The following is a 144,179-nucleotide window of genomic DNA, read 5'->3' on the forward strand; positions in this document are numbered from 1 at the left end:
CAAGGATAACTTTTAAAACCAGTGCTCAAAGTCATGCAAAAGAGAAGAGATGGTAGGTAATGGCACAGGTCCTTCAGTAATATGGCGGTGGCATTTTGGCTCCTAAATTATTTGTATAACTTGCACTGTATTGTAATTCTGTTACTTTCATAAAATACAGGTGAAAATTATGCTGTTTATGCTTTAACACTTAAAGAATTGTATGTGAAAGACAAGGTAATCAAGAAAAAATCATTAGAAGTGCCCTGATTGAAAGAGTGGTCTCAAAAGGGGGTTTTGGCCCTTTACCTGAATGCTGCAACTTTCTATTTTCAGTCTGCTTAGTTTCCTGGACTAGAAAGCACAGTTACAAAACACTTATTCAAGGAAATTTCATTTTGATTCCTGCAGCTTAGCCTGCAGCATAATTTTCTCATCTGCTTCTCCATTTCACTCAATTACTTGAAAAACTTTCTCTCCTCTGCTTGAGTTGAAGCAACCTTTCATCAGCATTGTTCCAACCATCTCTTTCTTTCAGCTTCATCACTACCAGATGTCATGGTGTAGTATTAACCTGTTTACATTTTAGATTCTCTCCTCCCACACAGTAGGTAGCTGGGACTTGTTTGGCTACAAAAAAATAATGGTGGGAAAACATCTATTATTTTCTAGAGAAATTTTAGGAGAAGAGTGAAAGATTCTCTGTATTTTACAAAACAGATTTACTGAAGCCTTCTATACTGCACGGAATTTTATAACCTTGCCACAGCTTTGAGTAAAGGAGTAGCAGAAAAAGGCTTATCTACAAGGCAATATAGTAATGAGATACTTCAGATGTTTCAGATTATGACAGTTCAGCCTTTTCTGGAACAGAAATATAATTTTTGAATATTTGTGCCATTTCAAAATAATTTATTGCTTAGCTCGAATAACATTTTTTTCTTTAGAGTGTAATTTTATTCTTTGCATATTCATTAGGGTCTTGTTCTCAGCCATAACTTCTAAAACCTAATCTAACATGAACAAAACAATATTTAAATAAAAAAAAATTTGAACCCAGATTAGAACACTCATATCTTCTGCAAGCTCTTTGCCTTGGTGCCAGGTAATATATTTCTCCTTCTGACATGAATACGCACATGGTTTTTCTAAGCTATATGTGGTAGATACCTTTGCAGTATTTCTTTCCCACATCCATATTTATCAAAAATCTTTTCAAAAAGTTATTTTAAAATATCCTAAATGTTGGGAAGAAAACATCAGTTAAAGGGGCAATTTAAAAGGGTCAATTTTTATTTCAGTTTACTGATGTTTATTTCTTCTAAATGTTGAATTTTAATGCTTGTTATTTTTATTTAGATTCTAGGCCTTTTGTGACCATTGTTTGGAGAAAGACAAGAGAACAGTGAAAGATGGATGAAAAAGATTTACAATACCTTTTCCCTCGTTAGTTACATCCATGTAATTATAGCAAAGCACCGTGTGGGTACCACTTTGCCATGCACCTGAAGCATTTTTTCCTTGACACTGCACTGATAGTTTAGTAACACAGCCCCTACTGTGTCTGACAGTTGGTTTTGGACTAAATCATATAAAATTGAATAGGAGATGGTGGCTATTGGCTAGTTCAGCCAAAGTCTATTTGGCAGAGCAGATTAACCTCCATGAAGCTCTGCATTACTGCACAGCTCCATGCAATGCTGGTGTCTGCAGCACAGGTTTACCCTTAGCTTGGCTACTAAGAGAAGCCAAAGGCAGCGCTGCAGAAAAGCAGAGAATCACTGGAAAGGCTTTCTTTAGCAGCAACAAATATTACATGTGTGCCAAACACATCAATATGGCAGATGACCTGACAAAACCAGTAGTTAAAACAATTTAGTCTTCTTAGGAATGTTGTTCCTGGGGTAAAAGCTCAAACCTCAGCTCATTCAAAAGAAAATTATTCTAGCGCATCATTTCTGTAGTTAACACCTTAGGACTGAAAAATGAGTAAATGAATACTGTTGCTTCAACATTTTTATCTACTTCATTTAGTATTTTCCAAGAGCCAGTTCAATGTCATCTGAATCTGTAAATTTCAGAAATGAAAAGTATTTAAGTCTGTTGACTGGGGATAAAAGAAAATAGAATATTTCTATTGAAGAAGCCAAATATGAAGGTGATCTGAGAAATTGCATTAATGTAAGCTTTTGCCTGGAATCACAGATGAGTCTAGTCATCAGTCATCAGGGAGAGATGAGAAAATGAACAGGAGTGTAAGAAGAGGTTGAATGGAAACATGGTATAAGACCTGCCATCTAACCTCTGCCAGCAGAGCCCAGTGTGATGGAAGCACTTGTGTGAGTTTTCCAAACCAAGTTTGTGCTCTTCTCAAGGGTGCCAGGACTGCAAGATTAGGGGTCCCAGCTGATCTGTACAGACTCCAGTGAGGGAGGAGATTGTCATGTATAGGCGTGCTTTACTTTAGACACTTAGACCAGTTGAAATTCAAGGTAATTAAAAGTAGGAGCCCAGGATTAAATTGCTTTCTTCCAAATTAGGCATCAAGTTCATGGAATAAGTTAGGATAGCTAAGATATCAGCCCAAGGTTGACAGGTGTAACACAGACACTGTATAGGAGAGCAAGGCCCTTCTGCTGCAGCAGCTGCAGGCCAGGCAGGTGACAGAAGGATGTCTCCTGCCTTCAGGAAACCTATCTGAGAGCCTAATTTCTCTTTGTAACCTCCAGAAAGATGTAGGCACCTGTGTCAGTTAATTCAGGGTGCTGAAGTTAGAGAACATCATTACATCCCTCAGAAATTATTTACACAGACAGGTGGCCTTGTCCATTCACTGTTGGAAATACAAATCCTCTCCTCAGTGTTAGTGACCTTTCACTCCTGCCACCAAGACTAGGATGGGATTGAGTCTACTGTCGTGCAGTGCTGCAGTCCTTTTCCCTCTGCTGACTTCTGTCCTTGTCCAGGAGAAAACTTTATTGAAGTGAGGCAATGGTAAAATTCTGCCTGATGCTGAAGCCTGCAGCTTCAGGCTGTCTTAATCCAGGCTGCTGGATCTCGCCTCTTCTGCTTGGCCTCTGTCTGACTGTGAATTGCTCTTAATTTAAATTCACACAGGGTGGAGGTGATATTTGTGCAGAGAGGTGGGGAAAATCCCACTCTTGAAAAAATGCTAGGATGGTGAAAAGAGGGCATGTTTTGTACATGGCCTTTGTCAGGTTCAAATGTTCAATTAGAATGAAGCAAAATCAGGGCTTGAAGCATGGGACACTAGCATCTTCCATGTGTGTCCTAATATCCTGTACGTCACTGGCTTCTCCAGAGTTGCCTTAGAACACTTGTTTCATCCTGATACAAAAAGGGAAATTTCTGAATTTTTGGCAGGATAGTAAAACCACCCAGCTACAGTCTCAAGGCATGCACCCTCTCTTCATGGGAGGTGAGCAATCACACGCCGCGTTGTTCCCTCAGGTACTGGCCCAGCTCCACAGGCTGATAAAGAGGGATAATAGGTCTACAGCCCCACCTCCTTCCTTTGCCTTTTTGACATCCTGCTCCCCAAATCTGAGTGACAACAAAGGCTACCGTAGTTCTTGGGCTGCCTAGGACACCCACAAGGCAACCTGTCAGGTCCTGCATGGATGCCAAGGCTCAGCTGGGAGCAAATGCTCCACAACACAAACAGCTCTGGAGACTCAAAAGCACTTCCTTCCTCTTCCAGCCGCTGGGTTCCCTGAATTACTCCAGGGTCCAAAGTTTCCTTCTTACCTGGCCATTCCACTCCTGCATCTCATATCCCCTACTGGCTAAATTTCACCTGTTGGAGGGGCAGGAAGCGGGGTGAGATTAAACAGTCATTGAGAAGGCTCACATAAAGCAGAAAGATAATCACTGCTCCAGCCAGCACTAGCAACCACGGCACAAACTTCCCCACAGAGCGCTGCCAGTGTAGCTCGCTCCTGACTGCGACACACCTGCTTGTTGAGAGATGCGCTGCCCGTGCCAGGGCTGCCCACCGCACCAACTGCGCCACGCTCCCAAACAATGCACACAGAGCCAAACCACCCCGTTCACTCCACTTTTAAGTGCAAAGAGCCAAATTCAGGCCTACGGCTCTTGGTCCTGATGTAGTAACACATCCTTTGCATCCTTACCACCTGTGTATGTACCATATACCAAATCAGGAAGTCATACTTTTCTGTCTGTAGAATCCTCTGTGTGATTTACAGAACATCACTGAGCACATTTTAAGACAATTCAGTAATGAAAAATGATTTTTGGTGAATCTTTTATTAATCTACATGTACCAAATCATATCTGCAGGGGAAAAACAAAATTCTAAAAGAAGCCCATATAAAAATAATAGAACAATTATTGCTTGAAAATTCTGATTGTCTATAAATTATAAGTCTATTCAGCTCTGTGACAATTTATGTTTTCATTTATGAAACCGTTCTTGTTATTAACTTTCAATCTTGTTTACTGAGGGAAGTAGGAATACACCAAGCAGGCAAATAATTTTAAACCTTGTCCTGAAAACCTAGGGTTATGGCACACGGGACACGTTTATTACCACTGTTTTAGAGCACATGATAAGTTTAAAATGGGGCCCTATTTCAAACAGCAGGGGTTGGTTAGGACAAGGCAACTTACCATGACCGCAGTTTCTAATGTAAAAGTGTCAATGTGCTCAGTATATTCATAATGTGTTTATTCTCATTACAGTTTTCAATTTGTCAGTGTTTTACTGGCATGCAACCACAGAGCACAGACATCTATTGCTGGTTAACCTTGTTATTGCAGACAAGTTACAAGTCCTGACAAGAGTCTGATAACTGTGCCTACTTATTTTAAGCCATGCATGAGGAAAGGGTAGGAGGTTCAAAGTAAGTTATGCTTTCCTGTGTGAGTCCCCATATGATCACTCAAAGTTACTGTAAATATAAAAGCAGAAGTGCCTGATTGCCATTTTGTCATTATGCCATTAGACAAGAAGGTAATCAAAAGACAGAATCAAACATGAGGCTGAAGTTGCAAAAGTGTAAAACCCTGAAGCCTCAATCCTCTAAAGCAAATGTATAGATTTAGTCACCTGTGCAGGTTTTTGCAGGATGGAGGACTCATTCACTTGCAAATAATCTGTCCTGAAATCTATATCCCAGGAGAAATAGTGACTAAACAGGTAAAGAGTGGAAATTACTATTTCTTATGGAAAAAATATGCTTTTCTCCTCCTCCTCCACCTTTTCCTCTTGACACATTTACCGCTTATTCATCTGTCTCAGCACCTTGTTGTATCCTGATGTAAACTTGTAAACTTGCTGGGTCAGAATAATCTCTTTTCCTATTAATCTAACAAAACCAAAGCAACTTGTAAAAAAGCCCATGATCTAGCTCTGATCTCTGACTGAGGTCACATATCACTGCTGGAATGTAAATATTATCTTACTAGTTGACCAAATGCTCCACAGCAGTTAAATAATAAATATACAGTCGCGGGGGAAAAAAGAAAAAAAAAAAAGTTTAGGCAATTCCTGGGTGCAATTTCACAGATCATGGTAAATCAGATAACACTCTTACAGCTTTCCAAAAAGAGACACATAAATAAAATCTTTTTAATATTCAGAGACACTGGCCATGCACTGTTCTTTAAAAGTGAGGATCATGGATGTGCAGCCCTACAATTACGGACTCATTTTCTATTTACATTTTGCCATCTAAATTAGGAAGCCACCAAGGACTGCTAGGGGAAAAAAGAAAAAAAGAATAAAAATATAAGGAAAAAAAAAAGTCATCAATCTCTTACAAGCATCTGCTAGTGGCCATTTGCGCATAACTTTGATTGTTGTCCTGCTGTGGAGAGAAGTGGTGCTGTCCTGTGTATACCTTTGGTTTCAGCAGAACTTCCTCATCATTAAGGTCTATTAGAGTTCATTAGTGTCCTCCAACATGAGCAGCCAACATATGGGAGATAGAGCAGGGAGAGCCAGGACCCTGCTCCCAAACAGCATCTTACGCTGCTTGGAAATATTGCTTCTTCAGGCAGTATCTTGCACATATAGCATTCTTTCAGTAAAGGCAAATTTTACCAGAAAATTCAAATTAAAAAAAAAAAAAAAAAGAAAAGGGTGAAAAAAGCTAAACTCGGAGAGCTGTGGAGCTGCTCTAAAATTAAATTTAAGAAAACCCTTTCCTCATTCATCTTTTAATGTTCCTTCAAATTAGATGGAGAGGAGAGATAGTGACTTGTTTCACCCTCACCCTTCTCCACCCTATCATTTAACCACAAAACAGACTGATTTATAACAGCAGTAACTTCTGTACTATGAGACATCAAGTTTTTCAGTCTGCAATTTTACCTCACAGGGATAGATACTGCAGACTTAACACGCTTCAAAAAGTTAGAACCATTTAATGAACTACTACTAATGTGAGTACACTTCTGAAGACATGCAGTTCTCTCAAATGTGTTTCCAAGTGAAATAATGCTTCTGAGATTTATTATAACGCTTTTTTTTTTTCCTGAAAATTCAGGGCTAAAGTAGTTGGAAAGCTGAGAGTGGTGTGTACGGACCTTGTTAGCTCTGGACTGGACCATTTTCAAGATAGATGGCTTTAAGTAGAACTGTGCTTAAATTATTCTTAAGTATTTGAAAACTGGTTATTTTTTTCTTTGAAATCTGTTTTGATCCAAGCTTGGTTTAAAGAAAAACCAAGATAACTAAATGCAAAACTGTCCATTTCTGCATTTGTTGTTTTGCAGTCCTAAGAATGTTTTGCATTAGGATACTCCAACTCAGAGTAGAAATTTCCTACATCATTTCACAAAGCTTCAAGATGGAACACCTATTATTCTGATACAATGTTTGTTTAGAGAAACCTCCCAAGCTCCTCAGTGACAGTTTTGCCACCTTGGTAAATATTTATAAATGAGTCACAAGCCTCTGAACAAAAACTTTGGATTGGAAGCCTGACTGAAGTGCTGAAATTAGTACCATATTCATATTTCACTTGCTGACCTTGTATCTGCCACTTTTATGGGAAAATCAAATGCTTTTCATTATTACATTCAATTTGTGTCTTATATTTCAAGCCACATCTAAATTCTACTCCTTGAGGTTCATGATGGTATGCTTCTTTATGAATCATACTGGTGTCACGACTGTGGGTCTTGGGTAAAATTAACACACCTGATGAAGCTAAACCATAAGGGACTTTTTGTTGGGTCTATGAGAGTGAAATGGCACATTTAAATCGATTCTGTTTATAACCAGTGCACAAAAGAAACTTATTTTTATACTCTGAAATACCTCGGTATCAGGAGGTGAAACATAAAGAGTAATAAAGAATAAAGGGGGTCACAAACATTCCACCAAAACAAATATTCTTTTTTGTACATGAGATGCCATGCCAGGATTAATCCCATTTTTAGCTCTGTGGCTGACAGTCCATAGGGACTCTGGTGTCCCCACACAGCTATTCTACATTGGCAGCCCATGTAACTCTCATTGGGCCAGTAAATTCACATGGCAACACACTGTTTTGGAAAAACATCAGATTTAAATTTGTTTGTTTGTTTGTTTGGTGGTTTTTTTTGTGTTTTTTTTTTTTTTTTTTTTTTGTTTTGTTTTTTATTAAGTGCCAAGGAAAACTTAAGAATGATATGAACCATGTGAGGTCCATCACCAAGGGATTCCTGGCCACCATTTCTGTCCAGTTGTTCACAACTTCGAAAAGCCAGGCCGAATTTTCTTAGCCAGTTTCATCTCAGGATCAAAACAGAATTCAGATCAATGAGGTTCTCTAAAATTAAAGGAAAAAAAATAAAAAAAAGGAATATAGTCTCAGTTGCAATCCTCATATTGATCTTCATGAGGCCAAGATCATTTCATCTACACCAACCACAAACCCCCTGATGCAACTGGAGACCCAGAGATGTCAGGCTGATCACTTTGCATGTCTCTGTAAAAGAATGTTGGGGACATGAATGCCAACAGAAGTTGCAATTGGAAAATGAGCCTCCTACAGAAATGCAGGGAATGTGCTGGAAGGAAAAGACCTTTCTTTCAGGCATGCAAAGTAAAACCACAACAGGTATTCTCTTGCAGGCCTCCGTACTACCTGGACCTTTTACAGTGTTGGAGTGATATACTTCCTGATCTACAACAGAACAAAACAAAACGAGCTTTAAAACAAAGAAAAGCATTTTTTTCCCAATGCTTTAGATATGGAAAGATGTGACAAAGAAACCGTAAAGTTGAGGGCAAACAAAACAAGGGAATTCATAGCTAAATAATTAACATTCTTACTATTACAGGCACAACAGCTGATGGACTGAGGGCAGGCTGCTCATGAAAAGGTGAGGTATATGGGACACAGTGGAGAGGTTTTGAGGGGACAGTAATACAAGTGATACAGAGTAAAAAGGAGAGTTTTATTTCCATCAGTGTGCAACCTGCTGACATGGTTTTAAACGGTACTTCTCTTACTTGAAATGTGTTAAAACATGGTAATTAGCCTGAATTGTAGTGTAGCTCATTTTTCTAGTGCTAATGATCACGATTGCAGTAAGAAAAACTATGAAGACCATAAACTAAGTGAGAATATGAGAATACCTCCATGTTTGTGGACCAACTGCTCCATTTATTGCAAAGGCATTAACTGGGACATTTCTCATGGTGTTTGAAAGGGTAACAAGATTATCCTCAGCAATATACCAGTTAAGAAAGTGTGCAGGAACAGGCTGATTATCAGAAACAGCACAATTTTTTTATTTTCCTGCCTGAAAATAGTTGAAAGCAATAGGAACAAATATCTGGTGCCAAAAAAATATAAATATTATCACTCCAGCATGGGATTTATGAGCCAGCTCTCAAATTTGAGTCCAAACATTACTGACAATTCTTTAAAAAAAGTTCAGTAACATGTTTTTTAAAAATTCAAATGCTTCTGCAATTACTGTTTTCATCCAGATCACAAAGAGGAAGTATCAGAACGTGAAGAGAAAGGTCTGGCAGTCCTGCTGAGCAAGATGAAAACACAAGAAGAGCTAGAAGACTCACAGAAACAAACAAACCCTCCCAACAGTTTTTTGGTGGATTTTTTCTTTTCTTTTTCCCATTTCTCCAAGCAAGAAGTTAGGAGAAGTGTTTGTATATTGAGGATAATATCCCTACATTACTTCAAGTATTCTTTTCAATGCTGATTATTGATTAGAATATTATTTATTCATACTTGCCAATTGTGTCCTCTCAAACTGATTGAAATCAAAGGGACATTAAGGCAAATTCCCCTGCTTCACTCCATTTCCTGGGACAGCTGTAGAGGGCTGTGAGAGAGAGGACAAGCCAGTCCTTGGTGGTGCCTACATCGGCTGGGTGGCTGCAGAGGAAAGCAAGGGTCCCAGAAGGTTGCACAAACATCTCCTCGTACAGGAGCCACAGAGATCTACATCCCAAATGTGCGTGTTGCTGAGCCCTGGACTAGCTGGGGTGGACAGACAGCAGCTTGTCACCATTGTCCACAGAGAGGAGGGACAGGGGGAGATGCCTGAGCAGTTTGCGGGGTGAGATCCGAGAGGAGCAGGGACTGGGGCTCTGGAGGCAGACTCAGGCACAGGTGTCCGTGACCAGAGTGCCGGAGGGAGGGTCACCTCGCCAGCGTGGGTCCAGATGGCATTGCACATGGCTCTCCTCTTGCCGGAGCTGTGGCTACTGAGGCAGCACCTAAGGTCACTGCAAGCCTTGGCAGAGACCTTGCAGACCTCCCTCTCCCCCCACAGTTGCTTGGATTTGGAAGGCCATTGGGTTAGCAAATGACAAGCTGCTCTCCCCCAAGCTGAGGAGAGCTACCTGGTGACCTTCCAGAAGACAGTGCCTACCAGCCTTTGCCCTGGCATGAGCGACTTGCCTGCTCCAGGAAAAATAAAGGAAAAGCAAAGTAAAAAACAGTGGTGCTCTTCCACCTATCCCAAAATAACAGCCAGAAGGTCAAGTTGTTCCTTACCTAGGAGACCACTGCAGCATTATTTAGCTGGTGATAGGCAACCAGAGCAGCTGAGAATATTGGATCTGGGCTCAGAGGTAGCAGCTCTCACCAGCCAGACACTGTGCACCAGGCATGGAGCTAACACTGGTGCTTGTCAAGGTGCCTTGGATGGTAGATATAGTGCCTGATCAGCTGGTTTTCACGCTCCCAACAGAACTAGCTGGTTGGTTCTACTCCAGGCTGGAACATTATGTTCTTCCTCCCTGCCTTTTCCAGCCCCATGAGTGGTCACATACTGCAGCGAGCATGCATATTGGTGGGACCTTCACATGGGATCGAGTGTTAGGATGGCTTTACCAAGGATACCACAGTGACTATGGGAGTGGGGACAAGTCCAGTGGCATGTCACACTGTGTGCCACAGGGATGACATTGAAACAATCCAGGACACTGCAAGGGCACCTTTCTCATGAGGAAATGACAGGAGTCAGAGGAGATGAGCCTCTCTGGGTCACAAATAGTTAAAGATACCTTGAGATTGACATATAGTGACAGGATAGTCCAACTTCTGCACAGAACCACAAACTCCAGGAGTCTTGTGCCTTATACATAGTTTTTATGGACTTTTTTCACAAGTTCAAAGAGTGTGAAAATATGACCTAAATATAATGGATTCAGCTACAACTATACATCACTCAAGTTGAAGCAAGGTACTATGCTGAGCAGTGCTGTGCACTTCAGTAAAGTATTAATATAATAGGTGGTTAGAAGCTCCTATTTATAAGCTTAGCTTATAAAACTTTCTTCATTTTCATTCTTGATTTTAATTTGTTGTTAAGACGCATACCACAGGTTGAACATTTGAGCTCATTTAAGGTGTTATGACCCGGCACCATACCATGGCTACCGTATTCCAAAAGACTGAACATCACTGTTAATCACAGCTTCCCAGCAGATCCAGAGAGGGAACACCATAAAATTGTTTAGTAAACAGTGCATCTGTTTTGAATAAAGATGAAAGCCCAATTTGAAATATTTGAAAGTAATTTTTAAAGAAAAAAGAAAAGGCATAAATTCTTACTACACATTTCCACAAAATCCTTTTCTGCTGATATTACCATGTACCTTCCCGGGATAAATGTGTGGTTTACAGCATCTACATTACAATGTATGACTTGTAGCACTCACTCACTTGGTGCTGTAACACATGCAGAGACACTTTTTTTCTCCTTGTTCTTCTTTTGGATATGATTTCTTAAGGCTTGTCTACTTGGGGAAAGTTAAGCAGCATAGCAGTTCCAGGATAACTACTCTGTGATAGCTCCCTGTGGACACTGCATTGCAATAAAAAAAATACTTTATTTGGGAATAATTACCATGCATTGTGACTAGTGGAATAATTATTCTAAAATAAAACCCAGCCTAATTCCAGGATAAAGTATACACACCCATGCAGGAGGTTTTGTCTGTTTGCTTGGGGTTTGGTTTTTTCACCACAGAATATGAATTCTGTACATGAGTAGTTAGAACACTTTCTTTTTCCCCTAGAATAGCTATGTCAGTCAATTTTTCCTTATAGATGAGGTTTTGATATTTAGTTAAATAAAGCATATGTCACCTGGATTCTTGTTAGTTTGAAATGTAGTTTTTCTCAGTCCAAAATATTTGTGTTGGCAGCCTGTAACAGGCTGATGTGCCTTTCCTTGACAAGGATTTTCCATTCCTTGGTAACAGGAGGACTTGTCCTCCCCAGCATATTCTTTAGATAGGAAATATGTAGCTGGAAGCCAAAGTGTTACAAATTTTATTTGGAACAATATGGGATCATGCTGGAAATTATCTTCTTTTTTGTATATCTCTAGCAAAAAGAACAATTTTCTCTGGCCCATAAATCCATAAGAATTATATTGTGACTGGCAAACTCTTATCTAATAGTGTTTTGTCTCTCTCCATAAATGCAACTGGCTATTTATTTTAAGCAATTAGATAATAGACAAAGATTTGAGAAAGCTTTGATGCTTGGCCTGTTAAGCAAAGCTGAAATAGCTCTCCACCTGGCCGAGACACCAGCCAGCCACAGGCATCTCTCCTGGTCCTGTAGCACCGATCTTTCTCCAAGTTCACTCAGGCATTTCTTACCTCCTGTATTTATGACCTCTCCTGCCTTTGTATTTTAACTGGTTCTGCTTTCAGGCTGTGGGTGGAGAGAAATGTGTAAAACCACCTGCCCATGATGATGTGTTTCCATTCAGCTTCAGGAAAAAAGGTTTATTCAGTAATTAAAAACTCTTTTTTTCTTTGGATGTGCCTAAGCGCTTCTAGCAGACCATAAGACATGCAAACATTCAATTTCTCATCCATCTTGCTGGCCTGCCTTTCCCTTTTAAAGCCATGTAATTCTGTAATTTTGGTGGAAGGTGATCTTCAGGGTTTTCAGTCCTTTCATAATACGGCCTTTCATTTCCCTTCTTACCCTTTAGCATTTTTAAGAAGATCTGGCAGCAAGGGCTGTTTCAGATACAGAATGTGTTCATGATACTAACAGTTTCAATACACAAGCCAATGGAGATATTTAAAGCATCCCATCAACCATAAGGAGTTAAATTCAACTGTCTTCAATATGAATCAGCTTTATGTGCAGATGAATTGCCAGGCAAAGAGCAAACTGCAAATGTTGCTCCTAATTCTGTGTACGCCAGCATTTTTGGTAATTTTTAAACATTCTATATTATCTTTTAAACAACAGATGGTGTTAATAAAATTATAAACCACACCCCATAAAATACCAAGCAGCAATAGCATTTTCCACGGAAATAATACAAGGTATAATATTTCTGCATTTATGAAAAGCTGAGCCTGAAAAACATTCAGGTTGCAAAAGATAAGACCCAAAATACTTCTTTTCATTTCGTGTTAATGCAGCTTCAGCATTTTAATTAGTATCAATTACTGCGAATGCAGTTTTTGATGTGTTTTAACTTGTTCAAAAGTTTCAAAAAAGAAAGTTTTTATTTGTTTGGTATTAGTCTCGCTGCAAGTTCAGATGTGCAATGTGTAAAAAAAAGGATCTACTTTAAGAAATGGAGTTTGCTTTTAATCATTTAAACTGAAAGAGATGGATGACATGTTTTCTGTGAGCTCTGAGTATTAAATTACTTAATAAAAGAAAAGTAAAATTTGGCAATGCCGGGTAAGTAATCAGAAAATAATGAAAACACTCTTAAATAGGTGACAAGTCAAAGCTCTATCTAAAGGGCCAATTCATATTCCAGGAAATCTCACATTAACTTTGACTGAACCAAGAGCTTTTGGTTCTTCCACAGATGGGAAAAAATACAGACTAGTTAACGTAAAGATCTTTATTCTACTGACATTTTTCAACAGTTTATAGACTAGATGGAAACACACTGGCTTTCTCCTTCAGACTAAACTTGTGGTCTGAATATCACTCCAGAAGAACACTACAGTAGTTTCTCAGCTACAGTATGGATATGGAGACATATGGACAAAACAAGTGTCTTCTATACATGCAGGAGAATGCCACCAAGCCTGTCATCACTTGGGTCATTCAGCACTTCCTCTGTCTATTTTGAGACCAGCCTGCTGCCATATCACACTATGCTGAAAGAAGAATCTGTTTCTTCTCTTCTCCATCTATATTTCTGATATTCACAAGGCAGTTCTCTTTCCCTCAGAAGCCCAGCAGTCATGGCAGTTCAGCTACTGATCTTAAAGAAATGAAAGCAGAGAGTGTTTGTTACAGCACTGGGCAAGGAGTCTGGTAGTGAGGATGTGAGTGTAGCTAGACTGCAGCACAATGAAGTGTGAACCCAGTCAGACTCTGCACTTAATTATGGAAAGTAGTGATTATGCAGGATCAAAGTCTCGTCTCAGCCAACTGCTGCCAGGTCTACCTGTCTTAAGGTGTTCCAGCAAGGTGTGTGGCTGAATCCTCGTCGCTCCACCCTCCTTTTGCAGTCTCCTGTGGCATGTGTACATCTTCATTTTATAGTCTTCAGGGCTAGTCCTCTGAGTGCAGTTTGTATGAGTCAAGACACTCACGCTGGCATTACCGAGATCAGAATCTAGCCATTTGTATGTCTGAGCACATATTCTCCTTGAAACAAGTTTGTGGTAGTGTATTCAGGAATGTTTCGCACTCAGGTTCAGATCTGGTTCCAGCTGGAGTTCCCTTGTAATGTTCCAAATCTCATTAAGTTAATGAGAGTTTTTTCCAGCAATTCCAACGGGATTCCCTGTTTCTGTGCCTGCATCCTCAGCTCAGCCGCGCACTCAGGACGCCAGGGTGAGCATTGGGAACAAGAGGTCAGACTCAATCCTGGCTGCTCCCTTCACAGCAGGACACTGAGCAAGGGGGTAAGGCAGACAAATAGCCACCCCTGCCTGCCTACCTCATGCCTTGCCTTCTCCTGCTCCCCAGTTTTTTCTCTTTATTGGTACGGTCAGAGACTTTAATTTAGGAATGCAGGGGTAGGACATGCAGAAGAAATTTAAACATCAGTTCTGTGGGGAATGCACACTGACATTATGGTGATGGGCAACAGTGTGACCCTCACCTACAGACAGGTCAAGTTCAATAATTTAACACATGCTTTTTTCCTTTCCAACTACATTATCAAATTGCCCTGTCACACCTGGCTGTGTTGTTGACCATTCCAAAATAAAAAAGACTGCAGATAGAAGAGCTTGCCCTCAGATGAACTGGGATGGCTGGAAACCTTGCACAGCAGGTGACAAAGCTGACATTTTCATGGAAAGAAGACAGTAGCAATCAGGACAGTCAAACCAGTACCTTTAATGAGAACAAGATTCACCCACACATACAAGTTGAATGGACTCATAGATACATATCTTCTCATATCCAAATCATATACTTCCTATTAGCAGTACAATTATTATACAGACTCACTAAGAGAAGACAATCTTCCTAAATATTTATTTAGAGTTGATAGAATTGCTTACAAAACCTCTCTCTCATTCTGAGAACCCCTTACAAGACTCCCTTGTTCCCAAGTTCATTATTGCTACTTATATTATTACTGTAAATCTTTCTAATGCCTCAAATGCTTGGCTCAGAAGAACATTTTTATAATGAGGGTGGGGCAATGCAAAACTTTTCCTCTTCTAATTCATTGCTAAATTGTATTTGCAAGTTCAAATGCCAGAGTGATGAAATCACAATATTATTCATTGGATTTTGTTTGATTATTTGGTAGTGTTGTAGGGAACGTATCTATAAAACAACATGAAAAGCAAAGCAATAGAGCTGTAGGGGTTTTCCGGAATTTCTCTTCCGCACACATCAATTTTGCTGGATGACTGTCCTGAAAGATTTATGCTTTGTGTTTTGAGGGCCAGGTTTTAAATGGCTTCACAGAATAAAAATATTAAAATTTAAATGCAACTTTAAAAATGTGTGTTGGACCTTTGGGCCTTCTGAAGAGGTCAAGTTCAAGACACTTATAAAAAGACCATTCCCAGAGAGACTGCATGGGAAAGCCTATTAACATTACTGCTTTCCCTTTATTTCCCCTTTGATCATAAAATAAGGTTATGGGTGGCAAAAGCTGTAATGGTGGGAAGATCCCAAATAGGATAGTATGATTTAATCTACTGAATATAAAAAAACCCAAATTACCAACAACAATATGGTGGGTTGCCAAGCAAGAGTTTAACTACAAAATACCTTACTAAGGAGAAACACAAACAATAACAACAACAAAAATGGGGGGGAAAAGCCCTGTAGAAATCCACAGTAGGAATGCGGTTTGCTGCTTTTTTTTTTTTTTTTTGAGTAAAAAGAGAATTTTCATTCTTCTTCTTTAATTAAGTCCTATTTTGTCCATATTTCAAAAAATAGCACTATTTTAAAGTGTTCCTAAATATTGACTAAAAATAAACAAGCTCTGCATCTGGCTTAGAAAATACCAAAGGAAAATTATCTGTTTAGGCTAGAGACATGACTTGAAATCTCCATATTCCCCACAGAAGATATCAAAGCCCTCCTTTTCCTATTTCTGCAGGTCTAAGAGTGATAGTGAGTGATTTAGGGGAAGACAGGGAGAATCTAAAAGTCTACATAAGCAGTTCTGAGCTCATTTTCACTCAGAGAAACTGGCTTTGGACTGTTATATCTATTTTATAAAAGCTGGGGAATTTTTCTCAATTTTATTGTATGAAGTAAAATGTAGAAAATATACACTATGAACTTTATATATTCTTCAATTGCTGCTAAGGCCATTTTTTACTATGTGGGTATCAAAAGGTCCCGAGTGCAAAACAGACTTAAGCTCATTGATTTTAAATAGTCCCATCTAAATAAAACCAAAATTTGGCTCTGAACACCTCTAGCAGAAAACTCTGCTACTGTAATGAATATCTTAAATGTAATCTTTTTTCTTTTAATTAACATTCAAAAGAGAAGAGGAAGTTGGAAATCCAGATAAATCTGTTATGAGTCAATTAAGAAGCTGGGATTAGCATATGCAATCAAGATGGGTGCAGCAAGATTTCATGGAAGAGTTCATGAGGAAGCAACCAGGATGTATCATTTGCATGGGTGGCCTCCTTGGTTTGTGTTCTGCTCAACCTCAGTATTGTTGACCTGACTCACTGCATGAATATTGCCCAGCAGTAGCAAACCATGATTTCATTTTCCTGCTTGCACAGATGCAACTTACCTTGACATGTGGTTTTAAAAGAGACAAATATGAACTGTGACCAACTGTAGTGGTACTTTTCTTCTTTCTGTAGATGTTCTTTTTAATAAAATCTCTTCCTAATCCTCAGTTGTTTGAATATCATCAGCAGATATTGCAGACTGTCCTACCATTTCCTTGATCTGAAAAATTATATTGAATACCCCCCTAGAACTAAAGTGACATACTTCACACGTAGGCCACCTGAGCAATGGAAGCCTTTAACAGAGTGTGATTGATTAGCAGACAATCTAAAATAAATTGATGAACTCACACGAGTTACTATCAGTCAAGCATTTGTATTCTAAAGCCAATATCTAATCTGCAAGACAGTGCAGCACTTTTTTTTCCTTTTCTTTCTTTTTTTTTTTTTTTTGTAGTAAAGCAAAAAATACATGACATTTATGGTGCAGAGCTTGAAAGCTTTTACATTTTAACCTTTTACATTTAAACCTTTCAACTGATTATTCTAGAATTTGGTCATAATGGAGCATCTATGGATGGATGGATGGATGGATGGATGGATGGATGGATGGATGGATGGATCTATCTATCTATCTATCTATCTATCTATCCATGATTTAGCTTTTCTACAGACAAACTGAAAGCATGAGTATCCTGGGACAAAAAGGAAATATTTTCCTAGCTTCATCTTTCACAGAAAAAAGATTTCCAGCCTTTTAAAATGTGACACTCAACAGTAATAAAAATAATTAAGTATATATGTGTGATCTCAATTGATTTGAAAAAAGCTGTCCATAACACTGCAGAACAATACAAATTTAGCACAGCTGCTGAAAGACAGTCACTACTGAACTCATTTTCAACATATGGTGTGATTTTTGCTTAGATCTACAGATTGAGGGAGTTTGATGAAAACTAAACAATTGTTCATAAATCTCAAGCCTCGGTTACCATGGTTCACAGGAAGCCATACACCTAATGCCAGTTAAGAAAACTATTTGTTTTGCAATGACTACAAGAAAATTATAGAATGTGAAATAAGAAAAACTGAATTTCAGCCACCTGAAGCAGTGTTAGAAAATCATGTCTCCTTTTGCTAATTTCACATTCAGTGGTTATGATAGGCTTTGCGCAACACTGCTTTCCCTCCTATCGACTAAGACTTATGTTGATACTGGTGTAACACAAGATTTTATCCCTTCAGATTCAACAAAGAAAATTACACTACATCACAAATGTAGTTTCCTAATTTGAAGTTTTTTAAAAAAGAATACAATACTGAGGGGTATGTGGGTTTTTTAAACATACTGCACAATGAAAGATGGCAAGGCCCTGACAGTGCAGTGAAGACTGACTACTGTAATCATTGCAAACATAAACCTTTATTCTAGGATAGAAACTTAAAAGTATTAAAAGAAACTCATCTACAGGATCTTCTTTTGTCTCACTGAATCATCATAGTCAATCTAAAAAGGAAAAAAAAAAAAAGAGTAAGGAACCCTGCAATTCAGAAGTGCTCCACATGGACTACATTTTTAGAGGGTGTAAATACATTAGAATATATCAATGTATATGAACAAATTAGGGTAAAAAGGTGTGTTCCAGAGGCTTCTGAATGTGTGCACACTATTAAAATCTGTCTGAGATCTGTTTGGCGAAAGCAACAATTATATTTCTTATTAAAGAATATGCAATTACAGCCCTCTTAGCACTTCCTGCTTCCTTCAACAATGAAGACCTGTCTGCACTGCAGATTATAAAGTCCTCCACTGTTTCACTGGGTCACCAGACTAAACAGGCCAATCCACTTTCACAGAAATTTATTCCATATTTTCTTTTTTGGGCCAGCCAACTTCTTTTATAATAAAACTGGGCCTAGTTGGAGATTTACAGGACTGTCACCACAGGAGAGTTAGCCCCTGTAAAGTGGCATAGAATGCCATTTAAATTTAAACACCAAAAACTTTTGTCAAGTCCCGAGTGTATCTGATCTCATATCTATTATCTTTGAATTCGTTATCAGACATTGAAAAATATGATCTTCAGACTTCTCACGCTTCCATAAAAGTTACCACGGCCATAGAGCTGGTGCAAATGCTTTATATATTAAACTACTATTTTAGTTCATGGTATTTGTCTGTCATCAGAAAAACCAGAAAGTCTACAGTTCAGATTTCTCAGGATCATAAATTGTTTGATTAAACTGCAGATGTTAATTAAGACCCAAATCTGTATCTTCATGCATAGCCAGAATAACCAGCTTGTTAGCTAGGGAAAGCCCAAGATATTTAGAATATTCCATATTGTAGGATGTAGATCACAAGTGGAAGGGTTCCAGGACAGCTTTGTAACCTACTCTTCAGTTGTATCAAGCAGGTTTGGGGAAGAAAACATAGATGGGGCAGACTCTCTGAACTGTGCCCATACATCCTATATGTGACAAAAGCAGTCAGTTATGCCATGGCAGAGGAAATCCATGCAATGGACTGCTGTCAAGCTTTTGGAGGACTATACTGTCCCCTGATTTTGGAAGTTTTCAAATAGGCAAAATAAAAGTATTTTTAAAGAAGAAATAAGCATCTTTAATATTATTACACTTTTCCAAAAAAGGCCAACATTTTAGTATGTGTTTCCATTTTAATTTAGATAAATTCCATAAAAATATAATTTTAACCTTGCGTCCCACAGGACTCAAAACAAATATGAGTGTCTAGCCTTGTTAGCCATTAGAGCTTCTAATGGGAAATACTTAGAGAGAGAATTTTCATTATAAGTAATATGCAATCCAACAGTTTCCTGTGCTGTCCTTTGTGATGCAAAATAAAAATGGACCAGAAACTGTACCAAGAGAACAGCTCCCAGCAGATACCAAGTATTGCTGTTATTACAAAATAAACAGTTATTAATAATTAGGTACTGATTTATATAATTTATGGCCTAATCCTATAAAGCATCCTGGTGGTCCAACTCTGAATTTTTTGTCCCATGGTTCCCTGTCAGGTATCCAGAATTATGTTTTGAAAGCATGACTTTCCTGCAGGGTAGCAGAAGAGACACCTGGGTGGCCTGGAAAACAGCCAGCACAACATGTCTTGACCTCAACATAAGACAACTGGAGTTAACCAGGGGAAAAATGAGGTTTGTCCCAAATCTACAATCCTGCCTCCTCCTAAAGCAAAGGCTCTACCTGAGGGTTACCTCTAAAGACAGGGCTTTACCCAGGGCTGTCTGAGAGATGCCTCCATCCACTCAGTATCTACACCCTTGTTCTTTTTATGAAAATAGGTCCCTGTGATCTTTCCTTCAAAACTTATGTTTTATTAAAACATAGCTGGAGGAGAAGCTGGCTTCCCATCTCCCTCTATATAACAACTCTGTGATTAGAGCACTAATGCAATCATGGGATTCATCTCTGCTGCTCTGAAAGGCCCCAATTTACAACTCCTCTCACCCCAGGGAGGACTCTGACCACCAGGCTGATGGTTATTTTAGAAGAGGCAGTCTCGACCCTTTTGCTGAAACAGTGCCCTTGAGCACAAACGAATTCAAGATTCCTTAGATCATAATCTTATGTTTAGTTTATTCCCAGGGCTGGGGCACACACTGAGTTTTCTCGGGATTATTTTTGTCTTCACTATGTTAAATTGTTGTGAAATACATACAACATCCCCCTAAAAAATTAAAAAAAAAAAAAAAAGAGTAAAAATAAAAATAGTCCTGGAATTAAGTCCCATTATTACCACAGTGACCCTGCTGCATTTTGTCAAGAATGCAGTCATGTCAGGGAGTTTGGGCACACTCCATGAGTAACCAGGAGGCCAAGCTGACCAAGACACTCAAGCAGAAGAATACTGCAGGTCTAGAGGACTCGGGTGGGCATGAACAGTCCTGAATGGCCACTTAGGAGTCCCAGGTGGAAAAGGAACTAACTCTAAGGCAAACATAGTGCTTTGAGGTTTAGGCAACTTCTTAGAAGAGGTTTTGTGAATCACAGCTGTTTGTTCACATGTTTGAATTCTACCTGATTCCCCCATTTCAACCATCCAGATTCTTTTATTGACCGAAACACAAGTATTGACAGAGACATCTTTGTGCTCACCAAAATATCTTTTTATTTAGGAAAAAAACCAGCAGCAGTTACTGAAGATCATTAACATTGAAAGCATTGAGTGGTTACCTTCACAGCATTATGCCTGTCACAGCTTATCTGACAGACTGATTATTCAAAGTCTGGTGCACCTATGGTTGGGAATCATATTGCAAGGCTTAGGGTTTCACACTAAAACTGCCCTGTCTGTCCACAGGAAGAATTATGCTAAATCCTGTTTTCACTTCACAATATTCCTGAGGTGAAAATATAATTTTGCAGAAGTAAAATGTTTATTTTGACATTGTGACTGATGTCTGCTACTCTGTGACAAGAAACGTTAATAAAAGGCCTCACTAACTAGACACTGTAAACTCCAGACCAAAGACATGTTTCTCTGAAACTTCCTTATTCTGGGCACATTCTGTTTAGGCCCTTATAGAGTCTCTACATTTCTAGAAACCAAGTGTACTTTTGTCTCCAAACAGCACAGTAGTGAGGTATTTATATTATCAGCTATAGCAGGAAAAGCTTTTTCACTACATTTAACAAGAATACAAGAAAAAGGATAAATTTATCCTATTTCTTCTGCGTTTGTAAACCTATTTACTAAGATCTAGTGGCACACCTTGTAATTCCTAGTTAGGTATTCAAAATTGCAACATGACTACAAGTTAAATATAATTTGTGAAATATATGCCATATTTGATAAAAAATGCATGTAGTCAGAATCATATGATGATTAATTTGCATAGATGTAAAACCAGAATTTATTATACACAACCTATATTCATAAAAGTAGACAGTCACCTGGTTTCTCTTCACTGGTTTAATCTGGCAGTCTCTAAATACAGGCAACAGAATTTTTAAAAGCAGCCAAGACAAACCAGACACCAAGTGGAAGGAGAAAAGAACAGACAATGTGCAGGAAAAGTGGTTCGCACAAATATTAATATATCTCCTTCAATCCTTTAAAAGTGATACTTTTAGACTGATAGAAGAAGGAGACAGCAGCCAGGCAAAACAGAAGTGAGTATGACATCACTGATGCATCTGCAAAAACTTGATCTTCTTTTCCAAAAAGCAAAGTTTTACGAGGCAATACACAGGATACGCTTTACTTTTTTTTTTTTTTACTTTTTTAGGTAATCCAAAGTCCTCCTGTAACAGAGATGTGGAGCAGAAAGCAGTTTCCATCTTGGAGAGAGGCTGAGTGGACTGAGGTACTGTGTAGCATAAGGGCCTGGAAACATGGGCCTTCACTGTGAAGGCCTTCACAATGATTGGAGACAACTTAAGCCAGTATGGAGACAGACAAATGAATATGTTATTATTGACATGATGCCCACTTCAGTAAAGAAATTTTCAGAATAGACATTCAACTAGCGAGGTCATATAGGCTTGAGCTCAAGAGATTGGTGTCTAACCAACAAAGAGTAGAATAACCAACTGACTGCAGAAATGCACTAAAGATATATTCAGAAAAAGATATCTGACTAACTTCCACTGAGCCACTAGCAAAATGAAACATCAGGAAAAAAAGGTTGTGGCACAGCTGTTAATGGCCACTTGCATTTAAGATATGCACAGAAGGCTACTTCAGCATGGTTATATCTGTTGATTACCATTTTCATCTACAACAGATAATATTTATAACTGGTCGGAACACAGTTCAAACCAAGTCTTAACATTTCATTAAGCTGCTGAGACATCCATGTGTACTCCATGCCAATATGCAGGTTTCTTTGCTATGTTTCACAAATAATAACATATAAATTGTTCTCAAAATGTAGGCTGGAGTTTTTGTATGTTAAGAAGGAAAAAAATAGCCAAATGTTATTTTCAGTATCTGATGTGCTCAGCTTAAGCAAACCATGATGAAAGCAAGCAATTATAAAGAATGATAGGTGGCATGTGATGGTTTTCACTGATATAACATTATCCACACACTACAAGCTGGAAATAAACCATACTTGATAATGTATGTATTATTTGAGAACAACACAAGTGTCTGAGTACTACTGAGAGTTCTGTTGCTCATGTGTAATTTCAGGCAGAAGATGGCCTTCTCTGTCAACCATGGGTCAAAATAACTTTCAAGTAGGCACACGTTCCAACAGCGTTTCTTCTTGAAAATGAACATTTCATTTCAAGCCCCAGGTAATATCAGATACAGAAAAAAGCCCACATATATGTATTTGGTTTCTGGATCCATGTGGATGCTTTACACCCCACTCTACTCCTCGCTGAACTTCACTTTCCACCCCTCTGTACTCATGTCTAAACATAAAGGTTATTTACATGTCTGAAAGGAACTGGAAAGCAACTGTGATATTTCCCAGAGTATTTTAAATCACTTCTCACACAAAAGCAACACATCATTATGTCACAGTAGCACGTCAATAAGGGGCACCTCAGGAAGGGCCTCTGACATGGTTATGATTAGCAGATTTGTCACCTTCACTACCTAACTTGTAAAAGAAAGACTGGAACAGAAATATTTTCAGTTAGTATTATCCTTCCCTGGAATCAGTTATGTCTGTAGGCCTTATAGGATGTGCCATCAATAAGATGGTCTTTGGATAAATGCACTGCTGGAAGTACCTAAAACTGATGGGTCTTTGAAATCGTGTGTGTATCTGTTGTTCCTTGGCAGGTTCTAAATCCACAAATTCATGAGTGGCTTATTGTGATTCATATGCCACTTTCATTTTTGGCAGGTAATGCTAATGGTATTGGAGAATGACTATTTGAATGAGATCTGCACCCACTTCCCTCAAATCAGGACTCTAAAAATGCTCAGAAAGGAGCTGTCAGCATAAATAAAAAATTAATTAAAAAAGAATGTGAACACTTATTCTGTATAGGCTTTCAACTGCACAATTCCAGGCATTGGGGATGAGCAGGATGAACAGGACTTTCTATAGCTCCTGTACAAGGCTGGGCAAGCAAACATCTAGGGGGAGAAATTGAGGAAGAGGAAATATCTATGTGTCAGTAATAGGAAAGTTATATTGTACACCTGGTTTTTAGGCATGCATCTGTGCTCAGTCACACCAAATAGCTTTGATGACATGCCACAGCTAAAGGGCAGGCAATATATGTCTTGCTTCAGTGACATGAATGACACAACTTGGTAAAACTCACTGCTTAATGATATAAAGTGATATAAATTGTAACTCTCAAACACAGTATATGGTTGTCCCATACGTTTTTCAGTGTTTAGACTCATACTAGCTATTTTGATACTGAAAGCACTGAAAGAGCATTATGGTGAAAACCAGTGCACACTAGGTAAGCAAGAGCACCTTATCTATACTAATGCAGGACTTCCCATCATAGTTTGTTGGTTTGTAACAATACCATAACATTCAGCTAATATTGTTTACAGTAGCCTAATACCAAGCAATTCTATTCCCATTACTGCTCACAGTCTGGTATTAAATATTTGTTTCCAAAGTAAACTGCCTGATGTAGCTGAAAAGTATTACACTTTTCTTAAAAAAAGCTGAATAAACCTTACCTTTTAAAAACAAAATGTGACCTTAAAAAAAGTGTGTGTGTTTTGACTAATATACAAAGTTGATGAAAAATAAGGTTTATGTTACATTTCTATTTTAAGGAAGGATTTTCCATAGTGCACTTGAGGATCTTTAAAAGGGAGCTTGGTCTAAATTCAGTTCCAGTTCTGGATCTGGTCTTAAATCCATGTGTAGCCTCAGGCAAATGTGTTAATTTTCCTGTTTCAGTTTCCCTGCCTTTAAAGTGGGGATAACATGACTAACCCAAATAGCTTAGCTGCAATTTGTAGCAATGAGTAACTTGATTATTAGATTTCTGAGACATGAAACATGATTAGTATTAGGGCTTACTGACCAGCCAGTCAGAAATGTGATACAAATAAAGGAGATGGGTCTTTGACAATAGAAGGATGCAGGTTAGTCAGTCAGTCAGTCAGTCAGAGTAACTCTGCAAGGAGGCAACTCCAGGGAGTGGAGAGTTGGACCTATAAAAGAGAGAATGTCCCCTTTGTACTGATCTCCTATTTATTACCCCATGGTATCAAAAGACCATAAAAAGCTAAGTCCTCTCTGAGAAATGAATAGGTCCAAAGCACTACAACAAATCAGCTGCAGGCAAATAATTTTTTATCTGTGTGAGCTCAATGTTATTTTCTAGTGGAAATGTCAGAATTTATTAAAGACCTATCATTTCTAGTTAAAATGAGAGAGTAGGGGATGATACATTTTAAACTGAGAAAAAGTCAGAGGACTGATAACATGGAGATAAAGGGGTGAATTAATTTCTGGTGTTGTTGCAGTAATTTGGTATTCAACATATTGAGTCCAAATTTGCACCACTGTACCTAGTATAAATAGTAGTGTCTTTTAATAACTGTGACAAAAATACTCTCCCCACTGGCAAGGTCAATATTATTAATTGCTATTCCTATTATTAACCTTTGGGCTTGTGTATCCTCCATGGATTAATGATTATTCAATAACTGAGCTACAAGGTTAACTTACTAATAGCAATTAATAGAAGGACATACTGCTGGCTAACTAGGAAAAGCAATGATGAATCAACTTCTTGGCCTTGGTCTTGTTTCATGCAAAGGTGCCTACAGGAATTGTACCTGTCAGTTCCCAGAGCTGAAAGAGAAAATCTGCCTAAAAGTCGAGACAAATAAAAAACGGAGATTGGGCTGACATCCGGGGTCCCCTCTCTCATCATTCTCCTAGGGAATAAGAAACAGCCTCAGCTTTCAGGGAAACATGCGTTCATTGCCAGGGTCATTCTCCAGGAACTCCACTTCCAAATCCTGCATCAGTGAAGAGGGGAAAGAAGGTCTTAAAAAAAAGAGTGAAAAGTACTTCCCCTAGGAGAAGTTTCATGAATAAAGGCAATTCTCGAACAGCGTTTCGGAGGAGCACGTGGTGCCAGGTGAAACACCAGGCAGGAGCACCACAGCGATGCGGGACTCGGCCCTGCTCCCGGCCCGACGGGGCAGCGGAACTGCCGGCAGGCAGAGGCCTCCGGGGGATGCCTGCCCGCACCTGGGCATCCCCAGCCCGCAGAGACCGCCAGCGCTGTAGCGGAGTTTCTCTCCCTCAGCCACCTGAAATCGCGGGTGGCCGTGGAGCGCTGCCTGCCCGAAAGGGGCTGCCGCCGGGGCTCTGGGAGTAGCGGCGGGAGGCGGCCAGAGGGCGCGGGGACAGCTGTGGAAATAAAGGAGCGGGGGAAGGATGGAGAGAAGGGGGAAGAGGGGGGCGGGGGCGCGGTGTCGGGGAAGGCAAAGCGGGGACGGTGGAGGGTTTCGACCGGAGTTCCGGGGAGAAGGGGGACACGGCAGGCATGGACACACGCACACCACCATCCCCCGGCACTTCCACCAAGTCAGCCCCACCGCCCCGCGGGGCCGGGAGCCGCCGGAGGGAAGGAGCCGCCGCGCACACACACACACAGACACACGCCACCGCTGCGCTCCAGCCGCCGCTCGGTTCTCCCCCCCTCCCACCGCCGCCGCGCAGGCAGGAGGCAGCGGGCGCGGAACAGAGCGGTCGGCGCAGGGCTCGGAGACCCCGACCCCAGTCGGACCGGCCTCCAGCGGCCGCACTGCCCCGACGCCACCGCCGCCCCCTCCCCGGGGGCAGCGCGCACCACCCCGCCTGGAGGGGCCGTGCGAAGCAGCAGGCGGGGGGAGCACGGGCACACACACACACACACAGACACACACACACGCTCACACACATATACACACACACACGCAGGCACACCCGCACAGACACACGCAGGCAGAGGCAGGGCTGCCCCACGCCGGTACCTTGCTGCCCTGGTGTTTTCCGTCCGGGCTCCTCCTTGCTGAGGCAGCTCGGGAGCGGAGCCGAGCGGGCGGGTGCGTGTGCGTGTGTGTGTGTGCGTGCGTGCATGCGTGTGCCCCTGTGTGTGTGTGTGTGTGTGTGTGTGTGTGTGTGTGTGTATGCGAGAGCGAGCGAGCGAGAGCGACTCTCCCCCCTCCCCCTCCTCCTCCTCGCTCTCCTTCCTTTAAACGCCCACTCCTGATGGGTGAAAAGACAACTTGAACTTCAGTGCAATTAACTTCGCCGGCGCCTCGGAAGCCGGAGGTGTCGCCGGCCTCGCCCGCCGCGCTCCCATGAGTGAGTCGGTCCCGCTCCTTCGGCGTCTTTCCTCGGGGACGTGGGGGACGGGGGGGACAGAGCCGTGCCGGGGGCACCCGCCGCGGCGATTTACCCGGCCCGGGAGGGCGGGCGGGAGGGAGGCGCGGGGCGGGTGGCTGTGCTTGGCGCTGCCGCTGCCGGAGCCTCCCGGCCGGCACAGGCTCACACCTGCCGCCGCACCGCCGGCCCCGCTCCGCACCGCTCCCTTGCCCGCTGCCGCTTCACCCGCCGCTGGCACGGGGGGAGCGGGGGGAGGTGGGGGTGGGGGCAGAGGGGAAAAAACCCCAGAAGTTTGGCAAAGTTCTTACCCAGCTCCGCGCGCCTCCCGGCAGCGGCGGGCGCGGGGCGGCGGCGCCCCCGACGGCGCGGGGCGAAGCGGCGGGGCCGGGGGGTCGCGGGCGGGAGGTGGGGGGGGGGGGGGTCGCGGGGTGGCGCTTCCGCGGGGCGCGGGGGTGGCGCGGGGGTTGCGCGGGCGGCCGAGCGGCGGCGGCTGCCCCAGCCGGGGGCGCGCCCGTGGCGGTGGGTGGCACGTCCCCCCCGCCCGCGGCACGACCCGGCGCTGCCGCTGTCATGGGGAGCAGCGCCAGGAGCTCGTCTGTGTGCTCCAGGATTTACTTTTGATTGTTCCGCTCCGTCTCCGAACCCGCCACCCGAGGTTTTGCTAAATCCTCGCCCCTTTGTCGCCGTCTCCGCCGGCTGCCGGGGGGAGCGCTCCTGACAGGCACCTGCCCGACCCGGAGTTTCCTTCTGCCAGTCTCCAGCTTTTTCTGACTGCGGGAGAAACTTAGCTACAACCTAAGTTTTCTGAAACACTTTGCACCAGCTCCTAAGCTGAAATTAATTTAAACTGAGAAAAGCTCTCCGCTGGTTTTAGTCCGTGCAAGTGAGCGCAGCGCTTCTGCGAAAATAATTCACAAATTCAGATGCAGACTCCAGGGCGTGTGATCTGGAGGTGCCCTTTCATTCTGGTCCGTGCTGCTTGGGTGGGAGTTAGTGGCGGCCCCTTATTTCTACTTTATATTATTTTGGTACAGTGCATTCATATATTTGTCTGCTGTAGTCTGCTGGCAAACATTAGCATTCAAGCTTACATTTTTGACAAATGTGCAGACAGGAATAGCATGAATAGGCATCTTAAATATTAACAACCTAAGCATCTGTTGTGAAACAAATTTAATATATTTACTCTGTTTTTCTCACATTGTTAGGAAAGGTTACAATAAGTGTAAAATTTCAGCTGTAGTTAGCACAAGGAATGCTTGGATATTTCACTATCAAGCATTTAACACAATCACCAGATAGAAATGTGTCAAATCAGGCGCACTATTCAAAAACAACTTGAAACTGTAAGCGTAGAGTGTATAGAACATGAATATAGCATGTTCTCTGCAATTTCTATCTTCTAATTACTCTTCAGCACTATTTGTAGAATTTGAGAATCCTCTTTCCAGTCCCGTACTCCTATATGCTCTTTAATATGTTTATACATACATACACTCATTTTCTAATTCACTTTCTATTTGAGATTGTTATTGATATTACTTTGCTTTTCAAGTTGAAGCAATGGTTTTGCAAGGAAATGTGAAATAACATAGAGTAGGTAAAAAAATGAGAGGCAGAAAATGCAACGTGTTCACATATAAGCATGCGTCGGAACAGATAGTGCACACACATAATAAGGCAATAGAAGAGAAATTAAAATCCTTGGCTAGTATGCTATGTGTGCCCACTCTTCAGTACAGCTAGTGGAAAAGAAACAACTGACTCCAAGGAATTCCTCTGTCCCTGTAATAAAACTGTTCAGAGTAGAACAAGAGCACAGAAGAGCAAAGCCTCCAAAAAGGCTGTAGAGTTATTTCAGGAATCAGTGCATTCCTTCCCTTTTTCCCACAAGTTCAAATATGTAATAAATAAGTCCTTTGTATGCAAAATATTTTACTGGAACAAAAAATATTTAAATGAAATGCTTTTTGTGCATGAATTCTGATAAACTGGCCATTTCCTTTTTATATTCTTTGTTCTTGATACTTTAAATAGCAAAGTGACTCTCGCAGTTTCCCCTCTCATGCTATTTTAGCGACTCGTGTGAATCCTAACCTGCTACTGTGCTCCCGAGAAAGCAGTGTGAAGCAGAGTCCATCTGTAACTCACTGATGGGACAGAGTGCTTTGGCAGTATCAGAAGCAGAGAGAGGCTGCCACGCCAGCCCCAGCTCGTACACGAGCAGGGCACCTCTTTGGTTTGCAGCGTAGGCCCAGCGGGTGAGAGGATGAGCACCTGCCCTCTGTGGCTGTGCTTCCCAAGCCAGCACCAACCCTGCCTGCAGCCCTGCCAGCATCCCACAGGCACCAGCTACCACGTTCAGCCCTGCTGGGGACGTGGGCACGTCCACCCCTGCAGCACGAAAACCTCTTTAGAGAGGTTTCTCTAAAGAGAATGTTTCTCACACATTACAGGTTTGGGATAGAGAGGGCTTTACATGTGTGAAACTGCCATTTAGAAGATAATCAGCTGAAGTCTGGTGTTCTTAAAAAAAAAGACCAACAAGAAAATCTTTTAAATCATCAGATCTTTTAAATGTATCAACTACTTGGTTTTTCAAAGTACTGTTACCTTTTTAATGTCACCTACTTTTTTTTTAGTCTGAGTATTGCCAGAAGAATTTGAAGTCATTCCTTAGGTTTCCAGCTGTATTTGAAAAAAAAAAAATTAAGAAGATTACTTTATTAATAAAATAGTTTGTAATATATAGAAAAATACATTAAAGTAGATTTCTGAATTAAAACTGGAGGAAATACGACTTCTGAAATGCTTTAGTCATATTTCTAGGAACTATGGTATTTTAACATAGACTCTAGTGAAGCATTTTATTGCCTTCTTGTATATAACTGCCATTGCTCTCTCTAGATATATTTAATATATATCTAGTGAAGCCACAAACTTTCCTTCTACAACAGTTTAAACACATCTGGAACATTTTACTTTCTTATAATTTATGTTAATAGATGTAGAGTGTATATACAATCTTCTTAGACATCATTGCTTTTTCCAAAGGGGAATTTTTTTACTTTCAGTCAGGGAATATATTTATAAGAACAAAATAACTCAAAGTATAGGCAATTCTATATATCATTTTATTTTCTGTTATATTAGGTTGATTATATAAAGCTTTCATTTAGAGCAATGGGATGATGAAATTACAGAGGAGTGATTGGCTTTTGTTTTTTCAAATGGTTCAAGTTGAGGGCTGCAAAAATGAATGTTTTTTGTAAAGTTCTTTGAGTGCATAATATTTTTCATAGAATTCTGACAAATTAATTTAATAGAAAAGCCGCAAGTCTCTTAGCCAGGTAAAATGGAAGTTCTGTTTTTGCCGTTATAGGCATCAGGCTTCAGTAATCTGCTCCTCTTGTGGAATGAACACTTTCTACTTAAAGCTATCATGCACCTACTGTTTATTTACGCTGCATTAAACTGACAGCACGGCAATCAGAGGAAAAAATATGACTTACTTTCCTGAAGTAAACACCAGTTTATAGGTTAGTGCCTGTATTTATATTCCTGTCGCCACTAAATAATGGCTGTCTCCATTTTAATATCTACCTGTGGTGTTACCCAGGGCAGCTGGCTCTTCCTTGTTTAAAACAAGCAAAAAAGAAAGGTGGGGGTGAGGAAGAGAAGAAAGTTTTGTTATCATTCCACTCTAAGAGGAACTTAATAGAAAAGTGATTCAGTATTTCTTTCTGTGGCAAGCCAAAGCCAGTTTTAAAGACATAGTATTCAGTTTTACTTGGTGTAATTGAATTGCATCTCAAACAGGGAAAACAGAATTCCTTAACAGTATTTGTCTATCCAAGACACTGTAATTGTATATTCAGGCAATGGCAGATTAAGGGCAGAAGCATTTTATTAATAACTGAAAGCACATATGTGTGTGTGATGAAAAATGTTCTGCAAATCTGTCACTATGCAATCAAGTGCATTTTTTAAACTTTAGTTGTCACAAAGTTGCTACTGATTCTAAAAAAAAAAAAAAAAGAAAAAAAAGAAAGAAGTAAAACAGTTTGACGGTTAAAGAGTAACTTACAGTTCTTACTGCCTGCTATACAGAAATTTTGCAACTTTATAAAGTCAGTCTCAGAAAGCCCTGTTGATGTTACTTTTAATCTCGGAGTGATGAGTCCAAGTAGCCAGCATTTGAACTGAAGATAACTGCAGTCAGAATAACGCACAGTCTGCAAAAAGATTCTCTAAATTCTCTGTTGAAGGACTCTATTAATAACTTCTACCTGAGAGGTTAATTCCTCCCTCAGATTCTCAAAGTATTATACTTAACACTAAGGTGGCTTGTTGGTCAGTTCCCTTGGCTGTGGTATCATGAACTCTCAACAGCCCTGACCACAACTTGTAACTGTTGCTTCCAGGAGGATATACTATGATGTTCCCTTCAAAAATGCTGGTGGTTTTGAACATTTGCCATCCTGTGGCATCTAAGTTTACCACAGTTATCACCAACACTTCATTACATTATGGGTATTGCTTTGCAAATGTCAACTTTCTCATGGTTTCTGCACAGCATTGCTCTCAGTAGGTTTAAGTCTTGATAGAGATTAATTTTAAGGAGACTTGCCAGCACTGATCTTGTACATATGTTCTGAACTGGTCCTTGTGCCCTGTACCAGTTGTAACCTACTCTTAATCTGTTTTATCTGGTGCTGTGTACTAGGAATAGCGTAGTAATAGTAGAGTACAGTAGTAGAGTGTAGTAACATACCTCAGGCACTGTCTGAATTCTAAATATTTCCTTTTAAACTTGCTGAGCCTGACTTTGCTCCCATGTACACTGGTGTGTCACTGCAGAGCTTGGTTTCACTGTTCCTGTAGAGGATCAGTGTTAGGTGCTCAGATGGGCTGAGGGACACACTAACACTTAGTATTTGCACCAAGGTCCACCTTGCAGCTGTTTATTTAGAACACCAACGCACAGCAATCTCTTTGGAGATTGATTCCCCTGTGAAACACTGTGCATTTGTGTTTGCTGGGATGGGGACTGTAAGACTTGCTTTCACCGGAGTGCAGCTAGCTAGCTGCTGTCTCTGAGCTGTTGTAAAGCATTGCTGGTGACACCTCTGCACAGCTGTAGGCTCACAGGAGTTATCTCTCACTGCCTCGTGCTTTGCTGCTGTGAACTGCAGGTTGGAGAGGCAGAGGAGCCTGCTGGCCTGCGGATGGGCCTCTGTCACCCCAGCTGCACCTGGGTGCAGAACATCAGGATGGGCCACGTCTGTCAGCTGCGTTGGCCTTACATAACTTCCAGGGACTATCTGCTCTATCTCTTTCCCGTGGCGCATTATGACATGATGTGACCTGAGGTGATGAGGGAGGTGCTTTAAACCTCAAGTGCATCTCGTCTTCCCGGGATCCTGCTCTGACAGGATTTATTTGGCCAGCAGCAATCATTTGTGGGTCGTTACACTTGCTGCTCACTAGACAAAGTGGTGATGCATTCAGACCACCTGTGTTTGGAGGACTGTCTCATAATCTTTTCTGGTGTCTTTACTCCTGGTTTCAGCCCTGAAAAAATGTGTAATTTTGGGTTAATAACTGTCCATGCCATGTTTGCCATCTTTGATGCTGTAGCCCTGATTTTGAAAATGCTCAGCACATAACTTCATATGAAGGAAAAGGAAGCTGCAGCACACTATCCTTTTATAAATGCGGCCTTAATATGCTCCTGCCTTATTCATCCAGCTATAAAATTAGTAGTATATGTGTTTCATAGAACAGTGAAGGATTAAGTAATTCTTTATATTTGTAAATCAGTCCTAGAGTGGAAAACATTTTCAGCAGAAGTGCCAAGAATTGCTGCTCTGAACTCAAACCCACATGCAAAGGTATGAGAAAGGTATTTCCTTTTCAGTAACTGCACTTAGAATATATGTCTGGTCATAATAGCCAGGTAATTAAAAACATTTTCAATGGAAAGGAGGAAAGTTCTAAACATCATACACACCCTATATTCCTACTTCTATTACATTAAATAAAAGACAGAAAAGAGAAGAGAGGAAAGAGAATGAGAGAGAGCGTGCGTACATGCAGGCTCTCAGAAGGACCAAAGGCAAAAAATGAAGTGGAGAGGAATTCCAGACTGAGTTTTGAAATGTTTATAATCAAAGATTAAATTAATATTTTTTTTGTGGAGAGCAGTATTAGAAAGATTTTAAATCATTAGTGCTTTTCATCATAGGTGGGCTTTCTTGATAAATATAAGAAGTCTCAAGAATAATTAAAGGCATCTTAAAACTTAAAAATGACAATTGTAGCTTCTAAGGATTCATTGTAATGTAATAATACTGTATGCTTTTTAGTGTTACTTCTGCACTAGACATTTAATTACAGTCTTTGTGAGACATGTTATCTGTATAGTAACCAGTGCATAAAAAGAATGATATTTACTTTTACATACAAGCTCTTGCTTGCCAGCTTTCTTTTTAAGATTATAGATTAAGATCTCCAATCCAGAATGTTCATGACTTCAATGAAAACAACTTAATTTGACACCATTTTGGGGAGGAATGGAGCATTTATAGTACTGCTTCTCTAGTCACACTTTTTGCAATAATACTTGAACTGCTGTTTAGCAGTGGGGCTTTTTTCTGTGCAAGAGCCCAAACTCAGCGGTTTTTTGCTTGTTCAAAGGGTAGATTTTAGAATATCAAATGAAAAGGCATGTCTAATTTTTATATTGAGAAGTAGGATTAAAAAAACTTCTAAGCATAGTATGGTAGGTTTTTCACAGGTACAGTTTATTGCTGAGAGGAAATTTGGAGCTTGCTTTTGCTATGTCAGATATTGACTATTGTCTGAAACATACACTAGATAATATAAATTTATGGGCTTCGTAGCTTGGTCCACTCATTGCTGTGAAAAAGTGAATACATTTGCAAAAAGGTGCATAAAATTAGTTTTTCTTTTGCTATATTTCCAGATTCCCCTAACTGTGAAAAGTGCTTCTCAACATAGTGAACTTCCCACAGTTCCTAGGTTCCGCACTGCCATCATTGTAGGATGAGGCACAAGGGAAACTGCATCCAGCTGTTTTAAAGCAGAGCTCTCCAGTCGATAATATGTATCATACATCTTCTTTTAGGTCTTGTTTTTAATTTCTTATCTAGCAGTCCTGTGCAGGAACGGTATGATATAGGTTTTGAGCCCCTAGTTTCGGTATGCTTTGTAAGAAAATCTCACAGTAAAGTCAATCGGTCAAAATCAATCTCTGTCCCATTGACTGTATTTTATTGAGTTTCTGTTTCGTTTTTCTTCTCTTGACTCACTGAATACTATAATCATCTTTGCCATTCCTGGTGACTTTTCAAGACAATTCTATAGCATGTTTGCATTTGAAACTTGTGATTCCACTACTTTATTTGGGCTGCGAGCCCTCCAAGTAACCAACTTCGGCACTGCTCTTAAAATGACAATTAGGATACTCATAGGTATAGTTATTGTTTTCTAAGCATTCCAGAATAATTTTATGGATACTATGCAGGAGAATTGAACCAGTAGAATTTCTTTATATGTTTGGCAGGATGACAGATATGCCGTAAGAAGCATTTTACTGTCTGATAAATTGCATTACCAAGCACTATTTCATATAGGTTCTGTCTCTTTAAAAATGCAGTCTCCTCTATTTGCCCTATTAATTGTTGATATGTTGCCATCCACGAGACAAAAATTAGAGCTGTAATTAAATAATCATGTGATGCTCCTTAGTGCCAGTGAGAGCAAACTCATTTTTCCAGGCCCTGATGGTCACTGATTATTGTATTACTACTGGCTTGCTTTATTTTTTTTTAATGGCTCTATATTGCTGGGTTACCTAACCACTGCCCTTCTTTTCAAAATTAAAGGAATTGAAGAACATTAAGTCACTTAATTGGCCAGTAGTCTGTGGGGATACAAAGTAGTCATACCTTCTTTGCTTTTTGGTCACTCAATTGGTTCTACTGGGAGAACTACATCAGTGGTGTGGTTGTGTGCCATTTAATTTACACTGGTGTTTTGGCTGGGATGGATGCATATAGGGAATGCCAGGAGAATTACAAAAGGAGCAGGGTATTAAAATTCAGAAATGATTAAAATTGAAATAAAAGGATGCTGCTGCTTTGCCAGTACTCTGGCAGTCATAATGACACATAGAGATTAGTTTCCACCTTCATCTTTTCCTTCTTTCTCATTTCCTCTTGTTTATTGTTGACACATTTTCCTTATGTCTCTGCTTCTCAGTGCTTTTTTTTTCACTGTTATATATTCCTACTTCTTCTCTTTCCTTAAGCATGGAGAAGCTTACTTAACCTTATTATAACAATAACAGAATAGGTTATTAATATTTAATATGCACATGATTAAAATTTCTCTCTTAAACATAGGTCAGCTCTATTATTAACTGACATGTTATTTTTCATTAAAAAATTTTTATTCTGCCCTTACGGTTTCTCAAACACCCTTTACTTTGGTGGTGATTTAACACATAATGTTTAGAAAACTGTGTTAGGCTAGTGAAAAAAAAGAACTTACCAGTCATGGATAATCAATTATGCATGAATTCAGATATAACAGATGGAAACTGGTGAGTTAAAGTTTCTCTTTAGCTTCGTGATTTTTTTGTTTTGTTTTTGTGACACCTGTCTCTTATGTATAGATAAACATCTAACATAGCATACTGCTTTTCATGCATCTTTGTGTTTTTTGCTTTTTGGGTTTGGGATTTTTTTGTTTCTTTTTGGTTTTGTTGGTGTGGCATAAACTTATTTTCCCCTGTTTATAACTTACTATTTTTAATTTGTTTGTCTGTGAGCATTTCTATATTGCCTGCCTTTTCTAGGGCTGAAGTTTCCTGTGATGAAGCAAGCATTTAATCTTCTAATAAACTACACAATGTAATGTGACCTTAAAATTGTGTCAGCACGATATTTTAAATTATAGGAGTTCATTTTTGCCTTCAGCTGCTCATGGACTATAGTGTTATGACATTAAAGCAACAGGGTAGACTGCGGCCGGGCATATGTATTCATATATGCATATATGCACATTCTTGTGATTGTGATACTTATATAGGCGTTCCCTCCAAAGGCATTAATTAAATTTCTTTCAATCATTTGACAATGAAGTAGATTGCTTTACTGCTTTTTATTAAAAAGTTCAGTATGGACTGAACGCAATACTTCTTTTGGTCATGGAAAGATTTTTACAGAACTCAATAAAGCAAAAATGACAATAACTCTTTTGATATGCCCAGAGCAATGACCACTTGGTATTAAGTAAATGAAGATCTGAATATGTTTTCTTTTTCTTTTTATACAAAAGTGTCTAAAAGAGTTTTAAGCATGGGCTTAGATGTGAGATGTGTTTCTGTGTAGTTAATTTGTGGCAGCATATTGAACGATTCTTGTATTTGAAGGTGTTTGAAAAATATGGGGGTAAGTTGATTTGGATGTTATTTTTCTATGACTGTAATAATTTGGAGCATTTCTTCATTTGGCCCCATCCACTTTGGTAGTGGCACATTTGCAGATGTGGTGCAGAGAGGTTTTCCGTCTGGATATCCATAAAGGAAAAATGAATTGAGAGAATGCACTGCATCTTTCATGAGCAGAATATTCCAAAACTTCTCATTTTATCATTATTTGTGAAGGAAAAATCTAATATAGGAAGGAGTTTGTAGTATAACCTGCCACAAGCAAATTACAGAGAAGACATCTTTCCCCACAAATTTTTTTATTTAAAACAGGAACTAACTTTTTACACACCTGTTATGGCATTTCAAGTGTTTTCATAAGTATAATTTACTATCATAAATATTAACCTAATTTTGCCCTAAAAATACTGTATTCTAGTGAGTTTCCAACTGCTGCTCTCCATCTCAGTTTGTTTCCATTGTAGCCACTTAGCAGGAAATCTAGAAACATAGTTGCTTCAAGCAAATACATACATCAAATACTTCAATACATTTGTTAATTTCTCTTTTTGTGTGTGTGTGTTTGTTTTGGGGTTTTTTGGTGTTTTTGGTTTGTTTTTTTTTTTTTTTTTTCTAAATCAGAACAAGTATGTTTAACATTTTGAAGTTGTTTTTGCTTTATGTTGTTTGCATTAAACTAAGTATACTCTGACACATGTATAAATGACCTTTATCTTGGTGACACTGCATATGCTAAACATTTTTTAGTTAGCACCTGGTAATATTAGCAGGTATCTTGTTCCTTAAAAGAGCCGTGAATATTAACAGCTAAATGCTCCTGAAAAGAACGGAAAAACTCATTCATTTCATCTTTGTTACTGTGGAATCATCCGAGTTTGAGATTGGAAGGAGCCCTAGAATAAAATGCTAATTTGGCCAAAACCACCAACTTTCATTTTGTTTTACACCAAAACCACACATTTTGCATGTATTTCATGTACAGTGAATATTGACTCCTGTCAAGTTTGGCTGTAATTAGATGCACAGTTTTACTTAAAAGGTTTTGAACCTTAGAAAAAGTATAGCAGAACATGTGCAGAGTTCTGAGTTAATGAAACTGGAAACAGGACATTTCATGTGGTTTTGTGTTTCATAATGAAAGTTTGACATAGTTCAATTCATCAATCAGTTCTAACCATTTCCTTTGACTTAAAACTCTTCCATGTTTTCAGTTTGTGTCACTAGATTTTTAGTTGTACTATCAGGTCAGTGACAGAGATGATTCTCCTGTTGGTGAAGAATCCCTATGTAAGAACTCACTGTGGTTTGAGTTCTACAGCACAAACATCTAAGCTCTAGATAATAATACTTAAATAATCCTCTGTAGGGCTAAGTGCAACAGTTCAGATGTTTTCTACTGTAATGCAAAGCTTTGCTTGGGCTGTATGAAATTCATCCTTACCCAGAACTGTTGGATCAAATTTCTGTATTTGTAAAAGCATACTAACTGGGATAGAAGCGCAGTGGTTGGAAGTGAGGGAAAATGAGTCACAAAATGGAAAAAAATAAGCAGAACCAGTCAAAAAATTGCAAACAGCATTGAAAACACTTTGGAGATAACTTAGTGTAACTTTCCTTCTAACAAGTAAAAATAACAGGAACTATGGCTTTTTATGTCCAGGGATCATGATTTACATACTGTTAAATTAATAGAGCTTCTATTCAGACACATCCCTAAAATAACCACTTATCAACTGACTCTTTTAGGTAACAATTATATGCCCATCTCATGCCTAGTGCTGTGATCATGAGGGCTTTAACAGGAACCACTCTTTTTTCATCTCTCAGTGTCCCACATTAAGCATCTTCACATGAAAGACCTAAAAATTATACCTCTGGGGAGAAAGCTGTGAAATTAGTGACCTGCTGAACAGATATTTATGACATGGGAAACTTGGCTGATCCTAAGATGCTAACTTTCCTCCTTTCTTCAAGCTGCCTAATCGCGTAAAATATTATTATATAAAACTCTATTGCATTTTTTTATTTGTTCTCCTTTGTGGAAGTAGTTGGCTGTAGTTGCCACATGGAAATTACGAGCATGACTCATCAAGGTCCTAGTCTAGTGTTAAGGATGGAAGAGAATATGGTCTTCAAAATGCTTTTTTTAAAGTTGAAGCTTTTTATTTGAAGTGGTTCCGAAGTCCACAGTCATAAAATATACTGGCTTATATTAAATAGCATATAGGTAGTGTTTGTGGGAGTTGATGTCCTACTATTGATAGCAAAAAGTGAACTCAGTTTGTCCACACAGCAAGCAAGAGACTGTGCAACTACAGAGTAAGATTTATGTGATTAACCATTAGTATTGATTGCTGTGATCTTTTATGGGAAAGTGGGCACCTCTCTATTACAATTTTAAGCAGCTAAGATTTCTTGTGGCAACCAGGGGTGAAAGACTAACTATTCTCATTAGCGCTCTTGTTCACCCTTCACTACATCATGCCAAGCAGATTTGTTGGATTTTACTCCATAATTTTCTTCCAGTATTTTGCCTCTCCATGACTCACCAAGGGGTGAACTGAAATAACTGTTGGGGCCACATCTGCAGAAGTATGTATTTACTTCAGTTGCACAAGCATCTTAGTCAAAATAGACATACAGCTATGAAATGACTTGCACAAAATGGTGCAGTAGTTTGACTAAAAGTAACTTGTTTTATCCAAAATCACATTTTGCATATTCTTATTCAACTGCATTTAAAAAAAAGATTCTGTGATTGAAATACATTGCAGATAATATTTGCAGGAGTAAACGAGCCTCGTCACAGAGGCAATCAATAGGGAGATGTCTGTATATGATTTTACATATCTGCAAGCTAGCTGAGACATCCAGCTAAAAAATGCTGCACCATGGGACACTGTGTAGATATCTGATACTTCCCAGGGGCCTTGGGGTCTGTAAACTAATGAATGCACTACATGTAGCCATATATGTAGGTTTTTCACCTCTGACAAATATGGTGAGGATAATTTACTTCACTTAATAACCAATTAAGTGCAGTCCAATACAGCTGACTATCGTAAGTTAAATATTCATTTTACGTAACTGTTTCAGGACATGGTGTGTGAGAGAACACAAACGAGCAGAAATTGCTCATGCAAAATGTGAGAGGGGACGACAGCTTGTGTGCGATGCCTTTCAGTGCTATGAATTTCATTTCATAGCACTTTTGCTTTTTGACAGGCATCCTATCCAGGCTGGGGCAGGTTGCAGTCAAAAAAATCTAGGTTGGTATGTAACTTTTGAGTTCAGCATGGGGGATGTCGCAGAATGCTGTGATTCACATTGGTGTGCATTGGATTCTTGGGTCGTATGTAAATTGAGATTGCCGCAGTCAGGTTGGTTGAAGCATTTGAGTGGTGTCAGGCAACTATTGTTGCTCAGGGCAAAGCGAAGGGGAAGTTAGTCTGAGGAGACTGAAAAACAACTTCAGTCCGAAGTGCAAAACTTGTACAGCTATGAGACTGCATTGGCACAACAGCGGTGATATGCTGAGGTTTGCGCAGGCAGACGTGGGAAAGGACTGTGGGGCGCATCCTTCCCCTTCACCCACACTTCTGTCTAACCCACGTGGCAAGTAGGCACAAGCCCTCCGGGGCGTCACCCACCTTCCGGCCACAGATGTTTACCTTCAGAAAGCCACGGAATGGTACTGCCATTGCCCTGCTGTCCAGCGGTTACCATTACCCATAGATGTGCACCCATCACCCCTTGCAGTGGAGGAAATGCACTCAAATTCCCACTGAAGAGAATTTCCCAGCTGTCCCACTGCTGCTGCACAGCTCTGCATCACCTCCAGCATGGGATAGTGCTTATGGGTTGCCCAAAGGGCTGCAGCATTGTCAGAAGTACGTATATGTAAAAGCCAATCAGCCTGATCTCCCCAAAGAAATCTGATAAAAGAGAATACACAGCCATGCTGGTTTTGCTCTGCTGCCAGGTCATTTCTGTTTGCATTACACAAGAGCCAAGCCTCAAGATTTGGGCCCATATTTCCTAATTTATTTTGAACAAGAAAACATTGGAACAGAGACCTTAGGAGGCACAGAGGCAGCATGCCACACTGGAGAATTTGTTTTGCTTTGCAGCTACTGAGACTGCTGCTCAAGAGTTAATTCACCATGGGGTTGAAAATACGCAGCCCAACTTCTTAAATATATGTCTTATTTCAACATAAGCTAGGGCAAAATGCATTTATATATAATAAAAACAGTGCAACAACTTTATTAAGGATTAATAACCTTTATTAAGCATATATTTGCCTGCTGTACGTTGAATAGAAGCTATGAAAAATGTGATGCAACTACTGCCGCGTGTTTAAATGATTGCCTGTATATGTATCCATGACAATATCTATTAATCTTCTGTTCTTTTTATATGTTTTTATTATAAATATCTTTATTCTAGATGAACATTTTAATATCAAAGTTGACACAGAGAAGTGCAAATTGGAATAGGTCAAATGAAAATCAGATATCTGTATCTTGAATTATTTCCAAGTAGTTCGGTATTGATAAGAGATATCTGATTGTTGTCTGTCAAGATGTAGCAGCCTTCAGTAATTCGTGCTTTCTAGTCAAAGCAAGGGTTTCACGCTCAGCTTTCCAAGTCTGTAGTAAATACTTTACCAGGCATAAGTGGTGTATGGGAATTAGATTAATCCATGTGGTAGGGAGTTTATAAGGTTTAGTGCATATATGCAATTTCAAGAAGAGAGTTCTTTTCCATAATCATTTAGCTCAAGCATAGGAAGCATATGCACGATTATATAATTAACAGAATATTTGTTTGTCAGTGTTTGGTTATGTGCGTAATAATATCATTATTAGGCCTTCTGTGCTCCTGTATTATCAGATTGTTATCTCCCTGCTCCTTTAATTCACCATCTCTGCTTTTTAGATTAATCACTTAGTTTTAATCCAAACATTGTGTTGTTTTGGTTTGGTTTTTTGGGGTTTTTCTTGTTTGTTTGTTGTTTTTTTTAATCAGGAACAGAATGATTTGTGAACACCAAAGCAAAAGTTATTTTAAAAGATTTTAATCTTTTGTTGTTGTTATTTTTGTTATTGTCGTATCTGGTAATCATTTTTATAAGGTGGTATTTTAGTCCCAAATCTTGTTCCAGATCATATTTGCTCTATTCTAATCAGCTCTGCTTCTCTTAAATTATCTTCAGTGTCCTTTTCCTCCATCATGCTGCAGGCAGCATACTGCCAGCTGAAACTTTCACATCCTTCATGATTTTCTTCTTTAGTGGCCAGTCTTGCTTGCTGCTGAAGTTTAAGTTTACCTTATCAGGTGTTTCTGAAAAGGCTGAAAAAATAATGCCTTGATATTTTCCATTGTGCCCATAAAGTTTGAATTCAACTTGTTAATACAGTTTTCTTCCAAGTATTCAAATGCATTGGGAAATATATATTTTTAAAGAGGGACTAATTAATACTGTATCTTGTTGAAAAAAGATTGGTTTCTAAACAAACCAGCTAGACAGTTACCCCTTGATCATATGTTATGGAAGATGTCATCTACATTTTCCCTTGTTTTTCTTTGTGAAACGTGTTTCTTTGGTTTTGGGTTTTGGTTTTTATTTTTCCTTTTCAGCAGTCTCGGTAATGATCTTAGTAAGCCTTTGCAAGACACACAACATAGGTACAACTTTTCATGTTTCATACATATGCCACCTCCACTTGCTCTGCTTTGAATAATAGTATTATGTAACAGTGTATTCATTTTCCAACCTGGCATTTCTTTGCTTCTGAGATTACAATCCATTTTATGCACTACAGAATATGATAAATATTTAATGCATTTTGCCCTATTACCATTTTCTTTTTCCTGCATGTCCTATATGCTGTTTGTGCTTATTTTAGTAAACATCAATGTGATTCTTTACCTTGTCTTGATGTAGTCCTCTTCTTTAATAATAAGTAATATATGCGTAGTGCAAAATTTTCTCTTTATAGATTTAATGTTTTGCCCTTTCTGTGTTCAGAGGCCATACTATTTTGTGTATTACAGGACTGGTATTAGCCTTCTCATTCACCTGCTTTTGCTGCTGCCTCATGTTTGTACTTTGTTGTCGGTTGTTTTAAAGTTACTGCCCTACACATTTTGGTTATATACCTATCTATGCGGTAATTCATGTTTTCTTTAGTCGATGATGCAACCTTCCCTTTAGACATAGTCTATTCAAACACTATGCATTTTATCAATAAAGAAGTTTAATTTTTCCCTTATCTCGCAGCTTGTACAAACTTGTTGCTTTCAAGTTTGTCTAGTTGGGTTACTTTCTTCCAAGTGCATGATGGGAAAAAGCCATGTCTGTCTCGCAGATACTTATTTTGTCAATACTTTACCACCTTTTAGCTTTCACCTTTCAGGGCTGGCTTTCGGTCCCGCGCTGCGGACTTGACACAGGGACAGTTTTGTGGCGTGGGGATGTGGCATCTCGCCGTCCCGAGCCCGGGGCGATGTATCGCTCTCACCCACGGTGTGCTGCAGCTTGCTCTGGCTGGCCGCGTTGCCCACAGGAGGCACAAGAGCCGCGGTGGATGATGCCCTCCGCGGAATGAGGCCGGTTTCACTCAGCCTCGGCCGCCTTTCAGAACCGTGGCTGTTGCTGCTCTTCCACCCCTGTCGGTATCGAAGGCAAGGGGAGGGAAAGAGAAACTTCTTTCCCCCACGTGGGCCGCTGGCTCCCCGGGGCGGCCCCCGCGGCGCGCCCCCACCTGCGGGGCCGCCGCCGCCGTGCACCTGCCCCGCGCGGCCCGCGCAGGCTCCGCGCGGAGGGGCGGGGGCTGCGCTAGCGCGGCGCACCCGGCAGCGCCGGCAGGATATTGTTCAGCCTTCACCCCCGCCCCTCTTCCTCCTCCTCCTCCGCCTGCTGCTGCTGCTGCTGCTGCTGCTGCTGCTGATGTGCCCCCATGCCCGTCCCCCCCGGCTCGCCCCCTCCGCCGCAGGCCCCATCTGCCGGGGGGGCGCGCTGTGGCGCGGGGCGGCGCGGAGCGGGTATTGTGCGCGGCGCAGGCAGGGCCGCCTCACCCGCACCCAGCGAGCTGCAAATTCGTGCGCGCCCGGAAGCCGCACGCCCTCTTCCCCCGGCCCCCCCGCTTACCTACCGCCGCCGGCGGCCGCTCCCCCCCCGGCCCGGCCCGGCCCGGCCCGGCGCCCCCTCCCCGCTCCTCGCTAGGTCCCCCTCTGCCACCGCGCTTCTGCCGACCCCCTCCCCCTTCTCCGGCCTCCCCTCCCCCACGCCTCTCTCCTTCTTCACCACCACCTCCTCCTCCTCCTCATCCTCCTCCTCCTCTGCCACTTTCTCTCTCTCTCCCAGGACGCGTTGGATGATCCGGGGCCGCTGGGGAAGGGCTCCGGGCAGCAGCAGGGAGGCTGCGTCCTCCTCCCGTCTCCGGCTGTAGAGAGAGAGAGGAAAGAAAAAAAAAAAAAAAAAAAAAAAAAAAAAAAAAAAAAAAAAGGCAAGCCGGTGGCCTCGGTGTTATTTTGTATTAAAATGAGGAGGAGGAAGAAGAAGCAGCGGCAGCAGCGGCAGCGAGCGGTAGCGGAGAGGAGAGGAGGCTGTGAGCAGGGGACGGCGGCGGCAGCAGCAGGAGGAGGAGGAGTAGTGATGAGTCAACTAATAATTTAATGGGGACAGAAACAGAGAGGGAGAGAGAGAGGAGGGGGGGGAGCAGAGCAGAGCGAGGCAGCTCCGTCCGGGGACATACACACATACACACACATATCCATGTAACATCCAGCAACAACCACCAAACCGGCCTAAATAACAACCATACCCAGCCAGCCAGGGGAAACGAGAATTAAAAAAACAAAAACAAAAAAAAAAAAAAAGACAAAATACAAAGCTACCATTATTATTCTTTTTCAATTGTTACTGGGGTTTTTTTGCTGGCTTGGTTTTTGTTGTTGTTGGCTTTTTGCAACCTATTTTATATTTTTTACCCCATCTTGCAAGTAACTCTTCTCGGAGTTCCCAGATTTTCTTTTTTTTTTTTTTTCTTTCCAGAAGCAGAGCCAGTTTTTTCTTGTTGGTTTTCTTTTTATCCTTTTTATTTTTTCTTTTTTTTTTTTTTTTTCTAATAGGATCGGGGTTTTTTTAAATTATAATTTCTCCCGGTGTTGGACTCGGAGGGAGTGAAACCTCGTCACTTTTTTGTAGTGGTGGTGGTGTGCCTTGTTGTGTGTTTCCTTCCTCCCCTCTGTTCTTTTTCTCTCTCCCCTCCTCTCTCGCTCCCTCTCTCCCCCCGTCACTCGCACAACAGCCCCCGGTAAATGAGAGGAGACAGGTCCTCTCTGCCTTTTTTTTTTTCTTCTTTTTTTTTTCCCTCCCCGGACCGCAGAGGCGAGATTAAAAGTGGCATTTTAGTGCCTTTTCCTGCAATTTTCACTCCACTTTTTTTTTTTCTCTTTTTATCTTCAGTAGCGATCTCTGGGGCTGAGGTTTCCGCAGAAAGTTTGGGGGCTGTTACGGTGTATATTTTTGCGGAGGGGGAGGGGAGCGGGCTCCTTCTGTGTGTGCTGCTCCTCTGGGTGCCTATTGGAGAATAATAGTGTAAGTGACAACCTAGAAGTAGACTTTCTGCTCTTCACACTGGATAGAAAAGCTGCTTTTTTTTTTCTTTGCTTTTTTATTTTTTTTAATAACCCCCTTTCTCACTTGATCATTTATGCATTGGTTTTATTTTTGAAAGGATAGCTAGACTTAAATCACCCTCCACCTTAATTTAAACCTGCTACTTATTTTGAAATTATTATTATTATTATTAATTCCTGGTTTTGAGCATTACACTTGTCTGATCAATTTGATCTGCAGCTCTGTCTTCCGTTGCTAAACCTCGAAAACTGGCTCTCTCAAAAGATATTTAATCTCTATTTTTTTTTTGTCCATTGCCATTTTTGCTCATGGCTACTCTGTTTCTCGCTATCTCTTTTTGCCCCTCCCCGCCTAGAGGAAAATAGCAACAAGAAAAAAAAAAAAAAAAGAAAAAAAAAAAAAGAGAATATTAGGGGAAGTAGTCCTCAGGTCTGCTGCCCCCCCCCCACCCCCCTTCAGAAAGGGGGGGACCTAAAAACATCAGTCTTGAACTTCTTCCTCTTCAAGAGCTCGGGCTGCAAAGGAAACCTCCTTTGTTTTTGTTATTTATATGCTGTCAAGTTTTGAAGTGGTGAGTTTCGGGTCGGTTTTGCTAATTTCACTCAGAAAACTGCAGTGTTTCTGTTTCTAGATAAGTACTTTGCTTCTTTGTCTCTTTAAAAGGTCACAGGGAAAGCTTGGCCTGGATTGTGAGAGCCATATGGAACGGATAAGTGCGGAGCCTCTCTCAAATGTGATTATGGGTTTTTATGGGGGAGGGAGGGAAGAGGAGGGGAAAGGCATGGGGTGGGGGCTGATTCAGGAGGAGAGAAAGAAATAATATAATACCGGCAGCGTTACATCGCGACAAAAGGCGATACGGCACCGACTCTCATTCAGAAATTGCGCGGTGTGCCTGTACGTGTACGCTGGCTCCGGGAAACTGTGCCTTGAAATTGTGCTCTTCTCTCACTGATCTGTGATGAAAACTTGTAGTTGTGAAAGATGCCTAAATGCGAAACCGGGGGAAACTCCTGGCCTGGAACCGGCGGAGATGATAGGTCTTTCCTGCCACCCTCTCCCTGGGCAGGCCATGCTGGTTGTTGCTCATCACTATTCCAAACTGAGGTTTCAGTGAACTTTAGCCTTGGGCATGGAGTTTAAATGAGTAAATTAGGTGTTTTATGTGCATGTAATTTTGCTTTGTAACATAAAGCTTTTTACAAGATGACTAAGCGGTGAAAGGATGCCGATGGGTGGGTATTCTCAGGCCAAGCGAAAATGACCCATTTGGTGTTTTGGTTGCAGTCAGTGTATTAACTAAGTGGCGATCTATCACTTTTATTCACTGTACATGATGTAGTGCGATTCTGACTCATGATGACTAGCTACTTTTTGTAGCAATGAACCTTCCTGCCTTAGAGTACTTCTGAAGTTGCCAAAAGTGATGAGGAATTTCTTATTCGAAGCTTTTTTGTGTGTGTTTTCTTTTACTCTCCCCCCCCCCACACCCCTTTTTTTCCGTTTTTTTTTTTTTGTTAATCTTCTTTTTCTTGAGATCGATCAGTCTCAGAATACCAGCCTTATGGTATGTTAGCGTTGTTAGAAACATCGGAAAATGTTAACAGTTTGAGTCTGTAATTCTTTGCTTAGGTTACACTAAGCACAGTTTAAAAAATTCTTTTTGAAAAGTGGCTAAAATAGACATGTTTACTGTTAATGAGACGCATGACCTAAAACAGATGCGATAAAGATGAATGGTGAACCTTAGCCTGTCACCTAACAGCATAAGGAAATATAGTGATTGTCTGAACTTCATCTATTTGGTTGCATTCTTGAGGTTGCTTGTAAAGGTTCAAATTAATACATTGCCTTGTTCTTCACCGTATCGGGAAAAACAGCGTGATGTTCAAACAAGAAAAAAATAGCCTACAAAATTATCACTGGCATGTATACTAGTGACATAAAAGTGTGTATATATATATATATATATATATATATAAAGATTCCAAGATATTTGGGCTCTAATAACTTGGCTATGAAATGTGCAGAAAATGTATTGAATTACTAGGCAACTGAAAGAAAAGTAGCAATTATCCGATTCACACCAGTCTTTCTAAATATGACTTCCCCAGTATTAGTATTTGTACTTGATAATGTAAATACTAGTTCAAAGATTAATGTCTGTTGACCTGTCCTTAGTGATTTTATTATATATATTTATATATATATAAAACATAATTGTCTGTATAGTTATACCTTTCCCTGTCAGGGAAAGGTAAATAAAATATCTAACAATCACAACAGTATTGATTAGTGAAATCATAACCAGAAAGATGCCTTTGCTCTCAGCAAGGTTTTTTAATATAGTTGGCAAAGCACGTTCTGATGAGTGGCAAAAATCCTTAAAACTTACTCTGTTATGTTGTAGGCTTGGGAGATTGTTAGTGATTTAACTGTAATTGTTATTCATGGACAGAGGTTTCAAAAGTTTATAAAACGGGAAGTACAAGCATGCTAATATATACCTTTACTTAGTTTGCTATTGAAATTCTGGTTTTTTGGTTTCAAATAGCTGTGTCAGCATCACCCAGGTTTTGGGGTTTTTTTATATTTAAGGGCATCAACAGTACTGTAGAAATTGTGGAAGATTTTTCCCCAGCTTTATGTTTGGTGAGAAACTATTCAGTTATTTATCTTAATTGAATAAACTACTCTGTTTAACACTTGAAGCTTAATACCTGAAAAATTGCATATTTTGAACCTTGCAAAAGTTGATAAACTCTGTATAATATTGGTTAGGAAACTCAAAAGCTACCATCTCCCGCCACTGCTTTCTGAAGTTAAATGTCAAATTCTTTTCTAACTTCTGTTTTTATGGGGGAGAGGAATTGTAAATGGACAATAGTCTACATATCTAATAAATCTGTTGCTTCTTCAACTAAAGTTTTAACAATCTCTCTATTGTTGTTGTTCGTCCATTTTATAATCAAATAGATAAAGAAATTTTTCATTAGAATCTTTCTCTCTCTCTCCACAATAAAAATATCCGCGATTAATAACAAACCTTTCTTTGAGATTTGTAACAATAGCTGGCTTGGAGTGCACACCTTGACAATCATCATCACTTATATGAGTTTTAGACTCTCTTGGTTTTGGTAGAATATCTCCAAAGATTTTTTTTAAATTATTTTTTAAGTGGTACTCTGGTTAGCTTTTAAAAAACCATTGCGCTAGAGACAATCTCTCAGTAAACTGGGGTGTGAGGTAATTTTTGAAGAATAACTTTGTTTCTTTTAAAAAAGGCATTTATTTCTAGTTAAAATAGTTATCTATTCTTCTTCATGAGCTTGTGATACATATATATCTGTCTCTATACATGTGCAGGCTGTGTACATATACATATGCGCACACGTGTACAACATATATATTTTTTTTTTTAATCATGGCAGGTGATCTTTAGAGGCGGGACTGAGTATGGATCATTTGAACGAGGCAACTCAGGGGAAAGAACATTCAGAAATGTCTAACAATGTAAGCGATCCGAAGGGTCCACCAGCCAAAATTGCGCGCTTGGAACAGAATGGGAGCCCATTAGGAAGAGGAAGACTTGGAAGTACAGGAACTAAAATGCAAGGAGTGCCTTTAAAACACTCTGGACACCTGATGAAAACTAATATTAGAAAAGGTAACACTTTTGATAATTCTGCATTAGAGAAATATGATTTATAATATGCGGGGGGGAAGCATACTTTTGCAGACTCTACTTCATTTATATTTCAAGATTAAAGTCTCCATTCTAAAATACTATCTATTCCCAATTCTGATATAAATCACATTTGGGAAATGTAAGGTTCATTCTTGGGTGGAGCATCTTGCTTTTCAGGGTGGAGTCTGATTTTTGTTAAGGTAAAGGCTAGCTGCTGTGATTAAAACAAAACCTTACATTGAAATATAAATAATTTGGTGCATTAATTCTTTGAGTAAGCGCTGGGCTAAGAAACGCGAAAATATGTAAGAGTAAATACTGAACCCCCAAAACAAATTCTTGCCTTTCCTTCTAATGATGGTGCTATGATTGGAAGGGCAGCAGTATTTCCATAGCAGTTGCAAGTTGGTTTAAAGGAGAGAGTGTAAATCTTTAGGTATCACATTGGAAAAGTCATTTATGATGTCAATCTTCGCAGTTTATTTTCTTAAGTACAATTCATTATTGAACAATGAACAACTTGGGTGTCATATTTTTCAGTGGCTGGTTTGCTGTAATTAGACATTTACACAAGGAAAAGGCACATTTAGACTCATTGATGTTTGTATATGGATGGCTTTTGTTTGCATTGAAAATATTTTTAATGGACAATAATATGCAAATTTTACTTATGAAAATTTGTAAGTCTTTTTGACCATGTCCTGCAGGCTTGCTAATTTAAATCAAAATCTGCTGCATGTAATTTGGCATATATCTTAAAACAGCCTCTACTTTTCCTAGTATAATCATAATCAGTTATGTTTATAATCCAGATTTTTCTTGTATTTGCTAACCAAAGTGCAAAATACAACCAAGACTATTAAACGCACAAAGTTAGAAGGCAGAGGAATTTCATTGTGTCTGATGCATAACATTTATCGTACAATCATTTATTTTTTCCTCGGTTTGGCGAAAACAAAGAATATATTGATCCTGAAATGAACAGACACAGCAGTCCGTATTGTTAGATCTTTATCTATTAAAAATGGAAAAACAGCACTTCAGCAAATTCTTTGGCCTCTGCTCATGATTACCCTATTTATTGATTGTTTGCCAAGAATGTATGCATCTTAAGAAAGCCAGGGTAAGAGCATTAAAAATATAATTTATTACAGCTTTTCAAGCAGAGTGCATTAACATTGTACAGTGAAACAGTGGGGCTGTATAAAAAGGACTTTCTGACGCCTGCAAACATATAAGTTCCATAAATTCCTAAATAGGAGATTTCAGCTGTCTCTGGTATTATGTGATATTTGCACAGCAAACTTTAATGCCAGGACAGTTTTAGACAAGGATTCTACAGACTTCAGTGCTCCTTATGGCAGACGTGCTGTTTACACAGACTCGTAAACCTTCAGCAAAAGCTCTAACACTGCCTTCAGGTTTAAATCATGCTGTATTTTTAGCAGGGAGCACTGACCAATGCTCCCCCTTTTAATACTAGAAGGTTATGAAGTTGCTGCACTTGGAGGTCTTGCCAAGTACTAGCAGGAGTGATCAGCCAGCTGAGATTGTGCTCTCCCGTATAACATTTTTCACATTAACAGAAGGACACTAGTGACAGTTTGCTAAAAGATTTAGTGGCTTGATTTGTAGTCAGATGATACCTGTGTCACATCACCGGGATCCACCTCTGTGGATCTGTGCTGTGCCTCAAAATTTGGCCAGGAGGCTCTCCTGTTTAAAGTTGTTTGATCCTCTTTTTCTTGAGACAGACCTGTTGTTTAAAGTACCTCCTGTTGTCTAAAGTACCACATTTCCCAAAATGCTGCACCTGAAGAAACCATGTACCTGGCAAAAAAAGGTGCTGATAAGCAGCAAAGTACCTGTATGTTGTGTCTGATCATAGCTTAATTTGTTGGAGCTGATAAGGGGAAAAACAAATATGCTTTAGCTGGTTTAGGATGTATCTGTACTGTTTGTTAGAATGAAGCTTTTCTTACGCTTTATCTTCAGGAATTACTGGTGAAACTACTTAAGAATTTTGAGCCCTTACTCTGAGTCAGATGGAAGTAGGTGAAACATCAATTGTCAGAGCCTGAAAAGGAGAAAAAAACCCAAAAAACAAACCACCACCTTTTTGCAGATGAATCGTGTGTGTCCACAGCTTATTTAAAACCAGTGAAATAAACACCGCTTTGCATGTACTGCTTTTGCTTTGGTCTTCTCCCCCTTCCTGGCCAGTCTCACTCAGATTACAAAAAAAGAAAATTAAAAAGCAAAAAAAAAAAAAAAAAAAAATCTCCTTCCTGCACTATATAAATATTGGCAAGCTTTTGCTGTTGTGTTTCAGTCTTTCATGCTGAGCCTATTGGGCAAACTGGAGTGAGTTTGTGAGCTTTTCCTTGCAAGCCTGAAGGGGTTTGTTTGCCAGAGATTGGCTCTCTGATGAACAGATGTAGTTTAAATATACGTGCTTAAGAGGTATCTTTTTTATTCTTTTTTATGATGATTTCTTACTATACGTTAGAGCACAAATCAGCAGACGTGGTCTTACTCTATTGTCAGGAGTAAAGCTTCCTTTTAGACTACAGCATGTCTGGCGCATCTTAGCAGGTTAGGAGGTTTCTGTAAGTCTAGAGGGCAGTGGTTATAGAGGCATTAACATTGTAGGACTAATTGGAGTTCCTGGGTGCCCTGTTAAAATAACCCTTGTCATCATTTATGCTAAAGATGATACCCCTCTGGCAGGCTGCCATAAGACAGTTCTGTACATCTCCTTTTAACCCTTCTGCTTTCTGTCATTAAGAGATTCTAACCTGTGCTGCTGCAGACAGCAGAACAGGATTGGAGCTTAAAACCCCAGGTTACTGTGTCATCCATGTCCATCTGGGAGACTAGGAGGGATTTTCATAAAGTCCAGGAATCTGATTGCTGGGAGAGTTTGTCCCTAAACCAGCTTGGGTCATTTGTTACTTCTTTCTCTGTCATCAAAAGGGAGGAAAAAAACAAAACAAAATTAAAAAAAAAAAAAAAAAGAAAAGGCAAAAGGAAAGAAAAAAGGTTATTTGCTTAATATTCTGTGCAGTGTATGGAAGGGTTTGCCATATGATGCTACAAAACTGGAAACTAGTAATTAACTTTCAGGCATGCTAAAATAGCGTTGTGGCATGCAAAGTGCGGGACACAACAACAACAAGAACAACAAAAATCAGCCCGAAAGCTGCAGGTACACTTCTTAAAGCAGCATTGATGTTGTGATTTCTTCCTTAAAGATGCGAGTGAAAGTAGTGCTCAATTGCACTCAGTGAATGAAGCACGAGTTAGTGTTAACTTTTGCCTTGTTTCCTTGTGTACTCTTTTCAGAGTGAATATATAACACACAAGGTGATTTGTTGTTGATGTTGAAACCAATTAAATATTTTTGGCAGGACTAAGAAAGTTTTAATGTTAACAAACAAAATTATGTGGCTGGTACTAAAATGGCTTACAGTGAAGACATCTGCAGTATGTGTTTAGGTTCTCATACTGCCTGCTACTCACAACAAATCAGGCAGGACAGAGAGAATCAACTTCTCTTCAGTCAACCTTGTTATTTCTATAGAAGGTAATTCTTTAAATCTGCATCTGATCAAGGGAGATAAATTTGCATTTCTGCCTTTCAGGGAGATACATGTTTTGTAGAACTTTCTCTTTTTTGAGGAGGGTGAGGGAAAAAGACTCGGGGAATATGTTGATCAAATATTTGTGATGATTCTTGATGCCTCCTCTGCTTGTTCGTACAGGTTTTATTTACATAACTCTGTACAGACCCACCTACTCTACTGTAACTCAAGTTTAATATGTTAAATTTAATTTTTTTAATAGGAAGTATGCTTCCAGTTTTCTGTGTAGTGGAACATTATGAAAATGCCATTGAGTATGATTCTAAGGAGGAGCACGCAGAATTTGTGTTGGTGAGGAAGGATATGCTTTTCAACCAGCTGATTGAAATGGCATTGCTATCTCTTGGATATTCTCACAGCTCTGCTGCCCAAGCAAAAGGTAAATAAGATTATGAAATTGTACAATGAATTGTGTTTGTTTGTGGGGTCTTGGGGGAGGGGCAGGATTTCATTCAGGAAGGCAATGCAGGTTTTACTTCTTAAACTTCTTGCAGATTCTGTGTCTGTATTTTTTTTTCCTTGATGTGTTTTTATTTAGTTAGTCCACATTTTGTTCGCGGGGAATATGGAGGTAAATTTCCTTTTTTTTTCCGTTTTTTTTTAAGAAGAAAAAAAACTTCAACTGAATCATTAGTATGCTTATTGACCTTAATAATCTGCTCCACTGAGGATCCACAAGGAAGTGTAAAGCATATTTGAGCAGATGGACTGTTGAGAGTCAACTTGCATTTATGACTGAATATCCAGCTCTGTTTCTTTTATTTTGTTCCTGATGGTTTTATAGACTGCAAAGTAATTCTTTTTGCGCTCAATTCTTGCATTGCAAAATTCTTACCAATTTGTTAAGAGGAATGCTGTTATATCATGTCCTATTGAATTCATGGGAACTTAGGGAAATATACTTCTATACATATTAAAAAAATCTCTACTGCAATGCATTTGTATAATTTCATAATATAGATAAGGCCTATCCTTGGTGGTGTGTGGGTGGGGGTTTTGGAGGGGGAGGGGGTGTTCTTTTGTTTTGCCAGATTTAAGAGGTTAGAAACAAAGGTGGTGATCTTGTTAAAATCAGATATTTCTTTTGCCCCTAGGAATTAGGTAAATCACTTTCTTTCAATTTTTCCTGCCCTTCTTGCCCACTCCCCCTCCCCTCTGAAAATTACAATCCTGCAGGGCTTATCCAGGTTGGGAAGTGGAATCCAGTTCCACTCTCCTATGTGACAGATGCCCCTGATGCTACAGTAGCAGACATGCTGCAAGATGTGTATCATGTGGTCACACTGAAAATCCAGTTACACAGGTAAGTCATATACAGTTCTGGGATGTGAACTGTTACTTGTCTGCTCTTAACTGTTAATATTGCTTGTATTTAATTCCCACTGTGCTTTGTGCTCAAAGTACAAAGGCTTGCCTAAATACCTTTTTAGTTTCTCTAATTCTTCTTTAACTTTCGGTATACTATTACAGAAAACTTTTATAGCTCTGATACATAGATTTTCTTTGGATATCTCATTAAAACTATATTGCATTTTAGTCAATTAAATGATGCATTACAAGAAGGCATTTTACATAAAGTTTACTTAAGAGAAAAATATTTTTGCATATCATGAACAGTACCATCTGTGTGCATTTTGTAAAAGAATGACTTGCTCGCACTTATTGTTGCTGTCTAGGTTCTTAAATTTCACAGCAACAAAAAAGAAAAAATGGTTAATATATTAATGTTTTTCATGATCAGTCGTGAAAAAGCATTACACCTTAAATTGTTTTACCAAGCGCATCAGAGCAGGAAGGTAGAAGTAACATGAAAAAATAGTCGCCACATGCAGCTGATGTATAATTCATGCATCAATACAGCAGATGTGTTGTATAAAGTAATTAACTAATCGGAACAATCAGGAGACCGAGAGCAATCTCCAGATGCATCTGCTTGATGCGCAAAATGAAATCTGTCTGTCTTAAAGGAATGTTCTGCAGCAGGATGCAATCTTGTAATAATCCCTTTTCTAATCTGTGTTTCAAATAGTTGCCCTAAACTAGAAGACTTGCCTCCTGAACAATGGTCTCACACAACAGTAAGAAATGCTCTGAAGGACTTACTGAAGGATATGAACCAGAGTTCATTGGCCAAGGAATGTCCCCTTTCGCAGGTACTTAGCATAACATGTAATAAATAATAAAGCAATATAGGCAATGTTGATGTGAGATTTGAGATTTCTACAGACTGTAGCAAGTAGTACCCGTGGAGTGGATCTGCCAAAAATGCAAATGCATTTGACCACTTCATGATCTTTATAAATATGCCTGATTCATTTTGAACATAGTCTTACAACATTTCCCATGGGGAGTCGTGAAAGGTTGTTTACACCACACTAAAATCATCTCACAGCAAACTGGATTTTAACTGGTTTTTGTCTGCAGTCTTTGAACTGCTTTGATGCAACTAGTTTTTCAAGCACATGTGTTCAAGATGTTAAAAGGCTCTTTACTTACTGCTGTCAAAAGTACTATTGAATCTGAATGCTTGTTAGATAACCTACAGTAGTTTTAAATGCTAATTCATAAACTGAGACAGTCTTTGGCATGCTATATGAGAAGGAAATAAAGAATAAAGCTTTTTGGGTGATATGTCGTTGTTGCAAAGAACCAAAGGAAAATCAGTCATTTATTAGTTCTAATCAAAATATACCTAAACAAAAATGAAACCTCAATTTATGCATTGCTAAATATTGAACCGATGCGTTCCTCAAACCTTAGTCGTATTGTTCTATTTTTGCCATTCTTTTTGTTCTTCTCTTGTCAAATTACTGCAGAGGCACGACTCATTTTTCTATGCAGTATGGTGTCCAATGATGCTGTGGTGGGAACATGGTATTTTTTTACCTTTAAATTTTAAAATGTATTTCATTGTGGCACAGTGGAGACAAATTCAATATATGAATAAATGATGCTAGTTGTGGCAGGGAGGGAGAAAGAGAAATTATATGAAGGTATTATTATGGGAATTTTATTTCTTTTTCTTAGAATACTGGAGTCTTTGTCTCTGAAAGACTTCAGTTAGTCTACAGGAGACTACTCTCCTCCTCTGTCTAGTTTTCATGAAGAGATTAGCAGAATTGTTTCCCATCACTTTTTTTTCCCCCTACGGTTAGATTGTTTTCAGTGATGTGGCTCCAATATAGGAAGTTTTGAAGTGGAAATAATCAAAATTATCTTCACTGGTTGCAAACCATTCCAGTAATATGTCTACGAAGTTATCTTGTATGTACCTACTGTAAAAGCATGTGAGCTTTTGCACTGCTGGCTTATGGAGACTGCAGATAACTTGGGATTTTTCTCTGTTTTAATCTAATAGTGCTGCTTTTTACTTGATACTGATGGAAAGCAAATAATTTCTATTGTGGTGGAATATCTCATTTCTATTTGGATATTGTGTTTCACAAAGGAGTTTATATATAAAGCAGAAAAAAGCTTTTAAAATGAATGCTTTACTATAGAAAGTATCGTGGTAGTGGAGACAACTCAATAATTACATTCTTCTAAAAAAAATCTTTCAAACTATATTGAATTTTTATGTAATAACTTTAATGGACAAAAAACCCCACCTTTCTTAATAGCAGCTCTTCAAGTTAATGCTTGAGATGACTAAAACTCACATTACAGAACTCTGATTTGGGACGGTTTGTTTACTGGTTTGTATTTCTTTATTTGTAAAAGAATATACTTAAACCCATGAGTTTCTTTCTGTTGTTAAAAGTGTGCTTATTACTTTTGCCATCTCTGTCTTCACCAGTGCCGCCACAGTTGGGTTGCAAGAATTTAAATAGCTGCTGCTTTTCTTTTTTCTTTAAAAACCAAATAGTATTAAGCTTAAAGTACATTTATTTATTTATTAACTTTTGGAAAAACAAGCTTTTACAGTAGTTGATCACGAGCCCATCAGTCAGTCTAAGTCTTCCTGTTTCCCTCTGGAAGCTTGAGGGAAGATGAGTTGATCTGACAGTGTCCTTTTCACATGAGTAAATTGATCTGAATACTTCCCATATTTGCCTTACCTCTAACTCCTTGTATATCATTCCTATGGAAAGGGCACTGATTTAAGAGTGCCAGTGTTTTATTAAAGGTATTAAAGTTTTTTAATTGCCCTGCCATGGCATGCTCCGGCAGCAGAGGTGAGAAGTAAGAGCAAGGCAGAGGCCAGGAGACAGCATTTACTTAGGGGATCCATCAAAGTGCCAGCATAGGAAATTCTTCTGAGAGCGCAGAGAGGCTCTCTCCTGTTATGTTCTTCCACGGGTATAGGTAATGCCATATGAAGTGCTTCATCATAAATGCAAACTAATGCAGTGACACCGTACCATAACTTATTAACACTGTTATGGATATAATTTATTAACCATAGAAAAATGACTCAAAGTGGAAACGAGACTAGTTATCGTTTTCTGTCACTGTCATTAGAAATACTCTGTTTTGTGTAGGTATGGAAGGACTTGCTTTAGAGTAATTAAGCCGCTGTGCTCAATGCATGGCATCTCTGAAGCCCCATTTTCACTTAGAGTTTACTCTATTTTCTGAAGCAATCTTGTATTTTGTATATTAAAAAATTGCTCATATTTGTTCAGAATACTGGCATTCTATGTACTGAAAAAACCTAAAAACAAACAAGCCAACTATTTCATAGTGCAGACATACTTAATAAGTTGAAAATATGTGAACAAAACTTTGATAACCAGTCTGTTTCAATTATAGAGTCTTGAAAACTTAACATTATAATTTGCTAGAGTGTTTTTTTTTGTTTTTGTTTTTGTTTGGTTTTTTGTTTGGTTTTTTTTTGTTGTTTTTTTATTTTTTAGCCATTTATTTTCTTGTCCAACAAAAACCTTGAGGTGTAAAGGGTATGAACTCTTCATGCCTTGATGAAATACCACTGTGACTCTTGCTCTCATTAGGAGAGTTGAATACATGGTACTTTTGAAGCTGCTGTAATTTTCACTCTGTGACTGTGTGGCCACCCCTGAAGGTCAGTGTTATTGCTCAGTGTGTGAGCCCACATCATGGAGAATCCCTGTCAACATGACTTGGAGTGCTTAGGACAGACCGGAGCAAATGCACACCTCTGAATTGCTGTGGAATTGCAAACAGCCGTTCAGACATTTAGCCTCAAATTTTTGGTATCAAGCAGTCAAGGTAAAAGGACACTTCAAATTTTGCATGGAAAACCCAAGCCTGTTCTGAATTATGCACTAAAGTGCATATTTTCATGCTTTACATCAGGTTTGTGGATTTTATTGCTAGAGACTAGCAGTATGTGCAGATGCCGACTGAAAGACCTTTTACATTTGATACACACAGCTTGGTTCATTTCTGTTTCCTCTCCAGACCTCTTTTGATGGGGAAGGTAACTTGGAATTTAATCTAGGGCTCAATTTTGGGCTGTCTTGTGCATTCCATTAAATTGGTCTATCTCGCAAGTGGCCTAGATCTCATTTCCCTCCTGTTTTGGTTCTTCAGTCTCCAAAGGGTTGTAAAGAAATTGTTCTACCATCAATTCTTATTTCCAAACTCTTGCACAGAAGCTCTACTCCACTTCAGCCTTCTGGGAACTGCTCTAAAGCGATCAGGCAGGCAGGCAGTTTGGTTGTATTTACTTACTTAATGTTTGTCCTTCAGTGTCTTGCCTTAGTCTTAGCATTTTCATACTTCACTTTCACAGTTTTTCTCTGTTTTTTTTTTTTTTAGTGCAGAAGTTTCTTCTTACTTCCACAGTTAATAACTGAAATATTATTGTATTATATATTTATTCTGATATTAATAAGGGCTTTTTTCCTCTTTTGCTCCTATTGAATTACTACATCTTTCTCTGTTTTTCTGTGTGTTCTATAAGTATGATATATATAGTTTGATCAACTTTTATGAGGAAGAGGAGAGCAACATGGGGTATTGGTCTAAGAAAAGGGCAGGAAATCCTTTTGATAATTCTAGAACAAACTCACCGTGCTTTTGAACATTTAGATGTATTCCTTATCTTGAGTTCCTGTAAGCTTTTCCATGAAAAGATAACAAGTCACCTACCAAATGAAGAGATTGTAGAGATTAATTACTATCTGGGCACTGCTTTAAAAATATGGCAGTGATCAAATGACATTGACTTTTCTACTGGTATTATCTTGCCTGATTTTTTTTCTACAAAAAGATATTCTAAATGATTGTTGTTAGTATTCACAAACAGGCACTAACAAAGCACTGCAAAAGCAGTTCTGAAGCAAGGCATTATTTTTCTTACCCCGTAGTATCCTGAAATGTGAATGTATTTGGTTGGGTTTTTTCCCCCCCCCTCACTTTTGCTCATCCTTTGACACTGCTTGTATCTAGTCTGACTCTCAGGACAACCACAAGTCAGTACATTATAGATGAGAAATTCCAGGCCTGATCTATAGTAGAATCTGAAATCTCAATGGCTTTTTGTTCCCAATATTTTGTAGGGGACATACAGTATTAAAAAAAAAAAAAGTATCCAGAGGCTGCGATACTTGGGGACACAGTAATTTACAGACTATTTTAAAATTTTTGGAAGATATTTGTGTGTTCCCCCCTTCCCCTGCCTATAACGGCGTTTACATAATTTTGCTCTTGGTGATGAGGGAATAGCATTATTTCAGTCAGAGGGATGTATGCTTGCATTGCATGAAACGTATGCATACACAGTACAAGTGCTGGTACGATACCCAAGTCTGCATAGCTTTGCACTTGTGACAAATATAACTATCCTGACTGCATTTTTAACAGGCTTTCATGCTGTAGTGAATGATTCTCTTCACCTGACATGAGCACAGTATAGATCATATACTTTCCTTTCTGTTCAAATACCCTGCCCTGAATTTGCATGCTGTTTTGTTCAGACTTTATATGATCTGGCAGAGACAACAGACAGAAAGCTTTCTTGGAACATCAGTGTTTCTGAGTTCACCTGATGTGAAGGCACTTGGCCATTATAGCAAATAGGCAGCTCAGTGGAAATCCTCTCACATTTCCACACTGCTTTTCTGATCCGCCCTTCCAAAATCCTAAGCAAAAAAGTTGTGTTTGCTAAAATTAAAATTTCTATACCTATAGATTATCAAGGAATGAGCTATTAAGGGTTGCCAGAATATATACTTTTTATGATCAGTTTTTGATTCATGCTTTACTAAACCAAAAGGTGTTTTTTACCCCCCTCCCCTTTCAATTTTACCTGCCTAGACCTGAGATCAAGTCCTTGGATTTCTTTGTTGCTTGTATGTCTCTTCTGTCTTCATCCCCTCCCCCAATAATTAATAACCTGAGTAAGGAATGCAGCTCTTTTTTCTGCTTTAGAAGTTACTGTACTTTAGATTTTAAAGATGTCATTAATTATTTCGGGGAAGTAAATCCTTGAGGGCCTGGGCTCAGCTTTTGGCAGGCAGGGCTTTTCAACCCACCCCCCAGTTGCTCAAGAGCATTCACTGTGATGTCTTTTCAAGCTGACATGGTATCTGGATTTTTAAAACATTTGCAATTAACTATTAAAATTTGTGCCTAGAATTTTTAGTCATCCAGATAGAATGGGCTCTATTGCTGATGCGATGAGCAAGATGTATGTAATAGGTGTTTGGGTAGAGCTGTGTGAGGACGTTCACAGGGTACTCAACCTTTCAATTGATTTATCGTTTGATCATTGATTTATGTTCTTTAGATGCACCTAAACACTCTCAGTGTTAAAGCTATGCCAGTCTATCTGCAACTGTTTTACCTGTGTAGCAGCACCCTACTAAAGGCAAAAATATATAGCTATTTTTTCTGCCCCTTCATTAGAATTAAGTATAACAAGGATGGTAAGTCACTTTCCAAATCAGTTATGAGGCCTGAAGTTATTGTGGGAGGAAGGGGAAAACATTCTTTCTTCTTCAAATAAATGCACTATCTGTTTTCAGGGGAGTCTGTAAGGTGTCAATGTGTCCCTTGGTATCTGTGCTGTAATGTGATCTTCTGTTTCTGCTTCTCAAAAGTGGAGGAGTCCAAGAGAGGAATGGTGCTAGTGTTGAAGGTTGTTTTGGTTTGGTTTTGTTGCTGTTCTTGTTGTTGTTTGATTTTTTTAAATTTTGTTTTTACACTCCTAAAGTCAGGAGTTATAAGCACCTGTCCTCCACCAGGATCTCTTGTGAAAAGTACAAAATTAATGCTTTTTTGGGACTGTGCGTCCCACTTTGAGTACCAACAGTTTTTGATTGTATCTCAGCAATTTTGAGAACTGTGTCACATGAATGAGTATCTGCATCATATGGACTTGAAGTTTTAGGGAAGTTACAGGATGCAAAAGAAACACAGCACGTTTTCTGCTGATACGTTTTCCTCCTAAAGCATGCATGTGTTGTAGAACTGAGCCCTACCTGACTTCTGTTTTCACTCGGTGTTCTTGAGAATGATATATAGAATAACTTGCATTTCAAGTATTTGTAGTGATGTTCTTCTTTTTGTAGATACACATATACACATAACCATGTTTGTTTTTTTTTTTTTTTTCTTCTGGGTAAATTTAGTGGGTTAAGAGGCAGTCAAATAATGCACTTCAGAATTTTGTATTCATTCATATTCGTTCATGTTTCTTGCATACCTCTTAGCACAGTCATGGCTAAGTGCAAACCCTGATTCCTTTATTTTTTCCATAACTTTATTAGAGAGTTAGCAAACCACTTCTCCACTGTTCTTTAAAGCAAGATTGCAAATAAATCTTTTTTTTCTTTTTATTGGCAAATTTTTGGCTGTGGAGTACTGCACAAGTATAAACAACATAAGAGATCCTTTAACATAACATGAGAGAGCCTTTAGTCGCTTTGCTCCCTAGCTTTGGAACTCATTGCCAATTGAAGTAAGGAAAGCTTGGCTGTTGGGACTTTTAAATCTAGACTTAAAAGTTATTTGTTCTGTTTAGCATTTTTAAAATGATTCTATTAGGAATTGTATGTGCTTCAGTTTTAATTTTAACTCATAATGATTGTAAAGCACCCTGGGATGCTTGCATGAAGGGCGCTACAGAAACCCAAGACTGTATTGTACTGTGTTGTAATGTATTGTATTATTACATGGTACTGGAGTTGGACCACGGACAATTCATATAGAAAGCATTTGAATACTTAGCTAAAGATAAGGAGTTGGGGGGGCAGTACTGTCTTTTCTTGCTTCTTTTCCCACTTTTCTGTCAGTTATTTTATTAAACTAAATTAACATGGCAGTTATTCCCTAAGAAATGCCAGCATAATTTACTGCTGCAAAGGGGCTCAAAATGTAAACCAGATGATAAACTAAAAATAAAAAAGTCCACATTAAGATTTAATTGCACTTCCCTTTCTATATTATGTTCTTATGTAAAATACATTACAAAACAGTACATTCTTTATCACTTCCTTCACTTTTAACTGAATTTCATTAACAATAAAGAAATATATTGTCTCTATTTTCAGTAATGTCACTTGACAGTTAATCCCTTAACTTGATGTACATGTCTTTAAGATTTTTTTTTTTTTTTAATAAAGAACACGATAGCACTGACTGGAGCCAAGTATTGCACAATCATGTGATTTGCAAGTTTCCCAGCTCGCAGCTTTGCCAGTGCAGGTCAATTCACACCTGCCACACTTATGCCATTCTGGTCCTCATGTTGCTTTTCCTCAGTGATTGTCAGAGGTAGAGAGAGTTGTGTATGTGGCTCCTTCCTTCCCCCCTCCCTCCCCACTCCAAATGTGTGGTAAACCTTGTGCATTGGAAGTGTCTGCTCAGGAATTAAATGGAGTTTAATTTCTGTCCATTAGAAAGCTGCGATCCACATCACCAATTAAGCCTTCTATTTAAAGGGTGAGGAGATACGTATGTCTACATCTTAATCACTGCTGTGACTGGTTTGCAGAGACCTTCTCTGACTGGTTCAGTTATTACTAGCAGTGGTGGGAGGCACAGGGATCAGCGTGGTTATAAAACCTACCCAAAAGCTGAGCAAATTCTGTAGGTGCTGTAGCGTCACTGTCAGCAGATTTGAAGCTGAGGTGCATCTGTGTTAGGGGACGAAGGGGTGTAGGCATAAAGATGAGCCAGGGAAAAATTACTTGCATTGGTAATAATTTTTACCTGGCAGGAGCAAAAGCAAACCGGACCCACTTGTTGAGAGGCAGTGCTCAGAGACATGCAACTCTCACCTTGTCAGACCAGACTCATTGCATGCCTTCACTATAATCATAACTTAGAAGAAAAGAGATGAGTTTCTCAGACTGAACAAAACTTTGAAAGCTTGCTCTTCCACCATCACCACTTTTTTCTTTTTTAATTAGTAATTAAGTTCTTCCTTTTTATATCCAAGAACCATGGTAGGAGAACCCTAAGGCAAGGATGAGCTTTGTCTGTCTTTCCTTGGACTCTTCCTTAAGAGCAGCACAAATGGTATCAGATTCCAGTGGTGCCTTGCAGCAGTGATCGGAGGACAGGTTTTTCAGGACAGTAGCAACCTCAGATGTGCCTCACTCGAAGCCATGGAATAAACTGCTCAAAAGGGAGAAGTTCTCTTCCTCAGAGGTGGGAAAGGATGAAATATTCTCTTCATATACATGTGTCTCATTTATTTTTATTTTGTTTTTAAGTACTAAGATTTCCTACGCTCAGAACTGCAGTTCTTCTATAAGCTTGCACCAAAAGAGGGGAAAGTGTGCCTGGCTGTGCCTCTGTTCCAAGGGATTTGATAATTTATGGTAAATTGTCAGGGTCTCTAGAAAGGCCATTGATACCAATGTCCTTTGCATGTGTCTCAAGTTTTTCATCATCACAAAACTCATCAGAAGGATGGTATCATTGGTATCAATGGCCTTTCTAGAGCCAGAGAGAAGATTTCAGCTCCATAAGTTTATCTAGGGTGTTTTTATTTGAATCAGTATATTGGGACTTCCTTATGGGACTTCCTTAGAATTTTAAGGGTTGTGTGTGTATTTATATATATATATATATATATATATGTATGTATATTATATATGTATTTATATATATATATTTTTAATATATATATATATCACAATAAAATTCCACCAAGATATATGTGCCAGCTCGCACATTGCCAAGCTGCTAAAGGTGTGTTCCTTACTCTGCACTTCTTGTAAGGAGGATCTTTGTGTACTAAGTCTAATTCAGCTAATTTTTTTAAAATTTATATATTTTAATGTTAATGCAATGACTACTTAAGAAAAATTTAGTAGAACCCTAGAATAGAACCCTGAAGTGCACATACATATTCCTTATGGAAAGCTAGCTGGAACATTTCTCTTTTGAGATACATTCACTGAATCTTGGATCTTTTTATGAATTCTTCAGAGCATTTACACTTTTCACAAACTCTTGTTAGTGAAAGATAGCAACACAGAGGCAAAACTAATACCTTGGCTAACACAGCTGCTTACAATGTCACCTTTACAATTTTACATAGCAAAAGTTAAGAATCCATAGTGAATTTCATACTATAAATTAATTTTCTCCCGACAAATTTTATTGATTTCTCAGTACAGAAAGAAGTGTGTTTGTGTGCTTTTAGCAGCACATCCCTCATAGAATTTGGGTCTATATGATTAAGAATAATCAGATGTACATGTGGTTCATATAGAGGCAAGTGACATGAAACAGCAAAACTGAGACTTAACCATTTAAACAAAGGATAGATAAGGGAGGTTACATTTGGCACTACTACATTTGTGGTATTTAAGCAAACAGAGGCATGAGAAATACACTCTCTAGGAGCAAAAATCAATGCAGTTCAAAAAGCTAGTCATACATTTAAAGAAAGAAAGAAAAAAGGTACATGAAAGATACATTTAGAGGTTACAAAAAGAGATTACAATGGATGTGATGAAAGATCCAGCACAAGAAGTCTTCAGATAAATACTTGATGATTTCTCTAGCTCAGCCACTGGTAACCTGGCTGAACTCAGAAATTGCTGGATGAAGTTCTAGGTTCTCATTTTATGTAGATTCCAAAATGGATGTTCAAAATGGCCTCTTTTGACTTAAAAAATCTGCAAAAACTTATGTAGAAAATGGAAAAGAGATCAAAGGAAAGGCTTATCCTTAACACCAAAAGAAATTCAGCAAGACAACTGTTAGTGCTACTGAGTCTGATGACTTCTTGTCTGGACATTGTGCCTTAGGGCTCAACTTCTTGCCAGACATCTGATGCTTTGCTTAGCAGAACAGTGGAATCTGAGAAGAGACTTGCTGAAAATCATGTCCTATTTCCCAGAAAGGAAATCTTCCTTAACATGGTGGGTAATATTAAGCGAAAACTAAAATGAAAGCAAACATTGTGGCTAGGCAAAGATAGTGCAATTATCAACATCTCTATCAGGAGTATGTATATACTGCAGGTTTGTAGAAAATTTTACAGTACACAAAGCTGACTTTAATGCATTAATAGGTCTAAAATGTCTTGTATCACACAAAGCATTTGCATTAGGTTAGTATTTGAAAGCACATTCATTTAGTACAAGCATCCCAGATAGGAAACAAGGCAGAAGCACTCTGACCTGACTGGAACAGAGTGGTTGGAAAGAAAAGCAATTCACCAGAGAGGAATGCTGAAGGTGACTTATATTTTCACCAAACCAGTCTGTGAAGTCTCCAAGACCCCAGCTACCTCTATTCCCATACAAGAAATGCTGGTTTGTATCTTGGATTATTCTGATTGCCTCTTGGTTTCTAGTTTCCCCAGTCCCATTCATTGCATCCCAAGAAGAGGTGACTGCAGGTGCACAGGCTTCATGTAGTACATAGCCTAGTGTAGGAAGAGCAGCCTTCTGGAGACAGGTTGAGGCTGTCACCACACAGAACTGGTAAGGAGGGATGTATCTTACCATGGAGTAGCTTAATTCTGGTTCTATGGACTTAAAGTCCATAGGCTTCTGGGTTTGTCTTCATCCAGCAGAAATTCTAAACCCATAGGCTTCTGGGTTTGTCTTCATCCAGCAGAAATTCTGCCTGTACAAGATAGTGTTGTGGTGGGCACCAGTGGGGAGAGCTCCTGAAAACATGCATCCCCAGCTCAAGCTGAAAGAGAAATTTAAAGCAATCTATTCATTTCATAACAGATCTTTCAAATGGATTCCTGGCTGAAATGGATAGCACATTTCTTACCCATGGAACTCTCAAATTTCAGGACTTTGCTGGCAAAGGCACTTGCATAATAAAAATCTTAGAGTGTAATAACTCACCCCTCAATTTCATTTTCATTCTGTGAAGTAAACCAAGAATTAACTTATTAAATACTGGTTATTTTGCATTCTGTATTTTATCCAAGTTGTTTTTAGGAAGGGTTTAGCCAGGACTTTTACTACTAAGTATCTGCCATTTACAAATTGTGTGCAGTAGAATCGGGATTCTTAAAAAGATTTTTGTTGGACATCTGACAATGAAGACAAAAATGCGTTATGTCTCCTTATCTTTTATAGGTTGAGGTTCTGACTTCATTTTCTTTCTTTTTTAAATTTTTTTAGTCTAAGGCACTGTGCCATGAAGCTTGTAATGCAGTTATGAAGTTCTTCAAATCTGAATTAACATTTCCCACCTACCTATCTTTCTCTCTTTTAAGCTTTTAACCTTTGTAGATATAAGAGTAGTATCTTGGGAAGCAGCTTTATTTGAGCTTTATTTATATCCATCAGTGGGAGATGCTCAGAAAACATTGGGAGAATGCTGCTCTGTCATGCAGCAACTGGGAATTTACATTACAGAATGGTAAAAATAGTGCAAGGATCAGTTCCTTCAGATGCTGAATCCTCATTTCTGATTTTTGAAATCTTCCCATGTGTGGGTATATTTCTATCCATATATAAATATATGTGTATATATGTACATATAATTTGGGTTCTTTTAGTTTTATATCTTCCCTTATTTCACCAGTGTAGCTCTATGTTTACATTAATACATACATTTATAATACTTAAAGACAACATAAGACAGAAAAGGAGGAGGAGATAATTTCAGTTTTTCAAGGATAGGAGAAAGGAGGAAAGGCATACTAATGTATTGGAAGAAAAACTTGTGCTGTCACTGTAAATCTGCCTTTTATTCAATTTTAACTTATATGACCAGCATTTGCCATGCAGATCCTTATTCTCCTGACCCTGGCAACAGTATGGAGGTCAGATAGCCATCCAAGCGCAATGCCAAAGGCACAAACAAAAGTTTTTTTCTTCTCTGTCCATCTGTGGGTTTTTCTCTGATCCTACATGTTTATAGGGCATATGACAACAAATTCCATTGCATTATTTGCTATAGGTCAAGCTAATGGACCAAGGAATTTAACATAATTATTTGTACAGTGCAGTTAAACTGTCTGTGTCAGGATTTATTGCCCAAAAACCAGCTAGTGGCTGGATATGTTTGGTCTGCTTTTATTCAGAATGGCAGATGATATTTCTCTGCCATGCCATAACACTAGGAATTACATTTTGCCCTGGTTGGGTTTTTGCAGTACATGGTGTAGCATAGGCTCGGGCAGGCAAAAATCTTTTGGTTTGGGGATAATCTTCTGTAATCTGGTTGGGACTTGAACGTTCCCTTCTCATTTGAAAAAAGGTTAATGTGGAGCCTCCTGAGAAATAAGCACTCGTAAGAGTTCGGCTTCTGTTAGAACTGATGCTTGCTATTTCCAGGCAAACAAAAGCCACTGATAGTGGCTAGAATAGGGGAAACAAAGTTTCTCTGTCCTTTATGAAAAGATCACCCCCTCCATCTGCCCCCAAATCTTTAAGTTCTCTTCTGCAATTTTATCACTATTCAAACTAGGTCTAGGGACAAAGGCTCATAGCTTTTATCTTTTACTTTTTTTTTAAAAAAGCATGTTAAGTTTGCAGCATTGGAACATGCCTCCCTGCTGGTGTCTAGGGATGTAAAGCAGAGGATTTATGGGAGACAGAATAAAGTCTTAAAAGTTTGGCTTTAAAAAATGGAGCCAGTGGTTTGACAGATTGTTCAGTAAATGTTCATTTTACTGAGAATTATAAAAAAGGTGCTTAACACCTCTGTACCATTAATATAATACATTAAAAGGGTACTGTCAAGATTAGTGTTTCAGCTCTGAAAATTGACTGTAGGGTTTATGAGCAGCACTGTTCATACTCTGCTTGTAAGATGAGGTATCTTCTACTTACCACTTTACAAAACCATTATGTTGTTACAAGGGTTTATACTGAAAAACTCGATAAATAGTAAAACATAAATAAAATCGCATTTGAAAAGTGAGAGGATAGTTGTTGCCTGTCTTATAGCCAGATTTAGCAGATGTGGTTTGAATGTAAAACAGTTGTGAAAATAGCCAGTGTCAAACTAGTGCAAAATTAAACTTGTGGGGTGTTCTGTTTTCAGTGTCTGTCATTGTTGAAATACTCAATTTCAAAAGCATGCATTCCTTTCTACAGAAAAAAAAAATCAGATTCCTTAGTTGAAATTAATTAGCATTCAGAAACCAGATAGCATGTTTTTGGGTATTCATGAGATCTCTGTTTGAAAAAATGTTTTTAACTTGTAGAAATGTGTTGCAACACACAGATGGGAAGAAAAAGAAAAAAAAAATCTCTTTAGCAAGCACTGTGTGTAAAAGGAATATTACATTTTGCACGCTCCTGATTACCCTGTGTAAACAGTTTTTGACATCTGTCTTTATAGTTTTCGAGGAGAGGAAGACTTTGTTAAAAGAACCATTTTTATACAGCAGTCACCATTTCAGTCTTGCTTTACCTGTATTATGAAAGCAGATGGTCTGCATGTCTTTTGAATATTTATAACTATCAAAAACAATCTCTTGCTATTCACCCTTAGGCTTATGAGATGTCAGGACTGTTCTGGTTGAAAAAAAATCATCTTGGGTGTTTACAGAAAGGGGATTACATTAAGCTGAAATGACTATACATTTTCCAGTTTAATATTTGTCCATCAGCTGTTTAATCGTATTTAGATAATTGTGTAAATAAGTTGTTGCAGCCCTTGCCCCTTCCACTGAGCAGGCTTGAAGCTTTATACACCAATGAATGAGTTGCGAAAAAGCTCAGATTTTTTTTTCCTAGTTAAACAACCTGGAAGGCCTAAATAAGTTTTGGTTACAGTGCTTCTTTTGAGAAAAATGTTTAAATTGCAAAGGAATCCCTGATATCTAATTCAGCCAAGTTGTTCTAGGAAGCTGCTGTGTCTGTTACACTCTCCTAAGTCTGTTAGCATGTATTTGCTCTGTGTAAATACTGCAGCCCAAGTACCCCTTCATGAGGCATGAAAACAACCTTATTCTGCCCATATAAAAATAATTTTAAGGTTATTTAGTGGAAGTTTTGGGACTGTGGGGGTTAAAAGCTTTTTTGACTGGAAGCTGAGCAATCACTGATAACAGATTTTGCTGTGGTTGGTTGATTTGGCAGAAAAGCATGAACAGTTTTGGTTTAGATGATTGAATTAACCTGATTAACATTGTTTTTGTTGTTTTGCAAAAAGGACAACAGTATACTTTTAGCGATGATCGAGCAACACTTCACCTGGTTGAAGAGCAGTGTTAGAGGCAATGACTCAGAAATGCCTCCCTTGAAGCACCTGCAGCGGTGGCTGCAGCAACGAGCCGGCATGAAAGGCTCGGGTCCTTCCCATATCTTGCAGAATGCACCTTGCGTTAGATTCTGGCACAAAACAAAAGGTGTCTGATGCTACCATTTTATTGGGTTTTGTTTGATGGGCATATGAAACGATTCCTGCTTGAGATTTGTGATATTTCCCCAGGGAGTTCCCCAACTTCTTTGAGAAAAAGATGGTGTCTGGTATTTAATCTCTGGTATTTAATCTTCCAGAGAAAATGGGATTTGGTTCAATCTATACTGGGTGAACCTCAGCTGAACCTCAGAACAAATTCTACCCCTACCTTCACACAGTTGTTGGATGCCTAATTATAATTAACTTATTTGGCTAAAAAAAGAGCACTTGGGCTGCAGCAGATGGTATCATTCCAGAATAGTGGGATTTCTGTGAAGGTGGCACCATTTCAGATGAGATCTCCCGATTCTCAGAACATGACTGCAAGTGATGTGGTTGGGGGGAGGGAGATACGGGAGAGGGAAAAGAAGGAAGTTTGAGATCTTGAAGGCTCACAACTTAGTTTCATGGATAAACTACAATGAGATAAGTTAAGACTGCCTATCTGTGAACAGTTTTTGCGTTATCTCAATTTTCTTTGCAACATGTGAAAAAGCAATCTGATTGTGAGTGATGCATGTGATGCATTTGAATATTTGTACGATATATTTATATTCGTCATCTTTCTGTGAGGGGGGGAATCTGCCTCTGTGCCTCACAAATAAGGAGGATATGTGCAGTAGTACCAGGATATGATGTGCTTCAAATACAATAATTTTGATATTGATTATTGATAATTCAAGGCATGGGGAACTCCTCATTTGTAATGACCCGGGTAATATGAAAAGCATCAATATGCCTTCAATCTAGACAGTGAATCTCTGAAGACCACTAACTCCTGGGGTTAATCTTAAGTTTTAGGCCATAAGCATACCAGACATTTATATATGTAGATTGGTATTAAAATGTACAAGAATTCTATAGCAACAGGAAATTTCTATAGCCAAGTGCATCTCTCTGCACTGATGTGACTGCACGTTTGATGACAATAAATAAAGAACAGAAACAATGAAATTCAGTGTTGTCAAGATATTTTCTGAGTTAACAAGGTAATAATATTTTATCTGGCTTGTAAAATTTTGCCTTCAGTGAATTAGTAAATAAATCATTGATTCCTCCTGATGAGGATTCTTAGCGTAGGTAATATCACTTGAATGTTTGCATGAAGTGTTCTCAAAGAAAATGCAGGATAATTTTCATTTTTAAATGTGTTTATAATGTCTGTCTTTTTTTTTTTTTTAATCTACTTTGAAGAGCAGGAGTGCCATCACAGTGTTAGCCATCAAAGCTTGAAATTCACATTGTGTCCGAGAAGCTAAAACTCCCAGCAGTGTTTCTTAAACAGACCAGTCCCCTATTTGGTTGTAAAGTCACTGCATTAAATTTATTCCTGAAGAAGCAGGGGATGTGTTGCAAACTGCCATGTCATTTGTGTATTGTTTTTGTAAAATGACATGGAAGGGAACACTAGGAAATCTTAGACAAACATCTTCAATAATAGGTAATTTACTAAAATTAATATACGTGTTTTCATACTTTTAGTTAGGCAGAAGAACACATCTGAAAGGGGCAAAGTAAAATAAGAGAAACCCACCTTGAAATCTAAATGATACCTGCAAAATACACATGAGGTGGTGTGGGATGATGGCCTCTGACCGGTGCAGTTCCCCATTTTGCGCGTACAGATCTGCAGTTTCTGCAGTAGTCTGTGCAGTCATATAATTTGCCAGTTCAGATCCACAGGACTTTTAAAATCACACCTTATGTATCGTGTGCCCATGTTTAATCTATAAAAGAGCTTAAAAGATAATTTTGTATATATTAAACATTAAGTATACTGGTGTTATACTGGCAGTTGGAATTGGATTCAGCTGAACTTGGTTCTGGTTATTCAGGCTAGACTTGTGGTGGTCTATTAAAATTTCACTCTCCTTTTATACCACTGACAAAAGACTTCTAGCTAGTTTCAGAAATGCCAGATTAGTATCAAGAAATGGCAAGAATTGTGGTGATTCGGAGAAACATTAAAATACCTGCCTGGGGATATCCACATTTGGCATAAATAATGCTGCCTCACTCTAGCAGCTCTAAGCCTCCATGAACACCTTGCTACTGTGCAGTGCCGTAGCAAATTATTATAATGAACTTCATTAAGATCAGTAAGGAAGGTACTTTTAGTCAGAAATTGAACTAGCCTTTTAAAAGAAAGAAGATATTTTTTGCATTTTTACTCCAGACTCTTTCTTCCATTGGCTGTTGTAGTTGCTGTAACAAAGGGTTGATGCTCTAAATGATTCTTCAGACAGCACAAATATATCTAAATGTTACATGCTGAATAGTGAAAAAATATAATAATCAAGGCTTTGTCTTCTTGACTGTCATTTCTGTTTTGATACACTGGACAATTCTTGTAGTTAAGCCAAAAGTAACTACTTTCCACATAGAAATGTAAAGGGTGGCAAAGTTCAGTCTGTTGAAATTATATTTGCTAATTTTGTTGTTCATACATCATATACTGAGTATAATTTTCAAGATGGAGCATTATCTCATTTTGCAAGGCTTAGTCTTAATTGATTTGTAAAAGAATGTACTGGAACTGAAAGTTTTATGCATTGTAAATTCCACTATTTAAAAATTGGTCAAAACTGAGCAGAAGGTAAATTTCTCACTGTAGCTATCTGATATCTCGAGAACCTTTGAGAAAAAAAAAATCATCTTGATCTTCCTTTGGTCTATTTTACAGCTAATATTCAGTTACAGAATTAGACATGACAATAAGCTTTTCATAAGCCTGTTTTTGCAAATCACTTAAAATACCCTGTTTAGGAAAAACAAGGGTTCATCTTGGGTTATTAGATACATATTTTATTCTACTATAAACCCTGTATTTTATCCTATTCATAGGCCATTCATATAAAGTTTTATCCTATGATTTTTTTGGTGTCTGCTCTGTGATAAGTGGCACGGAGGAACTGGACATGGGTAACTTGGGTCACTGCTTGCATTTGTAAAGGCAGTGTAGGAACTGTATGCCTGTGTGGTGTGTGAAGGGTCAATCAAATTTAAAAGCAGAAATAGGATGAACAAAATTCACTTTCAAGATTAGCATCTTCTGTCCAGAGCCCATCCCACTGCTTGATGTTTCTTGGTCGATAACTTTGTTCTTCCCTTAGTACATCTGCTATTTTTGCTCCCATTTACAATATACCTTGATTTGTTTTCATGCTCAATTAATGAGTTTTTTAAAAGGCTTTGGATAATAGGATGTAAAATGCAATATGGTTCTCAAACTTTAAAAATATATTGGTTCAACAATTGAAATAATTTGTGCTTTGACTTGTACTGCTCTGTATTACAGATTTTTTTTTCTTCTCCCCTTTTCACACAGAGTATGATTTCTTCCATTGTGAACAGCACTTACTATGCAAATGTCTCAGCAGCAAAATGTCAGGAATTTGGAAGGTGGTATAAACATTTCAAGAAGGCAAAAGATATGATGGGTAAGCAAAAAAAAAAATTGCCTTGATGGTGGTTACATACCATTATGTGTCACATTGAGGTCTGTCACAGTCATATAAGAAGCCAGTTCCCTTCATGATAAGTTTAGGATGCTTTTGATGAGTAGATGTAGAAAGTACATATATAGTGAAAGAATTCATTTAAATAAATATTTGCTATTGAAACAGCCAAGCTGACTTGGGTTGCCAGAGATGTAAAGCTGTCATTCTGTAAATCTAGAGATTTTCTACCACCCAGAATAATTGTTTAGAAAACCTGTTCCTGGAACTGTGACGAACTGATTTTTTAATATATGTATTTTTTTTCTTGTGCTGGCTAATGTATATTTAAAGAAACAGGCTTCTACAGCTATCACAGCCTTTCAGCAAGAATGCTGTAATTTTATAAATTCATATCTTTCTCTAACCTTGGGACCCTAATTTCAATTAATTTTAGCAAATAGTGGTTGTGACAATTGTTTGCTTGTTGTAGTAAGCACAAGTAAATTATTGTAGAAAAAAAAATTATCAATTCTGTGATACCTTTTATCTTTCTTAAACCTGTTCACATAATTTTGAACACTTTATGTCAGAAAATTTCTACATAGATTTCAACAGAATGGAGAATCAGGGCCTCAATTTGGATTGAGTTTTGAGCTTGACTTAGCTTTCAGTATTTGAGGCAAAATCATTCATCTACCCAAACGGGTTCCTTGCCTTTTATAGCTTAAGGCTGTAATGAAGACAATGCATCACTTTTGCGATAATTGCTTGAATTACTGTTCCAAGTAAATGGCCCACTTGGGTTGATCTCTACTTTCCCTGAGCGAAAAAAGGCAGCTTCTTTCCTTAATCTACTTTGTACCTTCTGTGCAACATGGAACCCTTCTTCTGAGACCACCAAATTTAGTGGTAAGACTTAACTTGGTTTCAGATGGTCCATGTGTGAGGCAGCAGAGTGGCCTAATGGGCAGAGTGACCTTTCCACAGCAGCCTCTCCCATGTCCTTTGCAGCAGTGCTCATGCATGAGGCAACCCCTGCAAAATTTTACTTAAATGGTCTGACAAGACAGGTTAATCTTCCATTCATTTTGAGCCAGTGAAGCCAGTGAATAGAAAATGTGTGTTTGTGTATTCTTGTGTAAACTAATACTGGCAGAAGAGGCAGCATTGCCCCCAAAGCTACATGTGTGAGGAGTAGCTGGGCCTCTGCTTGGGTATTGATCCAGACTAGGGACACCAGAACTCTCTGCAGAACAACTGGCTTGCTTTTTATTTATCAAATTTCTGCCTGTGATAAGACGGGAGGAAGATGAGGATGCAGGTGGGAATCCAAGTGCCGATTTCTTCATCCAGCTCTGACACTTGTGAAGGAAAGGATGGCCTTGCACTGATGACTATTAGTGAAGATCATAACTACTGTCACAAGCTCAGACACTGCCTTGGAAAAAAAAAAAGCCTTACTAGTATAAGAAAAAAATTTGTTACAACACTTTTGTGAAAATACTGGACTTTTGGTTTTTAAATAAAGCTTATTTTCTTAAGGCTATTTCCAGACCAGAGCTGCTAAAGCTCTAGAATAAAAAAAGTCACAAATGCTGATAAAAAGGAGACTCCTTCATATCAACCTTGAGTTATTTTATATTGTTTAATCATGCACAGGAGGGGAACTGGAAGAACTCTTGTAGTTTAAAAAACTGTGCTGTTATTTAAAAAGGAGGGTGTGTCAAACACAGATGAGTTAATATAAGAAAAAAATTCAACCATGTTGCAAGTCACTGAAAAAAACCATGCATACATGGTTGCAAGATAAAGCAGCCCATCTGTGTAATTTACATAAATTATACTAGTTCCTAGCAGTCCCATACAATTGATGCAGCATCTAGAAATTAGCAGAGCATAGGGAGGTCTGGACCTCACCCTGCTTATTACAAATTTCCAGTGGCTGGGAACTGCAGATGTCGTGGCAGGGACCTCATGGGAGGAGCAAAACCAGCCACTGGGGATTTCTGTCTCTCTGGCTGGGGCATGTTTTCCCAAAAAAGCCCTCCTTACCCTTTGCACAGATGCACTTGCTGTTTCACCTGCATCATCTGCAGCACAGAGTGGGTTTTTGTCTATTGTCTTTGCCCCATCTCTAATTGGTTACTGCTTTGTCCAAAGTCCCCTGTGTCTGTCACAGTGGGACGCAACAACCTGCTCATGGTTGCATTGCATTGCATCATTTTAGATTTGTATATTTTTGTTAGCATGTCTTGTTAGGACAGTCAAGGTTGTGATTTTCAGTCTGATGTTGGCCTTTTCAATGTTTCTTTTCTGCTGTAGTTGAGATGGATAGCCTTTCTGAACTATCCCAGCAAGGTGCCAACCATGTCAACTTCGGTCAGCAGCCAGTCCCAGGGAACACAGCCGAACAGCCTCCATCTCCTGTTCAGCTTTCTCATGGTAGTCAACCATCAGTTCGGACCCCGCTTCCAAACCTGCATCCTGGACTTGTATCTACTCCCATTAGCCCTCAGCTGGTAAATCAGCAGCTGGTAATGGCCCAGTTGCTGAACCAGCAGTATGCAGTGAACAGACTTCTAGCCCAGCAGTCCTTAAACCAACAGTACTTGAACCACCCTCCTCCTGTCAGTAGATCCATGAACAAGCCGTTGGAGCAGCAGGTCTCAACAAACACAGAGGTGTCTTCCGAAATCTACCAGTGGGTCCGTGATGAATTGAAACGAGCAGGAATCTCACAGGCAGTATTTGCACGCGTGGCTTTTAACCGAACTCAGGTCAGTTGTCTTTTTTCTTTTTTTTTTTTTAAAGTCTAAGAGTCCCTTCTTTCTCTTTCTAATTAGTAATTGCCATCTTCTAAGTCTGTCTTCTCATTTCTACCTTGTCACTTAGCTCCTCTGAAGGAACCATGGTTCCTTGCAGGATCACTGTCTATATTGACACAGTACTGAAATCCTCAGGGATTGGTTTGTGGAAATATCCACTGTTCTTACAGGAAGCATGGTTCCTCTCCAGTTGTGATGATTTATGAATAGCTGAATTTTCCAGTAAAGGAAATGAACAGCTCTATGCAGAACCATTCACAAAGTCACCCAACAGATTGCCTTTTGTGTTGTAGAGTTGTACCCGCTGTGACCACCTGCATGCACTGAACAACCTGGCTTCTTTCACAGGTGTACTGGAGATGGTCTTTTATCTATACTTGCATTTATTTTTATTATTTCCCAGTGAAAGTCCTAATAGCATCTTTTCAGGCTTCTGAAAAGATTAAAAATTAAAAGCTTTATCTCTAGATCATCTACTCTCTTCATGTATTTTTGCAGTTTGTTGCAAAAACAGTAGTTGCTGAGCTTGCCGGTGTCCACGTCAGAACATATACTTCAGCTCTTCAATGCAGAAAAAGCCAGCCCTAGCAAAGCTGATAAGTAACACTAAAATGTGTTATTTTTTACACCTGTTTTAGAAGCTAACCCTGTTATAATTTATTCTGCTGTATGAATTTAACTTAATGCCATGTTGCATGAAATTTAATCAAGCAGAAATTATGGACAAAATGTCAGTATATTGGATGCAAATAATAAGATCTCAAAATTTTAGAAGTATATTATAATACAAAATAAAATATTTTTAATAGGACTTTGTAAAATGGGAAACATTTTAAAAAGACATAGGTAAATTTGCTTTGTGTTCCCTATTTTTAAATGAAAACATACACTTAGAGAACAATTGTCCGTTGCAGATTATAGTATAACAAAAAATATCATAATTTAAGCTTCTCTTGAAATGTTTTTGTTTCTCCCTGCATAGCTTAGAGAATAAAAATTCTGTTTCATATGCTCTGGTGCAGGTTTGAATCAGCATGTCATTTATAATTGTTCTGAATTACTATTGCCTTACAATATTTTACATCCTCTTTAGCTAAAAGAAAGTAGAGCCATTGTGTGAATTCTCTGTAGGGCTCTGTGTGTGTGTGTGTCTTTCCTCTTTACAGCAGAGGAGGTTTTAAGGATCTGGGCCTCTCATACCAAATTTCATGGGTTACATGAAATCATTAAGGATTATTTGCATTAAGTTAGGTCCAGACAGTGTTAGTTGTTATACTTACAAATAAGTGAGCCTTGCTTCATACAGTGTTTAAAAATTTAATTATTAATACTCTAAAGTATAAAAGCAATTGTGGTACCTTCATGTTACAGTGGTTTGCAGCTGCCGTCTTACCTGGACAAAAAGACTAGCAAGTAATTCAGAAAATAAAGTTTATTTTATATTTACTTCTTTCTCAGGTTTGCATAAAAGCACATTGTTTATCTGAGCTTTCCCCTCTCTGAAGTGGTCAGTTTTTGTCAGCTAGTTTTGCATACAGCCTTTTTATTTTTTTGTGCATAAGCAGTACTTGTTACCTGAAAAACAAAGATGAGTGCTTCTGACTGGACATTGAATTTATATGATAGAGTAGGAGAAAATGCTCTTTCGATGTGATGAATGCAACTGTAGAAAAAGATTTCTAGTGCAAATACTGATTCATTAATATTAGTATTATTTCACTAAATAGATATTAAAATATGTATTGCTATGTATTTTTCTTACTACAAATGTTATTAAATATTTGTTTAAAGTTCAATTCTTCCCCAGACTTTGTGGTTAACCAGCTTGGTAAAATGTGCTGAAGGTGACCCAGAACTAGGAGGAAACCCCAAAATGAACATTGAAAACAATTCCCTAAAGTGATATGAAATACACCCATATATTTTGGGAATTTTCAATCAAATCTACATGATAGAACACAGAGCAGTATACCTAAATTCTACAAGTTGTTTTTGCTAATCAAATTAGTATTTGCAGTTAGCTAGGTAAGATTTTGCAGTATTTGTTATGTTTTGTGGCAAACTTAAGGAGCAAAAAGAAAAAATACTAGGAGCCTAGAGAGTGTCAACTTCAGTTTTGCCAAGAAATATCTCAGCATACTTTTCATATGAAGCAAAGCCCCACTGAAATACAGAGGAGCTTGTTGCAGGTGCATTTCACCTTTACAAACCTGGAAATTGTTAATTTTATCCACACTGACCGCTAATATCCAAGGGTAAACACAGGTACCAGCAATTCTTACATGAAAACTTAAAAAATTTTTATTGCTTGCTGTATTTCTGAATTTCTCACAGCTTATTCAAGGATACATCACATTGAGCTAAAATTCGGATAGTACTTTAATAACTGATGCTGTTGAGGAGTTGTTTTCTAATAGTGATGTAATATCCTAAACTTTTTTTTTTTCTGGAAAAGTGAAAATGCTTGTTTAAATTCATGTTCTGTTTTCTGAGATAGAAAGCTAACTCAGGCTTGCCACTGACATTTTTGAAACTGTCATAAGCATATTTGAGCTGTGTCCAGGGACCATATCATGCCATCAGTTTCTAAAGACATAAGAACTCTCTGAAACCAGTTAGAAGTTCTGTGCAAGAAAACCCAGGTGTCAAGATACAGTCTCAGATGAGGGGAGAGATTTGCTTTCACTGTAAAAGTTAAGGAAGGAAGCAATCCTTAAATTAAGAGTTATTTAGCTTAACGTTTAGGCAATAAAATGGACTTTGAAAATGGCTGAAGATGCTTTTGTTTTTCAGATTTAGGCTCTACAATATGAATACAAAATTTGGTGATGATTTTTGGGTAGGAAGTTTCTACCAGTGTAGTGTGGTAATTCAAAACTTAATCCTAATTTTCAAGATTTTTTAATTTGGCTCCAAAAATGTCAACTAGAAATATTTCTATCTTTCCACAAGCCAAGGATTTGGCAAAAATACTTCTGAGAACTGAGTGTCTTTTTTTTTACTAATTATCTATAAAGCAGAAAAAACCCCTTAGCTACAACTTAGAAGTGTGTCCTTAAGAAAGAGTGTGGCTGTAATGTGTTCTTGAATAATTTCCCTCCCATCCTGAAGTTCCAAAAGGTAATTTCAAAACTGAATTCTCAGGAATGTGCCTTGTAAACTTTAATCAAGGTCCAGATACCTATAACTTCAATGAAACTTTCACATCTATACAGGCACAATAGGACAACTGTTGCACAGAGCAGAAGAAGTTTTGGTGGGAGGAATTTCTCTATCGTCCTTCTAGGAAGTCTTCAGAGTACAGTAGGATCTGAAGTTTTGCATGTCCTTCAGCAGTTGTTATTCCAACTCACTGGATGCAAAGAAACAGGCTGAATCCTGTTAGCACCTCCTTTCAGCGCACCATGGAAAACTTTGTTGAGTTAGTACTTGTGCTGGCAGATCTGAGTTTCACCTCAAGCAAGGTGTCCAAAGGTCACCAGTCTGCCAGGATAATTTTGGTAAATTGAGACGCTTATGTTTCTGTTGCCAGTTGATCAAATTAATAATTACAGTATTTTGTTTTAGCTGATGTCATTGCACTGTGCAGATACTGCTACTGTCTTGAACGAGCAAGTTCAGTATTTTCTTGTGCTTTGAAGGTTAGGAAATGGTATTTGTGATCAATTGGCTGCCCTGGGTAGCCCCAAGCAGCCAGGGTGACAGTGATGATGCATTGGGGTAGCCCCCTAAGCTGTGGTCCCCCAGGCCCCTGTCAGCAGAGAGGCTCCTCCTGCTGTTTCAAATATTAAGTTAAACTGGGAGTTCCTCCACTCTGTTTTGTTCTTAAAGCTGGAGTGCAACATCAACATTTGTTGGGCTGAACTAACCTCAGAGCCCTAAACAAATAAATAAACTCCTCTCCCCTTTGTGCTGTGTGTTTTTAAATGTTAGCATGAGTCAAGAAGCAAAAGGCTTGGGTTCCCACAGCCAGTCTGACATTTGACTGGAAGGTGTAGCTTAGCCTGGTGCATGGCAGGGTGATGAGCCTGCACTGTGCGAAAAAGGAATTATGTTAGTCATGGTTGTGGTTGGAACTGGAACTGGAACTGGGGGCTGCCCGTCTCTGTTTGTGTATACTTTCAACTGTAAGTTTTGTTGCAGGGACTTGGGTGCTGTTATACAGAGGTGACCTCGTGGCTCTGTCTTCATGAAAGAAGGAAGAGTGCTTTTTGCTGCTTTTCCGTGTCTGAATTTTGATACTTTTCTTTTTCCCACAAGTGACAACATTTAATCTGAAGGTTTCTGAATGTTTCTCAGTGTTTCTTACTTTTCTTACTCCCTTCTTTCTTGAGCCCCATGCTTGTTTAAAATATTAGCTGCCAGGATGTACTGTCTTTTGTTCATGTATAATGCTTTTCTCATATGTGAAAATTTCTGTGTATTTAGGACTGTTCTCATGCTAATTCTGGGCAAATGCTATTTCAAAGGAGAATGCTTGGATGCACTAAATGGCTCCGTGTAATTGTAAAACAAAATCTAAGTTTACACAAACCACCTTCTCAGGCACTACTTTTTTTTTTTTCCCTTCCACTTTGTCTTTGGCACACTTTATTTTCCAGTAAAATGAAAAATGAAGATGGATTATTCAAAATTGATAACAGTAATGGACCATCATGTAATGTTTTATTGAATTTGAGTTCTGTAAATTATGTGGTAGAGAGAAATTTGCCTGCTTAAATATAACAGAAATTGCCACTGTATTCATATAATTCTTCATAGTGTAATTTAAGAAAAAGTACACTATCCATATCACTATTGAATAAAAGGTAAAAAGGTGCTATTACACTATCATGACAGCTCTCCTCTTGCTACTAAGCGACATAGATAAATGTGTCTGCTTATAACTTACTTGGCTAGGGTCCAGGCTTGGGAGTGGAGTTTGGGAATAATCTTCCACCTGGACATGGGATAGGAGGGCCCTGCAACCAAGAGGGATAGTGTTCAGGGATATTCTGCATGATTTGGGAAGGTTTGGGCAAATTGCATGTTTCTTCTGGAAGCTTTGAAGTTCTATCACACTGATAAAAATCTATTTGAATCAGTGATTATGTTCAAGGAGGAGACAAACTGGGGGCCAGACAGGCAGTGTTTTTGTTCATATTGGCAGACACTTTAATTTATCTCCATTTTTAAAGAATTTGTAATGAGTTTTTGAAAGCCTTCATAATTTTTATTGAACATTTTTGTGCCATTAGTAATGAATAATACTTGTGATGACATGTAAACTTTCTTTTTTTTTTCCAATGGAACCTGGGAATATTTAAAAAAATACATTTCCATTGCAAAGAGAATACAAGGGAGGAACAGTGATGAGGGCTCTGAACCTAACAGTGTTTATAATCTCTTTGCAAAACAAGGTTAGTTTTTATGCAATTTGAGGTACAGTATCAGGAGATCACACCAAGACTAGTATCCTGGAAAACCAGTTCAAGCCTGGTAAAATGAACAATTAATCTGTGCACATCAGCACAGGCTAGAATGTGAGAGCCAGTATTTTCTTTCTAGGATTTTTCCCATTGTACATCTTGTCTAACAACTTTTAGCTAAAGTTTTGTGCTCAAAAATTGAAGTAGTAGCAATGAAATAATATATGAAGCAGGCAAAATGTGTTCTAAGACTGCCTGCACCTGGCACTACATCTTCATTTTCATGGGTTTTCCTCACATATTCTGACCTTTAGGTTTAGAGCCTAGAAGCAAACTCCTCCTTGTCTTCTTCATGCTCTGTCATCTCCCCTCCTCTCTCTGTATTGCTGTCCTCTGCTCTGCTCCCAGCTCAGACAAAGAGTCATGACAGTGATTGGGCAAGAGAGGAGAATCAATACTTGGTGTCATTTCTAATCACCAAGAGGTGTCCCACAGCAGTGGAAATGCAGGCAAGTGTTTAAAAAAAAAGCCAACAGCATTTACTTTATTTACTTATTTCACTGAAGAGGGAAAAGTTATACAAGAAAACCAGCCTTTTCTAACTTTTTTAGCTGCCCACTATGTGGCTAAGGTTTATGCAAGCAAATATTTTCTATTATGGACTAGTTAAAGCATTTTTAAGGACTTTCCTGTGGCTGACAGTGGGGTGGCTGTTTGTAAGGAGTCTTCTCTCCTGACAATGATCAGTCCACTTGAGTTTAGTTTTTCGTGCTCATTTTTTATGGAGAGGTGTCTCCAGCACAGAAACAGTCAGAAATCATACATGTTTACAACTACCTATAAGGAGATGAACGATGTGGGCTTTGGTCTCTTCTGCCAAGTAACAAGCAACAGAGTGAGAGAGAATGTTCTCAGGTTATGTCAGGGGATGTTTAGATTGGATATTAGAAAGAATTTATTCTTCAAAAATGTTGTCCAGCACTGGAACAGGCAGACAGGGAAGTGGTAGAATAACCATCCCTGGAGGTATCTAAAAGACATAAATGTGGCACTTGGGGACATGGTTTAGTGGTGGGCTTGGCAGTGCAAGGTTAATGGATGGACACAATGATCTTAAAGGTCCCTTCCAACCTCAATTTTTCTATTATGTTCTCCATATCCTGTGCTCTGCAGGAAGCTTTGCCTTGTCTCCAGTAGAACAAAATCATTTTGTACCTCCTCTTGAGGTGGATTGTGTAACCCTACCACTAACAAACATTGGTAACTGTGGGTTTAAGTACTTAAAAGTAGAAAAAATTATAGACACAAATTTATTTTCCATGTTTGCTAATAAGTAAATTTATTATTAGACTAACCATTAAGAAAAAAAATTAAAATATCACCCAAATGCCACTTTTGTCAGTAACTTGTTTATTTACCCTCTGAGAAATGTATGCCTGGATACCAGAAAACAGGAAGGATCATGAAAAGTGGTAAGAAAGAATTCCCCAAGATTATTTTTTTCTATCCTCCTCCTCTGAAATATTTTTCATGCTTAATGCTGGAAAGACTGTTTGGTTTTTTCCATCCCATTTCCCTGTTACATGTGCAGGCACCAACAGGGCCTTGAGGACCACATTGGCTGAGGTGTAGTTGTTGGTACCCCTGTCCTCATCACCTGACAGGGAAGTACAGAGCTCACACCCCCTAGGCTCACACCCCCTAGTCCTGCTCAAGCACAGCTGCTTGAGAGTCGTGGCTTTGCAGCAGCACCTCCCTAAGGGTCTTTTGCCTGACAGGATAAGACCTTTGAGAGAGGTGACAACTTCCACAGGTGCTGTGGGCATCAGACTTCCCAAAAAGATTCCCTTGGCCATATCATTCTCTTGTACCCCCTTAGGAATATATATTCTCAGTCAGTATTGCCTATCTTAGTTTTGGGTTTTTATTGTTTGCTTCCCTCTCTCTGTTTACCCCTCCATTATCTTGAATAACTTACAACAGTTCTTTAGGATAAGAAACATTGGGTTACTTTATTTCTTGAAATTCACATGTATGTTTCCTTGTTACACTATGAGTAAGAGCCTCCCATGCCAATCCTCTCTCTTTCCCAGCATGGCAACAGTATTTATTTTAAGTAGTAGTCCACATCTGGTTTTCCAAAAGTTACCTTTCTTATCACCATCTTGTTACTCCAAGACAGCAGAGCATTTTGAATGCCCGAATATTTAAAAGGAGAATCTGGCAGGGAGAGGAGGTGTCAAGAACCTGTTGACATTAAATATGAATGTACCAGGCAATGGACTGTTTGAGGATTAGGGTTGTCTTCATGAAGAGAGAGGAAGGTGCAAGAAGAAGACGGAACATGAGGGCATCCAGCGAGTTTCCCTACTTGTTAAACTCCAATATGCAACTCTTAGATAGAAATATTGACTTATAAAATATATGGCCCTGAGTCAGTGAAGCAGTACTTTAGGAATGTTGCAAGTTTATAGTCTCAGATTAGTTGTGAAATATCACATCCTTTCAAAGATCTATTTAAGTTGCTAGAAATGCAGAAAGCCTTTTTTTAAGGTTGGGTATGCATTTGGCCTGTGAAGCTTGAGAACCCCCCAGTGTATCTCACTTATCCTTAACGTCTTGTGATTATCTGTGGACTGTGAAAGATATCATGGCAAGTTAAGCCAGTAAAAGGAGGAAGACATATTAGGAAGATTCAGTTTATGTTGTATTTAAAACAGGTGCTTAATAAAATTAAGGGTAAAACTGAGTCTCTCTTCTCGGCTACCTAAAATGCCATTAATATGATCCTATGTGGAGTGAACTGTGCATTTGCTATTCTCATTCCCAGCCTAGTGGTAATAAGAATGAGGACTGATAAGCAGTGGCTTTGCAGACCATGGTTTTACAGACACTCACCTAGGCTAACTCTCGAGCCTATTTTTTTTTCTTCCTTCCCTACAGGGCTTGCTCTCAGAAATCCTCCGAAAAGAAGAGGATCCCAAGACTGCCTCGCAGTCCTTGCTGGTAAACCTTCGGGCTATGCAGAACTTCTTGCAGTTGCCGGAAGCAGAACGAGATCGAATTTACCAGGACGAAAGGGAAAGGAGCTTGAATGCAGCCTCTGCGATGGGCCCGGCGCCTCTCATAAGCACACCACCCAGCCGGCCTCCACAAGTAAACCGCTCTCTCTGCCTTTGGGATTTGCTTGTTGTGTTCTCTCACTGTCCCTCTGGGTGAGACCTTTCTGAAAAAGAAGAAACCTTTTGCTGTCACACTTTTTAAACACTCGCAGAATCATTACTTGCAGTGCACATTGCAAATTAAATTTAAGAAATATAATGGATGATAGTAGCACTTTATTACTACCTATTTTCTAATTTTAAGATAAATTCTATCCATTATGGTTCCCACAGAATTTTTTGCTCATTTTATTGAGGTACAAGCTTTACTGGGCATGGAAGATGATAGCTTTTAGCTGTCATCTTTTCTTACAATTCTTAGGTTCTTAATGTTGTAGTTTCAGATAGGAATTTTGAAGGATTTGGACCATTAAACTGAGAAGGAATGAAAGCAGAAGCGTGAGTACCTTCTAGTGCCTTAAAAATTATTTTTCCAGAAAGCAAAGAGGTAAAACTAAAGTGATGAGGGGAAGAAGATCCCGTCCCAAAATGCTCAGCAAGCTTTTACCATCTTGAGCTACTGACAACTGTTTAAAATAACTGCTTGCTATATCCATTGCTCTGAATGATTTGGATATGTTCATTAAAGCTTCATGTAGTATCTGTTAAAATGAAACTCCTATTGATTTCTCTAAAATTTATTTGATTTCATTCTTCAAAAATTTCAAAGTTTGATAGAGTTTGATTGAGAGATTCAATGGTGCAGTCCTTGTGTGGATCAAGGAAACTGATGCTTATTTTAAGGTACATGAGAAGTGCATGTGAGCCATAGGAATGCACAGGATTTCCACAAAGAAACATGGTTCACGCCAAAACCTGTATATTTTCAGAAATACTTTGCATTGCTCTGGCTCAAGGTTGTACTTATTCAAGGAGAATCCAAACTGATCTGCAGATATGTGGGAATCATGCTGTATACACAGTCCAGTTTTGGCTAAACAAAGTAAGGCTTTAGGATTGTGGGAATTTTGTGACGGGTGATTTTTTAACAAAAACAGCAGGTTTTTGTTATCCAGTCATAAGCTTGTGACTGTGACTATGTTCTATACCCATTCAGAATGCTATAAATTCCTCTTGAGATTATTTTTCTAAGTTTCCTTCAGCTAATGGATACTAAGGACCACACTAAAGTAACGACTAACAAAATTGTAGGAGGGAGGACAGAAGATCACCTTGACCTGCTGCAGTACTTTTCACAAGAGAAGAAAATTTTAGCTGAAAAAACAGACTGTACTAATGGTGTAGTTTTGTTGTCATTAACTGAGTTTAGTCTATAAAATCCACTATAGATATTCTTCAGGATAAAGGACAAAAATCTATTTACATAGTAATGCTTTTGTGGGAAATAGTTAAATAGAGATAACTGTTTATAAGAACATTTGAGTTTGTTTTAATATCTATACCTGCTCCCACAGCCCAGGTAATTCAGAGCCAAAGCTAACCCTCCTTCTTAACTTATCTCTTTCTGCCAAGGTAATGTCTCACTCTGTCTCAAGTGGTCTTGGGCAATTTCACAGCTAAAGAACAGAGTTAATTACAGGACCTTCCTGAAGGATGTCAAGTCAGAGGTAGTCCTTGTACTGGTTTTAATTCACACTTTAAACTGTATAAATCCCTTGCAGCCAGAAAGAAAGTGAGACTTAGGGGTTTTCTTAACTGACAAAACATACTGTAAGTCCAGATTTGGTGGGAAAGGGGGGGCTAAATCTATCTGTCTCTACTGTGCTCTTGTTCATAATTACATTTCATTTTTTTAGTGTGAGTCAGGAGTATAGTTAACCTAATTGTGACAGTTCAAAGTGGAAACAGCATACACTTTTGTTTTAGTCCTTTTCAAAAGGAAAGCAAGTTTACAAGGAAACATAGACAAATACTTGAGGTCTACAGAACAAAGCACTTATTTTTCCAGTTGTTGTGCTATTCTCTGTCATTCAGCAAAACACACACATTTTCCCTAGTGAATAGATTGAGAATGTACAAACCTCTGAGTTGTGATTCTTTGTGACCTTCTTACATGTTTTCAGAATTCCCCACTATAAACATCTGAAGCACTTTTCACCTGCTGCTAAGTGTTCAGAGTCCTAAGTTTGAAAATTGAAATATTTATGTTGGTCAGATAATTACAATACTTGATGCTTGAAATAATAGTGAAATTGTCCTAGTTGTAACACTGGCAAGTATAACTTTACAAATCACAGCAGAAATAAATTACAGTCAGGATACTGCAAAATTTTCAATGCAAACTGCTACCGTGATGCCTCCCCCAAAATGTCCACAGTTTATTGAATATTTGATACTAAGGAAATAAAGTTACTATCATCCTTACTACTAAGTTTATTATAAGCAATTATTTAAAGATCACTTTGCAGGAATACAGGATAATATTTTTCCAGCTTGACTGTGAGCTTCTCAGATAACCATTGAAAGAGAAAACAGAACGTTTATCCTGACAACAGAATTTACACAAGAGCCAACATATTTAGTATTAAATCTTTAGACCAGTGTAACGTTTGAAACAATTAAACTATGGAACCATGTAAAATGGGAGCTAATATGCCACACATGAAGGTTTATTTTGCAATTGCAAGTTATCAGTTTCGGAAGGATGTGAAAATAAACATCCTGAAAAGGATCTATTTTGCATTTTTGTGTTGCCAACTGGTGGCCAGACAGTAGAGCAGACTTAACCATTTAGCAACTGAGCTTGTTCTGGGTAAATTTTGCATTCTCTTGTATGCAGAAATAGAAAGTGTGACCTTGCAGGTCTGATTGGATAGTAGGAACACACCAAGCATAAACCCTGGTGCCTGACTTAGAAGGAACACTGTTGAATTTATCTCCTTTTTACAGCATTCTTACTAGTTGCTACTTGAGCTAATGTATCTGGATTGTTTCCAATTCTTTTTCGAAATCCTTTAAGAAGCTCTTTGTCCTCGTTACTTCTCCCTTTCTCTCTGACTTAAACAAAATGCAAAACCTTACTTTTTTTTTTTTTTAATTGAAATCATTAGCCTCTAATGCATGAGCTTTTGGGATGCGTATATAGCCCTCTAAGCCGGTCAAGTTGTAAAAGTCTGCTACTATCTTCCACACTGGTGGACTGAGCACAAGGAGACGGCGTACACAAGGATTTTTCCCTTGGACATTGTTCGAGTTGCCACCCCTGGGGCAGAAGCCTGTCTGTCAGGCTGTTTCCTGGGGCACTGGAATTTATAAGTATTAGCATCTCCATCAGGTAGGTACTGCATGGAGATATCGTTTAACCTCTGCAATCTAGAAGGAAGGGAAAAGGTCGTTTCATGTTCTATCTATTTTAATAATTTCTCCCCATTCTTCAACACCTTAATCTTGCAGATCAGCCCACAGAGGCCTTTTGGGGGTATTCCTAGGTCAAGTTGAGAGAACGAGTCTATTGCATGTTATGTGGGAATGAGAGAATCTGAGGATACTTTAGAGGATGATGAGGTGCTAGGGATGGCCTTTATGTCAGGGCAGTTTGGGATGTGGAGGGAAGATGATTCCCCCTCCTCTGTACAATTTGTGGGGGAGGATAGAGACGGGTAGCCAAGTTACAGATTTTCTTTTCCAAAATATTCTGCTTAAAGGTTTTTAGCCATCCTGCAGTTACAAGCACTTTTTTCTCAAGACAAGTAATCTCCGTTTCCACAGAGCTGAGGAAGAAATCTTTCTTGCCACCTATATTCCCTAAAGAAAATTTGTGTTAACTCTTGGGGCACATCATCATCCTGTGTAAAAATAGAGTACATGTAATGTCAAGAGCAGAATATTATTTTAACAAGGCAATGTTTTAAGAAGTAGTCAAAGTCTTGCATGAGTCATGGTTCTAGGTACTCATTGACCAAAACCTTCATTTCATAAATACAATCCTGGTCTTCTAACTGCAGATAAATTACAGTTCCTTCAAGTTAAAGCAATCGTGGGTTGGGTCTCAGAGATAGGATGTTACTCTTGAAAGACTGGTATCTAGGAGAGCTCTACTTTGATGGTGTTTGAGGACCAGTGAATCTCCATTGCAAGGAGTTCTGGATAACACCAGCTTCCCTGAAACTATATGGTGGATTCATAGTCCCATATGCATGTGCCATGTATCACCACCAACAAAATTTTTATTTTTAAGTTGGCAAAATTTTAGATTTAGGTTGAAAATCTTTGTGTCAAGTTGCATTTTAACAAAAGTAAAATGAACAAAATAATAAATGAAATCCTCCCCGCCCACCCCCACAAAAACCACCATGGAGGAGAGTTAATGGAAACCCTGACACTTAAATATAACTGCACTTCCAGGCGCCACTGTAATAATGGAGTAGTAAACCTTGTCCTGATAAAAGCTGTTCTGAAAGCAACAGCATTTATTGTACCTCTTCTGCTATTTGCAGAGCAGAACTGAAAAGTAGTTTGTTTTGCCTGGAATGAACTACTTTATGAATTTTAATGTACAATGTAATATTAAAAGCTAAACCAGGATTAAAGAAGATTTTTGTTCCCAAGCTAAAACAGTACTTATGAGAATGTGTTATATAAGATTTTTTTGTTTCAGTTTTGATGGGGAAGGAATGAGCTTCCATGCTTGTGAAACCTCTTCATACTGGTTATTCCTTCTATGACAACAACTTACCCTTTTTTTAGAAAAACTGAGTTAATCCAGAACTTCTTACTGTTGTAATCAGTCTTATTTGATGAGAAGATATATCTGTGTAGGCCAGGAGGAGATGGAAATGTTATTTTTTTCAAGTATTCTTAGAAGACTAGATTGATTGGTTATAGGAAGATGGCCAAATGAATTCCTGATTCTCAGTGTGTTGCATTTGTAAAATAATGCTCCCCTCTTCAGTTAGTATTTGCAAAATTTGGTTACTGTAAAAAAAAAATTAGCTGATCTATGATTTCTTTCCTAAACAGAAAATGTACCTGTAGGTGTGGGTGGGGTGGGAGGTTGTGCTTAAGTGTGGATGAGATGAGAGATTATGTTTTGTTTTGTTTTTCTCTCCAAAATGAATACTTTTTCCACCTCCTCTCCCAAGTCTTGAAGTTGCACCTTTGAGAGCTTTTTTGTTTTCTGTTGGGTTTTTTTTTTTGAGGAGGGTGTTTTTTCAACCCAGCTTCAAACAGCCTCTGTCTTGAACTCAATTTTAAATTCAACACAACTGCCTAGGTGCTGCTTATGTATAAATTATGAAACAGTTATATGTATGGATATTCTCCAAGAGGTTAATTGGCATTATTGCATGGAATTCATCAGACCAGAGCAGACCAATAGTCTATCTAGACCAGCCAGAGTCTACACCTGATTTTTGAAGAGAAATTATTAAGACACAGGAGAAGAATTTTTATACTTGGCCAATGAAGTGAATTGGAGAGGGAGAAGGTATGACTGCAAATCACAACTCTTGGTAATCCCCAAACCCATAATTTTATAACTTTAATACTTTATTCCCCTGAAGATTTTTGGGCTAATACTGCTTTTTGATGCAGATATTTGTGTTTTCTGAATTCAATTAGTGTTCCCTAATTAAATATCAACAGAAGGCAATAGAAGTTTGTTTGTTTGTTTTAACTTTGATGACATATTAGATGCTGTTGAATTTATTGTACCTGTATAAAGACAGATGTGGTTTGCAAAACAGAATGAGGATTTTCAGTAATTCCCTTGGTTTAAATGCATATCTGCATTAAATTGGACATTGAGGAGTGTGGACCGAGTAGCATAGTTAAAATTATGTCTACAGCATGGTGTGTGATGGTTTTTGATGGTCTGCATGCTCACAGCTCAGTTAAGTGATCTATGAAGTACTGCTACAACATGAAGCTGTCCTTTGAAGCTCAGTAGCAATCAAAAAGGCAGTGTGCTTACTGAAGAGACACATTTTGATCAAGATCACAAGAGCAAAGTGTTTCCTTCCCAAAAGACTTGTGTATGCTAGCTGAATACCTTCATCTTTTCATCTTCCTCTTGGGTCCTTCAAAGATTAGTTTCAAGTGAAGATTATTTCGGGGGAGAAGGACTGAAATTTGTTTCCCAAAATTTAAACCCAAGGTTCCGGAAGGCATGTTGACAAAGCCATCACTTTTTCATTCTCTAATTTAGCTTAGGCTGATTTTTATATGCACAGAAATAAGTCTGTCTTCAGTTGTATGTTTAACATCCCCACTGGTTGTCAGTTATCTTCTGGCATGTCTTTCTAATTTAAAGGTTATAAAATTGCCACTGATTTTGTATTTTTAAATTATTTCATTGTATGATGTTCAAGAGGTGCACCTGCTCTTGCAGTCCTGTACTGATTTGTCTGGTGTGAGGTATACCTTTTCCTGCTCTGCAGTAGGAAGGAGATAGTTTCATGGTGCTGCTCCTCACTGCCTGCTGCCAGGTGCCTCAAATGATTCTGAGCAGCCTTTGGTCCAGGCTTGGCCATCCTCATCTGCAATGTCTCTGCTACTGCAGAAAAAGGCATGGCTGGAAAGTAGTAATTGTTTTCAGATGAAAAAAAATCACATTATTACCCGTATGCCACATTCTGGGATTTTTCTCCATTTCTACTTAGGACCCTTGTTTTCAGACACCAGACAGTGCTAATGCCTGCCCTGATGGGGGCAAGGGGAAGTGCTTGTGGACACCTTGTTCTTCGGGTGTTTTGCCCCTTGTAGTTAATGGGTGTGTGTTAGCATAGTTCCTGAAAAGCCTGATGGACAAATCCCATTCAGCAAAAGTGGCATGCACTCCCAGTTTCTGGGCTTGATTATTTTATATTAAAAGCACTATGGATGATAGTTAACACAAACTGAGCATGGCATTTCTAGGAAAAAATGGGCTGCTGATTTGCCTAAGTACATCTCTCATCCAAAGCCTTCAACTCCCATATTGTAAGACCTGTGACATATGAAAACTCATAGAGACTGAGATTAGAAGATGAATTATCATGTTGTCATGGTTTCCTTTTGAACCTCAAGGGACGTCAGAGCACAGAAAGATGCTGACTTGCACTGGATCAAACTGATAGTGAAAGTGTGGGTTTAGACACATACTTAAGAGCAGGCTGAATCACCTTCTGGAAGTGCCAGGCTCTGTCCATTAGACCTAGAATTAGCCTGAAGGACTGTCTTAAACTAGCTGTGTAACTTCAGAATAACTAAATTAATTCAGCTCTCAATAACCTCAGTATGAATCAGTAGGTTTGAATTTAAATCTTAAGGTTTGATTTTGTTTGCATCATCACCTTGTGGGTTCTTGGCAGAAATCCAGTTTTCCTTTCCTCTGATCCACTTTAGGATTAGTGGCCCATTAGGTCCACTAATCTTGAGCAAGCCTTGCAAGAGTAACTGCTAAAGACAGACGTTATCCTTAACTACTGAGAATACTGTAGGATAAGCTGAGTACCTGCTGATTTTTTTGTACCTCTCAACTGATATTGCAGAAACTGCAGTGTAACCTTGGTGGGATGATGCTTGGTGTTGAAACATCACTTCCATCATTTCCAGAGGATGAAGGAAAGGATAGTCTCCTGCACATCATGTTGCTACTGATTTTTTTTTTGTTGTTTTCCTTAATGCTGCAGATGCAGCATAAAGGTGGTACTGTAATCATTCTGTCTTGTTTACGTGTTTGGTGTTTATTTAATCTGGACTGCAAGAAGAATAAATATTTGATGTATGTAAGTGAAATACAACTAGAATCAGTACCTTTAAGAAAGTCCTATCTTGGTTTCATGAAGGAATGGTTAAAGTAAGCATTATTCTAAACTGTCTCTTCAAAACAGCTTAAGAACCAAACTGATAAGATAAATTTTAAAAAATTCAATCTAAAGCCACAGCTTTTCAAAATTATCATGCATTTGAGTGTACTGGGCATAAGACATGAATCAAGATATATCTGTCAGATTTCTATTTCATTAGCGATTCTTTTATGTTGCACTTACAATTTTTATTTAATTTGTGTGGGGCAAAGAAATCATGTAAGGATTCACAAATCTCTACAAGACTGACAGGTTTCCACCTAATTTATGATATTGAAATTTGCAGTGGTCTGTTAATGGTAACTCGTATTTCAGATGCACTCACCTCTTACAATGCACTGAATTTTCCTGTTTCCCAATTGCTTGAACCATAGATGACTTATAATGTTTATTCTGCAAAACTCTGAAAGAATACCAGAGGAAGATTGGATAAAAGGAATAAAATGCAAAGGGGAACTGCTTAGGGAGGGAAAGAGGGGAAAATAACTTTTTCATAATGAAAAATGTCTCATATTTTCTAGGTCAAAACTGCTACTATTGCTACAGAGAGGAATGGAAAACCAGAAAACAATTCTATGAACATTAATGCTTCTATTTATGATGAGATTCAGCAGGAAATGAAGAGAGCTAAGGTGTCCCAAGCACTGTTTGCGAAGGTTGCAGCAACCAAAAGCCAGGTAAAATTCCCAGGGCTCGAAGAGCTCCATGTCCTGTGCAATTGTTCTCCCAGATCAGTTTCTATGTGAGTTAAAATGGGTAGCTGGGTCAGTGTAATAGCTCAGAGCTCCTTGCTGAGTCTGGAGGTAACCTCTGGTTCCCCAGGCAGGGTAGAGAAGCAGCTTCCTGAGATCTCTCACTCCCTTTTCCTCACCCGCCAGACACCTTCCCTATGTGCCCATGGATCATGGCATGGCTCAGAAGGGAACAGGTTCATCAGTTCTTAGCTGGTGTGGATCTGGCAAAAGCTATGGTCAACATCTGGGTATTGCTACTAAGGTCATCTTGAGGCTTTGGTGTTTTGCAATTTCATGTGCTGCAATGAGGAATGCTGGAGTGCTGGTTTTTTGCAAAAAAAATATTTAGACAGACCCACTGGTGAGACTGTGCATGAGAGATGGACTGTCAATAAAAAAAAAAAAAGAAAGAAAACCAACAGAAAAAAGACCCCCAAAAAATTACAGTTGTACAAGTTATAGCTGAGAAAATAGGTATAATTTTGTGGAACACAATGTTTGCTTGGTTACCTGCTTGAATGCATATGTATACGTTGCATATTCAGATTTTTAGCCTTTGTTTTGTGGTTTCCTATTCTGTTTTCTTTAACTGAAGATTTTCTGTGAAGTTTAGTGGCAAGAGGGAAATCAGCAAGCACTTGTTGGGTGTGATTATCATAAATGACATGTCTTCTGAGAAAGATCACTGGAGTATGTGAATGCATTGATTTAAGTGAGAATGTACTCAAGAAGTAAAAGAAAAACATATAGAGAAATGAAAGACTATGGTTATACAAATGCTTGAAAGAAACCCAAAGGCACCAATGGTTGCAAATGTTGAATTTTCATATTAGATTAAGTGTTAAATCCACCTAATCACTTCTTCTTTATTTTTCTAAAATTACTTCATAGAAAAATTCAGCTTCCTCCAGGGAATGCTAGTGAAGCTCAGTTAGACTGATGTTTCTTGGGCCGTCAACATTTTAGTACTGGTTTTCTTTTTAACAGGCTTTAACTTTTGACTTCTGTGCTGTTCACATTTTGGAGTTCACTTCATTGTACAGAAAGGATGTTGTCTCTTAAGTTATATGGTGTAAGGAGCTTTTAAAGGGATATTTTGGAAATGTTGTATCAAAATGATTAAACTCAAGCTGTGGACTGTAAAAATTATAGCTTTATAGGCCACATGCCTGCCTACCCTTCAATCACTGTCAAAGTGATAATTTCAACAATAATATGTTTCTTTTATTGTGGGATTCTAAACACCAAGTGCTGTTTAAACATTAAACTGAATTGTTTATGTTAGTGCTGTACTCAGTGTGTCATACATCAGGCCACTATAATCTCCCATGGAATGTAAAAATTCTGTCATGAATCATGGCTTGTATATCAGAAATTACTGTAATTTTGATTGGAAATTACAGAGCTCTTGAAATGTTTCTAATTATGATAGAATGTTACAGCAGCTTCCAACCTGTGTGCTCCTCAGATGTCTTTATTTACATGTCAAAACTTGGGGTTAGAGAACTGTCCGTTTTCTGCACCTTCCCCTTTCCACTGCAGTCTTCTGTATGGCTAATGTATGAAGCCAACCTATCAGCCCACATTATTTTGTTCTGATCTGATTTGTGCAATAGTGTATTTATTTAAGTGCAAAGCTTTAAAATTTCTAGGTGGGTCAGCTCTTCCAGTGCTGACTTTCCAAGGGACAGGCAACCAAAATGAAGCCTAAAAGCTTCCAGAGGATGCAGTGCAGGTTTATTTGAGCACTGGTATAAAATTCAGATTCTTGTACAAACTTTGCTACTAAGCACTGAAAACAACACCAAACACATAGTTCTTTTCCATTTTATTCTGGTGATTATACCTGTGTTCTCAGGGGTTATTTTTCTTCCCAATTTCAGCAATGTAATGTTAATTTATTTGTCTAGCAAGCTTTCAGGTCTGTAGTTAGATAAAGTGTCATTTGTACCAGAAAGCTGCTTTGCAGAAGTAACCTCCTAGGTAGACTAGGATGTGCTGGGTCTTCTCGAGCTAGCTGACTGCTAGTAACCCAATTAATAATCTTTGAATATGTAGCACTGCCACATATACTAAAGGAGGTACACATATTGTAAAAGATTCTTCATTGGAACTCTTCAGTGGTATAAGTAAACATTTCTTAGGGCAAAAAAGTCTCCCTTGCACAAAAGGAAGCTTGTTCAAACATATTCTCTAAAAGAGCCTCTCTTGAGAGAAATCACTTACTGATATTTTTTCAATTTGGAGGTATTGGTTCCATACTCAGAACTGGAAATCCTGAAACAACCCAAGTTATAGTAAAAAGTCTGAAGGACACATATTAGAACATGATGTTAACATGAGGTTAACATTTTTGTTTTTAAAAATTGCTAAAATTGAATGTTGCTGATTTTATCTTATTGTGGATATAAAAACTTAATTAATTTCTGAGTGCAGTCTGGAGTTGTGGTATAAAACCATATGTGACTTAACTAGCTCTGAGAGGGGACAAAGGCCTGGAAGGCCTTGCCCTTTTTTTTTTTTTTTTCCCTTAATAAACTGATTTGGGGCAACATTAGATTGGATGTCTAAGCAGTCAGCATCTGCAAGGTGGCTGGGCTTGCCTGAGCCAGGAGACTGCAGATAATGTTCTGCTGACTAGAGCACTTTGTACAGAATTGTTACTAAATGATGCGCTACAGGAGTTTCTATTTGGGTAGCGCCAAGGTAAAAAACTAGCATCTTCCCTTGCACTGTGTTTGTGCCTTTGGTAAGAGTGGAACTGGAAATCCTGTGATAATTACTTCATTACAGTGAAAAGTCTGGAGGAAACATATTAGAAAATAATGTGTTGATTAACAGTTTTATTTTTAAATCCTCCTGAGCTGTGGAGGACCAACCGCATGTGGACCTGATGCTCAACAAATCAGCTGGGTTCTGGGGCCTGCTGTGGCAGAGGTTGTGGGATCAGGCAGAGGTTGCAGCGCTGTTAGAGAGTTCATTTGCTGACTCAGGTGAGGGATGATTTGCCTGCTTGAAGTTTCACAGTGCGCTTTGCTGGCAGCTTGTTGGTGTTCCCAAAGGAAAGGGCCTGTCTGGTACGTGGGTTTGAATGAGTTTGGGGAGACAGCTAGGACATTCCTTCAATTGTTGAAGTCTTTTCCTATAAAGGAATTCTGTATATTTTTTACATTCTGTGTATTTTTTAAGTTTCTATGTTTTTAATGATATATTATCTACAGAATAAACTAAAAACCTGTTAAATTCAAAATATATACTTCAAAAGTTAATATGATTATACTGAGGAGCTAAGGAAGATATTACAATTCAAATTCCTGGAATACATCATATCTTTGGGGAATTTTAGAACGTTAATTAGCAAAGCACCTAATGTCCGTGTTTAAAATCTTATGCTTTTATTGTAGGTTGTCTTTCTAACAGGCCTGCATGGGTTTTTTGTTAGATTATGCTGAAAAGAAAGCTTTACAAAAATGCACACAAAAGGAAGACAGAAAGGTTTACCAAGTGTTTTGTCTCTTCTCGCAGGTTGTTGATTCTTAATGGCAGAGTGGCAATGCCAACAGTATTATTTGCTAAAATTTAATCAGCACACCTGACTAACTCTAAATTAAAAGAAACCACACATAAAATTTTGTGGCGTATGATACTTTTACAATTTCATCCTATTGGGTTTTTATTAAATTTGTAACCTGAAAGTCTGATTCGAGTACTTATGGAAGTACATTCTTAATTTTGTTATTAAAAAAAAAAAGTTGATTTGTATAATGATCATTAAGGTATCATGGTTCAGTAACTCTGCAGTGGTTACGATGTTCTCATGTGGGAGCCAGGGATGAGTTTTCCTTGATGGTGACAGATGCTGAAATCTAATTTTATTCCATAAAAACAGATAAACAAGCAAACAAAACCCCCATACCTAAGAGCCGTGAGAGATAAGGCAGGTAGAGACTTGTAGCATTTCTGTATGTTTGCTATGTTTTGAGAAGTTAGATTTATGTTATGGCTTATCCTGAAAACCTGTGGCTTGCATGTGCTAGTATGTAGCAGGGAAGAAAGCAATACTTTGCTGAAAATCAAGTTAAATTGCTGAAGCTTTTTTAAATTTAGGAAATAAGAGTTTGCAGAAACTGCAGTAATATCAAGCTCCATACCTCTTAGAGTCCCATGCACTACAGTTTAGGGCCGCTAGCCTGCATTATTTGCCTAAAGAAGTTTAATTTTTAGTGAATTAAACAGGTGAAATCAATACTCTTCTGCAGCATCAATCCTACCAATGGCTCTTTATGGCCCCATAGGTGCCGAATGCCCTCCCTTCTCACCAAATGAAAATGCCTGTATGTGAAGGGTGAGACATTTGGTTCTCACAGGATCATGCTTTGATTTTAAAATAAATCTAATGGAGTACTACCCATACCTCCAGAAACCTCATCTAATGACGTAGAGTTCTGACCTGTTACTTCTGAGCTGTTGTGTTGTGTTGCCCAGTTTCCCGTCCTTCCATCCCTGGCTTTCACTTTGATTAGTAGTTGTTTCATGTACTAAGTGTGGAGGTAAAATCATGGGTTTCAGACCATGCTAGAAACTCCATCGTGAGCCATCAGGAAAGTATTTTATGCGGTGGCTATTTAATTAGAAGCATTTGACTTTTTGTATTTGTATGCACCCAGAGTTTTCTCTTCCAGGAGGCTGCTTGAGGAGATCCAACAGGTAGGCACTAGGCAGAGCATCTAGCACTCATGAGTAGATGGGAAGGAGTTAAATGGGAAGGGAATGCTAAACATTGGCACTAAAAATGCTTTTGGCATGCAAATACCATGCTTTTCCTGACATAAATATTTTCAGAATAGGCCATTAGAGTTCAGGTATATAAAACCCTGCTTTTACTGGAAATTTTAATGTTGTAGTAAACCTAGAGATTTATAGTGAAAAATTGATGTCTGTTATCTCACTTTTATCTTTTTAACCAGCAGTTTTATAAATGCTATATCTTTGATCTGACTTTTTCCATCTAGAGACTAAGCTATATACTCTAATAGGAAAGTCATTTTTAAACAGCTTCCCACACTGAACAAGCACGGTATTGTGGATCTGGCACAGAGATGTAACATGCCATTACTGCAGATATAGAACAATCTATTCAACTATTTTCCAGCTGGAGGAAAAAAAAAACCTTTTTATCACCAAGAGTAACCCTCTGGTAACAATGTGGCTTTAGAAGGGGATCTTGAAAGTTATTTCCAAAGCTTTTTCCTCAGGGCACTGCACCTCAGGCTGCCCAGAGGGGTGCAACCTGCAGGGCAGGAGGGGGCTGGGTCCTTCGCCCATCACCCTGCTCTCCGTCAAGTTCTCTCCTGCCTTTGTCTCCCTCAGAGCAGCTGAGTCACTTCCTGGGTTTAAATCTTGGCTTAAAAACCTCCTTCCCCCCCACACACCCCCTCCCCCCCCACCCTCAGTGTACAATGGATTCTCTGTGGAGCAGGGAGGGATGCTGCACGGAGAGACACGAGGTGGAAACACAATGTACTCTGAGGTCTGCTGTTTCACAGATCCACCTGGAAATAAACCCCTCACCCCCGTGCAAAGGCGAGATACAGTAGTTAGAAAACATTAGCTGCAAAAACACACAACAACATCTATTTTTATTATTTGTTAATGTTGTTTTCCTCCCCCCTCATTGCCTGGGGATGATTGCTCTGGCAGTTGAAGAGGTGCCATGAGCAGCAGGAGTCGGGGTGGGATCGGGTGTCAGCAAGGATGCAGGAGGAAGAGTGTGAACTGAGAAAGCAAGATGGGCTTTTGCATGCGATCAAGAATTGCCCCATAAAGCGGCATGTCATTCAGTGAAACTGTGAAACTTGGCAGATAGGGCTGATTTGTTTCTTTCACAAAATATCGAGTTACAGAGTCATAGTGTGTTCTGTCTTGCCCAGGTCAGAGGAAAAAAGATTTTCAGGTTTCTGGTAGGGGAAAAAAATGAATGTTCCATGTCCTTCCTCTGCCCCATGTCCTAGTCTCTTTTACAACATCTCCTCTCAGAAATAAAGGTTAAAAGCTCAGGAAATTTCTGTAGTTTAAAAAAAAAAAAAAAAACCTTCTCAAAAAGGGAGTAGAAAATTGAGTTTAGTTGACTCTTATCTCTTGATCATGATAGTCCCAAGAAAGGGCTGGCATTAATCCTGATTATATCCCACATTATTGGTATAGCTTTGGTGAAGTGGCTTGACTTCAGTGAGCCTTGGGTTCCCCCTAATATAGAACAGACAGCAGCTTCATGAATCAACAAACATGCACTGAAGAGAAACCACCTTAAAATCTTCAAGGTGGTTCACATCAGCATGTAATTGCCCATGTAAATCTATGTAGAGGAGGGAGAAAAAGTCATTAAAACCTGAAATAAAAAAAACAGAAATAAGAAAAAAGAAACAGGTACAGAGAATACTTAATTGGTAAGAGGATTATATTGACCTCTTCAAACACCTCCTTGGAGCCAGGTAGCCCTTTCAACACATTAAGCAGAGGCTAGATTTGTTGACGCACTGATGAAAAAGAGTGCTTCCTTGAGCATGCTTTACACGTGGGGTCAAATCGGCTGAGGCTGGAGGTTCCCAGTCAGATGGGTGGCAGCAGGAGCTGTTCAAATGCTGCCGTTTAAAGGACTGGTCGCAGCTTCAGGAGATGGAGTGTATTTGAGCCCTTAGGAGAGCTTCCCTGGAGGGGTACAGTGCACACCTGCCCTGCTCTGGTTGGGAGTTAATGCTTAACGCTCTCGCGGCCACAGCCTGTGGCGCGTCCCTGGGAGGCCCTGGGACCGCTGAGTGCCTGGCAGGATGTGGCTCGCAGGTGTCCAGAAACAGCAGAGCAGGGGGTTTGGTTGGATGGTTTTTGTCTGGTGGAAGGAGCATAAATGAGTTAGAGAAGCTAGGAGAAGTACAAGTTTAAGTCATTAAATGTACAAATGAAAAAAGAGAGCCAAGAAGAGAAAGCTTTTTACAAAATATAAAATTATGTTAAAGCATCAAGACAGCACAACATAAGGAATGTTTGGTACATGTTATTGAAACTGAAAAATCAGAGTATGGAATGAATTATAATTTAGCATAATCCATAATTTTACAGTTTTCATTTTGAATTATTTATCTTATATGATTTGATTAAAGATAAAACTGGCTGACAAGATCTCTAACATCTCTGCATGTCTTAATGTCAAATGAAAAAACTCCCTATTATAACTTCACCATTTTAAATTTTTTATTTGTATTTTTTCTATATAGCTCCTTTTTATTTTTAAAGCATATTTCAGCTACTCATTGTGTACACGCGATTCCATAACCCATCAGGCTTCAGTGTTGCCTCAGTACCTCTGATTCAGTAAATCAGATCATAGGCAGCATGCTGTCATATAATAAGGTGTCTGATCCTTATTACCAGTTTGTTGATGCACAGACTCCTTCAAATTGACCATTGCAACACATGGTTTCCCCTGAAACTAGCTGTGATAATTAGCGTGGCTCTAATGAGACAGAATGTCACTGATCTTGTGCTGAACTGTCGAGTATCGACGCTACGGATGGGAACTGTCAAAGCTTGCCATCTGTGACAGAGCTTGGCATATTCCATTTGCAAGGTAGAGCATGCTCAATAGACTGTTTTTAAACAAATGGTCCATTTCTTGATTAGGGCTCTGTGTTCTGTTACTGTGGAAGACTTTATATCATAGTGAAAGTTCTTGGATTTTTTTCCCCCTTTTCCTTCTCCTGGGGTAAGCTCATTAGGAAATGAAAACATTAATGATTCTCAAACCAGTCCTTCAGTCTTCTGTTAGACTTTTGCAGAGAGGTGGGGAGGATCTGATCACATATTTATTCTTTTTCCTTCCCCCAGTTATCTTAATGTATTTCTTCTAGGGCTTGTGATCCCACAAGCCCTAGAAGATTTTATCTGATTTTTTTAAGCATTGAGGGGTAGGGATGGCATAGTTTTGAAGAATAGAAGAACAAAAATTAAAAAGTCTCAGGTGATGTGCAGCAGGAGCATGTGCACTTGGGATGAAAGATTGAACTGGTCAGGAAAGTCAGGCACCCAGGCTCCTGGGACTGACCCTGCAAAATGCCATGAAAAAAGTCCAGCGCTGCTTATCATTCCAAAATATGCTTTGTTGCTTTTTATTTCCTCCTTCTCTGGCAGACCACACAGGGCTTGTTCTGAAGAACATTTTCACTAATCTGATCAGGCAGCCAAATACGCCGGGAAAACTGCTTTAATGATCCCACTAATTACCTCAAGTCAATATGAACTGTATTATTAGACTGAGGGAAAATATTCCATTAGGTCTTCCCCTTGGGAGTTTCTCCGCTTTGTGATGTCACCGAAGCCTTCGCCCTCTCGCTTGTAATTAATTTTATTTACACACGCAGGCACGCACAAGGTCACACCTGCACAACCGGAGCTGGCCAGGGAGCTAGTGGCACTCAGGCTTAATCAGATCTGTCATAATTACCATTCTGCATGTTTCTGACACACGCTGTGAAATATTTCAATTTAACTGCCGCTACCAGCACAACCAGATGTAGTGTGAGTGTGGCTGCATTGGAAATATTATTCCTCAGGATAAACTCTCTCCTCCTCCTTTTTCCTCCCACCCCCTCTCCCTTTTACAGCTAATGTGGCACAGAAGCTGATGTATCCTGTAAATCTTGAATGCAGTGCTAGATTGATAACAGCAGATTAGACAGTTTAACCACAAACAGCTTGTTCATTTTTCACAAATGAAAACCACATGTGGTGTAACTAAAATTTCAGGCTTTTTTTTTTTTTCCCTCCTCTTTGGTTCTTGTTTCCTTTTGTGTGTGTGTGTGTTAAGGTTTGCCTTTAGCTGTAAAGGGGTGAAATAAAAGAGTAAACATATAGGGGGAAGAGACGCTGCTGTTTTTGGAGATTATTTCTCTTTGACCTTTATTAAAAACCGAACCTGTTTTGGCAAAGAAATCAGATACCACACAGGGGTTTGTCACTCACTCTGAGACTTTCTAATCTCTGGGGTTTATGCCGACTTGTTAAAGAAGTCATCCTACTGTGCTGGTTTTCAAAATAACATGCCAGCACACACCTCATTTTAAGAAGAGCTTCTAACCAAAAAATGTAGTCTTCACCGCTATCTAAATTTAGCAGAAACAAAATTTTCTGCCAAAGTTTTTCACCGTGGATTTTGTCTCCTTGCTAACCCTTCCCAGTACCTCTTCCTTTGGGGAAAAAGATTCTTTTTAAAAAAGAATCCTCAAAGTCTTTAGAAATTTTTGGAAATGGAAAATTGATCAGTTTTTTAAATTAAAATATTCCCATATTTCTTTTGAAAGCAGATAATGAAAAATTAAATATTTTCTTATGTAAACACTTTTTAGGAGACTAGAAATTTCTGTAAATTGTTTTGCCTTTTTTTTCATACATTTATTTTTTCAGGTAAATTGTTCAGCTTTCCCTTATTAAACAGCCACCAGTACTTGGTAAGGTGTTTTTTTTTTTTTAAACCATCTACTCTTTAGTAGATCACAGTTGGCTAGTTTTCCTACACAGAGAAAAAAAAATCAATGCTATTTTGATAGAAAGTTTTAATTATAAGACTCTAAAACAATTTTTGCAGCAAGGAAAAAAAATGTAAGTGTACAGAATGGAACTGAGCAGATTCTCCGAAAGCTGTTCCAGGTATTGTCATGCGGGAGGAATGGAGCAGTACATTGGATAGAAATTCATCAAGTCTAATCTGTAATAAGGCTTCCAGGGACGGTTAAAAAAAAAAAAAGCTTTAGTAAGAGGCTGTTTTATCCATTGGCAGTGATTTGTGATGCAGTGGCAATATTGAAAGTGCAAGAGCCAGGGAGTTAAGACTCAGTGTTTGAAGTCAATTACAAGAAGGTGAACAGGACAGGTGAAGGTGCAGTTTGTAGCAGGAAATTTGGCAATTTAGATGGCCCCCCAGGCTGATGCAGACAAAGTTAAAGACCCATGCTCATACCAGTTGGCCAGCAGCTACTGACTGCATTTCTGACTGCATCACTAGTTTCCCAGAGCTGAGTTGGCCAATGTAGGTGTGCCATCAGTGTCCTCACTGCATGGCAGTGTATCTCCATTAGTTGCCCCCTCAGGATCCATGCAGGCCCCCAAAAAAGGGGCCAGAAAATCTTATTCTGGAGGAGCAGCCAAAGTCCTGGAAGTGCTATGACTGTAGATATCAGAAAAATAAGTATGAAGTAAGATGAAGAGGAGGACAGGAATGGTTCATATTGGATGAGGCAATGCTGAAATGAACTGTCAAGATTCTTGCAAAGATCTGGAAATACAGCACTCATTTCTCCAGAAAGCTATTCAAAAAATGTCATGCAGTTGGGAAGCACTGGATTGCCAAAATAAGAAAGTATGGCACCCTCTTCCACCTCCTCTAAGTCTTTTATTTTTAGTTTTTCTCTCTTAGGTAGAGGTGTTCTGGTTCCTACACTCCAGATGTGTGAATCAGCTCTTCCTCAGGCAGCACCTGCTGTCTGCCTGACAAGAGGTGCTGTTTCTGGCAGGATGGATTTTTTTAATCTCTCTTCCTGCTTTCTATACCCTCACCTTCTGTTTTGATTTTATCTCACCACCTTCTCTTATTCCTCTCGGTATGGCTCTTCTCTTAGTTCTCCTTCGACTTTTCCCACCCCTTCCTGTCCCTTACATACCCTCACCACTCACTCTTTCACCATCTGCCTCTTTATCCTGTCCCACCCCTGGCCCCTGCCTGCTGGAATCCCACCCTAGGCACATCCCCACACACTCCATGATTTTGTACACATATTCCTTTGTGTGGGGGGCGTAGTGTGGGTACTCCATGCCCTTGGCCTTTGCTGGACTGGTCACCAGCACTGCTGGCTTTTGGGGTGAAGCATTGTTCCTTTCTCTGTGTGGTGACACGGATTTAGCCAGGAAAAGAGCCATACTCTTGATTTTTCAGGTTGCTTGTGCCTTCTGTGAGCAGATCACTGATTCAGGAGGTTTTTGAAGATTAAGTATATCAGTGTTTTAACTATTAATAAAAAGGGAGAAAGTTTGAGTGAGCTGTATGAGTGTTAACTAGGGGCATAAAAGAAAACAAAGCTGTGGTGGCAGAGGTGAGGAGGAGGCTGAGGAGTTAGCGAGCAGCCTGTGTTTCCCGGCTGTGGGGGAAGCAGGGTACCAAGTAAACAGCACAGAAAACAAAAGCGAGCTCAACCCGTAACTAAACAGGAAATGACAGGGTAGAATTCCTGCTGAAAAACTGAGAGCTGCTAAATATGTAACTGCAAAGAGTAAAGGCATCTTGTGCAAGCACAAATATACACAAACGGTCCGAGAAGTAATTTGTTAAAGGAGTGACCAGTCACAAATCAGGTGAAGGGCTGCTGGGCAGAGGCAGGAGTAAGAAATAACAGATGTGTGTTTTCTCCCCTAAACTGTGTAATTCAAAACACATTACACCTGAAAGACTGTTGCAGGATTTCTAGGTGCAAGGTGAGAAAGGAGATGATAATTTGTTCCAGATAAATTTTTATTTTGCTGTTCCTAATAATTTCTCATTGCATCCTTTTTTTTTTTTTTTCTTTTTAATTTTCTTCACATTTAACCTCTAAGTCAAACTTCAGATTTTTGGTTATGCATTAGCCTGAACTGTTGGCATCTACTGAATAGGCTAGAGCAGGCATGCAGCTAGCTAAGTGGGGAAATTTCCAATTTGCAAATATTTATCTAATTTCAAATCTGCCAGATTCTATCTGAAAGCACATTGTTATTCGGGGGGCATCTCATTTTTATTCCTGTGCAGTGTTATGTTCCCTTACTTAAGGATGGAATTTTAGAAGCATATAGTTTTCAAAATCTTTGTAAAGCAAAGATGTGTGGACTGAGAAGTCCTTAGCAGAATTCCCTGAAGTTTTGGACCCCAATTTAGCAAGAATAGCACACATATCAGTTAACATCTGTGGGTTTACTCAGGTGACTGGTTATTTTGCTAAGCCTGGTGCTTAGCATCTTTAGTATCTATAGCATGCAAGAGAAAGCTCTACTGATACAGGAAGTTTCCACTCTTTATGTAAGACCAGTTATTAAAAAAAAAAAAAAAAACCAAAAAAACTATGAAAGGCTTGAATTAGTTTCTTTATATTTTTTGCTTTAAGGGAGCCAGTTTACTTCACCTCCAGTAAATCATTTGCTACTCCTATTTTATATAGAAGGTCTAAAAGGATTGATCTTTTTCACCTGAGGAACCGAATGGCAGGGATCAGGGCAGGAAGACACCTGCTGCTCCCTGCAGTCCCTAACTTAAGGGCAGAAGGTACTGCCAAAACTGCTGTCTGGAAATACAGCTGGGACTGGGACTCAGCTGGGCTGGCACTCTTCTTGGCCAGTGAGGAAAACTGTAACACTAAGAACTGCTCTCTCTAAGAGCTTTTCCCTTGTGGCTGTTCTTGACCTCATCCTGACAGCAAACTACCTGGAAGCACTCTTGTGTTGGTTCCCACCCAGGAGAGAGAAACCTGATCTCTCCAGCTTCCCTTTTGATCCAACTTTCCTATTATTTTAAGTTTCTGCTGCAAGCAATTGTGCTCCAAGTAAGGGTATTTTAGCTTTCTGAGGATTTCATTGCCTTTCTTTTTCCATGGGTGAGATACGTGCTTCTGGCTGCTCCCTTCTTGTTTGCTGGGAGGAATCAAACTCTCACAGGTGTGGATTTTAAGAATTTTTTTTTTTTAACTGCTTTGAGATAATGAGCATTATTAATTTTCTGACTCTTACTGTGGTTAACAAAGTCTGGAGGAAATGTCTTTTCAATTTTCTTAAGACTCCCCTCACCCTTGGCTTTATCAGGGCATTAAGTGTTCTTCACTGTGAAACTGAGAGCCACAGAATCCAGCTTAACTGCAAAAGACATTTTCTCAGAATATTTAAATGTTTAATTCAAATCTATATGAAAGCTTTTAGTTAGGCTGTGAAAATTTGAAGGGATGTCTGAGAATGGATTTGAGCTGTGTATGTTTTGGAATGATGTCACTTGTTGGAATATCTTGTCAGCTGAACTGCATTTACAATGAAGTCTAAATATCTGTGAGCCTGTGATTCCTCAATGTGTGGTAGATCTTCCCCTGATCCAAAATGAATTCTGGAAAGAAAAAAACATGTGACAAGAAGCCATGAAATTAAATTGCTCCATCTGGGAAATTATAATATTTTTTAAAAAAATATATATAACAACATGATGGGTTAACATATAAGTAATTACAAAAGTGACACTTTGGCCCAATGGCTCTTTTACTGGAGGTCTTTTCCCCCAAAGCAAATGTTAAATCTCTTTAAGCAATGTAATAATAAACACTTGCTGTTCACTGTAAATTGATAGTAGTAAAAAAGATTTTTTAAATTGCCAGGTTCTTTCTATTAAAGACTCTTCTCTAACTAAACTGCAGATATAGCTGCCATACAAAATTGATTGCATGTTTAAGAAAAAATAAATGTGGGCTGTTAAGGGTCGTGGTTGAATTTAAGGTTGTATTTATTTTCAAGGGACACATTGATATTGCAGTGAAATCAGTACTTCTTTCTGCTTAAATAAAAGATAAAGGGCTGATATGTATTATCAGTCACCCTTTGTGAAACCCATTGACCCATTTTATATGACTGTACTATAAAAAGTAATGTACCAGACTAAGACTGGCTTATTTAATAATTAGCAGGTGGTTTTCCTTTCTAGGTTTTTTTTATTATTGTTAAGTCCATTTTTGTCAGATATTCTCTCACGGTTACAATGCCAATTGAATCAGGTTTGTGTGAGAGAGGAAGGATCTGGAAGAGAGGAAGGCAGAGTAAAGCTGCACCCATTATTTTTTGCATCTGTTACTTTTTTCTCTCTTTGCATATGAATGTAGTTGCATTTTATATAAGATTTTCAAAGGTATATACATTGTGGTTTTGATGAGGGCTTGTGCCTATCTATCATTGCTAGGTAATTGAAGGCAATGCTGTATAAAAGATACATTTGACCAGGGGAAAGAAAAGGTGAAGGAAGCTGAGAGCAGAGAAACCAAGCTTGGGAGAAGTCCTTCATTTAGATTATTGAATTTCCTCTGTATTTAACTAAAAAGTAATGATATTTATGTTTTCAGTCGGGTTTAGAGTTACAGGTTAGGTTTTTTCTGTCCATGAGCTGGTGGTGTCTGCAGTGCTCATACACAGGGGACGCGCGGACCAGTTTTGATGCAGCCTCAGACCTTAATCTGGGTGTTTTTTTGCAAGCACTGGTTTTTGGCCACTCACCATGGATGGCTCTGGGTAGAATCAGAGGTGTGGTATGACAGACAAGGCTGTGGGAGCAGCACAACAGCTCTCCATGTCATTTTGCTTCTGTACTTGTTAGATGCTTGTCACTGAATTTTAGAGGTTGCTTTAGCAAGTTTCCTTTCCTATTTATTTGTTTGGATGTCTACAAGAATAGAAATATGTATTTAACTTTGAAATGCTGCAGCTAGGGAGAGGAAAGGGCAGAGGGATGAAGAGACATTAGGAATCATTTTCCCCTAAAATATCACTGAAAATTTATGTAATCTGCTAGGTATTTGGTCATTTATTTTTCACCACACAGACAAAAGGTGGAGGTACCATGCAGACAGATGGTGTAGCTGAATAATAGTTTGGATAAGAAAGTTAAGGAATGGCATCATCTGTCTCAGTATTCTTCAAAGGAAGTTTTTTTTCTGCCAGTGAAGTTTACCTTTCTTCTGAAAAGCCTTATGAGGTTGTGGGGTTTTCAGTTTCAAATCTCATCTATGATGATGGTAGATACAGATTTACTTAAAATCCACATCTGGCTTCCCTTTTCAACATTCTAGTAATGAAAGCCAGTAAAATAGATGAACCAGGAATATCTGGAGATAAAGGACAGATTCAGGTTTCAAACTTTCTCTGATTTAGGACAATGCTCAAAGGCAAAGCCTGAAACTTAAGGCTGATTAGCATAAATAAAATACTAATGCAACTATTGTTCTGGGTACATTTATTATCACTTTAGGCCACATATCAAGAAGAGAATTCATATTCTGGTATCTCTACTCCTCTTCTGGAACCAGCTGAAAATGAGCTTTTGCTTGATGCGCAATTTTCTTAGAAAAATAGGGAAATTCCAAAGTATTGAATATTCACTGTAGTTTTTAAAATTAGTTAAAACTATATGCCTCACAGAAGGAAATCAGTGCTTAAAATTTCCTGAAAAAAATAAGCTAAAATGAACTCTAACAAATGTTTTGGTCAGTATCAAAATTTGCTAAGTCCGGTAGGTTATTAGTTTTCCCAGATCTTTATAAAAATACCCAGTGGCCTTTCTTTTAATAGACTTCAGTTCTTCTGTGAAGCCCTTAAGTCTATTCAGCTTTGCATAGGAGCTAGCCAGGATACTTTATGTATTTTAGGAAAGATAAACCTGCAGTCAGAACGAATTTTCCTGCAGCAGGAAATTCCGGAATAACATCTAAGGGCAAAAAGGACTGCTCTTGTCATGTAGGCTTGTTCCCACGTCTGAACCCACAGGTATTTCACACAGAAAGAAGTCAGATTTAAGGGATTTTAGCATGAAAATTAATTTTGAATTAAATGCTCTGTTTTTACCCTGCAGTGGGTGTTCCCTGTTTGCCCTGTTCTGTTTTTTCAGATAATGTAAATGTAGCACAAACAAGATTTCCCAGAGAAAATAAGCAGTGTCCATTGTTACTTTATGGTCATATTTGTTTGTGCTGAAGTGACATTTGCTTATTTTTGCTTCTCAATGCCATATGCATGAGTTTACTGATTCAGAACTCCCTGAATTTTTTGATCCTGTTCAACACTGTGAGAAATCTCAGTTGAAGGGTTTAATGCATTTTCCAATCAATGTGTAGGGGAAATTTGGCCTTATCAATTTAAATGCTGGAGATCCTTTCATTGCATTATGGAAGAATCTTCTCTAAGCAGAGATTATTCTTAAGAACTTCATAACATTTAAAGGTTAATATGTTAGGTAAAGAACAATATCTTAAGACAAATATTTTTATTACAGGACATGAAGGGATAGTTCTGATTAAATTACACGATTATTTGAATGGGAAAGAAGACAAAGTGCATCATTTCTTGCCCTCAACTTTAATGCCTTTAATCAAATAATGACCTTCTGGAAATAGTTAATTTTAAGCATTTGGAAAGATCAATACCACTTTGCCACCAAAAAATGGCCCAGATGATGAAATTTGATGTATTTAAAGTACCATTTCACCCTTTTAACCTAGTAAATAATTTAAAATGCTTTCAGTACTCCTTTGCTACCATTATGTATCTCACTCAAAGTATTATGACTTTTCCAAAAGCAACCTTTCTGGGCAATGTGCAGCTTATGAGTTTAATACTAAAGACTAATACTGTCTATGTGGTAGTGGTTATGTTGGCCCTTTTTCTTCCCTTGTATATGTGGAATCTGTTGAGTAAAGAAATAGAAATATCTAAGATGAGTGCAGCTGTTTGGAACAATAATGAGATTGTAAAGCAAGTTGGATGGCTTTTGAAGGGGAAAAAGTCAATATTTAAAGTTTAGTCCCTGAGTTCTTTTCCTTTGTTTTGTCTATAAGCTTTCCTGTTAAAGGTGAAGGATTTGGATTGCTCAGACAATTAAGAGCCCATTTTACCAAGTGTAATTTCATATCTGTGTTCTATAAACTGGAGTGCCTTCAGCATTGTAAATAATAAAAATTGCCCTCTATTAGCATGTTTGTGGGCAGATTAAAAACAGTCTTCATTAGCATAAGTAACACTTACAGATTCTTTTAAAAGTAGAAAATTATTTGTTGAATGATAAATTGCTAGCTTTCTAGTTAGTTGCTGAAAATGTGCTCATTCAAAATGCCTACTTTAGTTTAGTCTACAATACTCAATTTTTTTTAGTTAGAAGTACTGTTTAATGGATTATGTACTTAGTCTTTGTTCACGGTAGATGCTGAAATGCAATTCACAGTTTCTGGTAAAATGTTTCTATCAAAAACCCCCCTATTTAGATTGATTTCTTTTAACACCATATATTTTTATTATACTATATGCCCCAGAGAATGATACCAAATAATCTTAAATATACTATAACCAAAAAAAACCTGAGCATGTCTTAGCATTGATACTCTAAAATGTTTTCCCTTTTTAGATTTAAGCTACAGCCTTTCTAAAAAATGCTGAAGTAATTGTTATTCTGTAAGAAATATTCATAATTTGGCAAATTATTGTCACTGTAACAAATTAACCAAACAAGTTCTATTGCCTCACCTTGCCTTCCCTTCTCAGACTAGATGTGTTTGTTGCTGATTTGGAAAGCTTTGGCCAGAGAACATTTTTCATGACTGTAATGCTATCCTCTTTGATGTAATTAGGGTAGATATTGACACCTTGTAAATAGGTGTAGATTTTTTTTTTCCTTTCAATAATAAAGAATGGAAGAATATTTTATTACAATCTCTCTGTGAAAGAGCAGAAGATTTTATTTAAGCACAGCAGAGGTCTAACTGAAAAGAATAGAATTTGGATATATGGATAAAATGCATAGATGCTTTCTTTAAAATAAGCATGCTCATGGGTATTGCAGAGCCTAAGTTTTGGCAGTTATCCTCTTTGCGCTTTTCCTGCAATAGTTTGGCAGTTCGGCTTTCACAGGTTTTTTTTCCTCTAATGTCTTGTGTTTCTTTACTAAATCCCTATCAGAAAACCAGACAGAAGACTCTTATTTATTTTAAATATCTTAGGTTTAGCATCTTTTTTTTTTCACCATTTTCTTGCTTACTGTAGCAAGACCTTTGCAGATGGTACTTGGTTACTTGAAAGTGCATAACAGTATTTTCTTTGTAGCAGATGGATTTAAGACTTTTAGTTCCCAATAAATGTAGGTTTACAATACATAACTTTACAGGATTTGTGTTGTATATAACAGGTTTGAACATATTATCTCAGAATTCATCTGCATGGCATTTTCAGCTTATCCAGGGCCCATGCCAGTATTTTAAGTAATAGGGAGAGCATAGTGATTGATAGCAGCTAAAGGCGTGATTTTGAATAGAAACAAAGGGTTTAGAACAGAAGGTGTCAAATTAAACTTTGTCAGTTTGAAAAGTAGTAACATCCTGAAAGTTCTCCAAACATATTTACATGTGGCTAATGTTTATATTTTGCTTTGTACTCTCTTTATATTCAGTGTAATGTTGCCTGGCAAATTTACTCTGTTTTAAAATCAAGGTTGTTTCCAATGTCATTGCAGAGTTTTTGGGGGGTTTGCCTTTCTGCATAAATGTATCAACTTCATTATTTTAATGCTGTTTTCTTAACAATGTACTCTATATACTGTATAAACCGGCTGTGATCTAATCTGATTTATAAATATTTCCTTATTATTTTGTGGTCATTTCCACTTCCTGTAAAACTATAAAGACAAGAAAAAAAGGAAACTAGGCAGAAATTGCCCTAGACTTAAAAAAGTATGAAAGGAGATAAACTAGCCCTATTACATTCGTTTGTAAATTCAACTGCACTATTTGCAACAATTCATACCTTTTTAGATCAAATGGAAACAAAACTTAGAAATTTTACAGAACTTAAAATTAACCATTAAAAAAGCCTGGATGATTTTTATTCCTAAATTTTGTAAAAACATTTCATACTTTCTCATGTAGGTGTCTTTTATGAATGAGCTTTATTTCATGTACAGAATTCTGAACCAGAAACTAAATAAAATACTTCTAATTTTATTTCTTTGTCTTGAACCAAAAGAAAGCATATTGGGATAAAGTTCTTACTCTCTTAACAAACTAAGTCCCTACAGCCTCTCCTGCTGTCTGTCCACTTCTCTTCTGAGAACATTGGTGAGATCAGCTTTCAAAAATAAATATAGATATAAACCATGGAGACCAAAAAATTGTTTCTATCCTTGTAATTGTAAAATAATTCAGTTGTTTGTTTCCATGTTTTACATCAAATGTTTCATCATTCATCTCATTCATTAGAGTGTGTCTACTTCTTTAAAAATGTGCCGAATGGAATAGAGACATTTTGGTAGAACAGTAATCTTTTCTGTGTACCCTGTCAGAAGTATCTGTCTTCATTATCTCAAAATCCCTGAAAGGCTAGCAGAGACATGTTTCATGTTACAATTCATCAAATAATTTTAGATAAGGCATTAGAAGTATTATTTCAGTGTAAAAATTGAGAGAAAATGTTAGAAATACAATGTTAGCTATCAGTAGTTAATAAAAATAAGGTCTGACGTAGTAAATACAGAAACAGAAAAGACAGTAAGGGCAGAAGGTGTTTCTTAGTTAACAAAAACTGTTGTGAAATATGTTTAATCAACAGAAAATGTTATTGCCTAGGAATTATTTTTTCTACTGGATATTTTTAAAGGGTCTCTACTGCATTTTTAAGAAAAAATAAACCCTGTGATTCCTGTGGTCAGCAGACAAAACATCTGCAGCTTCTAAATGCATGGTGCAACTTCTTTTCCAGCCTGTTTGTATGCCTCGGAGAGGTGTCATGGATGGAGATGGGTTGTCCTGTCTTTTTTTTTTGACTTCCACCAAACTGTCATGATAGACAGCTCTGCTCTTTGTTTCACCACTTTAGAAAGAAAACCAGCAGTTTCAGTGTAAAGCAGTACAGACTCCAGACAACCAAAAGACAATTTTTACACTTTGGCGTGGGGTGGTTTGTGGCTTTGGGGTTCTTTAATTAAGAATTTTGTAACTGCTCTTCAGTTAAAAGATCTGGATTGGTTTATCTTCATCATCATCTCTCCTCCATCCCCAAGAAGCTGCCTCTGCTTTCTGAGTGCACCGCTTTTAAGTGACTGCAATAAATGAATACTGCTGTTGAGCATAATCCAGCACTCAGTATCCCCATGGATGCGAGGTGAGCAGAGAGCCATGAGCAACATGCTGTTTTTGTTAGGGGCAGGGAGAGCTCGCCCTGCTAATACATTCCAGTGAGATTCCAGAGACCCTTGCTACTGTTTTGAAAACATGCCATACAATTCCAGCTAGGACAGGCTGAGAGTTGTGTGCTCTGTGCGAAGGCATTTGGCCACATTTCCAAGTCATCTTGCTAAACCCTGGGGCAATACCCAGCATCCCCACTTAGTACATGGTCAAGGAATGCGGTGTGCTCCATCCCTAGGGTGTAGGGGAGCCATTCTTCTGCCTCTGCTCTCCCCTGTCTCCGCTCCCTCCCTCGCACACCTCATGAGCACCTGGCAGATTTTGGCCCCATTTAAATTTTTGCTTTTTCAACTCTGCTACCACCATCTCTATAACATTTGTCATTTTGATAGTTTCTTGGGGGCATTTTCTTCTGTGTCATTTATTCAGTTTTTCACTTATATCCAAGCAAATATACTTCCAATTTTTATACACACCTCACTAAATATTTTCATATACAATATGAACGCATTAGCATTATTTGTTTACTTTTACTCTTCCTGTTGTGGCAATATTTTTACACTGCATTTATAAACTATTAGCTAAAGATATTAGGATCTTCAAGAAAATACATATCTATATTGTATCTATGAGTCTATTGTATGTGTTAGTAAACCATTAATCCACTGCCGGTACATATAAAAAGGACCTAAAAGCTTCTGTACATTTATATTATTTGTTGATTCAATAAAATGTCACATTATCTTTCCTACAGCATTAAGAAAGAAAACTGCATGGACCTATTTTTGAAAACAGATCCTTGAAGCTATAATAAATGTTTTATACATGTAATATTTTGTTCCTAAATTTTAATATATTAGAAAATTTCTGCTGATGTACTTTGTCCTAGCTAGAGGGTTTGCATTTCTCTTTTAGAACTACCAGTGCACAGTTGAGAAAAAAATCCTCAATTAAATTTTAAGAAAATGTAAAGAAACATTAAATTTTCACGATGAACTCATATGTCTCTTTTGGAAGCAAATTAGCAACTGCTTCAATTCTTGCAAGGGATTCTGTAGCCAACTTCATATTATGTACCCCAAAGACTCTTAGGCACCTTGCTGTCCTTGATGTGGAAATGTATATCAGAAGCTAGAGCACATCTTCCTCCCTGCCAAGCCCTAATAATCCTGTATGTAAAACTGAGAGACTGATTTTTTTTCTGGGTCTATGAGGACAGTCTGGAAACAGTTATGTATCACTTGAAATAAGTTCACCTGCAGAAAAATGTCTTCTTATAGCAGAAATTAAGAAGTTATTGCTTGACTGCATCTAGTCATAGGATTCCTGTCTTTTGAAGAGATATTAGGGATATTCCTGTACTGCTGTGATTTACGCTAGGCAGCCCTACAGTCAAGCAAACCAATAGTAGCTCTGTGGTGTGAGACCAAGGCGAAGAAGCTTTCCAAAATGCCTATGGTTGGTAAGGGTCTGTGAAATGGCTGGGCAGCCTCTCAGTGCATTGGTCTTTGCTTTAAGCCCAGCCTGTGCAGTGAAAGCCCTTTTGATCAGGTGAGAGGATGAGAGAATGCAGCACCTCTAAAGTACACGTTTCACCCTCATATTGCCCCTTGCACTGTGACCAAAAAAAAAAACTAATGTTTTGCTGGTTTTGTCTTCAAGGGGTGGCTCTGTGAGCTGTTACGTTGGAAAGAAGATCCATCACCAGAAAACAGGACCCTCTGGGAGAATCTCTCCATGATCCGAAGGTTCCTCAGTCTTCCTCAGCCTGAACGCGATGCCATTTATGAACAAGAAAGCAATGCAGTTCATCACCATGGTGACAGGCCTTCCCACATTATCCATGTGCCAGCAGAACAGATTCAGGTTAGTTTACCTTGGCCAATCCCGCAGAGCGCTAAGTAAATAAAGCTTTAAACGGAGCAAAGGAAATTAGTGTTTCTTCCCTCCTGGTCAGGCTAAACGCAGGTCTCCTGGTGCAAGATAAGAGCGCGCTGCCGTCCACCACCGCAGTTCAAAGGAGACCGTGCGACCACCCACAGTTCTTGTTTCGCTTCACCGGTTGTTTGCTAATGTGTGTGGTGGTAGCACAGAGGCAGCTGCGTGCGGGGCAGGGCGAGCCCTGTGCTGGCTGTGCCTGGCTGGACAGGCACCAGAGCCAGAAGGCAGGGGTGTGTGGCACTGGTCAAAAGTCTTCCATCCCAGCAAAGCAGGAGGACCTTCTTGTGCTGCTGTTCGAAAACCAAGCAAGAACCTTCAGCAGTAGCAGCTCGACCTGGGTAGGAGTGAAGGGAAGGGGATTTCTCATCCCACTTTAACCCCAGTTCAGACTGGGGTGAGTCAATATTTGTTTGTTTTTCCTTCAGAGCCCCTCTCCCACCACCCTTGGGAAAGGAGAGCATAGAGGCGCTTTCCTACCAGGCCTGCTGACCGCTGGACCTTGGCTGGGTGCTGCTCCGCAGGTGAGCTGGCACAAGGGCACCATGTCAGGGAGAGAGAGGAGGGGATACAAGACCCACAAGATGAGACTTGGAAGAGCTGCCTTCTGCTTCAGGGCAGCCCCAGCGGGGCCTCCTCCAGGAGATGCACACACCCTTTTTGCTGGCACAGGCACTTGCCAGCTGAGAGCAGAGCTGGCTGGTGTGCTAAGCTGTGGAGCCCAGGTTGTCAGTGGGGACTGCTGTTTCTCTGAGCTGGGGACTCTTTGATCGCTTCTCACAAAAGGCCTGAGGTCAGCCTTGTAACTGCTCCTTCTTAAAGGGCAGATATTACCCCACGCTTTTCCAGCCTCAGCTGAGACCCTCTGTATCACTTGTATTACCTATACAGAAAAATATTTACAAAGCTAGGAAGGATAGAGTTATCTCACAGCCAGAAACAACACAAGTGTATATTAAAGATAAAGCAAACTGAATAAGACAATCCCTTAGGATATCAAGTACTAAAATAATTGTGAAAGCCTGGAAACTTGCTGTTTGATTTAGCAAAAAGAGAGAGAAAGATCTATATTGAGTAATAAAACAGCACTTGTTTGAAAATGTACATTGTTTTTAATAAAATCGCTTCTTAAGGGGATAAAAGGAGAAGCTTATGCACAGTATAAACACTCAACCACTATGCCACTACTTAGATTTTCTTGCCTTGTTGATAAAAGTTGTGTGTTTGATCTCATAAATATTATTCACATAAGCAGTTGCATTGTAATCTCTTAATATGACTTGTAAGAGTAAAGATTGGGAGATTGGGCCTGAGTTTTGTCTCTGCTGTTCTACATGGTAATTGTTAAAGATGCATAAATATGTAGCTCAGACACAAGTTTTCAAACTGTATATACAGAGCCTCCAGTCTTATAAGAATTTAATATGCTGGGAGTAGTCTTGAATCTCTTCAGGACAGGAGCCTTGAATGAGACTGCACACAGACCATAAAACGTGGAAAGACCTGAACAGGGATGAGGAAGGAGCCCCAGTTCCAGGGCATTTGTGTCAGATCTTAAAATATGAAGATCACTTAAAGCAGTGGCTTCTAAACTGGTTGTGGATGTCTGTGCAAAGTCTCCACAACCACAAAAGTCCCTATGAAGTGGACAGAATTATAATCCCTCCAGTATTTATACCATTTGTACAGCATTTTGTGCTTCTTAGGGTCTCAAAGAACTGCTACTAGAAGCCTGGAAACCACTACTAAAACACAAAAATTGTTGAAGGGAGACTCTCAAATGGAAATAAAATGCAGTGATAGCAACTGCTTGTTTTGCTGTGGTTGTTTTTTAATAATAACTGGTGGTTTGTACCATATGACAAGAAATTTGCTAATCCAAAATATCTTACTAACCAGTGCTTCCTGTGCTGTGCAGCAAAAGAATTGTCAACACAAACAGTAACTGATAAATTTACTTTTGATTTTAAACATGATCTTATAGTGTACTGTACTCTGGTGGTAGATGAGAAAAACATTTCTATCCCTAGGGCTCAGTGCCTCACCTTTTAAGAATGTTTCTGAATCCATGCTTGCAAAACTTCATTTTAAGCTCTTGTTAATTATTTACATCATGATTTGCTTTATCTTATTCTTCTGATGTGCATATTGGCTCATTTTTATTGCCCGAGTTTTTGGAATGCAGCATGTTCCCTTCTAATAATAATAGTGCAACTTATTTAGAGCTTTGCATCTTAGTGCTTTATAAATATTAACTAAATAATCCCCAGCACAAACACAGAGGCAGGTAAATAGGTCTGTTCCCTGTTTGTTTGTTGGGATACAGGCAGTGCAGGCCTGCTCAGAGACCACAGGCAGGAGAGATCAGATCCAGAAGGGGAAACACAGATTTTCTACCTCCAGATCCCTTTGTCCTTGCCGAGGCTGGGTTTGACAGTGCCATGTTAGGCACTTCCAGCCAGCATATTCTATCGTAATGTTTGCAAGTTTGACGAGACTTCAGTGCATGCTGAGGTCAGATCAGCAGTGAGATATTTCTGTACTTAAAGAGCTAAAATACTCTCCTTCCCCCTGACTCCCCAGCCCGTTCGTCTAGCTATTGCTAGAGAGTTGCAGCCCTTGTTTTTGGGCAGCAGCTGCCGTTGCTGGCAGAGCTCCGGCACGTTTGCCCTCATCTGGCACTTTTCTCACTTTGCCCTTGCTACAGTTCTGGCTAAGCTGGTCAAGTTAATCCTATACTATGTCATTTAGCATTTTGTCTTGTCTGCACTTGACTCATGAAGCGTGTTCATTAAAATTTTTCAGCTAAACCGCACTGATGTTGTATCATCAGTGCTTTTGGTCTGGCAAAGCTACAGTATTCTTTTTGTTCTTTATTTTTTTCTCTTCCTTTTTTTTCTTTAAGTTTACTAAGCCTTTGTTTGTAGCTTTGCAATTTCTTCCCCCCACTCCCTCCTCAGGATTTTCTCAATAACAAAATATGAGCAAGAATACATGTACAAAAAAATGCTGTTCTTTGTCTTGCAGCAGCAGCAACAGCAACAACAGCAGCAGCAACAGCAACAACAACCAGGTCCCAGACTACCCCCAAGGCAACCGACAGTAGCATCACCAGCTGAATCTGAGGATGAAAATCGTCAGAAACCCCGACCGCGAACAAAGATTTCTGTTGAGGCCCTAGGTATCCTACAGAGTTTCATACAAGATGTAGGCCTGTATCCAGATGAAGAAGCAATCCAGACTCTCTCCGCTCAGCTTGACCTGCCCAAGTACACCATTATCAAGTTCTTTCAGAACCAGCGATATTATCTCAAGCACCATGGTAAGCTGAAGGACAATTCTGGTTTGGAGGTGGATGTTGCAGAATACAAGGAAGAAGAGCTGCTCAAGGATTTAGAAGACAGCATTCAAGACAAAAATGCAAACACGCTTTTTTCAGTTAAACTAGAAGAAGAGTTATCAGCAGAAGGGAACACAGAGATTAATGCTGAATTGAAAGACTGATCTAAAAGTATTATTTTCTTTCAACAGTGCCGCTGGTATTTACTAATGAAACGAAAATTCCATCTTGCGTTGTGTCAAAAACCCTTATTATTCATTGTTTGGCCAATGAATCTTCCAAAACTTGCACAAAAGTTGAAAAAGAGGATAATGCAGACTGCACTAGATGTTTTACTCTATTTTACAAACTGCTTCGCAGCAACAGATGAAGCGTTGAGGATTGTTTGATATTAATTTGTGTTCACTGGATACACTGTGAGTGTACCCAATAAGCATGATACCAGTGATTTTGATTCTGGAGCCTTCAGACAAGCATTACAACTTTTGTGATTTACTGTTTTTTCGTTTCTGTTTTGTTCTTGTTTTTTAATTATTACTGTAGCACTCCACACTTGATCTTTGAAAAATCACATTTATTTAAAAAAATAAAATAAAAAGAGTTTGTTACTCTTGTTCTATTGTATGTTACAAAAGAACTATAGACTGTGGAATGCAGTTTAAAGATAACATATGCCAACAAATGCCTTGTATTATATGGCACTGCCGTAATTCAGATTTGTTTTCTTTTGGAAATAAAGGTCACTGTATTTTTTTTTCCATTCTCATTGTTACATGGTTTTAGAGAAAATGAAAAAGAAAATGTGAAACACGATTTAGTCCTCATTATTTATTTGTAGATCCTGCAGCATCATGTTGTAATTAATTTTTTTGGAAGTTTCCGTTAAATGTAATATTGCTTCTCTTGTTACCATACTGATTTTTTTTCTATTTATAAATGTATTTTGATGGGCAGTAAAACAAAGTGTCTTAAAAGTTTTAAATAGAGAAAATGTGCTTTACACAGTTGCCTATAAAAAGTGCTCTATGTTATCCAAGCAATTCATACTATAAGCTTCACTCTTATTGTTGTATGCAATTTTTACTATCATGCAAATAAGCTTAGGTAAATAAAACTAATAGATCACCTTAGAAACTTATGCAATTAATGTGAAAATAATTGATGTTTGCAATGTGTCTTCCTTTGGTTTACAATCAATTTTAAAGCTACAGCTGTATAAATTTTCTGTATAAAGGTGTATTTCTTTTTTATGAGTTTATTGCTATGAAAACACCAGTTATTTTGTTACAGCTGGCTGTTTTTATAAGTGTATCACAATTTTCTTTATGCAGAAATGTTCTGACTAGGAGTGGTTATTGACTGTAACTACACAATTAAAATTGTTTGTATGGTATGATATGGCAGGGTTTGTCTGCGTATATGTATATCTGGGAGGAATAACTTGTTCTTAGTGCACATCATACCTTCTTGCCACCACTTTGTTCTCCTTTAAAATCACAGGCAGATTTTTTTTAATGACCTTCTTAAAATTTGAATTTAGATAACATACTTCAAAAGGAAAAACACAGTTTGGTTATGAAAATCATAACCTGTCTTTTCTTGGTTAAAAAACTTGCCTGCCCAACGGAGATAGCAGGATATTATTGAGTCAGAAGGCTATCAGGCATAAACATATTTACAGTTCCTGGCAGTAATGCACTTATAATGGATACAGCTGGTTTTATTTTACACTAGAATTATGCTAACACTGTTCCTTGCACTAATGTATAAACATTAAAAAAAAACATTAATAGTCATAAAATAAATAGGAAAGATGGGTTTTGCTCATAGCAGTCTCCTTCTAAGCAAGATTATTTTTAATGATCACTAATAAGGTTCTCGATAAAGCCATAACAATTGGTGACCTCTGAATTTATGCAAGGCTCGTGTGTAGGCTAAAGAGCTGTCTGCACTTTTGTTCTCCTAGGAGATAAATAACTCAGAAGTGGTGTGACTTGGGATGGGGATTCAGCTCTGTTCTTCCTGAAATGACTAAAAGTTTACAAAACTCAACATGAATTTCAAAGGCACAAATGACTCCTAGCAAAAGTCTTGGTTTAGTTCCATTAAGTTCATAAGGAAATTTAAAACTGCTGCAGGCTGTCCTTTGTCTCAATGTCCTATGTGGATCCGTTGAGCAGCTCTCAGCTGTGGCACCTCTTGGCTTCTTCCAGGACTGTGTTGGGGCTGCTCCATGGTTTGGGCTTGGGATCTAGTCCAGTTGAATGAAAAAGCCTTAATACCACTCTGGGAGGTAAATAAGCCTTAGGAGGGACACATCTATGTAATTTGGCATTGCATTCCAATAAAAAGGCAATAAAACTATGCTCTCGCTTAAGGGACTTGTAGTAGCTATACAATTATTGATAGCCCAAAGCTATGCTGGTCACTAAAATGCAAAAATAAGTCTAGTCTAGGGAAGTGACTGTGATCATGATTGGATTTCTTCCCTTATTCAATGGCATTGTTGCTGTGTACAGCCATGCAGATGGAGCTAGGACTGACCCCTATACACAGCTGAGGGGCAGGGTATGTAGCCCAGGCAATACAAGCTGATTTGGTGGGCAGGACAATACTGCTGGCATCCTTGGGTACACTCTATAACTAACAACGTGTGCAGATACAAGGCAGAAGGGGAAGTGAAGGAAAGACTTTAATGTACCTCTCTCCGCACTAAATGCTAATACACACATCACTCCAAATACCAGAAAGAGGGCAACCCTACAAAAGCATAAGAAGGAATGTTATGAAGTAGTCTTTGCTATTTCGCAAGCAATTTCCTTTTCTTTTATCATTTTAAGTTTTATGGGTGCTGAAGTAGAGGCCATGTGTGCTTGCAGATGGTTATTATAGCTGTTTCTTTTCCATTATCTTCGTTGTTCTTTCTCCTACTGTAGCTGAGGTTATCTTCCAAATGGTTCAGCCTCTGTAGTCACACATTACCTGCACAGGAGTTCAAATCATTGCCTTTTTGTGTCCCAATGGGTGGGCTGCAAGTACAGTCTTTTAACTTGGCCTATGTGACCAGAAGCATTTTGATAAATCTTTGGCAGTGTTTTCAAAGGTGATATGGGTATTAAGGATCCCAGCTTTCTGTGAATGCAAGAGGTTTGTACTGTTGGAAATTCAGCTACAACAGGCATATGCCACCTTGACTCATGGACCAGCTAGACTACCTAGAAAATCAGCTTATGTCCTTTTCTTTTCTGTTCCTTAAGTTCCTTTTCCTCACTGTCCGGTGGAAACATAATAAAAAAAAAAAAAAAAAACGACCCAAACGAACACCTTTCCACTTCAGCAAAGATTAAGAAATCAGACTGGAATTCTGTAATGAAGCACAAAATTTGAGACATAAAACCACTATTAGTTGGGAAGCTGTTAGTAAAACTCACTGAGTAGGACTTCTATGAGTGTACGAAATGAGTATTTCATATATACTTAGGGAAGAACGGGGAAGGAATATTACTAGAAATAGAATTTAAGGTGCAAAGAAAGCCAAATGCCTAAAAAAGAGGGAACTGAGTGCTGGGAGGGGATGGAAGGACTTAGTTTTTACTATAAAACTGAAGCTAAGTATTTACCATATTTTATGTAATAGTGTTTACTATAAAAAGTGGAGTATTTTTACTCTCTGATGATTCCCATTATTCTATATTTAACTGACAAGATTAATGTGTATATGCTAGAATCCCCGGTGTGTTTTTTTCCACCCTGAAAGAAACCTAAATAGGCCCCAGATTCCAAGAGGTCCTTGGCTTGGGGACAGTCTCAAGACCCAGTCGCATCCACAAGTTACTTATAAAGACTCACTACCCTGTAATGCACGGGTTTAGATTTGTGTTTTGTATAACTACTTAAATTGGTAAGACAACCCAGAAAAACTGTCCGTGTATAAAAGTAAATTATTGCACTTTTTTCTTTTAGTTGGGAAGGTGCAGCAAATGGAGAAAGCAAAATGTTCCTCCAAACCAGTGATTTTGTTGCAACGATTTACAAAGTCAGTGCTTTGATTGTGTGCTGGGAAAACACCAAATATTACTAAGTTCATTTGCCAAAGCAAATGCTCCATATGTTAAGAGCAGTATAAATGAGATCTTATAGAGGCTCTACTAGAACATCAAGTATTACCAATCCTACTTAACTTATTGAACTTTTGCTTTGAAGTCAGGTACATTGCGGAGACCAAAGGTATTTTGATTTTTGCATAATGATTTATATTGTGCTTTGAATAACAGTCCCATAGCAAAGCAGGGATATAAATATACTCCCAGGCCTTTTTTTGCACACAGAGGTAATTTAGGTTGGTCTCCTCACAGTGCCTTGCGTCCACACACTCTTTTACTACAACAAATGAGCTAATAATTCAAACTGCAATAAGTGATCCTCCTTGGAGCAGGAGTAGTGCTACTTGGCAGTGAGTTTGTTTGCTTTCAGGTTCATACGGGAGCCTTCCTGCTGCTCTGCTGCTGGCAGCCCTCCCACTATCTCAAGCTGCATTGTGTAGTTTTGGCCTGACCCAGGCACTCTTCCTGCTCCAGGTCATCTTGGCCAAATGTCATCTCTCCTGGTTATTTGCTATTACTCAGGTATATGTATCACAGTTAATATGAGGCAGCAAGGACTGTAGGTGTCTGATGTCACCTACCCTTTGTCATCACCATTCATGCCATGAGCCCTGCAGAGTTGCTTGAATAAGCCACTTGCATAGGAAAGAGAATGGCACCTGGAGCAAACCCACCAGGAGAGAGGTTGCTTCTGAGCTGATGGAGTAGAGGGGGCAAGGGGACGTGCATTCCACAGGGGAGAAAGAAGGAAGGTGCCAGAGAAAGAAGAAAGAATCAGAAAGGTCACAATAGCTACCCTTGCATGGGCAATCAAGTTTTTTTGCAAGGCGTGCTGTAGCAAAACTCAAAATACTAAAGGGTACCACCAAGACTCCATGGAAAACGTACAGTTGTCTCCAATTGAGGGATATGCCCTCAAAGGGCATTACCTAAATCAATACAAAAACCTCCTCAGCTGTCCATGGCTAAAGAGGTCCCCTATCAGTTTGTCCTCTGCTAGCATCCCTGTGCGTAGTATATGCAGAATTCTTTTTGCCAGCTGCTGACATATTACCATGGCAGTTGCAGCTGAGACTCTCCTTCTAGGTTACTTGCTTACCCATACAATGTGCTAAAGTAGCATCCAGGCTGTAAACCCTCTCATTTTCTGCCAGGATCACATCCAAACACAAGCAGTGCACTTGCAGCCTCAAACCTACTTTTTGGAGCTGTCTCCTGCAGTGCTCCTTCTCCTCAGACCAGATGTGCCACAGCAAATGTGTTGTATAGCTCAGATGTGTATCATAGTGCAAGAGAACAGAAAAAACATGACTTTTGTAGATGCAGAGATGTATAAAGCACACAGAGATCAGAAGTTTTGGAGCAAGAGGCTTGCTCCAAGACTTCCTCCAAGAGGCTTGCTCTTGAGGCTTTTGCCCCAAGAGGCTTCAGAGAGACTTCATTCTGCTGTAGCTGTCTCAAAACATCAGTTGCAATGATTGGAAATTGTTGGGGCCAGAAAAGTTCATGTACAATCCTACTATATTTGCAGAGGACCTTCTGCCAAAACAAAATTTGAAACAAAGTGCACTCTGATTTGTTATTTGCATTACAAAATAAACATTCTTTGCAGCACAAACTTTGTTGCCCTTCCACATCTACACTAAAGCGGGACCCTGTCCTGATAACAAGCAGCACTGCCTCAGCTATTTGTCCCTCATATGTGCCCCATCTCCAGGGGGTTCCCCTGAACACAGCATGCCCCAAAACAGCTTCACTCTTCTTCTCTCTCCCATCACCAGCCATGGCCTTTCACCTGCAGTCAACATTTTCACCTGGGGAAAGCAATTTAGAAAACAACTTAGAGCAAACCAGAGCAGAGAAAGGTAATCTGGGCTGTCTTTTCACAAAGGAAAAAGTGATTCTTTATCATTAACAGCATGGCAGCTTGCACTGTGAAATAAGTAGATGTGTTGTTGGCTTGCCTTAGTAGGAAAAATGCTATATTCCCAACCTAATAAGGATTTCATATCAGCTGGAAGAAGAGTAAAGAGACAGAAAAGGAGGAAAAGGGAGTGAGAAAAAAGATTTTAGATAAAATCTTACTGGGGGCAGTAGTGCCTAGAGATGGTTGGAGAACTACAAGACTAGTTTAAATTAAAGGAAATCTAAGTTAGCCACAAAGAAAAATTAAGTGAGGACCACTTTGTGGTTCACATACTGGGTATCCTGTGAAAATGGGTAAAGATTGAACACAGTGCTGTTTCAGAGGAAAGATTGAGTAGAAAAGACTTGTAAAAAGGCAGCTCAGATTGCTGCACAACCATAAGTGATGCATGGAAGGTGAATACAGAAAGAAAATTCAAATCTTCTTGTAACACATCTAGAGGCAATGTTTGAAATTATCAACTAGCAGGATTAAAAATAAGTAAAAGGGAGCATTTTTCTGTATGTCCAACTGCTGAACTCACTGCTATACAGGCTCCTTCATACCAAAGAGCACAAATGGCCTTTTAAAAGTGCAAAGAAATTGTGAAAAGAAAGGGTTGATCTGACCTTTTGTAGAGGCCTGTTTTCCACTCTTTTACTGGACAACTGGCAACACAGTGATGGCATCCATATGGACAGTGTCAAGCATCCAACCAGTTGCTTTGAGTCCTCCATAGGCACAAAAGTGACAAATTTGATTGGGCTGCAATTTGCTGTCTTTTTTGTCAGGTATACTAAATGCAGTTTGTGTACTTTATTCCCTATATTCCTCATAACCAGATTTTTAAAAAACTGATTTGAATAATTTCATTGAGGAGTAGGTCACCTCATATTTACAAAACATTCCCTCCCACGCATGCCAGCATGAAAATTTATACCCAAATCATTTTGATCATTGCCATGGTACCAGTACAGTTGCTTTTCACAACTGTGCTTCAACTGCAAGCAAAAAGTAAAGTAGGACTCCTTCGACCCCATTTGCCTACAAAACTGGGCCATTTTTTATCATTTGTTACCACCATTCTTTCAGCCTTCCCTCTTCACAACCCACTTCCATTCAGGTTTAGCTGACCTGTTCCTTTCTCTTCTTCAAAAGCCCTGAGGAAAGGTTCACACAGGATTAAAAAAGAAAAATAAAAATGTACATATTTACCTGGGCCTCATAGGCTATCACTCCCAAGCTTTTTAAAGATGCGCTACGGGATGGCCAGGAGAAGAATCACAGGAATGTACTGGTTTGATTCCAGGTCTCCTCCTCCAGTTCTCACTGGCTTTTCTGGAACACGCACTGGATGATGGCATGATCACTGCTGGGGATACTTCCCCAGGGCACCACACAGCCCATGAGCCTGACACTGCTTGCAAACACTGTCGGACAAAAGGAGCGCAATGTGAAAGCAGATCAAAGCAATGTGATTGCATTTCACGTTTGATGCAGCTCATTCCTGAAGCCAGAGTGAATTGCCTAATCCAATGTATCATTTCTGTGCAGGCAGACCCTTGGGCTGGCATCGTGTCCCATGGAGCACTGCTCCAGTGTGCAGCATCTGCCACCGTCTGCCCTAGGGCTTGGCTTCAGATTGCCCTCCTGCTTTCCACCTCCTTTTGGGAGATGCTTTGCACAAACTTTGAAGGCCAAAATTCAGGCTGTTTCAGGCCCTTCGGGGCATTTATTACCCTCTCACTTCCTCGATTACTTGATCTTTGATCCACACTCCTGACCTTTAAGGATTTGAAGGGGCATATTTCCAGTGATTTAGCTTCAATTTCACTTGCTGTTGTTTTTGGAAATAAAAGTTTATCTGCTTACCCGCTGTCTCTCCTCTTTAATCAATATGTCAGCTGTTGATCACAACCTCTGCCAGCCAGCCTGTAGATGGGACAATTATTCTCACAAGGACTTTTAAGTCCAGACTTTTAACCCACAGGGTCTAACACGGAGCAGCTGCAAGAGCTCTGAGTAGCAGCTGTCCCTTTTCTACTGCAGCTGCTGAGCTGCTCTCCTGATGGTCTCTGGCTACTTTGCTAGGGCAAGGGGAAAACTACCTTGTTTTCTAGGCATCATAGTATCAAAGCTTCGTTCACTGTTGCTGTAATAAAGGAGGTGAAATGCCATGGTCAGGTCCCACCCAGCATGGTCATGATGCAGACCCAGTCAGAAAATGAGTGAGAGGCACGAGACACAACAGGAAAGCTTTTCCTGGTCTTATAGTCACAGAACACTGAGACTGGGGATAAAAATATTTAATTTAAGGCCACACTACCCCACACCTCCTTGGTTTTGCTGTAAGCACTGGTCATCAGTATCAAACCATCTGTACTGCCAGAGCTGAGGGATATAAAGCTATAGCTGCAAAGTGTTACTGCTGATAGTAAGAAGTTATGTGCCACATGCAAGTCAAGCAGCTATAACTGCAGTTTTCAGCCTGGACATGTGGTCTTTTATCCACTCCTTCAGCACTGGCGTCTGGCAGGGTAGGCAGGAGGGCATTCCTGACATCAAGGAAATTCCCTCCTTCTGCTGATTTCTCCTTCCTGGGTTCTTCCAGAGCCTGGTTCATGTGATTCATTAAGGCAAAGCAAGAGACAAAGTGAATTCATATCCACGTGCCCAGTCATCTCACAATACCTCAAAGTGAGTTACAGGACTGGCTGTAGGGTCAGGAAATTGTTTCGGAGGATTTGTGCTGACTTTTTTCAAATTTTCTATCCAGCGGTGTAATCAGCTGTTACATCAAGACACCTTGAAGCCCCACAGAGGTGTCCCTTCCAGAAGGCAGATGAGAGGGTCCTTCAGCACAGAGCAATGGATCTGCTGGGTCTATGTAGCAGCATGTTAATGGCCCACCACTGAAAGTGCCCCAGGAAAACAGCATCAGAGGCTGAGGAACAGAAGAGGCGAGAAAAGTAAGGAACAGCAGAGAGGAGAAAACATGTGAGTGGGAAGGATTTCCTTGATACTGAAAAAGTGGAAGAAATAATAAAAAGAGGAGAGAAAAAAAAAAAAGAAATAAAAGACAACAGAAATACACACTAATATCAGTAAAATGTCTTATCCCTCATCTGTACTAATGTTATTCCAGTATTTCCTCTCATGTCTTGCACAGACTTGCTAGTTTTATACTCAGACAGAAAAAAAGAAACAAATAGAAGCTATTTCTTCCCCAGTGAAGGAAGTGTTTTAAACTTTGATGGACTTGGATTCTGCTAAGTTATTTTTTAGTATTATTCTTTCTTTTAGGTCCATACACATGATGTTTATCTCATCCACGTATGGGAAGAGGGGGAGGAATGGGTAGGCTTGACTTGTGCTAACTGTTGACAACAGTTGTTTCATTTTTTGCAACATGCACCCAAGTATCATGAGACTGAGTAAAATATAAATAAATATGGTCTTTGGAAACCCCATACATCTTTATGGCCTACAATACCTTCAAATCCTGGAAAAACACATGTTTATTTGTTTGTTTGTTTAAAAAAAAATATTTTGGTGGCAATGCTACCTCCCATCGCTGTAAACAAGGTCAGGAGGCCAAAATTAGTCTGTCCTATTTTGCACAAAATAGTCAACAACTTAAGATGTTTTTGCAATAATCAGAAAATTATTGACCGGTGTCAACACCCCCTTTCTGATAAACTGTTGAAATGTTAATATTCTTGGCAAAATTGTTTTTGCTCTAATTACTGTATCCATCTGGTCTATAAGATTGATTATACTGTGAGAATGTTTGTTCTCTTGTCTCCTGCAATGATGGGCCTCTCCTTGGCACAAAAATAGTCCTGCCTCATCTTTACACAGAGACAAACATGCAGCAGAAATCACACCAACACTCAGCTCCCATGGAGTTGAATAAAAATTCCTAGAAGGAGTTAATAGAGTAGACATCACCTGCCTCTTGGATGGAGCAGCCCTTGGAAAACTATTGTCCTGGCCCAGATGAAAATAGCTGGCTTTCACCCAGCATGGGTATCGGTGACCAGGAAGGCCACCAAAAACCTGGAAGCCCACAAATGCTGGCATTGCTGCAGTGTTACTGGTTCAGCTGAGGAGAAGTTTGGCTACTTGGCAGTGCCAGGCCCCCTCTGCAACAGCTCCTTGGCAATGAGCAGCCGAGCTGTCTGAGGAGCAAAGAATTTCCTGTCTGATCTTCCTGCAATGAGCACCTGCAAAGGCTAATGTTACCTGGATTGGACTGGTTATTTCTGGAGCCAATGTCTAATATACGTGCTGACTGTGGCACATGCCAATAAAGACCCAGTAAAAGTAATGTCAAGTATTAATCATTATTAAATCTGATTAAAATGAAACAAACCACGACAAAACCCCCATATGTTTTTTTCTGAAAAGAAAACAAAAAAAAAAACCAAATAAAAAGCCAGTGGAAAAATGATTGCTTTATTAGAAAAACCTGCTTTCTCATGGCAAGTATGACAGAAATTAAAAATTGCATTTGATTTTGTACTAGTATTTCAAAACACATGCAAAAAAGTCATACTAACTCAAAAAATTTATTTTCTTTGAGCATTCTTGCACAGCACCTGAAATTTTTTATTGGAAGATGATGCTTTTCTCACACACACAAAATAAAATTCAGCAAAAGTATTTATTTTAGAAAACACAACTCTCAGTTTAAAAAAATTAATAAGCAGCAATTCTTTTCCAGATAGTGAACTGTGTAGTCATGTCTAAAGTTTTCAAAAGCCACTGATATGTGGGCTGAGATTTTTTCCTAGGTTTTGCATTTTAAAAAATATTTAGGGCCTTTGTAAAAATATTCCAAGTTCTTGACTCCATAGGGTGCACTCAATGCATATGATTATCCTTGCAGAAAGAAGCTTGAGGGCTAGAAACTTCCCAAAAGGAAGGAGGACTTTCTAGATATTGGAGGGATGGCTTTTCATAGTTTTAAATCCATAAACATATAACTTTTCTGGAACTGGAACTGCAACATAGTCTAAAGAGCATCTGCATTCATGTGCACCTATGTGTTAACCCTTCATTTGTGCTAGCAGGGAGTATTAAGTTGTACACAATTAATACAGGCTGTTTCCAGTGTCCCAGCTACTGTACCATGCAAGAACACTTTCAGAAGAGTTTAAGGGAGAAGGGGGAGAAAAGTAACAGAAAAATGTTTATTAGATTTATTTGAGATAGTATAGGAGAATGAGGTTTTTTTGTGAAATTCCTCCTCAGAAAAAAATGTTGTGTGCCCACTTCTTTAATGTGCTGTTACACTGCATAGCAATTTTTTTTTTTTTTTTTTACACCTGAGAAATATTTTAGTGGGAAGAGAGTGACTGTATTCCAGCCTTTACATAACATCTCTTCTGTCTTCTTCTGGGCTTGCCTTCTCTTTCCATTTCTCACAGCAGTTTCCAGCCTTAAGAGCCAGCGCATCTTACCATTCCTTCCACTGCATTAGCAAGAGAAATGCAGGAAGACATCCTATAGGACAAATGTAGTAGAAGTTTCTGCAGACTTCTTGTTTCAAATAGGGTTTCTCAGGCTTGACATCAAGCACCCAAGATTTCTACTCTGCCAGTACTCCCTCAGGTCTTTGTGTCTGGTGACCATCATTCAAAGGACTTCCCACCCAGGAAAGATAGGTTTTGGCTATTGCAAAAGCCAAGGAGCAAGAAGGTTCCTTTCAAAATCAGCAAAGTCGTAGTTAGGTACCTGGCAGATATAATTCTGGGGTATATACTGAAATCAAAAGGGATTTCTAATCAAAATTTGAGCTGACAGCTATTTTAAAATTATTGGAAAAAAAAAAAACCTTTTTCAAGATTTATGATTCTAGGAAACACCATGGCCAACATATCCTAGAAAGTTTTGACATGAAAATCTCTAAATCTCAGAAAGGAGAAGGATTGAAACTTACAATCCTTTCCTAGAACAAATAGAAATAATTCCGGAAACGACACCAGCAATAGTGAAGACCCTACATTCCATGAAGAACAACTGGGAAATCCAGAAGTTCAAAGATAAATTAGGGATTTTCTGAACATTAACCACTGTGGTTACTCTTTGTGCAGGGACCTGAGCACTTTCCTATCATTCCCTGCACAAAATACATGGAGAATTGCAGTGACTGAATTAGGCTTAATAATTTCCTGTCTGCCTGCAGACTCAGACTGACATCCTGACGCTGTCCTACACTGGAGGACTATTTTAAAAGCTGCCTTTACAGGCATGTTAGATGTAATGCACTCTTATTTTTAAATGAAATCTTTGATTATGGAGAACAAACCCATGGCTGGGGAAGCAAGCTACAAAACCACAGTCTGTGGGGGACCATGCTTATCACAGCAAAATCGCCTTCTCAGTGTTCAGCATTGCTGCCGTGTCATGTTACAGTAATAACTGCAGATGAAGAGCTTTTAATTCATTGATAAAAGCAGAAGGCTGGAGTGGCTGGCTAGCTGTAATGAAGCTTATTATTCTGCAGCTAATTTGCCGATTATGGTAGAGTTTTATTTCTGAGCACTTGTACCAGAAGACAGCTTTATCAACATAACATCTAAGCATAGAAGGTCCAGGGAAGAATGTTAATGAGCTGTCACCTACCTCAGCAAAGGTCCCTATTATTAATAGTGAGTATCCTAAGTATAGATCAGAAATTCTCCCTGAAGAGTGTGCAACCTGTATGAAATATGATTGCTCATTTGGAACATAACCAGAAAGTAATGGCAAAGTCACGTCTCATTTAAAAGATTGTGATTTCTTTAATGATGGTAAGTGGGTAAGGGCTCAGATGAGGCACCCTGGTGTGGCAGCAGGATTCCCACACACCCCAACAGCCCCAGCTGGAAACTTGTCCTGGGAAAAAAGCTGGTCATAAAGGAGAACTCTGTTGCTCCCTATTTCTAATTTCTTTAACACTTCTGTTTCCTTTTTCTTACTCTCTAGAGGCCAGGAGCCCATGAAGACTACTGAAACGCAGTGAGTCATCCTTTCTCTTAATTCTACCACTGAGATGCTCCAAAAGCCTGAAAGAGGATAATAACACATCTATTTTTGTGTCAGGGAATAAAAGCAATGTCATAATAGATGCTCAGGTAAAGGATAGGGCATCTGGGGACCCACCCATCACCAAGATCCAAGCAGACCATTAATCAATCACATATAATCATGGTATCTTCCCAGAAATACTGAGACAGGTTTTTTGTTATTCTAAAATTCCTTCCAAATCTCACCAGGAAAATGAATTCTTTCATATACTCTTGCTTTGCTATGGCTGGTCTCCCATCATTTCCAGACACACAAGTCCAGCTCCTTCCGTGTGCTCAGCAGAACATGACATCATATTAAAACAAGACCTCCCTGGACCACCCCTTCTCAGGAAAAAACATCACCACTGAGCTTCCTTGTGCCTTAGGAGTGAGGAAGATCAAGCAGTGCTTCAGTTGTTTGGAAATTTTGTAAATATGTCTACAAGTTGCTAAGCTGACGAAAAAGTCATATATTGAGTTAGACTTTGGCAGGTTCCATCTAGACCAAAGCATACAGATATTGCTGTAGGATATGCTTTGGGTCTGTATGTAACAACACTGTATTTCAGAGAGGTTATTTATCCTAATCCACAGAAGCCCATAATTGCTTTACAAGCTCACTGCCTGTTCAAGGGAATTACAGGCCTGAGAGTTTCTCACCTGTGTTGTGTCCAGACAGAAAAATTGATCTACCTCTAAGGAAAAAAAAAATAGAAAAGACAAAATGCAAAATCCCTCTCATTTTCTTTAAAACACAATACTCAGCAGTGGGTACAGTCTCTTTCTCTTTCCTATTCATTTAAATATTGGTGTCAAAAAACTTGCTGTCATTTTCTAGTGGTGGCATGCTCTGATTGTTAAAATCAGTTTAAAATCATACTTCATGACTGATTTGTAAAAGCATCAATTCCTGGAAATACTAACATCAAACTGATATAGCTGGCATCAGATAATCATTGTCTATCCCCACAGGAGGAGCTGTGGCAAGCTAAGGGGTAAGCGTGGTTGATCCCGAGGGCTTGCCAGCACACTGGCTATCCCAGAGGACCTCTGCACAGGAGTGACATGGCCACAGGGGCTGGATGACAAGGGCATCCCCACATGATCTTGTCCTTCCTTTTGGGCAGCTGGCCTTTGCCATGATAGGGGCCATCTAGAGCCAGGAGGAAGACTGAAAAGAGCTACCTCAGTTGTGAGATTTACTTAAACCTGACCCTTGCTTTTTTCCAGAAAGGGACATTTAGGGGTCAATTCCACTCTAAACTATGCTGCCTGTGCTCCAGCACATGCTGATTAGCCACGAAACACCAGGCTGCCAAGCAGAGCAGGCACACTGCAGGCCAAGCAGCTTTCCAGGGCATTGCCTGAGCTTCATGACCCCAGTCCTATGCCCAGGTGCAGAGTTCTTGCATCCCAGAGCAGGACAGTGTCCACACATCCACAGAGAGGAGAGACTTACCACTGTTAGGTGGTGAGGGTCTGAGGTCTGGCACACCGGATCCACAGCCTTTGCAGAAGGGAAAAAATGATTTGCAAAACAGCAGAGGAGATGGACAGCTGTGGCAAATTCCCCTTCCCAAGCAAATGTCAATGAACCAGCCTGACCTCCTGTTCATATAAGATATTTTGTCTATTAGAGACCAATCCACGTAGCTACAGGCAATCTAGACTCCTTAGGGAAACAGAAGGTTGCCTACTTAGACTTATTAGGATGGGAAATGGCTGAGCGGCTGGATGAACAGGCAAAAATAAACTACCTGATATTCTTCCAAGTGTTATACAGACACCATTCCCATTTCTCTTTAGTCCTCTTGGCTTTGCAAAACCAAAGGGATTTAGATGCTTTACATTCAGGACTTAGAAACCCAAGTCATCGAAATGTAAACGGGCAACATTGAAAATCTGTCTTAGGAGACAGCACCACTGATTTTCCATTAGACTTTCAAAAACCAGATGTGCTTAGGTCTGGGAAGGGCAAGTGTAATTGCCAAGACATTTCTAAGATGTTTACATTCACAATGGCCTGGCATGTGGAAAGCAATGTAAAATATAGGAGTCACCCCCAAAACCTGGTAAGATCCAGGTGGATCAAAAAACCCTTCCTAATAAGATCTAATTCAGGAAGGAAAAGATCTCTACTGCTTACACCACAGAAACCTACACAGAACATCTGACATCAAATTCAGCTAATGGAGGAGTCATCATTATGTCATATGCCATTCAACCATGACAAAATTTTAAGGAATTATAGGACCAGCTCACATTTCTGTGCAGTTATTTTTTTATGTGGTTATTTTTCATCAAAACATTTTCTCAACAAACCACTCTTTGGTATTGATGGCTTTGTGTAAAGCTTTTCTCACAGAACAGTTACAAATCTTTTGTAACAAATGAGTATGTATGAATAGTTCAAATAGTTCATTCTTGTAACTGCACATTACCTTGAACTCGTGTCCCACAAACTCAGTGCAACAAGTGCATTGATTTTCTTTTCAATCTTGTCAATGATTCCTTTTTTTTTCCTTGAAAGAAAGAAATACCCTGTAGCTTTCTGTGCATCTTTATATTGGTGGGAGGTTGAGAAAAACTCTATTTTAAATTGCTATTCCATCTCTAAACTCTCTTATCCTGTGTTCCTTGAGCATGGAGGCCAACATTTTCCAAGAGACTGTGCAGTGTTAGGCATTTGAATCCATATCTATACACGTAAATAAAGTTAGCCCTGCTTTTCAGAGGACTCTCAGATCCCATCAGTGGGAGTTTTTATGGACAGAAGACTGAATAAGCATTGCAGGATTTAATTAGTACTATTACCCAAAGGAGTGCTTTAAAGATGGCTATATCAGAGGACGCTGATACAGTTCAGCAGATAACTGTTCTCTTTTTTCCTGTGTATAAGCTTTCAGTGATGTTTAAAAGAGGAGAATATTGTTCCTTAAAAATTAAGTCCAGCTGTGTACCGCTTGAAGTAGTATTCACTTGATTAAAATGTCATGCATTAAGGATGTCAATAGTCGGAAAAAGGGAAGCATAGAAAACTAGAGTCACAGTAAGAAAACTGTCTCTTTAGAGCTATGCTTAACTGCTGACTTAGTAGAAGAACAATCAAGGACAGTTAAAAACACCTTTAGGAGTAACACATAACACAAACCCACACAGCTTCTGAAAAGGAGTAGCACTCATCACACATATCCTTGAAATAGGAGGAAGTCCGAAGTCAAAAAACCCCCATAAAATTTACGACCAACTTCAGCTGGTGCCTCAGCTGGTGTAAATCAGTGTAGCTCTGCTTGTTTGGAGGGAATGACACTGATTTACACTGGCTGCATTGGACTGCTGTGCAAAAGTGGTTCTTACATACCTAAAGAAAGAAAAAAACATTCAAAAATAAGGAGGCAGAAAGGTTTTTAAATCAACAGTAGAAAAAGAGCCAGGAAATCTGTACGTATATTTGCTATATGAACACAGGTATTTTACTGGTTAACAGCCCCATAATAAAAGTAAAGTTTCAATTTAGAAGGTATCACAATGACAATTCAAAATATTTGTGTAACAGAATTAAATTGCATGCATGTATATTGCTGTGATGGTTTGGTATATCTGTCTTTATGGAACCAGTGAGTTCAGTTGGACATTATGAACTCAGCTTACACTCTTGATTTTGCTACATTCTCAGTTTTTACTGTATTATATATTTACTTGTAGTGAGGCTATGAAGCCTGAGCCTGGATGTGAATAGGTGAGGTAATATATTGCTCATAAACTGAATAAAATAAATATACTGAACATATCAGGCCTAACAAATACTAGGATGACTTCAGCCCAGCTTTATGCAGAATAAGGTTGCTGCAGTGGGTTTTCTTGTCTCAGAAAAAAAGACAAGACATGTAGAATAGGCATTTTAAAAGAATTTGTGTAAGGGTAAAGAACAAAAAAGGAATGACTATGTGTAATTTCATGCTCAAGAAAAGAAAGCTCAGCTTAAAAAAAGTTAAGAGGATGTTACAGAAAGGAATCTTCTAGCATCCCAAAAGGACATCACTCAAAATCCAAAGGCCTGTCAGGAGAAAAGCAAGAAGAACAGCTGGACTAATTTTGTAATGAATTCAGTCATTTTTGTCCTGACCATAATAAAGAGAGCTATACTTGGGAAACATTCTGCAAAGTGTACAGCTTATTTATTTAGACAAGTATTTCTTCATGAAAGGCTACACTGGGAAAAAAAGAGTGCAGCAAACACCTTTCGGGTGGCACTTGAGGTCTTTGCGGTGAGTCCGTTGGAGTGGGCTTTTGCAGTGGACAGTTTCAGAGCAGGGCAATGAGCCTCTCTGCTGGGGTGAGGCAAGGACAGGGGATGGAGAAGGCAGGGGGCTGCCCACAGAGGAGCTGCTCATCCTACAGTCCAGGACATCTGTCCAGCACCAAAATCTCTGCAGTGATCTTCATAGACCAGGTACAGTCTGAGGACCCCCAGAGCTGCTTCTCTATGAGACCTCCAGCCAGACTCAGAGAGGGTTTGTGCTGGTCTAGAGGCATTACTCCTCTAGTTCTGCTAAATCTTACACCTTGCAGATAGCTGAGCCAGTGGGATCATTTCTCAGTTCCTACAGATTTAGTCATTTAGTCATACTCATTTCACCCACCTCTCACATTACAGCCCTGCTTTTCATCAGGTCTGAATTTGTCTGGATGTACAAGCCCCTCCCCATGAACCAAGTTCATAATAGAAAAGTAAAGCAAGAAAAACAGCCAACAGAAGAATACACAGATGTTTATGCTAAAAATTTTGATCAGTTCTGCTTACACTTTCAACTTTTTCTAAGGTTTTCAGAGTTGGACTAGACTGAAATGCCTCCCATGTGACAAAATATGGAAAGCAAGGAGAGTGTGGTTAAGAATGAGGCAAACAATTTGAGTAGAAAGTGGTTGAATGGGAACTAAGATGAAAAAGATCTTCCTGACTGGCATAAACATCCCTTTAGCATGGTGGGGAAAACTGGAAAAGTGAGCAAGTATTGCAGCCATAAGTAGTGACTGCAGCGGGTGTTCACATGTGTTAGAGACAGATGAATGATTTAGTAGATAAATGGCAAAACAGGTGACACGACTTCTGATTCTGACTTATGGAAATTGATACCTCTGCTGAAGTACAACCTGTTCTCCAAATCCTGACATTAAGACGAATAGCAGCCAAAAGGCAACCCCAGCATTTGATATTTGCAGGAGCTCAAATATTGATTGCAGTACTTATTAATGAATTTCATTCATAATAAATACATGGTATATTTGCACAGAGGAGGTGTTTTCTAGGGAAGGCATTACATGCTGTATTAAACAATGAATAATTTCTTAATCTTAAATGTGAGTAAACAGCAGGATAGTAAGTGTCATGGTTATAGGCAATTTCAGAAAGGTGCAAGTGTAGCAAGTGCTCCAGCACACCTGATGAGGCATCTCTCACTCCAAATGAAGATTTCTCTGATATCAATCACTGTATGAGGTGCTATGTGCTAAAAACTACTGTCCTAAGTTATAAAGGATTTGCTTTTTAAGTACTAAATTCCATGTTGTTTCATTACTGTGTTTATTATGGCAATTCTCTGTGTTGCCCCTTTAGAGCTTCTCCTACCTTAATTATAATTACTTCTACAATATCTGGTCTTGGCCAAACCCCCATTTTTTTATTCTCCATGTAGATCTATTTCAAAGAAAGTGTTTCCTTTATAGTACAGTTGACATGTTTGAAATCCAGAGAAAATAATGTATCATAAAACCTACACAGAATGGATTTTTTAGAAACGGATGCTCAACATTGCCTTTCATACTGGCTGTATTCCCCAAGTTGCTGGTCAAGTTGCCATTTACTGTAATGAAACAGAATATGAGGTCTTGTATTTAGGAACTGAAACTCCAGAGCTCTCAGCACTCACTCCTCCTTTTTCCCTATGTATTTTTTACTACAGTTCCTAGGTGTTAAATTTCTCTGATCACCTTTTGATATAAGAGGCAAAATAGGTGAGTATGGATAAGCAGAACACCCAACCAACAGTAAAAATTATCACTGTTTTATACTAAATATGCAGTTTTTCTTGCATGAGTATTCTCTCAGAATACAGAGCATTACAACCGGGCTACTTGAAAAATTTAATGTAAAACTACTGTGGAATGTTTTCTTTCCTTCACAGCTAATACCCACGAGCCTCTGTTTGCATAGGTCTCCAGGAGTTCATTCCAAGATTCCCTGAAGGAAAACTCAGTAAACCTGGACATACCTACACTGTCCTGCCAGCTCAGAGCTCCAGCTCAGACTCTCCATTGGCCCAGCCTGCCTAAATCCATGGCCGAGACAATCCACCCTTGTACGTGGGGAAACCCCACCCCTGGAGAGGACAGAATATTGGCCTTGGCTGCCACATGAGCCATGGTAATGCTGTGGGACAGGTACAGCTCTTTTAGACCACACAGAGAAGCAGCTCCTGCCTGCAGACAGGCACAGCCAAGAGTACAGAGCTCAGCAGAGCTGATCCACTTCATGCTGCTGCAGGAGGAAGACTTACATGAACATTTGTGTATAAGGGAACAAACAGATAAAACTCTTCCAAGGTTTGATGTGATTCACAGAACAAGCAGCAGACTGGTAAAGTATTTGCTGTAATTAAGTTTCAGCAGTTTACCATCACCATTGGCACCAAATTTCCCATCTAATACTAGCAAGCAAGATTGTTCTCAAGAGGAGCAGACAGCAACTCTCACACTTGTGCCTGGAGCACTGTCTAGGTCTTGGACACACAAACATTGGAGTGCATCTGCAAAGTGGCATCTGCAAAGTTACATCATTGGCTCCAATGCAGATCCACTGAGACCCCAAACTCTTTTATTAGCTTCTTGACAGTGGTGGCAGCCTCTTGGATATGAGAAGCATCACTTATTTTTGAGAAACAACATATGGTACTTAGAATCCAGTGGTTGCCAGCTTGTGATGTAATTAGCCATGATCTCTAAACATCTGCACTCATCAGTTAGCCTTTAAGTTGGCGATCTATTGTTGTACATCAGAATTGAGATTACTCTTTCTTTGGGCATGCTTCCTTCAAGAATGCTTAATACCTTTAGTTAAAGTTCTTAGCTTCAAAACCTTGTGAGTACTCTGTAGGCAGAAATTCTAGTACAGATTATCACCTTGTCACACTTGAAAAGTTCTCCTGAGACTAGAAAATGGGGACTGCTTAAAAGGCATGGTAGGACAGTGAAGGACCACAATACATGATAGTATTGCCTAAACAGAAATGGTCTCCTCAGAATAACAATGTTTACTAAATCATATTTGTAGCCTGATACTGTCTGACTTACTGTCATGCATATGCATGAGGTAAGTCCAGTAGATTTGTAATAGAAAAACTGGAGTTTAGAGATACTAGTCAGAAGAATCAAGAAGATGAAAGTAGTTCCAAATTTTGCTAGAGCTTTTCCTTAGAATTAGAATTTTCATTCAATTTCTTGAAGTCAAACGGTGATAGCCTTACAAGGCAAGCATGGAAGACCCATTTATGAAATGTTTGTTTTTCTTTTGAAATGGCAAAAGCAAATTAACCTAGTGTTTGTGACCACTTATAACCTTGGATTTCCAGATGGATTGAAAGAGACAGTAAGGCAAGAGAGAGAAACTATTATTTAAACAAGTAATCTTATTGAAGCCATATGGGCTGTTTAGGCAATTAGGATTACTCATAGAAGAAGGGACTTAAGGAGTCTTTCAAAAAGTCCATTATCTTTGATAGCAAGGTTACACTGGGCAATGTGAACTATCTGGAACAGAAATGAGGATGGAAGAAAATTGAAAAGAAAGAAAAATTTGAAAAGAAGGGTGAAACCCTGGGAATAACAATTACATCTGAAATAGCAAAATCAAACAATAAATGAATTGATACATAGTTTCCCTAGATGTCTAGAAAATACTGTTAATTAGTCCTGTGGCAGCAGAAGGAGAAAGGAAACAGTTACTGTAATGAATGCTGGGCATTCAGCAATAAATCACTCGTTTTTTCCTAGCTCTGTATTAGTACTACTCATGTACACAACTGTAGGACTTCTAACACAGGTCAAGGACATTGTTAATATTTGAGATTGTCAAGCTTAGTGCAAATAATAGTCCAGCTTCTCAGTAAATAGAAGAAGGCTACCATGTGGCCTGTATTGAATTTTCTTAATGCAAGTTGAAGAGTTCCTGTCACGCTACATTCCCTGACAGAGTTTCTCTGCAGTTCCTGCAAGGTAACTAACATACACTGAATTTTGCATTGAAGCTTTATTCCCATACTAAACACACCACTTAAGCATTCCCCAAAAGTTATGCACTGGACAATGTACCTGGTGGATAAACAGATACATTCAAAACACCCCAAACACAGACTGGTGCAGGTTGAGCTGGCTGAACTTTCAGCACAGTCAATCCTGTTGGTTTGCCCAACAGTCATTAAGTATTTCTAGGGAATTCCAAGCAAGATTATCTTCCATCACCACATTACACCACCATTAACAGGTTTAAAGTCTCATCCTGATTCACAGTGGAAGCTCATTATGAAGCATGAATCCTGTGTGCTGTCTAGTATCAAGATTAAATCCTTCCATATGTGAGGGATGAAAAATTCTTCCTTTTTGGGAAGTTTTTTTGTGGAGTAAGCAAGTTCCTTTAGGTGAAGAAACAGTTGAGCCACGTAACGAGGCCCTGCAAAGTGTCATTCACCTGAAATCAGGTTAAGATAACCTCAAATGACAAGCAAGAAGAGAATGTTTATTTTCCCTGATTTGCAGTGGCTTTGCTATACTTGGCTGTGACACAAAGAATTGAGCTCTGATGAGCATTGCAAGAAGAGAAGATGATTGTTTTACCAGCTTGAAAGAGAAGGGAATCTGGGGAATTCATTCTTATTTATGTTATTGCAAATATCTTTTCTTTTTTGGCCTGAGGGAAAAAAAAAAAAAGACCAAAGGACATTTAAAGCCTGCACTTTTTTCTGTAGCATTTTCATCAGCTGACACAAAGCTGGCCAATTTATTGCTCTGACTGACAGCAGCTGATCAAGTGTTCCCACAGCCACTATCACAGTGTGAAACACTGGGTTCAAAATGGTGATGGGTTCATTTGCTGTAATTCTAAATGGGACAGAGCCCAAAACCAGGATCCCAGCTCCCTTGAACTCGAGCTGTTCAAAATTCAGATCCATATCAAAATCTTACTGCTCAGGCCCATCACTACTTAATTTACCAAGGCTGTTACTGGCACAGCACTTCATTCTGGCTGTCTTCACTATCCCTCACGTGGCAGCCACAATAAATTATGCAGCTGGGAATGCAATAGCAAGCAAAGCAATTGACCTGTGCAAGGATAGTGATCTCTCTCACATGGCTTTGCTGCAGCCCCATGCTGGGCAGAGCAGCACTGCCCTCTGCCAAGGGGATCAGGGGTGGATCCCCTACTCTCCTGCACGTGAATAAATCTGTCCTGTTCAGCAAATGCTGCCTCCCTCCTGTTAGATAGCAGTAGCACTGGATAACATTGACCAGAAAATATTTCCCTTAAGCAGGACTGCTTCCATCTTCTTTAAGAATCCCATGAGTGAGCAATGCTATAACCCATTAGGAGGACTTCTCATGTAGGGACTTATGTGCCTTTAATGAACACTTCACTTTAGTCTGCTTGTATACTTGCTGGAAAACTTCTGGAGATGCATATTCAATAGTTAATAGGATCAGTGTTCCTACCTCCAAAGCCAGAATGTGGTGTCTACCTGACTACCTACTGCCTGAACCTAAAGACCAGAGGATGGCTCATTTGGCTGAGACTCAGGAGATGCATGACAAATACAGCAAAAGCCGGTTAAAAATGGGAGCCAAAGGAGCCAGCAAAGGGCACCTCATGGCTCTCAGTAAAGAGTATGCAGCAGTAAAGGCCTGTCCCTAAGTAGTGAGTGGCCCCAAGCTGTTTCTTTATCCTGGCTTTTATGAGAGAGGACCCCACTGCAATGGTCCAGATGCCACTCTGTGCTCCATGCACTGCACTCTAAGGTCTTCAGAAGATGAAGCCAGTGCAAGATCTCCCTACCCTGGAGCTAACCTGTTTTCTTACAAGGTTGGCACTGCACAATTTCAGCAGCAGCAATCACACACAGTTCCTGGTCGTGTTTCCAGATGACAAAGCCCTCTACAGATGGGGACTTCTCTTTCCTCCTCACCACTGCCATGCAATTAAATGCTCTCAAGCCACTGTTCCTACATCCTCAAGCATAAAAACCTCCCAAAGGAGCAGAGAGGGACAAACTACAAGTCCCTGGCTTAGCTCCAGAGCCTAGTACAGCTGCTGGCTTACAGATCACAGGATGACCTTCCCTCTGCAAAGGGAGAATGGGGGCAGCTGTGTTCCCTATGAGATTGGGAGCTTTCCCTCCTTCAGAAAAAGGAGCTTCATGGCCTTCCCTTACATCCATGCAGAAATCCCAAGGGACAGACACTGAGCAGCATGGCCTAGCTAGTTTGCACCTTGCTTTCTGTCTGAAGCATCAAGTATTCACCACAAGTGTCGAGCTACATATGGTACAAGTTATACATTATTCCACTGGCAGCAGTTATATGACACTGTAAGTAAAATAAAGTAACAGGTAGATATATTTTTCTTGTTAATCACAAACCTAATTTTCTATTAAAATGTATGAGATGACAAAATCTCAACAAACTCTTTAAAGCTATTACTAGAGGATAAAGTATTCCACCAAAGTATTAATATTAACATCATTAAAAGAGTTTTATCAAATGTGCCCTTATCTCCAGATTGCAAACAATAGCAGCCTGAAGGAGAGATATGCCCTTGAGTATTGTGGTATGAAAACCAACAGCAGTTTTAGAGCCACATAAAGTCTTCTTGTGGCTTCAAAATTAGGGGAAAAAAATTCTTGGAGCCACAATTATAAGAAGTAATAGAGTAAATGAATCTATTTTTCATCACCTTGGGCTCTGAAAAGAAAACATTTGAGAATTATATTGATAAGAGAAAGAGCTGAGATATTCAAATGCATTTAATGTTGTTTTAATTGATTAAACTAGATCAGGAGCATTTGAAAATGCATAAAGGAGCTGTTTCTGCATAAATATTCAAAATATATCTGGTTCAGAAGATAGGTGATGCTTTGTACATGCAAGTGATACAAGATATCTATCTTCCATAAATCCAATAATGTTTTAGAGTCCAGAAGATTAAGAGTCTTAAATTTTTAGGGTGCATTTTCCCCCCAGTCATATGTTCAGATATGAACAAATGTTCATATCACAGAACTCTTTACCCCTCCTTGTGGGGAGGGAGTTCCAGAATTTTAGAAAAGGGATTTTAGAGATAGGAAGACAAGGAAAGATTTTGGTTCTACTCTGACAACCCATGCTAGGTTTGTCCAGAAGTCTGGTGGTGTCAGTGAGTTAGGGATCAAAGTATATGAAAGCCTGGACAAATCCCCCAGCTGCTATTTGGAAAGCTGTATCTACTTCCTAATATCTGATTTCCAAGAGAGATCCACACCATTTCACCTCTGAGGACAAGGGCTCAGTTTTTGAAAGTACTAAACCATTGACCCATGAATATCAAGAGCACCCCACTTGGTATCCCCAGCTCTCAGATCACACAACACAAGTTTAGGAGAGCCTGCAATGTCCACTGCTCCTGCCCAGGTCCTGGCAGTGCTGTGCTAATGGCCCAGAAGCAATTCTTCTTCCTTTTGCTACAATCAGGGTATTTTCAATGCCAACATTGAATTACTTCAACAAATTTACCAAATGGGTCTGGTGGGCATGAAGGGATGGTCTAGGAGAGAGGACAGAGGTAACCAAAAGCCAGTCCACCAGAGGACCTGTACTGATATCAAAATTCCCAATCTTGACAAGGTCCCTTTAAAATGGTTCTTTGTTTCATGATCATAAACTCAAAATAGTCCCCTTTGCCACATCACTATAACACTGCTCTGAGATGAGAAAAATAGAAGAATATTGTACTGTAGATGTCTGTCTCCCAGCTGCATTGAGTGATGAGGCTCTCTCTTCCCTGTATGTTCATAAGAGGTAATTTCTTCTAGAGTCTCTCCATAAAAAACTCCTTACAGGGAGCCCACCATTAATCTTGAGCACAGTAAGTATTAGCCAACATGGTAAAAAGAACATTAAAAAAAATCTTGTCCCTAAGCTGTGGAAGCCTAAATAATGACAGTAATAGCATAATCTCACTCTCACACACAAAGTTGTTAACTGACAAAAATAGAGTTCATGCAAAGCAGAATACATAGGCAGAGCAGAAAAGCAAAACTTTCTTCACTAATTCCAAAATAAATAATACCAAATATATTGCTTTTAAGTGCTTCATTTATTTTAAAGAAATACTTCTAAAAGAAGTGTTCCAATGACAGGCCATGAAGAGCACTTTATAAAAGATTAATTATATCCTGAAAGTTACAAGTGTCACAGAGTAAGAGGACTGCTGTATAAAACACCAGTATACCATCCTACTCAGCCACCCATTTGAGCTAGTCCTGATCCTGAATTTCCAGCTGAGAACTGGAATTATTTAGCAATTATTTAGCTGAACATAAATATTTAGAGACAGATTCTGCTAACAAATCTTGCCTCTAGGAGCCAGGCCCATAACAGTATTCTTGGCACTAGTTTTCCACATATAAATCACCTCTCTAACTTCACACCTTCCTTATTTCATTTTTACAGTTTTGAAGAATACCCAGTCTAGTTTATTTATGTGATGCTGCATCTAGGAATCTCTATACAAATACTGTTATTAGATCTAATTCTGGCTACATTGTCACCATTAAAAGCAGCCCTACGGTATTAAAACAAGAGACAAGGGAAATAGGATTCTTAGAAGCAGTGGTTGAAAAAAATTAAAATGGTTTTCTATCTGAGGAAAGCACAGATAAAGAAAATATCCTTCTCTCTGAGTTCTGCCACAAATCTCTGCATTGGTTCCCTCTATTATTTAGATAGAAACCAGCCAATCAAATGGTTCCCCTTGGGGGACCAGTGAAGTGTACGGTGTATGGTGGACTAAATCTGGTAATTTAGGTGCTTATCAAGCATGTGGCCAGGGAAGGCCTGACTCTGGCTGGAGTAAGCACAAAGCAGCTGGTGCCCAGTGGCTACCCTTTGAGATTTGCCTTTTCCAAAGGAAAGCCCAGTGAAAACAGCTCAACATTTGCAGCTCCGTAAGAATCATTTTGCAAGGAAACCAGTAATCAAAGAGGTCTCTTAAGCCAGGACAAAGATTTACTGTCTTAAGTAGGCCAAGAGGATCTGCTGGAGGTGAGGTTGAAGAGTCAGCAATGATCTGCCATGGACCTATAACCACCCTCCC

The 144,179-nt window shown here is 39.1% G+C and overlaps 1 protein-coding gene and 2 long non-coding RNA genes across 11 annotated transcripts; 2 read left to right on the forward strand and 1 right to left on the reverse strand.

Moving 5' to 3' along the window:
• Window positions 1-702: 702 nt before the first annotated feature.
• Window positions 703-9,158, forward strand: LOC137483957 (uncharacterized). Of its 3 annotated transcripts, none has more exons than XR_011004690.1 (3): window positions 703-5,161; window positions 6,742-6,893; window positions 8,951-9,158. It is a non-coding gene; the product is annotated as an uncharacterized lncRNA (long non-coding RNA). The 3 variants fall into 3 exon arrangements; XR_011004689.1 differs by lacking the exon at window positions 6,742-6,893 and adding an exon at window positions 8,296-8,337; XR_011004691.1 differs by lacking the exon at window positions 6,742-6,893.
• A 15,081-nt stretch (window positions 9,159-24,239) lies between these two features.
• LOC137484001 (uncharacterized) lies at window positions 24,240-26,697 on the reverse strand. The gene is made up of 3 exons (XR_011004706.1): window positions 26,559-26,697; window positions 25,371-25,556; window positions 24,240-24,740 (listed from the first exon to the last, which is right to left on the reverse strand). It is a non-coding gene; the product is annotated as an uncharacterized lncRNA (long non-coding RNA).
• A 60-nt stretch (window positions 26,698-26,757) lies between these two features.
• SATB1 (SATB homeobox 1) lies at window positions 26,758-119,117 on the forward strand. Of its 7 annotated transcripts, none has more exons than XM_068207465.1 (12): window positions 44,421-45,612; window positions 45,705-45,774; window positions 48,473-48,708; window positions 52,576-52,752; window positions 53,550-53,676; window positions 54,403-54,526; window positions 72,475-72,586; window positions 74,909-75,363; window positions 83,763-83,975; window positions 92,250-92,405; window positions 114,104-114,307; window positions 117,419-119,117. In XM_068207465.1, exons 3-12 carry the CDS (start codon window positions 48,498-48,500, stop codon window positions 117,881-117,883), a joined length of 2,244 nt encoding a protein of 747 aa, XP_068063566.1. In that variant the 5' UTR covers window positions 44,421-45,612; window positions 45,705-45,774; window positions 48,473-48,497; the 3' UTR covers window positions 117,884-119,117. The 7 variants fall into 7 exon arrangements, with proteins under 7 accessions (XP_068063575.1, XP_068063566.1, XP_068063609.1 ...); XM_068207508.1 differs by lacking the exon at window positions 45,705-45,774 and adding an exon at window positions 114,808-114,903 and having other exon boundaries at window positions 117,365-119,117; XM_068207474.1 differs by lacking the exons at window positions 44,421-45,612; window positions 45,705-45,774 and adding an exon at window positions 26,758-26,892.
• The last annotated feature ends 25,062 nt before the right edge of the window (window positions 119,118-144,179 follow it).

Source organism: Anomalospiza imberbis, chromosome 1 (assembly GCF_031753505.1).
Source record: "Anomalospiza imberbis isolate Cuckoo-Finch-1a 21T00152 chromosome 1, ASM3175350v1, whole genome shotgun sequence".
Lineage (NCBI taxonomy): Eukaryota > Metazoa > Chordata > Aves > Passeriformes > Viduidae > Anomalospiza > Anomalospiza imberbis.

Bases quoted from the DNA above. Each gene is read 5' to 3' on its own strand.
- SATB1 (XM_068207508.1), top strand. From the start codon at position 48,498: ATGGATCATTTGAACGAGGCAACTCAGGGGAAAGAACATTCAGAAATG. The intron at 53,677-54,402 runs GTAAGTCATATA...TGTTTCAAATAG, and splicing joins CTGAAAATCCAGTTACACAG to TTGCCCTAAACTAGAAGACT. The intron at 92,406-114,103 runs GTAAAATTCCCA...TTTGTCTTCAAG, and splicing joins TTGCAGCAACCAAAAGCCAG to GGGTGGCTCTGTGAGCTGTT.